This window comes from Bos indicus, chromosome 24, assembly GCF_029378745.1.
Source record: "Bos indicus isolate NIAB-ARS_2022 breed Sahiwal x Tharparkar chromosome 24, NIAB-ARS_B.indTharparkar_mat_pri_1.0, whole genome shotgun sequence".
In the NCBI taxonomy this organism is placed as follows: domain Eukaryota; kingdom Metazoa; phylum Chordata; class Mammalia; order Artiodactyla; family Bovidae; genus Bos; species Bos indicus.
The window spans coordinates 41,952,495-42,096,673 of record NC_091783.1 but is presented as its reverse complement, the minus strand read 5'-3'; the positions used below and the strand labels follow the sequence as shown (position 1 = coordinate 42,096,673).

Below are 144,179 nucleotides of genomic sequence, written 5' to 3'. Positions count from 1 at the left end.
CTCCTTGCCTCACTTTTGGTCACATCAAGATTGATCAGTGGTTCAGATGTGGCCAGCTGGATGATCCAGCTGAATGTTACTCGTCAGCTGTTCACCTGCTGGCTTCACAGGCCATTCGTCTTTGCCTGCATCTATGACTGCTTTATTAGAGGAGACGCATAGCAATTTTCTAATTCTGTCTTTCCTCCACAATCATTAACTCTGATCCTTCTCCATCAAATTATTTATTTTGAGACACAACCCATCACGGAGGCATGAAAAAATGCCTTTCCTTTTATGTCCCAACTTAATTTTTTTGTAATATTTATGTATTTGGCTGCACCAGGGTTTAGTTGCCGCACGCAGAATCTTCAGTCTTTGTTGCAGCATGCAGTGAACGCTTAGGCGTGCACATGGGATCTAGTTCCCTGACCAGAGGTCGAACCTTGGCCCCCTGCATTGCTAGCTTGGAGTCTTAGCCAGTGGACCACCAGGGAAGTCTCAAGCCTCTGATTTACACACATACTCACACACACACGCACACATACATGTATGTGCTCAGATGCTTAGTCGTGTCTGACTCTTTGTGACTCCTTGGACTGCAGCCCACCAGGCTCCTCTGTCCATGGAATTTTCCATGTAAGAGTACTGGAATGGGTTGCCATTTCCTACTTCAGGGGCTCTTCCCAACCCAGGGATCAAAATTGCATCTCTTACATCTCCTGCATTGACAGGCAGATTCTTTTCCACTAGCGCCACCTGAGAAGTCCTATGCATATATATATTATATTATATATATTATACACACACCCATATATATACATATATATGTATGTGTGTGTATATAATATATATATATATATATATATTTGAGCAGAGAAAGGTTTATTGTAAGGCTAGCAAGGAGAACAGGCGGCTCCTGGTCAAAAACCCCACACTCCCCTCTGTTATATTTTAAATGGAGGCTGTGTCTCACCATATTCTGCAGCTGTAAGGAGCCTGCTGATGAAAAACCCCTTGAGAAGGATTTCCGACGCTATCAACAATTTCCTCCCTGTGCCTGGGTTTTCAAGCCTAGTCCGTGAAGAGTTTTGGCAAACTTCCCCCTTCTGCCCCTGCTCAGCACAGCCCAGAGCATGCCCACATTTAAGAAAAAGATTGGTCCTCAACCCTGAGCTTCACCCACAAGAAATTTCACCCACACTTTAATGAACTAGTCACTCTGCCCCCAAACACAAAATGGAATTTTATTTTATTTTTTTAACACCAAAAGCATTTTGTATTGGGGTCTGGCTGATTAACAATCTTGTGATAGTTTCAGGCGAACAGCGAAGGAACTCAGCCATACATGTACTTGTATCCATTCTCCCCGAAACCCTCCTCCCATTTAGGCTGGCACATAAGGTTGAGCAGAGTTCCAACAAATGGAACTTTATATTCAATACAGATGTCCGTGTTTATTGTCAAATTGCCAAGAAAATATTCCCCATTACCCTCTTCATTAAACCAGATATTATAAATGAGGAAAGAAGAGTGTTAAGATCAGAACTGTATCGTCCAGGAAGCACACTTGGTTTGTCTGCTGCCAAGTGTGGATAATATGCCTATTTGGTACACACTCAGCATTCATGTTCTGCCAAGCAGGCGTGAGCTTTAGTTCAAAAGATCCCAGTGTATTTTGTGCCAACTAAGAACTTTTTATTCAGGTCTGTCTGCTCAGCCTTAGCCTGTGGGTATGTTTTTACTTGTGTGTTTTTTCTTCATAAGAGTTCATGAGAATGCTATTTATAACTTTCCCCCAAATAGAATTTCTGGACAGGTCTGGATGGAATTCACAGGTTCAAAGCTTAGGTGCCATCTAAACACCCCTGTAACCCATTGAGGAGCCGTAATAGTCAGAAAGTACGGCTCTCCACAAAGCCCCCTTATGAAGCGTACACACCTGTGTGGCCCACAGACCACGTTGCCGGTGTTCCCAGGCTGGGGCAGCGGGCGGATAGACGTCCAGTGCCTTCACACACATCACACACGACTCCAGCCGCTCCAGGTCACCCACACGCAAACCCCACAGTGCGGCCTTTGGGGGCCTGTCCTCATTGACGTGTCCCTTTGTGTCCTGCTGGAAACCCAGGCTCTCTGTCCAGACTCCTCTGATAGATGTTTATCAGGTAAACACACTCTCTTCCCCAAGCACCACTTTTTCCTCCCTCAATGCCATTCATCTTTTAAATTCCTTTCCTTCTCTCAAAATTCCTGCCTCCTCCATTTCTTAGCAGCACCATCTACCCCACACCAGATGTTAGCAGATCCCAAACCTTCTCTGGCATCTCACAAATTTTCCCAGCCCTCTCCTCGAGTTGTAAATCAAAGCTATTCTCATCTCTACCTGGCTCTGCTGCCGGCCAAATAGGGGGAAGATATTCCTTGTTGGCTCATATGGTAAATAATCTGCCTGCAATTCAGGAGATCCAGGTCAATCCCTGGGTCGGGAAAATCCTCTGGAGAAGGAAATGGCAACCCAATATTCCAGTATTCTTATCTGGAGAATTCCATGGACAGAGAAGCCTGGCGGGCTACAGTCCATGGGGTCACAAAGTGTCGGACATGACTGAGTGACTAACACACACACACACACACACACACACACACACACAGGAGCCCAAGATGAGATAGGGAAGGGGTGCAAGGGATTTGGCGTGGCTCTCCGCATCCCAGATAGTTTGACTTTTTGCTTTTCTTTGCTTGTCTCCTGGTACACACACTATACATACACAACACACACACACATATCACTGCAAGACTTCATCCTGTCATTGTCCTCTTTGGTTTCCATATGGACCCAAATCTCCATGTCGACCAGCGCTGACGTGTGTGAGTTCACTCTAGAAAGACGACTGGTTCTGCTCTGACCTCGAGTTACATGGCAGAAGCTCATCCACCACTTTGGCACTGGGAGGAGCCAGGCCAGAGTATCCCTCCCTAACTCCTGAGTCATCCAGCCACCTCATTTGGATGCCGCCTGTGCACCCCCTCAACGGACACGTTGGCACTTGCTCCCACCTCATCTCTGTTCTCCTCTGTAGCTGCTGTCCTGTGTAGAGTGAAGAAACAGGGCAGCCGACCCCAAGGCCCACAGATGTCCTTCAGTGGCTGCTGTAATCAGTCGGATAGTGGGTACAAGCCACACTCAGGGATGACCCAAGAGACCTTGGTTGAAACACTATGACAACTTTCTGGAAAAGTTTCAGCATATTTTTGGCAATCCTGTTGAAGAGTGAAGTGCCAGGTATGTCCTGTACTTAAGGAAGGCGTGACTCAGGCCACCATCACACCAACACCCTCAGCGTTCTCTCTAAGAAAGTTGCTTCACTCCCCCTTGGGTCATGCTCTTACTTACTGACACATCTGAAACAGCATGTCTTATACATCCACTGCTGGAGGGCCTTATGGACCTCATCCCCCTATCTGTTTGCCTGGGAGCAAGCTCAGCATGAGGGCCTGAAACCAGTGCCCCAAACCCCAATATGTCCCTGAAAAGTAGGATAGGGCAGCTAGGTGACTCAGCAGGTCCCCACCCCAGGGTGCAGGTCTGTTTATGCTGAAAGTCCACTCCACAGAAAAATCACCAGGACGGTCAATCCTGGGGGAGACTGCCAATAATTAATCATCTCTTCTTCCACATTTGGCTCAGTGGTAAAGAATCTGCCTGCCAGTGCAGGAGACTCGGGTTCAATCCCTGGATCAGGAAGATCCCCTGGAGTAGGAAATGGCAACACACTCCAGTATTCTTGCCTGGAGAATTCCTCGGACAGAGAAGCCTGGTGGGCTACAGTCCAGGAGGTCTTAGAGATGGACACGACTGAGCACACATTGCTACCTTTGCCACACACCCATCTTCCATATTGGTAGAGCTTAGCCCCAGCATGGGGCTGCTCCACCAGAGACTATGTTTCCCAGACACTGCTGAGGCTGGGAGTGACCAAGTGACTAAGAGACAAAGCCATGAGCAACTTCCTCCTCATTTTCGAAAGGAAGTTGCTTATCCTGAACTTCTGCTTCTTGCCCTTCCCTCGAGTTAGAAAATCAAATCGCCTAGCTTTCACCAGGCATTTGAAACCCTTTACACCATGAAACCATCTGAGAGTCTGGTCATACCTGTGGATCCCTTCTCAGAAAGACAGGTGTAAGTGCATGAAATAAAATACACCATAAAACATTGACTGTATGGGCTTCCCTGGTGGCTCAGACAGTAAAGAATCTGTCTGCAATTCAGGAGACTCAGGTTTGATCCTTGGGTTAGGAAGAGCCCCTGGAGAAGGGAATGGCAACCTACTCCAGTATTCTTACCTGGAGAATCCCATGGACAGAAGAGCCTGGTGGGCAACAGTCCATGGGGTTGTAAAGAGCAGGACACAAGTGACGCGACTTATCAGGCAGGCAGAGTGACTGAAGTTTGAAACACTGATAATCCCTAATATCTGTGAGAATGTGGAACAATTAGATCACTTAAACATTGCTTCCTAATGAGAGCATAATCTCATTCAACCAGTCTGAAAATAGTTCAGCAGAATCTAAAACAACCACACATGTGATCACCTTGCGACCCAGCAATCCCACCCAAGAGAAATGAGTGCATATGTTTGCAAAGATATATATAAGAATGCTTTTGACTATTAGACATAGCTTTATGTCCAATAGTCTAAAAAACATTTAGATATAGCTTTACGTCTAACAGTCAAAAACAAGAAAGAACTCATATGTCCACCAACAGGAGAATAGAGAAATTGTTTCTATTCATAAAATGAAATACTACACAGCAGGAAAGGGAGTGGATTGCTGACATAGACAAAAGCATGGATGAACCCCACAGACCTTATGTTGTGTGGAAGAAGCCAACACGAAAGTGTCCAGATGTTAATTATATGTATTGTGGTGACTATTTCACAACACACATAAATATCAGATCATTACCTTGTACACATGAAGCTAATATGATATGTTAGTTATATCTTAATAAAAAAATATTCAGATGGCAGAGGGAGAGAGAAAAAGGCAGAGCACAGAGGATTCTTAGGGCAGTCAGTACTATAATGGTAGATATATCCTTATCCATTCAGTTCAGTTCAGTCACTCAGTCGTGTCTGACTCTTTGCGACCCCATGAATCGCAGCACGCCAGGCCTCCCTGTCCATCACCAACTCCCGGAGTTCACTCAGACTCACATCCATCGAGTCAGTGATGCCATCCAGCCATCTCATCCTCTGATGTCCCCTTCACCTCTTGCTCCAAATCCTTCCTAGCATCAGAGTCTTTTCCAATGAGTCAACTCTTCACATGAGGTGGCCAAAGTACTGGAGTTTCAGCTTTAGCATCATTCCTTCCAAAGAAATCCCAGGGCTGATCTCCTTCAGAATGCACTGGTTGGATCTCCTTGCAGTCCAAGGGACTCTCAAGAGTCTTCTCCAACACCACAGTTCAAAAGCATCAATTCTTCGGCGCTCAGCCTTCTTCACAGTCCAACTCTCACATCCGTACATGACCACAGGGAAAACCATAGCCTTGACTAGATGGACCTTTGTTGGCAAAGTAATGTCTCTGCTTTTGAATGTGCTACCTAGGTTGGTCATAACTTTCCTTCCAAGGAGTAAGTGTCTTTTAATTTCATGGCTGCAGTCACCATCTGCAGTGATTTTGGAGCCCAAAAACATAAAGTCTGACACTGTTTCCACTGTTTCCCCATCTATTTCCCATGAACTGATGGGACCAGATGCCATGATCTTCATTTTCTGAATGTTGAGTTTTAAGCCAACTTTTTCACTCTCCTCTTTCACCTTCATCAAGAGGCTTTTGAGTTCCTCTTCACTTTCTGCCATAAGGATGGTGTCATCTGCATATCTGAGGTCATTGATATTTCTCCCGGCAATCTTGATTCCAGCTTGTGCTTATTTGTCCAAATTCACAGAATGTACAACACCAAGAGTGAACACTAAGGTAAACTATGGACTTAGGGTGATTATGATGTGTCCATGTAGGTTCCTGCATGTGTGCGTGCTCAATCATGTCTGACTCTTTGTGACCCCACGGACTGAAGCCCACTGGGCTCCTCTGTCCATAGAATTCTCCAGGCAAAAATACTGGAATGGATCTCCATTTCCTACTCCAGGGAATCTTCCTGATGCAGGGATTGAACACATGTCTCCTGTGTCTCCTGCACTGGGAGGTAGAGTCTTTACTGCTGAGCCACCTGGAAAACCCCCGTGTTGGTTTAAAAAAGAAGGAGCACTCTGGAGAGTGGTGCTGATAAGGGTGGAGGCTATACATGTGGGAACAGGGGTGTGCGGTTCTCTGGGCCTTTCTCTCAGTTTTGTTGTAAACCTAAAACTGTTCTAAAAAATTGTCCTTTAAAAAAAAGTGCACATACTATATGATTTCATTTAAATGTCAAGAACAAATAACACTAATTAGTGGTAACAGTAGTCTGAATAATAGTTACTTTTGCAAGAGCATCACCAAAAGAGAACTGGGAAAAACCAAAGGGTTTTTAGGTTCTTAGGTGATGAAGTTCTACACTTTGATACCATTAAAATGTATAATTTCAGCTAGCCAAGACACTTAGCACTTGTGTGTATTTAAGACACTGTGTATATGTTGTAACTCAGTGAAAAAGTAGATTTCACATGTAAGTAGAAAGTAAAGTTATTGAAATCATAAATAAATTGCTTTGAAATATACTTAAAATATTATCTATGTTTTAAAGACTAATCTGTGATATAGTAATATATATGTGTTAGTGAGCTATCTAATAGGTAGCAGCAGTTTTAATCATTACCACTGCTGTTGTTGTGGTTCATTTGATAGATCATGTCCGACTCTGCAGCCCTGTGGACTGCAGCAGTCTAGGCTTCCTTGTCCTTCACCATCTCCTGGAGTTTGCTCAAATTCATGTCCATAATTTCAAGGTAATGATGAATATAAATTATTAAGACAATGACGAATTCACAGGAGATGAATTTACAAGTACTATGGCTAATAGTTCCAAGGTTTATTGCCTATGTTCATAACTGATCAGATCAGATCAGTCGCTCAGTCGTGTCCGACTCTTTGCGACCCCATGAACACCAGGCCTCCCTGTCCATCACCAACTCCCGGAGTTCACTCAGACTCACATCCATCGAGTCAGTGATGCCATCCAGCCATCTCATCCTCTGTCGTCCCCTTCTCCTCTTGCCCCCAATCCTCCCAGCATCAGGGTCTTTTCCAATGAGTCAACTCTTCGCATGAGGTGGCCAAAGTACTGGAGTTTCAGCTTTAGCATCATTCCTGCCAAAGAAATCCCAGGGCTGATCTCCTTCAGAATGCACTGGTTGGATCTTCTTGCAGTCCAAGGGACTCTCAAGAGTCTTCTCCAACACCACAGTTCAAAAGCATCAATTCTTCAGTGCTCAGCTTTCTTCACAGTCCAACTCTCACATCCATACATGACCACAGGAAAAACCATAGCCTTGACTAGACGAACCTTTGTTGGCAAAGTAATGTCTCTGCTTTTGAATATGCTATCTAGGTTGGACATAACTTTCCTTCCAAGGAGTAAGTGTCTTTTAATTTCATGGCTGTAGTCACCATCTGCAGTGATTTTGGAGCCCAGAAAAATAAAGTCTGACACTGTTTCCACTGTTTCCCCATCTATTTCCCATGAAGTGATGGGACCGGATGCCATGATCTTCGTTTTCTGAATGTTGAGCTTTAAGCCAACTTTTTCACTCTCCACTTTCACTTTCATCAAGAGGCTTTTGAGTTCCTCTTCACTTTCAGCCATAAGGGTGGTGTCATCTGCATATCTGAGGTTATTGATATTTCTCCTGGCAATCTTGATTCCAGCTTGTGTTTCTTCCAGTCCAGCGTTTCTCATGATGTACTCTGCATATAAGTTAAATAAGCAGTGTGACAATATACAGCCTTGACGTACTCCTTTTCCTATTTGGAACCAGTCTGTTGTTCCATGGCCAGTTCTAACTGTTGCTTCCTGACCTGCATACATGAATTTCTCAAGAGGCAGATCAGGTGGTCTGGTATTCCCATCTCTTTCAGAATTTTCCACAGTTTATTGTGATCCACACAGTCAAAGGCTTTGGCATAGTCAAGAAAGCAGAAATAGATGTTTTTCTGGAACTCTCTTGCTTTTTACATGATCCAGCGGATGTTGGCAATTTGATCTCTGGTTCCTCTGCCTTCTAAAACCAACTTGAACATCAGGAAGTTGACGGTTCACATATTGCTGAAGCCTGGCTTGGAGAATTTTGAGCATGACTTTACTAGCAAATGTTAAATATAAAATAGAGATGTAATTTTTTTCCCAAGCCAAGTTTATGGAGCCTCTGAACTCTATCCATGGACTCTTTGGGGATCTGAGGACCTCAGGTTAGGAAGCCCTGGGGAACAATGAAGCAACAGCATGTAGGTACCTGGGTCACAGAACCATCATGAGGAGCACAGCTTCCCTGTCATTCTGGCGCATTTTCCACAGGGCTGTTCAGTGAACCGGCCAATGCAGGGCTCTTTGTTACAGCAACCTAGGCTTTGTACTAACTAGTACAGATTACTACTAGGTGGACACATAGACTATGAGCCTCTTCCACCAAATCCAAGTGGGGACCTACTTCTCAGACCCCAGTTATTTGGAAACTATCTGCCATTCTCCCTACAGGGAAACCCTTTGGATTATCTGCTCCTAGAAGATACACTGACCAGGTGAGACCTCTAGTGTCCACTTCCCTTCCTCCCCTTTTCATACTTTCCCCATCTCAGTTCCCAGGCAGGATTCAGCAGGAAGAGCACGTTACAGACCATGTCACAACCCCCAACCCTACCCTCTGATGCCCAGGCCAGCAGCTGAGACATGCAGCCGCACTAGTAGGGGGTGACCCACAGTGGTCACCGTCTCCAGCAGTGGTGATTGTCACACCTGCCATCTGAGAGCTCCAGATGAAAACCCTGAACCCCAGCACTCACGTAGTGATGAAAACTCACGTTTAGCACAACCTTTCCAGCAACATCCCTTCCAGAACCTCTCCTTCATAAGCAAGGAGGAAATGTTCTCCCTGAGAAGATTTAGAAAGTGAAAGTGTTATTGGCTCAGTCGTGTCCGACTCTTTGGACCCTATGGACTGAAGCCCACCAGGCTTCTCTGTCCATGGAATTCTCCAGGCAAGAATACTGAAGTGGGTTGCCCTGCCCTTCATTAAGTCTAAAAATGTTTAAGAAGATCAAACCCAGAGAGTCTAATAAATGTATTTTTGTGTTACCGAATCTCAGGATTTACATTTTCGAAGTGTTTAATAATTGGATTATTAGAGTCAGAGAAGTTAGCATAGTGATTCAGATTTCAAATATATAACTTTTCTTTGTGATAATTTGGCTGAAATCTCACTGTGCTTTTACACTATTAGAATACTGAAGAGATTATCTGTTTAGTTTAACATTTTAATTAGCTATTTAAGAATTTGAGACAGTTTTGTTGCATTAAAGTTTTAGATATATTTTTAAAAATCAAGTTTACTACAATCATAATGAAGGGAATTTAAATTGTAAAAGCTCCTCTGAAAATGATGGCTAAAATGCGCCAAATTAGTAAATACAGTAACGTATATGAATTGGATGTCAATACTTAAGAAAGAACTAGGTTTTTACAAATTTTAATTAGCTGCAATTAACTTTTAACATCAAAGTAAATCCCTGAAAGATCAGCAAAAACTCTTTATTTAACCACAGCCAACCTGTACCTGATGACTAACTGCCCAGAAACTCTGGTTTGTGAGATTCTCATGCTGGGCTGGTTCTCAAAGTCTCTGGAGAAGCTTGTTTAAGACATGATTGCTCAGCCTTCTCTCCAAACTGAGTCAGGAGTTTGGGTGAAGTCGGGATGCCAAGATTTCCTCTTCCTATCCCAAGGGTGAGCACAGTTCTAGGGCACTGAAGTCTGTTTCATATTCATTTCATTTGTCACCAGGCATGCAGTGAGGAACTGAAAATGCTTTACATGCGATTTCCGATTCACATTCGCGTCTGACTGTGGGCGATCATAACTCGGGCACTGCGGACTCACACACATCTCCATGGTAACCGTTCACTCTCTGGTCTCCATGGTGAGGTTTTTAAGGACCCTCAAAAGTACTTTATTTAAAATTCTAAATGATTTTGCTGTTGATCTGGCAAGTACAAAGAGCTATTTTTAAAAATAACTCTTCAGCCCTATTTCAGGAGTATTATAAAAAAGAAAAGAAAATAGGAAGAAAAGTAATGGTGATCAATCAGTCCCTCTCATGAAAGCTCATTCTATGTTGTGATGAATTAGAATAGCAAAGTTAAATGATGTAAAACTGAATTAAATCACCTACATCTTTTTTTAATCTGACACGTATTTGTCAGAATTCATTTTGCATTATTTAACACACAAAATGATTCACTGTTTGACTAAACATCACTTCTACACACTTAAAGAAATCATCTCAATATCCTCTATGTAGGAGACATTTCTCTTTACAGACTTACTCAGATGTCTGATTACAGGGAACCAACAGAAGACTGTTGAATTAAACTGCCAGCCCCCTGATGAGGAGAATGCCTCACAGTTAAACACACGATGTACAGAGATGAGTTGTAATATCAACTGTCCCTTCAACAGCGACCCAGAGAAAGCATATCATTGTTTCCCTTTTGTTAAGATCTGGGTTTATTTACAAATAAAATTGTTGAATAAGGAATCACCCTCCACTGGGGGTTTCCCAGGTGGTGATGGTGGTAAAGAATCCGCATGCTAATGCAGGAGATGTAAGAGACACAAGTTCAATCCCTGGGTTGGGAAGATCCCCTAGGGGAGGGCAAGGCCACGCACTCCAGTATCCTTGCCTGGAGGATCCCATGGACAGAGGAACCTGGTGGACTACATTCCATAGGGTCGCACAGTCAGACACAACGGAAGCAACTTAGCGCACACACGCACCCTCCACATTCCTCCCAGGCATCAATATATATGTACTGATTGCTCACCTGAGAAGTAAGAGATACTCACTAGAAAGACAGACATGAACTGACTGCACGTGGTCCATTGAGCAATGACAATTGTTTTTAAGGTAAAGGAGCTGGCCCCAAGCAGCATGATAGATGCTCGCTTTGCTCTGAAGACCTGACCACGGTGCCTACCTCTGACCGGGCTATATCCCTGGCCTCTCTCGGGCTCCTGGCCAAGCGCTGCCCTGTTTCTGTACTTTTCCCATGGGAGGACCTTCTGAGTGCTTAGACACCTTCAACTGCGGTATTTCCAAGGCTGTGTTCCCTCTGTGGGGTGTGGCAGAGCTTGGGGGTATGAAAGTTTAATTCTGTGAACTACATACCTGGAGGCTGGGCTCCGGGAAATTCTTCACCTTTTCTTTCTCTCCAATCCCTGCTGCACTGGCTCTCAGAGCAGGTACCCCTACTGAGAACCAATGAATGAGTGAATGAATCAGGGAGCATAGACAGTACGAGCAAAGGCGTGGGCAGGACTCGAACAGCCTGTGAGTCCCTGCTCCCCTGGGCCAGCAGGCTGGACTACCAGGGCTGGGTGCAGCCGGCCTCATGCATCCACCACCCTGGGGGGGAGGGCTACACCCCTTTTGGGCCCACTGTCACATCTGGGACAACTCCTAAGAGGAGGTGCCACCTCCCTAGGCTTGGCCTGGGCGTGTAAAGGAGCGTATTCTGAATTCAGGCTTAACCGTTGTCTTCACTGTTACTTTTCCTCAGTGTTTCCACATGTTATCTCTTTCGGAACAAAGGGCTTTCATTCTTCTACTATCATGGGGCTCTGGTCTCATAACTTGTAAGTGACATTGACCTTCTTGTTAAAAACAAATATTCTCTGTTTTTAAATTGAAGTACAGTTGATTTGCCGTGTTGTGTTAATTTCTCCTATATGTATATACAGTGATTCAGTTATACGTGTATATATGAATATATATACATATATATGTATATATACATTTAAAAAAATATTCTTTTCCACTGTGGTTTATCACATTGAATACAGTTCCCTGTGCTACACAGTAGGACCTTGTTGTTTATCCATCCTATATATTATAGTTTGTATCTGCGAATCCCAACCTCCCAATCCATCCCTCCCCACCTCCCACCTGCCCCTTGGCAACCACAAATCTGTTCTGTATGTCTGTGAATCTAAAGCAAATATTCCTCTAAAAGAATTATAGATGTGACGAGTGGTGATTTGGGAAGAAGCTGAGGTAGGCTCTGTTTACCCCTCAAGATCTACTTCTGGTTCTGAACCCCAACACCACTTTCTATACGTCTTTCTAAAGTCACCTAACATCCTGAGGCCTTGTTTTCCTCATCTATAAAACAAGCTGGAAAAATAGAAGCTGGTTCCGCTCCAGCTTTAGGATTCTCTTCTCTGCCAGAGGGTCTCCCGCTCCCAGCACAGCACAGGACTGTGGGACCCTGAGGTTGTGCCCTAGTGCAGCTTCACTGGGATCCTGGGGCTGCGAGGAGAGCAGGATGGTGCTGAGACAGCAGTAGATGACGGGTGTAGGTCAGGTACTGTCAGCCAGGAGGCCGTTTTGTAAGATCAGGAGTTCACACAAAATCACTGGGTACCCTTTCTGGAAACCTGGAAAGGCTGAGGTGGAGATGGATGGTGTGGGACGTGAGATGTTCAACCACCATTTGTATATGTATATATATATAAAGTATATATTTATGTACTTATTTTTGGCTATTTTGGGTCTTTGTCGCTGTATGTGAGTTTTCTCTAGTTCTGGTGAGCAGGGGCTCCTCTTACCGCAGAGCACGGGGCTCTGGGGCGTGTGGACTCAGTAGTTGTGGCGCACTGGCTTAGTTGCCTCGAGGTATCTAGGATGTTCCTGGACCAGGGGTTGAACCCATGTCGCCTACATTGGAAGGCAGGTTCTTAATCGCTGGACCACCAGGAAAGTCCAATCACTGGTTTGTTTGGACAAATGTAACTGAAGGGCACCTTGGTCATCTGTGCAGTTTTCATTTGGGCTTCCAGCCTGCAGCACAGGAGATGAGTTTGATTCCTGGATCACCAAGATCCCCTGGAGAAGGAAATAGCAACACGCTCCAGTATTCTTACCTGGGAAATCCCACGGACAGAGAAGCCTGGTGGCTATAGTCCATGGGATTTCAAAGAGTCGGGACACAACTTAGCAACTAAATAACACTGGTGTGTGGTGGGCGGAATAAAGCACCCTCCCCCAAAGATGTCTACACAGTAAGCCTTGGAAGCTGTGTCTATGTCGTTTTGAGGCAAGGGGAGGATGAATGTTACAGGTGGAACTAAGGTGGCTAATCTGCTGGCCTTAAAGAGGGTATTTTGGATTTTGCAGCTGGACCCAACATAAGCCCAGAGTCGTTTGGAGGGGAAGAGGGAGGTGGAAGGGTCAGAGTCAGAGAAATTCTTGAAGGTGCTACCCTGCCAGCTTTGACCATGGAGGAAGGGGCCAGGAGCCAGCAAGCACAAGAGGCCCTAAGAGCTGGGCAGGTCAGGAAACAGATTCCCCCAGAGCCTCTGAACCAGCACGCCCCTGCTGCCACCTCAATTCTGACTCAGAAAGACCCTCCTCAGGCTTCTGGCCTCCAGAACTGTGAGAGAAGAAATGCATTTTGTTGAAGCCATTCATGTGGCAACTTGTACCAGCAGTAGTAGGAAACGAGTAGATGGTGTGTATTCTAATGCTTCAGAGGTTTGCTATAGTGATATCATTAGGGTGGCTGAAATTGATCCATTTAAAGCAACATAAATATTAAATTTAAAATTCCTTAATAAAAATCCTGGGAAATGAAATGTACATTCTCTTGGGTTGAATAAAGGCAATTATTCCATCTTTTGTTGTCACTCTGAGTTGAGAGCACCAGTTGATCACAGAGACAGGGTCAGGGGCCCAAACGGAGAGAAAAATGGGGAAAGAAGCCCCAAGAATGAAACTGGGTTGAGCTTGAGCACCATGTTCCAAATACAAGAGAGAAGTCAGGATGGTCGACATGTGTGGCTCCTGGAGAACTCACGGAGGCAGCTGCCCAAGCAGGTGTTGGGCCCGGGAAGCAGAGCACACAGGTGTCCTGAACTCGAGGCTGAGCCCGGCGAGGAGGAACATGAAGACCGCAGACTTGCATCGCCCAGTGGGGACCACCCACCTCCTCCACAAAGCCTCTTGCACACACCCACGCCCCACCCCCCACCGTGGGGAAGAGCCTGTCCCATTCCAGGGACGCAGAGGCCGGGCTGGGCAGGACACGTGGGAGGATCAGGGGAGCCTCGCTGGCAGGCTGGGGGAGAGGTGAGGGTACAGCGCAGGACGCATGCGGACGTTAGCCCAGTTACAGCATAAGTGATTTTATTTATCGGGTCATTTCTAATCATTTTACTATGACACATGTCAAACCTATACAAAAGAAGAGACATGCCCATTTTATCTGCACCCTCAACTATTTCCCCCCGGGGGAAGCAAGTCCCCGAGGACCTATCACTTCATCTCTAAATGTTTCAGTGTTGTCTGTAAAAGGTGAGGCCTCTACCTGGCCAGTTTTAAATAAAAATACCCCAGCGCCCGTGTTTCAGCCCCCTCACCCAGCCTGCTTCTCCGGTCCCTCCCAGCTGTCTGGCTTTCCTTTGCTTTGGAAGCGCTGTAATTGGCCAGCGGCTGGGACATCAGGGGAGCGTCTCTGACAGCCAGGCTCCGATCAACACAGATTGCCAGGCGTCCTGGTCTTACCATTCACAAAGGACTCGTGAGTGTGTCCCTTGTCTCCAGGAGGTTCTGGAGTCCGGCCAGGTCTGGCCACATCTCTTGCAGTCCCTTCTTCATTCCAGGGTAGAAGCAAGTGAACTCGAGCTACAGGCAGGAAAGTGAGTTTTTGCAGTTATTTGAAATAGATAGCATCATAATTTCCAGACCACTCATCTCTCTGTGTGGTTAAACACTTGTGGAAAACCAGGCATTGATTAGGTATTTTATTTATTTATTTATTTTTAATACTTTTTTTTTTGGCTATGCCATTTGGCTTGTGGTATCTTAGTTTCCCGACCAAAGATTGAACTCTCATTATCAGCTCTGAAAGCACGGAGTCCTAACTGCTGGACCACGTGGGCTAGGTACTTTAAACGTTTCGTTGAAACCTTCCTCTGAAGTTGGCACCATTACACAAGACAATGACGATTCCCCCCCGTTTTACAAATGAGCAACCTCAGGAGAGGTTGAGCCGCCTGCCAGGGTCGACTCTGGAACACCCCGGAATACCAGCCCTGGTCGGTCTGGCTCCCACACCCATGCTCTGATGGACCGCACCAGGCCTCCCCTACCCCACCTTCCTTCCCTCACTACTTTTACCCTCTACTTCACGGCCATCAAGGGGGGCGGCTGCTGGAACCCTGGTCCCTTCCCCCCCAGGACAGAGCACTTCACCACAATTCGGTTGATGCATAGAGAGTAAACAGAGTCCTCACCCTTAAGCTTTTCAAATCTCAGGGTTCAATTTTCCAGAAAGTTAATGAAGCTTCGAATTCATGGTCTCTCATTGCCAGGACTCTCCAGGTCCCAGGAGGGGCCCTTTACACAGACTTATGTTTTCATAAAATTGGTAAAAGTCAGTGATTTCTAAGTTATTTTTCATTTTTCTAAATAGAACCCTTGGGAGTTATGTAAGCTCCAGGCTCCATGACCAGGAACCTTCCTTGCAAACCTCCCCGTTCCCAGACACCTTTGTGGTCCTCCTTTGTCGGCTGGAGGCCTGAGGGGTCTGGGGGCGATGCTGAAAGGGGACCCCACAGTGGGGCAGCGGGAAGTGTGTGCCTGGCTGCAGATATTTGCATAGCTGGAATTTTCCCATAGGAATCCTGACATAGTATCTATGTGTAGTTGAAAGAATATGTGGACAATATTCCTCACGTACACTGTGAATTAAATGAGCTTTGAGGACAGGCCGGGGAAACCAAGACCAGATAGAATATCGTTCCCATACAAAATATGCTCCAAATACCAATGGCCAACGTAAGATGATGCCATCTGGGCACCACTGCCGCAAGTGATTGTAGCCCCCTGCACATGTGCAGACCCTCCCCTGCTGCAGGGCTCAGTCTGAGTATCTGCTTTGTGAGCCTCCCTGGACTGGCTCCAAGCTCCCGTCCCTTTGCGATCTGAAATTCCAACATGTTTATCTCTTCGTCTCTTGCGGCACTTACTATAATACCTTCTCATTTGAATTATAGTTATTTGTGAACATGACTCAGCTTGTCTACTTTACTGCAAGTCCAGTGGGAAGGGCCTTTTCTTATTCATCTTGAAATTCCCTCAGCGCCTAAACACAAGTCCATAAATCCTCATTGGCAGAGTGACTGAATGAATTTGTGATCTAGTGAATGAAATTTGTCAGGGGTCCATCTCTCTTCTGAATTTCTAATCTCTCTCCAGGAGTTAATTATATGATATATGTCCTATGAAGGGGCTTCCCTGATGGCTCAGCTGGTAAAGAATCCTCTTGCAATGCAGGACACCCCAATTCAATTCCTGGGTCAGGAAGATCCACTGGAGAAGAGATAGGATACCCACTCCAGTATTCTTGGGCTTCCCTGGTGGCTCAGTTGGTAAAGAATCCACCTGCAATGTGGGAGACCTGGGTTCGATCCCTGGGTTGGGAAGATCCCCTGGAGGAGGGCATGGCAACCGACTCCAGAATTCTTGCATGGAGAATCCCCATGGACAGAGGAGCCTGGTGGGCTGAGTTCATGGGGGTCGCAAAGAGTTGGACAGGACTGAGCAGCTAAGCACACACATGCCCTATGAAGGCTTTTGTTTTGTTTACTTCCTCTCCCCAAAAGAAGTTAAGCTTCTTTTTTTTTTAATATTAATTAATTAATTTGGCCACGCTGCATCTTAGTTGTTTCATGTGGGATCTAATGCTCTGACCAGGGATGGAACCTGGGCCCCCTGCATTGGGAGCACAGAGTCTTAGCCACTTAATAACCAAGGAAATCCCTAAGCTTCTTTAGGAAGGAATCACGACCCTGGTTTTTTGCATCCTCCACAGTGTTGAGCACTGGGGCCTGTGCAGAGCTGAGTGAATATTGGTTGTCTGAACGATTACGCTTCAGGCAGAGGTACCTTAGAGTCTGTGGAATCGCACCTACTCTAAGGTGCCTTGATGGAGTGGTCATCCAATCTCTGGCAGGAAAAATGAGCTGCCAGAGATTTGAGACTGACTGGCAGGACCGAGAGTGTCCCCATTCTATTAAACATCTTCACTATCAGGAGCAAGGTTGCCCTGAGGCACCTTGAACTGCTGAAAATAAAAAAGTAATTTTTTTTCTTTTTTTCTCTGTGTGGTTCTAGTAAATTTTTTAAAATTGAAATATAAATGATTTACAATGTTGTCTTAATTTCTGCTGTATAGCAAAGTGATTCAATTTTACATATATATATTCTTTTTCATATTCTTTTTCCATTATTATTTATCTTAGATATTGAATACAGTTCCCCGTGCTGCACAAGAGGACCTTGTTGTTCATCCATCCTGTATGTAATAGTTTGCATCTGCTAATCCCAAATCCCCAATCCATCCCTGCCCCACCCTCCCTCCCACCTTGGCCACACCAGTCTGTTCTCTATGTCTGTGGGTCTCTTTCTGTTTCATGGATAAGTTCATTTGTTGACACAAATTTTAGATTCCATATATAAGCGATGCCATGTGGTATTTGTCTTTTACTTTCTAACTTACTTCACTTAGTTTGATCATCTCTAATTGCATCCATGTTGCTGCAAATGGCATTATTTCGTTCTTTTTTATGGCTGAGTAGTATTCAAAGAGTAACTTCTTTAACTTTCAAAACAAAATCAAGAGTGAAAAAATTAAATAAAATCAAATGTCAGGAAACTGAAAAGCAAAAGAGCACTTATGCTGCTGCATGTCCTGGACTTAGATCAGAAACTTTTCTTATGAGGAAGCAGTACTTTTGTACCAATTGTACTTCTTGAGGGGGGTGGATCCCTGGAGTTTTTATCCCCACAGGCCTGGTGGGGAGTTGGCGGAAGTAATTTCCTTTCCCTGCCTGTTAACAACCGCACACATCACAGGGTGTTCTGGCCTGAGGCCCCTCCTAGTACAGTTTGCACAAGGACAGGTGTGTTCAGGAATAGTTATAAAGCCGAGATACAGCCCCACAGGCCTCCCCATCACAGGGCTGCACACTGTGTCTGTAAGCCGTTGCCAGCACATTCGCTCGCTTTAAAGCGGTGTGAAATGAAATGGCACTTGTTGAAGAAGAGAGACATTCCATATTTTGTTAAGAACAACAGCTAGGAAAACGACTACCCAGTTCGGACTGTATTGAACAGTATCGCCAGAACTACAATTGGTGACCCACGGGAGGGTCTCTGTAAAGTCAAATCAGGACAGAAAACACTGAGTCTATATGCAGAGAGAACTAAGTGCACCGCAGGTCAGGAGCAAAGCAGGGCTGGGTGTGGACGCCACCCCGGTAGGCCTACTCCTGGGTCAGTGCCGTTGTCCAGTCACCTGTTTATAGAGAAGGAGAGTCAGGCCTAGGCAACATGGCGGGCAGCTGGAGGTCTTGATTCAACACTGTACCTGCTGGAGAGGGAGAAGGGAGAATGACGGGTGAGGGAACTGGAGCTCCACCTAGACTCTGTGCATTTGAGGTCTTCTGCCTTTTCCGTTACCCTAGCCATGCTCCTCAAGATTAAAGCTGGTAAAGACTTCATAATCAGACAGATCTCGGTGAGACCCTTCCTGCTGACTCTTATCAATGCTACAAAATTGGGCAGGCTACTTACTCTCTCTAAGGTTCAACTTTCTCATCAACTTTCTGTCCTTGGAGGTGGCATTTCCACACATTGTGAACACCACGCGTTGAGCACTGGGTCTGGGTCGCAGAAGATGTTCAGCAAATAATTTTCTCCTCGTTCTTATCCACAGTCCACAGTGGGATTGCACATCCTGTGACACCCAGCCTTGGGTATTTCTTTATTGAGTGTAACCTGGAAGGATCCTGGCTGGCTCCAGGGTACCAAAAAGTGGTGGACAACCACAAGTATATTTCTTTCCTTTGCATTCATGCAAGTCACCATTTGTGGGAGCTATGAGGGGGCTGAGGGGCTGCGGGGATGTCCCCCTCATTTCCAGCATCCCCCTCAGCTTCTCCAGCCCACTTTCTGCTGCTGCTAAGTCACTTCAGTCGTGTCCGACTCTGTGTAACCCCATAGATGGCAGCCCACCAGGCTCCGCCATCCCTGGGATTCTCCAGGCAAGAACACTGGAGTGGGTTGCCATTTCCTCCTCCAATGCGTGAAAGTGAAAAGTGAAAGTGAAGTCACTCAGTCGTGTCTGACTCTTAGTGACCCCGTGGACTGCAGCCTACCAGGATCCTCCATCCATGGGAGTTTCCAGGCAAGAGTACTGGAGTGGGTCGCCAGTGCCTTCTCTGGCCCACCTTCTGCTCACTGCCAATTCTGAGTCGATTTACATTTGACTTTCTGATGAGAGACGGGAGAGCAACTATGTCACTCATCCCTATTACTTGCCCTACACTTTGAGATTTCACCGGACAGCTACACATGGCCACCTCATGACCTTCTGCACTGCCTGGACTTCCCTGGAGCACACTTCCTACCAAGCATTTAGGTTCTCCTGGCTGGAGGGAATAAATGAGATACTCAACAACTCATTTGTCCGTGGTGCCCATGCCCAGTGGACTTTTGCAAAGTCTTCAGCAAACACGGATACAGTTGTGCAGAGAACTATTATCAAGCAGGTTTTAAACAAGATGAAGAGGCATAAAGTCAAAGGCAAAATATAACAGAGGACAAACCAGGAAGGACAACTGCGAATGCCGCATAGCAGCACCTGTTCTAAAGGGGCCAGAGTCAGTATTCTCTCCTTTTGACATGAATGACTTGGTTTTGGTGCCAGTCTATCATCTTTGATAATGTCTGGGTTTTATTTTACAGAAATTGAGATGGTGGTATCTTGCCTAATTTTTTTTAATCTGTTATTTAAGGGAATCTCATATTGGGATCTTCCATTTTGGGGGGCATTCTAAAAGATGGACATTTTGATGTTACCCAGGTGACTACCAACAAGTTAGTTCCGACACTGTTGGGCCTGAATTTTGGAAGCAGGGGTAAAGGGGTGGTCAGTAGGGGACAACAGTCATTTGTGGAGAAAGGGAGCTGATAACTCAGAATCTTTATAATGAGAGGCAACACCATGTTATCCAGTAAAGTTTCAAATCTTTATTCCGTGAAATGAACCGTTAAAAAGCACAGAATACGTTTTTAAGAGATTATACATCTGTCAGATGGGTTTCCCAGGTGGATCAATGATAAAGAATCTGCCTGCCAATGCAGGAGATGCAAGAGACTAGAGTTCAATCCCTGGGTCAGGAAGACCCCCTGGAGTAGGAAATGGCAACCTGCTCCAGTGTTCTTGCCTGGAAAATTCCATGGACAGAGGAGCCTCATGGGCTATAGTCCATGGGGTCGCAAAGAGTTGGACACGACTAACTGACTGAGCGTGCACACACGTATGTCCATCAGAACAGAGCCGCAGCAAACCTTTAGTATAAGAGGAAGTGTGAGAAGGAGGCTGCAAAAGGTGAGAGATTTTCCTTCAATTCGTGTGGCTTTGTGTGAGTATCAGTAGTAACAGGGAAGTCTGTCCTTCTACTCGAAGATGGTTTTAAATTTTTAAAGAGAAGTGTGCTGACCTGTCAACGTACGGATACATAATTCTGCGAGTGATTTATTAGATGTCTAAAAGGTATCATTTCCCCCAAGTTTCTGCCTACAAATAATGTTTGTCATACCGATTACAAGCACATTTGCTTTACAGATGCACCTTTGAACTTGTAGCATGTGATATGTTCTTTACTTTGACAAAAAGGCAACAATACATACATATGTGACATTAATGTGACAATATTGGATGGATACTTTCTTGGAAGAGGTTGGCCTTCTTAGAAGAAGAAGGGAAAGGATTTCAATCTCTTCATAGAAAATGTTTTGATAGATTTAATATAAAATACAAACACACAAAAAGTACATGACCTGTAATAGCAGAATTTTGCCTGCTTCGTACAGATCCCCGTCTATATAAGCATTTTCAGGTCTTCCATATAAGAACTTCAGATCCTTTAGGATAAGCAAGAGAAACAGAGATGTGAGTGTGAAATATGCCAGACCTTTGGCTGAGAACTTGGACACTTTGTTCCACTTAATTTTCATCATGATTCCAGGAGCTGTGCGATCAGGAGCTGTCCCAGAAAACGTGACGTTGTGCTGCTGCTGGTTGCAGCAGAGATAACGTGCTCTTTCTATCAACTCCTAGTGTCTCTGTTACCAAAAAATAGAAATAGGGCATGAAATTCTCTTCTCAGAGAATATGACTGGTAAACCATTTATATCTTGAGTGATTTTGAAAAGTAGTGTAATATGGTAAAATTTTGCCCAAGAAAGGGAACCAAAGAGGAGTTTTTCTAGTCAAAATGCAACTTGTATGTCAGCTTGAGGTTGTAACTTAAATGATGGATATTATGAGACAGAGACATTCATAATAGACCTTCACATCCAATTGGAAAACATTAAATTTTTCCTACAGGTTTGCGGCTTATTTATTTTTAAAATGACACTTATATTTGAAATGATACTTCCTAGTGTCATATCCGGAGAAGGCGACGGCACCCCACTCCAGTACTCTTGCCTGGAAAATCCCATGGACGGAGGAGCCTGGTAGGCTGCAGTCCATGGGGTCACTGAGAGTCAGACACGACTGAGCGACTTCATTTTCACTTTTCACTTTCATGCATTGGAGAAGGAAATAGCAACCCACTCCAGTGTTCTTGCCTGGAGAATCCCAGGGACAGAGGAGCCTGGTGGGCTGCCATCTCTGGGGTCCCACAGAGTCGGACACGACTGACATGACTTAGCAGCAGCAGTATATGTTGTAACTCAGTGAAAAAGTAGATTTCTGTACAATGTATGGTTTTTGACTTTGGAAGGATTGATGAAAGAGAAATCTAATAGGTTTATGGAAATGATTTCAAATGCTGAAGTGCTGCTGCTCATTCTTCATCCCTTAGGTCATTTTTATATAAGTGTTTAAACATATGGGCGACACCCTGGCAACCACCACAGACACGTCAGCGGAGAGTCATCCGACGGCATTCCACAGGCCAGAACCCTCCCTGAGCGGGAGCCCGGAACACTGCCCTTCCTCTTCATGAAAGTGGAAACAATTAGACTATTTCTAATGTGCATCTAACCAATTGTGTAAAGGAAAAGAGAGACACTAAACACAAACTCTGTGGCTTCCATGGAATTCGATTCCTCTACAGTTACAACAGGCTTCCCTGGTGGCTCAGACGGTAAGGAATCAACTTGTCAAGACAGAAGACGCAGGAGGCATGGGTTTGATCCCCGGCTCGGGAAGATCCTCTGGAGAAGGGAATGGCGACCCATTCCAGTATTCTTGCCTGGCAAATCCCATGGACAGAGGGTGGGCTAGAGTCCATGGAGTCACAAAGAGTCAGACACAACTGAGAGAGGAACAACACAACTCAACAGCTACAAGGGCAGAATTGATTATGGATATTTCTGAATTGCCAAAACTGAGAAAAGTCATCACTAAGGAAACAAATGTGAGACATCTACTAACTGCTGAGTCAATTAATAGACTGAGTGGATCCCTGCTGAAGGACTAACTTGACAGTTTTCACATATTATCCTAGTGAAGCATTTGCATCTTGATTGAGCATGCTAGAAAGTTAAACCCTCTCAAGATTTAAGGAATATGCCCCAAATGGTGGCCCTTCAGGAATTCTATGCCCTGAGATGACAGGGAGCTATTTTGGGAAAGTCAGCTCCACACCCTCTACAGTTGCCCACTAGAAAGTCCAAGGGCTAGCTCTGAGAATTCTCACTGAAGACAGTTAGATTATATCAATGATTGGCATGTCATTCCATCCATGTGAAAGATTCCATGCAGAACATACTTGAATGGGATCTTCATATTTTACTTAACAATTGCTACCTCAATAACCCCTGGTCTCCAATGTCTGGGCAAGCAGTAAAATGTTTCAGATTAAACTGAAATGGAATTTCTTCTATGCATGTGGACTGCAGCCAAATTTGATCCTAGAAGCTATCCATGCAATATCCTGATCACACTTTACTAACTGCTCTTCTGATACCTGCTTAGTCCTCTCATCATGGATTCCTTCATTATAGTCTGTGGAGAGCACTTCCTCTGTCAGGCACTGCCCTTGTTACCAAGGCTACAGTTACCACGGTTACAACAGTATGGGGACAGAAGGACCCTTGTTCTCATGGGTCTTACATTCTCATATTGGAAAACAAGGAATTTACTATGTTCTGTTTAAGGATAAATTTTAGATAAGAAGCTACAGGAAGCGAAAGTGAAAGTTGCTCAGTCGTGTCTGACTCTTTGCGACCCCATGGACTATAGAGTCCATGGAACTCTCCAGGCCAGAATACTGGAGTGGATGGCCTTTCCCTTCTCTAGGGGATCTTTCCAACCCAGGGATTGAACCTAGGTCTCCTACATTGCAGGCAGATTCTTTACCAGCTGAGCCACAAGGGAATTTACAGGAAAGGTGACAATTAAATTTAGGTGTATTTTTTTAACCCCTAAATATTTCTTGCAGGTTGGAAAGGTACAACATTGAATGACTCAGAATGGCACAACAGTAGGCCAATTTTAGGCAACTGCACAGAATTGTACAGAGCAAAACACTAGCTATCTCTTTAATCAATTGTTTTTGAAACATGGCAATGGTTAATTTTATGTGTCAACCTAGTTAGGCCCCCGTACCCAGATATTTAGTCAAACATTATTATAGATGTTGCTGTGGAGGTATTTTTTAGGCAAGGTTGATGTTTAAATCAGTAGGTGGAGTAGAGTAAATGACTCTCCAAAATGTGGTTGGGGCTCATCCAACTAGTTGAAGGCCTTTTCAGAACAAAAACTGAGGTCTTGCAGAGACGAGGGGATACTGCTAGTCATGGCTTTCCACCTGCAGGACCATCTCCTACTGCAGTGCAGCCTGCCAGCCCTGCAGATGTGGGCTTGCTGGCTCCATAGCAGCCAATTCCGTAAAATCTCTCTCTTCCTCTGTCTCTCTCTTTGTTTTTCTTTTGATTTCTCTTGGTCTCCATAGATAGATAGAAGGATAGATAGATAGATGGATGGATGGATGGGTAAATAGATAGACAGGTAGATTGACTGACCGATCAATGAATGATCAGATCAGATCAGATCAGATCAGTCGCTCAGTCATGTCCGACTCTTTGCGACCCCATGAATCACAGCACGCCAGTCCTCCCTGTCCATCACCAACTCCCGGAGTTCACTCAGACTCATGTCCATCGAGTCAGTGATGCCATCCAGCCATCTCATACTCTGTTGTCCCCTTCTCCTCCTGCCCCCAATCCCTCTCAGCATCAGAGTCTTTTCCAATGAGTCAACTCTTAGCATGAGGTGGCCAAAGTACTGGAGTTTCAGCTTTAGCATCATTCCTTCCAAAGAAATCCCAGGGCTGATCTCCTTCAGGATGGTCCTATTGGTTCTCTTTCTCTAGAGAACCTGGTTAATGCAAGCACCTGCATCACTTTGAGAGATGCTGAGTCCTTTGCAATCCGGAGTTTATTTCAAGACTTTAAAAAGCCAAGTGCATAAAAAAGAAGGAGTAAAATTTGTGAGCTTTGCCCATTTATGGAGCATTTTTACATACGTACAATTAAATCTTCATGCAACTGTGAATTTCTCTTTATCACCAATTTTCTAATGAGGGACCAGAGGCTCAGAGAATTTAAATAACTTGTGTAGGCTTATATGGCTAATGTATCAGAAAGCTAGGAAACTAAACAAAATATGAAATCTAGTATGTTTTTAACCTTTTGAGAAAATTTCTAACATCAGAAAAGTGCAGAGAAGAATATAATGCAATCTACACATTACCTAGATTTAACAATTAATATTCAATACGTTTTGGTCACCTGATGTGAACAGCTGACTCATTGGAAAAGTCCCTGACGCTGGGAAAGATTAAGGACAGAAGGAGAAGAGGGTGTCAGAGGATGAGATGGCTGGATGGGATCACCAATGCAATGGATGTGAACTTGGGCTAACTTTGGAAGATGGTGAGGGACAGGGAAGCCAGTCTATGGGGTCCATGCTGTAGTCCATGGGGTCGCAAAGAGTTGGACACGACTGGGCGACTAAAAACAATTCAATACGCTTGCTGCGTCTTTTTCTTTTTTGTAGGAAAGTTTTCTTTTTTTATAGACGTGTCATTTCACCTTCAGATACCTAGAATGTACTTCTGAAAAATAAGGACTTTTGGGGACTTTCCCAGCAGTCCAGTGGTTAAGACTCCATACTTTCAATGCAGGGGGCATGGGTTCAATCCCTGGTTGGGGAACTAAGATCCCATATGCCACACAGTTCAGCCAAAGATTTTTTTTTTTAAGAAGTTTTTCTTACTTGACTGTAGCAGCATTCTTACACCAAACCTAATTAGCAATAATTCTCCTCTGACCCACTAATACTCAACCTATAATCAAATTTCTACAATTGCACCAAATTGTCTTTGACAGCTGATTTATTCAAACCAAACTCCAACTGAGGTCATACCTACACTGCAGATGGTGACTGCAGCCATGAAATTAAAAGACTCTTACTCCTAGGAAGGAAAGTTATGACCAACCTAGATAGCATATTGAAAAGCAGAGACATTACTTTGCCAACAAAGGTCCGTCTAGTCAAGGCTATGGTGTTTTCCAGTGGTCATGTATGGATGTGAGAGACTATAAAGAAAGCTGAGCGCTGAAGAATTGATGCTTTTGAGCTGTGGTGTTGGAGAAGACTCTTGAGAGTCCCTTGGACTGCAAGGAGATCCAACCAGTCCATTCCCAAGGAGATCAGCCCTGGGATTTCTTTGGCAGGAATGATGCTAAAGCTGAAACTCCAGTACTTTGGCCACCTCATGCGAAGAGTTGACTCATTGGAAAAGACCCTGATGCTGGGAGGGATTGGGGGCAAGAGGAGAAGGGGACCACAGAGGATGAGATGGCTGGATGGCATCACGGACTCGATGGATGTGAGTTTGAGTGAACTCCGGGAATTGGTGATGGACAGGGAGGCCTGGCATGCTGCGATTCATGGGGTCGCAAAGAGTCGGACATGACTGAGCGACTGAACTGAACTTAACTGAACCTTACATTTGGTTGCTCAAAAAATTTTTTTAAATTCGCTTTAATCTAGAACAGTATTCATCTCCCTGCTCTTAACCATGACATTCAGCCGTTGGTATGAACTGCTGCCCCATTTAAATCTTCCGCTTTCTAGAATTCAGCTTTCTCCAGAGGCTGGGTAACCTGCTCCTTCATTCCCTGTATTTCCAGTAATCTAGAAGTTAGATGTTAATATTTGATATTTAGGTTAAACACCTTCTTGTTCTATTATGTCACCCTGATTTTTCTACAGAAAGGTGTTACCCACACTAATGAGACATTTAGCTTTGTCAGTGACTTTTAGGGAAGTGGAGAAACCAGGAAATACATTCTTAGTGAAGGCGTTGGGTGACTCTGGCATGTCCAGTGCTCATGCAGGTTCACATCAGAAGGGTTTCTACCTTCTGCTAGGTCACCTATTGACTGAAAACCACTCAGATCCTCATCACTTTGTATAATACACGAATGAGGCTCCACTTATGAGAATACAAACTAAGTGCTACTAGTCTGCCAGCCAGACTTTTCCCAGACATTCCCAGAGGAAGCAGTGACAGACAGCTAGCTGCCTGGGATGAAGGAGCCCTTGTGGCTGCAGATTTGAATCCACAGACCCCAGGTAGGGATATACTTGTGGTCTGGCTCTATTATAAGGTGAATTGACCAATCAGCTGAATTGACCGCTATTTGCAAAAGAATTTACTAAAAAGATAGGATTTCTGGAGTTTAAGGACTTTACCTTTCACCTCTTTCTCCTTAATTGTATGTGTGTGTTGAGTCGCTTCAGTTGTGTCCGACTCTGTGCAACCCTAAGGACTGTAGCCACCGGGCTCCTCTGTCACTGGGATTCTCTAGGCAAGAATATTAGAGTGGGTTGCCATGCCCTCCTCCAGGGGATCTTCCCAACTCAGGGTACAAACCTGTGTCTCTTATGTCTCCAGCATTGGTAGGCAGGTTCTTTACCACTAGCACCACCTGGGAAGCACCTCCTTAATTGTACCTCTATCAATATTTTCTTTTCTATGGAAATAAATTGTAATTTTACTTCTAAAGACTGAGTCAGCATGAGATGGAAAATGTTCATTCCATGCTTAACTCAAGAGACATTTTTGCTTGTTTCAAATATTGGGGGAGACTAGGCCACAGGAGAGAAAACTAATATGTACCTTCTTTAAAAACAGTTGCAAATTCCTTTGGACAATAGCTGCCTGAAAGTGTTAGATCTGAGGGCGCTGAGTTTGAGTCAGTAAACAGTAGAGTGCCCCCAAAGTGTGAGGTAGTTAGTTCATCAGGGGCTTTGTGGGGACTGCAGGAAGGCCTTCCTTTTGTAATCATGCCTGCGGCCAACCACGGAGGACAGGATGCCCTGCCCAACACTGCTGGGGTGTGTTTCATGCAGGAAGTTCTTTCAAGTGGCTTTGTGAGCTGATGTCTGGTACCCGGGGAAGCCATTCCCAGATGCTTTCACAGCTTTGTATCTCACTGGGCTCCCCAAACACCTAAAGCAGAGGGCCACGCTGCGGGAGGTCACAGTCATGGGGTGGCTCTTCATCAGGGGGCATAGGGAGAAGAGCACATGGATCCAGAGACCCTGGAGGTTTCCAGAACTTGGTCCCGGACAGCAGGGGCATCATGATCCTTATTTCACAAAGAAAGCTTGTTAAGTACCTTTTGTAAACGATGTGCCTGGCAGATACAAGTCCTTAATGCTGCTGCTGCTGCTGCTAAGTAGCTTCAGTCGTGTCCAACTCTGTGCGACCCCATAGACAGCAGCCCACCAGGCTCCACTGTCCCTGGGATTCTCCAGGCAAGAACACTGGAGTGGGTTGCCATTTCCTTCTCCAATGCATGAAAGTGAAAAGTGAAAGTGAAGTCACTCAGTCGTGTCCGACTCTTAGTTACCTCATGGACTGCAGCCTACCAGGCCCCTCCGTCCATGGGATTTTCCTGGCAAGAGTACTGGAGTGGGTTGCCATTGTAAGTCCTTAATAATGACATGTTTTCTCAGTTAACCAACAGGTGAATTAAGGTCACACAGCTGACAAGTCCCTGACGCTGGGAAAGATTGATGGCAGAAGGAGAAGAGGGGGTCAGAGGATGAGATGGCTGGATGGCAACACTGATTCAGTGGACATAAACTTGGGCCAACTTCGGGAAATGGTGTGGGACAGACAGGCCTGGCATGCTGCAGTCCATGGGGTCGCAGAGTCAGACACGACTGGGCGACTGAACAACAACAAAGCTGACAGGTGGCAGATAGGGTTAGGGCCCCGCTGTTCTTTCAAGCCCAAGTTTCGTGTGTTGATTATATATGGTCACAGCAGGTTGCCTGTGGTATTTAAACAGCAAGTAGCTCAGCCCCATTCCTTGATGTGTAGGACTCAAAGGAAGGCTTTTAATCCAGGGTGAGACCAGTAACATTGGGGATCTTCTAGGGAATTTTCTTCTCCTTTGACTTGAGATTATGTCCCATGATTGATGGATTCGATTCAGACACTATGTCTCATATATGAATCTTACCAGAAAGAGCAATAGCATTGTTCTTTAATTTGAAAAAGCAGATTTATCTGCTTCTCCCCTGCCTTGCAGGGGAGGTGAGAAAGGCCAAATCCTAGATATCACCTCAGCATCCCCACAGGTACAGATGCTTTTTATTTTTTAAAGATGCTTTTTGAGAAGGGTTAATTATGCATCTTTCATTTGCTGTATTTTTCATCTGCATTCTTTTTTAAAAAATTTATTTTATTCAAGTATGGTTGGCTTACAATGTTGTGTTAGTTTCTACTGTACAGCAAAGTGATTCAGTTGTAAATATATATGTGTTCTGTTTCCTATTCTTTTCCATTATGGTGTATCATAGGACATTGAGTATAGCAACATACTGTGCAATACAGTAGGTCCTTGTTGTTTATACTTTTCTGTTCTTAACATAAGGGTATAAACCCTGCTGTGAGATAGGGAAGAAGGACTTGGACCCTTGGTTCTGATCTAGACCTGCAGCCTCTCCCAGCCTTTCTCGTCCCAGGGCTGCAGAGCTGGGTCTGAAAGGATTCAGTTCATGGGCCTTACGGTTTGTTGGTCCCTTTTCTTGAACTCAAAGGTGTCTCCTATGGAAACAAGCATACATTCTTATGACATGAAGTTGTGAAAATCTCAAGGTGCCCCTCCTATGTTTAAACTTTTTCACTGCACAGTAGTATGTGCTCAGCAGAGGAAGTTTGAAAATCTGTAAAGAAGCCACGGCTTTTAATGCAAACTTGTGAGATGAGTCCACACTTTCACCACAAGCTTTCTGTGTGTCATGGGTCCTCTAAGTGTGGCCTCTAGACCAGCAGTGTCGGCAGGTGTCAGAAATGCACATCCTCAGGCCCCACCACAGACCTACTGACTCAGAAACTCTGGGGTGGAGCAGAGTACTCTGAGCTTTGACCAGCCCTCCAGGGGATTCTTAGAAGTTACAGGGCAAGGCCACTGACTTAAGAACCACAAAAGGCACTCAGCAGGCAGCAGGGCTCCCTAACCTGAGCGAGAATTCCTGTAAACCCAAACATGTCAGTTGTGTACTCTACTCAATATGATACTTGTCAAAATAGCTAATGTCCTTAAATAATCATCTCTTTAGTCAACAAAGAGGGACAAAATGCTGCTGAAGGACTGATGCTGAAGCTGTACCTCCAATACTTTGGCCACCTGATTCAAAGAACTGACTCATTGCAAAAGACCCCTGATGCTGGGAAAGACTGAAGGCAGGAGAAGGGGATGACAGAGGATGAGATGGTTGGATGGCATCACTGACTCCATGCACATGAGTTTGAGCAAGCTTCTGGAATTGGTGATGGACAGGGAAGCCTGGCCTGCTGCAGTCCATGGGGTCACAAAGAGTTGGACATGACTGAGCGACTGAACTAAACTTAGTCAACAAAACAATTTAAATAACTACGATACAGAAATCGCTCACACCTCCTGGTGCTGGTCCTCTGGTTCAAGACAGATGCAGTAGCGTGGCTGGCAGATGAGAGGACAGGACACAGAAACACAGCCAGGAACCCTTTTACTGCGTGGCCAGACCTGCAGACAAATGTCAGCTGTGTCGTTTGAATACATTTGTCACAACAGGTTTTTACTTCGGTCAGTGATCACAGATTAACCAAAATATGCTGATAAGGAATCTCTTCATCCTGCCAAACTAGCTTTCCCTGGAGGCAAACCTATAAACAGACAGAGAACCAGGCCCTCGGTGAATTTCACTCTCCTTAAATCAGCTCCCATAGGTATTTGACCATGATATATACTCAGGAGATTGTTCAAATGTACATTATGAATAAACGTGGTGTGTGTGTGTACATTTGAACAATCTCCTGAATATATATCATGGTCAAATACCTAATGACCAAATCTTAAAAACAACATTTAACCAAAGGTAGGGGAACTCCAACTTCACTCAAATGTTAATTGTTCAGTCATGTCCGACTACTTGCAATCCCATGGACTACAGCCCACCAGGCTCCTCTGTCCATGGAATTCTCCAGGCAAGAATAATACTGGAGTGGGTAGCCATTCCCTTCTCCAGAGGCTCTTCCCGACCCAGGGACTGAACCCAGATCTCCTGCATTGCAGGCAGATTCTTTTATGTCTGAGCCAACAGAGAAGCCCTAATGCCAGAAGATGAATATCACCATCACAGATTGAGTTTCTGAAATACAAAAATAAATGACATGTTATAAGAAATTTAATTAGGATTATAGTTTTATCCTTAAATATTTTAGTAACCTGTATTTTAAAGTTTGACATTTCAGTGTAGAAACAAAACTTGTCAGTGTCGTCATCTGCAAAGTCACTTTCATAGTCACTCTGCAGCACATTTATGAGACAGCACTACTCTTTGTGCATGCGTGCCTGTGCTCAGTCACTCAGCCGTGGGATTCTCCAGGCAAGAATACTAGAGTGGGTTGCCATTTCCCACTCCAAGGAATCTTTCCGATCCAGGGACTGAACCTGCGTCTTCTGCACTGGCAGACAGATTCTTTACCACTGCGCCACGTAGGAAATCCAATCTTTGTGCATAACAGAATTATTTCAGGAAAATGGTTTTCAGTGACATATTTGCTTGAAGGTATTGACTACCTAGGAAAATCTTAAAACTACCTTATATTTTCAATTACAAAAAAATGGCTGGCACACCATAGCGAATATTTTGATAGGCTTTTTGTTTTAATGTGTAGTTTCTATAGGCTTAAATCTATAAGGAATTGTTGGAATACTTCCAAGAATTCTTGGAAGAGTCTTGTAGCATCTATTTTTAAGTTTATTTAAGAAGAAACAATTTCACGCAGCCATGAAATGAAAAGACGCTTGCTCCTTGAAAGAAAAGCTATTACAAACCTAGACAGCATATTAAAAAGCAGAGACATTACTTTGCCAACAAAGGTCCGTCTAATCAAAGCTATTTCCAGTAGTCATGTATGGATGTGAGAGTTGGTCTATAAGGAAAGCTGAGCGCTGAAGAATTGATGCTTTTGAACTGTGGTGTTGGAGAAGACTCTTGAGAGTCCCTTGGACTGCAAGGAGATCCAACCAGCCAATCCTAAAGGAAATCAGTCCTGAATATTCACTGGAAGGACTGATGCTGAAGCTGAAACTCCAATACTCTAGCCACCTGATGCAAAGAACTGACTCATTGGAAAAGACCTGATGCTGGGGCAGATTGAAGGCAGGAAAAGGGGATGACAGAGGATAAGATGGTTGGATGGCCTCACTGACTCCATAGACATGAGTTTGAGCAAGCTTCTGGAGTTGGTGATGGTCAGGGAAGCCTGGCCTCCTGCAGTCCATGGGGTCGCAAAGAGTCGGACACCAACGAAACTCTGAAAAGTTTGGAATCGCTGTATCATCACTACTACCCTGTATTAGTAATCAAATGTTTATAAAAATTTGTTGGCTTCAAAAATATATGATGTTCTTTCTCAAATTAACTACCTAAAACAGTCTTTATTAAATAACAGCTTTCACAATATTTATTAACATTGCAGCACTGACTCTGGCAGTTATAAACGTATGCATTAAGAGCTATTTGACATAATTTCAACAGAAGAAGCATATAAGGAGATTTTCCTCCATGTTTAGACTGCTTAATTATATTTGAAACGGCATCTTCTGATAATAATAACAAAACCAGGTCACCGTTATTCCCATTATTGACAACGTCACACCCGATTGGAGGTGCACACGTGGTCACTGAGCAGCGCAGCTCGGGGATGCCGGAAATGACGTAGGAGCAGCGAGGGTTGCCCAACCCCCCCCAACCCCCCCAACCCCGCCCCCCCCCCTCCCCCGCTGCAAGCAAGCTTAAGTTAAGCAGCACCAAGGCTGGAGTCAGACGCCATGACCTCCCCAAGATACGCTTCATTTATGTCTAAACCGGCAGAAAGATAGAAGTGAGAGCTGTGCTGTCCCGAGCTGCGTTAAATTGGGGGGCTAAGCGTCCTTTCCGATTGCGTACGCGCAGTGACATCTGCAGAAAGGAAGCCCTGGCGCTCCCCTGGGTACCCTCGGTGCCCCCGACGGCGGCGACGGGGACCCGGAGGCTCTCTGTGCGTCTCACCACGTGTAGACGAGGTCTCCGCGCTTTACTGGGATTCACTGCTGAGACCCTCACAATAGCCCGCGGGAAAGGCACTTGCACGGTTACCACTTGCACTTCGCAAACCTGGGAGCCACATCGGAAAGGGGTGAAGCGACCGATCCACCTCCACCGACCCAGGACGCGGAGCCCCGGCCTCAGGGTAGAGGCGCGCGCCTCTTTCTCTCTCCAGTTCAAGGCTCGCGGACTCTCACCCGAAGGGCTTGTGGGGGAGGAGCGGGGAAGCGGGGGCGGGGGCGGGGGCTGAGCATCCTAACGGGCGGCTGAGGGTCTGGAGGGGAGGGGAGAAACTAGGGGCGCACGCGGTGCCTCTCACCTGCCTGGGAAACACGGCTTCAAAATCAAAAGTAGCAAGAATAATCAAATTACATCAGGTATAAGCTTCCTCTTTCACTTTACCCGCCCTCGCCCCCCTTCTTCCTAGTTTTCCTCCTCCTCCCCGCCTCTTCCCCACTTCCTCCCCGTTTCCTTCCTTTCTTTCCCTCCCCTCCACTACTTCATTTCTGCCTAAAGATGATACAGAGAAAAACTGAGAATATTTAAAATTCTTAGGTGCTGGGTTAGATTTTGTGACCCAAATTTCTCAGGAAGAGGCAAATTCTTTAATAACATTTTAAAAAATTGTGTGTAAGGGGAAGATATATAACGTTAAATTTACCATCTTAACCATTTTTAAGTTTACGGTTCTGAAGAGTTCAGTGTGCTTAGTAAGCTTAAAAGTAAAACATGCATCCAGAAAAAAATGGCCCAAATCATAAGACACAGCATGAAAAATGATCACAAAGCATTCATGCACAGGCAACCTCCATGCAGTCTAAGAAATGGAATATTACCAATACGTGGAAACACGGCTCCCAGCTCTGCTGTTCTGCTTTTGTCTTTCTCTTACTACCTTAGATCACCACTGTTATCAGGCATCCACACACGTGGACCCACTGCACAGGGCACAGGTTCCATCCCTGGTGGGAAAACTAAGATCCTTCAAGCTGAAGGGCAGGGCCAAAAAAAAAAGTGAAAAGATGGTGAGTGAAAGTCGTTCAGTTGTGTCCAACTCCTTGCCACCCAGAATTCTCCAGGCCAGAATACTAGAGAGGGTAGCTGGTCCCTTCTCTAGGCAGTCTTCCCAACCCAGGGATCAAACCCAGGTCTCCTGCATTGCAGGCGGATTCTTTACCAGCTGAATCACCAGAGAAGCCCAGCCTCTAATGAAACATGGGACATCTGGTGGAGGCTCACTACTAAGGCACAGAACTGATACAAGCAAAAGATTACATACAAAAGATAATTTTTTGCATCCTTGGCCAGAAGAAATCGTAAAAGGCTAGTTAGGAAGTTGCTAGTATGGTTTTCAAGCAGCTTATCCCTTGGTTAGGGTGTTAGGTGAGAACAAAGGGAAAGAGTGACTCCTAAAATGTTTCAGTGGTCAAAATCCGCAGGGGACAGAGAGATGACCCAACTGGAGTTAAGATGATCCCAAGACTGTACATGTGAAACGACAGAGGCTTTCCCGAGGCTTTCCTTTTCCTTCTCTTTCTCGGCCAGAGAAGCTGGCTGAGAGACAAATTTGACGGAAAAGTCATGAACATGATGACATACAGATCCTATTAGCATCATTTAGAATTAAGATTCCAACATTTGAATTCCAACTCTGCTATTTTCTATCTGACTTTCATAAAATTTTAACCTCTTTGAGCTTTGATTTTTAAAATGTAAAATAGGAAAAATAAATAAATAAAATGTAAAATAGGTAAATATCAATACCTACGTCATAGAGTTGTTTTGAGGGTTAAATCTAAGAAGCACTTAGCATAATAACCTAGTACATACATCTCAAGAATGTTTTAAGATGTACTTATTACCATTGGGGGAAGCTGGGTAAAGGGTACACAGGACCATCCTGTACATTTTTTGCAACTTCCTATGAATCTGTAATTATTTCAAAATAAAAAGTTAAAAAGTGGAGTAGCTAACTTTTGTATGATTTGCATTGTGTTATGGCGCCAGTGGACTTCCCTCCTGGCTCAGCCAGTAAGGAGTCTGCCTGCAATGCAGGAGACCTGGGTTCAGTCCCTGGGTTGGGAAGATCCTCTGGAGAAGGAAATGGTAACTCACTCCAGTATTCGTGCCTCGTAAATCCCATTTACAGAGGAACCTTACAGGCTACAATTCATGGGGTCGCAGAGTTGGACACAACTGAGTAACTTCACTTCTCTCTCTGTTCAGTTGCTAAGTCGTGTCTGACTCTTTGCAACCCCATGAACCGTAGCACACCAGGCCGCCTTGTCCATCACCAACTCCCGGAGTCTACCCAAACCCATGTCCATCGAGTCGGCGGTGACATCCAACCATCTCATCCTCTGTCAGCCCCTTCTCCTCCTGCCCTCAACCTTTCCCAGCATCATGGTCTTTTCAAATGAGTCAGCTCTTCGCATCAGGTGGCCAAAGTATTGGAGTTTCAGCTTCAAATTCAGTCCTTCCAGTGAACACCCAGGACTGATCTCCTTTAGGATGGACTGGTTGGATCTCCTTGCAGTCCAAGGGACTCTCAAGAGTCTTCTCCAACACCGCAGTTCAAAAGCATCAATTCTTCAGTGCTCAGCTTTCTTCACAGTCCAACTCTCATATCCATACATGACTACTGGAAAAACCATAGCCTTGACTAGATGGACCTTTGTTGGCAAAGTAATGTCTCTGCTTTTGAATATGCTGTCTAGGTTGGTCATAACTTTCCTTCCAAGGAGTAAGCGTCTTTTAATATCATGGCTGCAATCACCATCTGCAGCAATCTTGGAGCCCAGAAAAATAAAGTCAGCCACTGTTTCCACTGTTTCCCTATCTCTTTGCCATGACCTCTGGCATGGGACCGGATGCCATGATCTTCGTTTTCTGAATGCTGAGCTGTAAGCCAACTTTTTCACTCTCCTCTTTCACTTTCATCAAGAGGCTCTAGTTCTTCTTCACTTTCTGCCATAAGGGTGGTGTCATCTGCATATCTGAGGTTATTGATATTTCTTCCAGCAATCTTGATTCCAGCTTGTGCTTCCTCCAGCCCAGGGTTTCTCATGATGTACTCTGCATATAAGTTAAACAAGCAGGGTGAAAATATACAGCCTTGACGTACTCCTTTTCCTATTTGGAACCAGTCTGTTCTTCATGTCCAGTTCTAACTGTTGCTTCCTGACCTGCATACAGATTTCTCAAGAGGCAGATCAGGTGGTCTGGTATTCCCATCTCTTTCAGAATTTTCCACAGTTTATTGTGATCCACACAGTCAAAGGCTTTGGCATAGTCAATAAAGCAGAAATAGATGTTTTTCTGGAACTCTCTTGCTTTTTCAATGATCCAGCAGATGTTGGCAATTTGATCTCTGGTTCCCCTGCCTTTTCTAAAACCAGCTTGAACATCTGGAATTTCACAATTCACGTGTTGCTGAAGCCCAGCTTGGAGAATTTTAAGCATTATTTTACTAGCGTGTGAGATGAGTGCAATTGTGCAATAGTTTGAGCATTCTTTGGCATTGCCTTTCTTTGGAACTGGAATGAAAATTGACCTTTTCCAGGCCTGTGGCCACAGATGAGTTTTCCAAATTTGCTGGCATATTGAATGCAGCCCTTTCACAGCATCATCTTCAGGATTTGAAATAGCTCAACTGGAATTCCATCACCTCCACTAGCTTTGTTTGTAGTGACGCTTCCTAAGGCCCACTTGACTTCACATTCCAGGATGTCTGGCTCTAGGTCAGTGATCACACCATCGTGATTATCTAGGTCGTGAAGATCTTTTTTGTACAGTTCTTCTGTGTATTCTTGCCACCTCTTCTTAATATCTTCTGCTTCTGTTAGGTCCCTACCATATCTGTCCTTTACTGAGCCCATCTTTGCATGAAATGTTCCCTTGGTATCTCTAATTTTCTTGAAGAGATCTCTAGTCTTTCCCATTCTGTTGTTTTCCTCTATTTCTTTGCATTGATCGCTGAGGAAGGCTTTCTTATCTCTCCTTGATATTCTTTGGAACTCTGCATTCAAATGGGTGTATCTTTCCTTTTTGCCTTTGCTTTTCACTTCCCTTCTTCTCTCAACTATTTGTAAGGCCTCCTCAGACAGCCATTTTGCTTTTTTGCATTTCTTTTTCTTGGGGATGGTCTTGATCCTTGTCTCCTGTATAATGTCACGTACCTCTATCCATAGTTCATCAGGCACTCTATCTATCAGATCTAGTCCCTTAAATCTATTTCTCACTTCCACTGAATAGTCATAAGGGATTTGATTTAGGTCATACCTGAGGGGTCTAGTTGTTTTCTCCACTTTCTTCATAATTTCAGTCTGAATTTGGCAATAAGGAGTTCATAATCCAAGGCACAGTCAGCTCCCGGTCTTGTTTTTGCTGACTATATAGAGCTTCTTCATCATTGGCTGCAAAGAATATGATCAGTCTGATTTCGGTGTCGACCATCTGGTGATGTCCATGTGTAGAGTCTTCTCTTGTGTATGGTGCCAATATATATATATTTATTTTTCAATCAAATAAATGAACCAGTGACCAGGAACAGAGGAATTTTGTTACAGTTACACAGAAGTCAAATTGGAATGGAAACTCTTTCCTCTGAATCACAGAACCAGGGGGCAGCCATAGTATGAGAAAGACTTTAGAATCAAGACATAGTTTAATCACTGAGCTTATCTGGGTTTGAGTATGTGGTTTGCTTATGGTTTTTTCCTGCTTCAACGTGACTCATCCATCCAGATTCAGAATAATAAACATTTCCTCAAGCACGTACTCCACCAGACACCAAGGACAGGCTCTTCCACGTTGCTTTGAGCTTGACTGCCACTGGTGCTTTGTGCATTTTGAGAGAAAGGCATAAAGAAAACCAATACTGCCATTAATGTTGGCTATTTCACACCTTAGCTTTCCTAATGAAATTAACGTGTGGAACAAACTGGACAGGTGCCATTCCTTGACTGGAATAACTACAGAATTCCTTGATGCAGAATCCTTTTGGTTTTGTTCATCTGGAGTGTGGTGAAAGAAATGGCGTTCTTAACATGGTGGATGAGAAACAGGTTTTACTTTCCTTTCTACTTGGTTACAGTGGTGGTTCCAGGTTGCACTGTTCTGCTCAGAACAACCCTAGGCTGGGAAACCTGCGGCCTGGTGACCGTGGACAGAGCTGAAGTTCTGTGCATCTCAGGGCAGCCTCGGACCCCTATAGACAGAGAAAGGACAGCCTGAGTAGAGAGAACTCTGGCTCAGTTTTGTAGCTGTTTCCTCCCTCTCTTCTTTATTCTTTCTTTTCCTAAGGTGGTGTGAAAAAATGTGAATAAAAAGAGACCAGTGTCTTTTAAAAACAAAACCAAACTATGAAAGCTCTAGGAAAAACTAAGAACTCACAATTTTGAATTTCATCTTGACACAGAGCTTAAATGGGACTTAAGCATAGAAAAGAAAGATAACAGAAACTTCACACAAACACTTATCTTTATACAATTTGCCAAAATATGTATAGGAGGCTTTGGGTAAGAGATTAGAAATTAATCAAAAAAAAAAAAAAGGAAAATATTTGTTCTTCAAATAGTTTTTGAAGAATCAGTTCAGTTCAGTTCAGTCACTCAGTCGTGTCCGACTCTTTGCGACCCCATGAATCGCAGCACGCCAGGACTCCCTGTCCAACACCAACTCCCGGAGTTCACCCAGGCTCACGTCCATCGAGTCAGTGATGCCATCCAGCCATCTCATCCTCTGTCGTCCCCTTCTCCTCCTGCCCCCAATCCCTCCAAGCATCAGAGTCTTTTCCAATGAGTCAACTCTTCGCATGACGTGGCCAAAGTACTGGAGTTTCAGCTTTAGCATCATTCCTGCCAAAGAAATCCCAGGGCTGATCTCCTTCAGAATGGACTGGTTGGATCTCCTTGCAGTCCAAGAGACTCTCAAAAGTCTTCTCCAACGCCGCAGTTCAAAAGCATCAATTCTTCGGTGCTCAGCCTTCTTCACAGTCCAACTCTCACATCCATACATGACCACAGGAAAAACCATAGCCTTGACTAGACGGACCTTTGTTGGCAAAGTAACGTTTCTACTTTTGAATATGCTATCTAGGTTGGTCATAACTTTCCTTCCAAGGAGTGTCTTTTAATTTCACGGCTGCAATCACCATCTGCAGTGATTTTGGAGCCCCCAAAAATAAAGTCTGACACTGTTTCCACTGTTTCCCCATCTATTTCCCATGAAGTGATGGGACCGGATGCCATGATCTTCGTTTTCTGAATGTTGAGTTTTAAGCCAACTTTTTCACTCTCCACTTTCACTTTCATCAAGAGGCTTTTGAGTTCCTCTTCACTTTCAGCCATAAGGGTGGTGTCATCTGCATATCTGAGGTTATTGATATTTGTCCTGGCAATCTTGATTCCAGCTTGTGCTTCTTGCAGCCCAGCGTTTCTCATGATGTACTCTGCATAGAAGTTAAATAAGCAAGGTGACAATATACAGCCTTGATGTACTCCTTTTCCTATTTGGAACCAGTCTGTTGTTCCATGTCCGGTCCTAACTGTTGCTTCCTGACCTGCATACAGATTTCTCAAGAGGCAGATCAGGTGGTCTGGTATTTCCATCTCTTTCAGAATTTTCCACAGTTTATTGTGATCCACACAGTCAAAGGCTTTGGCATAGTCAATAAAGCAGAAATAGATGTTTTTCTGGAACTCTCTTGCTTTTTCCATGATCCAGTGGATGTTGGCAATTTGATCTCTGGTTCCTCTGCCTTTTCTAAAACAGCTTGAACATCAGGAAGTTCACGGTTCACGCATTGCTGAAGCCTGGCTTGGAGAATTTTGAGCATTATATAAACCTGGCTTAAAAAAAAAAAAAAAGAGATGAATGAAAATAAAGGTTAAAAATTTTATTTAAAAACCATTTTTATTGTAAAAGCATGTCTCCGTTATCTGATTGATTCATTTATTATTATTCAAAACAATAACTAAAAGATCTGCCTTTTACATACTTTCCTTTTTAGGAAGGACCATCCTGAAGAAAAAGTAAACCGTTCAATTACCAATTCAAAAATTAATAAATGACATAGCAAGCAATGTCAGGTAGGTTTTTTATTAGCAATATTTTCCCATGATACTTATGTCTGCAATAATAAACATACTTATTAAGTTGTTCCAAGAGCCAAGTTTATCAATTTCCAAGGCTCCTTGGCTACTCATAACATCTTCACTATCATTTGGAGGAGTTCTTCTGAAAAATCCAGGCCTTAGTAGCCATGATTGGATAATACTTTTGAAAGCAGTAACATGTGAATTCCCCTGTTTTGCAGATTTTAGGGGCAGAGCAGGTGAAGGACGCAGACTCTGGGTTGTGCTCTGACCTCCAGGCACACAGCTCGGCCTCCACCGACTACCCTGTAAGTGCAGTTTGGGTAAGGCCATAGCACAACAGTGACTGTTCTTTAAATGTCATTTACTATGAGGAGGAAGCACAGCACCCTTTACAAATACTGGTGTAAAAACCATTTACTGTATCTTTGAGCAAGACTAGAGAGTGAGAGAAAAATCACATGTAAAAAACATGCTTGTGCTAACCCATGAGTAAGAACGTCCTCACTGAAATGTCTAAGCACTGAGCTGCCTCCAGGGACCTGCCGTAAAGTGGGATGCAGGTAAGACGATGATCAAATGCACAGCTCCTGAACAATATGGATACAGTTACACAGCCCCTCCTCCTTGGCTGCCTTCCCAGGGGGAGTGAGATAAAACTCACTGTGCAGCCTTGCTTACCCAAGGCAGAGGTTTAGTAGACCTATATATCCCAGGCTAGCATTTGGGTGTTGTTCACTTGCTCAGTCGAGTCCGACTCTTTGCTGACATGGACTGCAGCACGCCAGGCTCCTCTGTCCTTCACTCTCTCTCTCGGAGTTTGCTCAAAATCATGTCCATTGCGTCAGTGATGCCATCCAACCATCTCATCCTGTCAACCCCTTCTCCTCCTGCCCTCAATCCTTCCCAGCATCAGGGTGTCTTCCAATGAGTCGGCTCTTTGCATCAGGTGGCCAAAGTATTTGTAACATAACATCTGTTTTATCACCATCACTGAGTCTTACTCTACTGGGTGGATCACCTAGATGGTCCCCTTTACCTCCATGTGTGACTGGGGGCCAAAGCCTAGCTGGCATTAGATTCTGTGCTGCTGCAGGGAAACCCCAAGCTAGTGGAAAGACCCCAGTGCCCTGCCCTCCCCTTTCCACCCAGGATTACTAAAGTGGTAGCATTAGCAGGGCAAAGCTCTCATGGACTGAGTCAAGTGACAGTTGTGAATTTCTAACTCCTTGTCATTTTGAGAGTGAGTATCAGCTGAATTCACATAAGAGTGTTCTGCAAGGAAGGAGAGAACTAGATGGTGGCCATTTGGCTTTTAGTTTTAATTATTTTGTTAAACTAGACACACTAGAAAACTAGACACTAGAGTTAGAGATGCTATTCCAGTTTTTCTCACTCTCAGAAAACATTAATAATACATACTATGGAATGCATGCTTCCCCAGTGGTTCAGACGGTAAAGAATCCGTAAAGAATCCGCCTGCAATGCAGGAGACCTGGGTTTGATTCCTGGGTTGGGAAGATCCCCTGGAGAAGAGAAGGAGGAACCCACTCCAGTATTCTGGCCTGGAGATTTCCATGGACAGAGGACCCTGGCAGGCTACAGTCCATGGGGTTGCAAAGAGTCGGGTCAGGACTGAGCGACTTTGACTTCATGAAATCCTCATTGCAACCTGTAACATCTGAGAGAGAAGTATTTTGAATAGCTACGTGGGACCCATTTTATTATCCAGAATTACGTATTTCAGAGGCTCTGACTCTTTCACGGCATTAAATGTAATACACTGTCCTTGGTTAAGATCATCGTGCAGACCATTTGGAATTCCGTCTCCTCCCCCGAGGCCAGACCCCCCAAAGTGGCATCACTTACACACGTCCCTGTGTAATGGTCATTCAGGACATGACCATCCTGGAGGCCTTGGGGGACCGGGAGGTGGGCTTGAGTCCTGGACAGAGGCCAGTGGGCCAGGGAACTGGGGCTGGGCCCCAACTCCATACTGGGCGGTTGCGTGCATCCCTGAGCACTTGTGGAAAGTAACAGAACGCGTGCTGCAAATTTCAGCCCAGCGCCTCGAGTGCTACCACAATTATTCAAATTATTTACAGACAAAAGCTAAGGCGAGGCGCCGTTCCCCGGCACCTGCGGGATGCCCAGTACTCGGTGCTCGGTTCCTGTCGTTCTTCCTTAGTCCCAACGATCCCGGGGGCGAGGTTCGTTGGTCCTCCTGCAACCGGGCCGCACGCCCACCGCCGGGCCGGGGTCAGCGCGGGAGCGGGCCGTCCCCGCGGCTTTGTTCGCCGCACCCGGCGGCCGGCGCGGAGGCGGCGCTTCACGCCCGGAGGTGGCCCCGGCGCGCGGCCGAGCAGACGGGCGGGCAGGTGCCGGGACCGGGGCCCGCGGGCCGACGGGCGGCGCCAGTGACCCAACAAAGCGCGCGGGAGGCCCCGCCCGGCGAGCCCGGCACACGGCGCGGAGCCCCGGCTATGGCGACAGTAGCAGCCGCGCCTCGGACTCGGCTCACCAAGGGGCCGGCCGAGCCGAGAGCGCGCCGGCGGGCGGAGCGAGCGAGGCGGGAGGCGGAGCGGCGCGCAGGTGGGCGGGGCGGGCCGGGTCCGCCCGGCGTCCGGAGCCGCCCCCGGCCCGCCGCCCTCGGCCCGCCCCGCGCGTCCCCGCGGCACCGCCCCCCGCGCGCGTCCACCGGCCGCCGCGCGCGCCGCCCCTGGAGCCCCGGGTCCCCGGGCGACGGCGGAGGAGGGGGCGCCGCAAGATGGCGGGTACGGGCCCCGCGGCGGGCGGCGGGCGGGGACGCGAGGGCGCGGGGCGGCGGGCGGCGGGCTCACGGCCTTTCTTGTCTCCCTCGGCGCAGACCTGTCGCTGCTGCAGGAGGACCTGCCGGAGGACGCGGACGGATGTGAGTGCCGGCCGGGCGGGCGGGAGGCAGGGCGCGGGCGGCGGGGAGCCCAGGCCTCGGCGGCTCGGGGCTGCCGTTCGGGCGGAGCCGCGGCGGCGGAAGCGGGAACGCGGCGGCTGGTCGGTGGAGCCGGGGCCGCGGCAGTCAGGGGTTGGGGCGCCGCCCGCCGCCCGGAGCCCTGCCGAGGCCGCCGGCCCGGGTCCGGAGCCCGGGCTGCGGGGTCCGGGGGGCCCGGGGCCGCGGAGGCGGAAGGGGCGGCCCAGGCGGGACAGGCCCGCAAGCATCGACCGCCTTTCTTCGGTGCAAAGGCTGGCGGCTCGGCCGGGCCTTCCCGCGCCTCCACGCCTGGCTTCCTGGGGACCGTGAAGTTTCCGAGTGGAGGAATCTTGTGCTTCAGGAAAAACAAAAAGTTTGACATTGTTCCCGGAGGAGCGTCGGGAAGGAGGCGTCCCGCTCGCATGCTCTGCTCCGGAGTCGGAAGGGAGCTGGGAGGCGGCTCCGGCGGGGGCGGCTTACGGGGACGTGGGGGTTCCGGGAACCGTGAGGTGGTCCGGACCGCCTCGGGGGTCCCCCGGGGGCTGTATCTGGGCGTCGCTCCTGTAGGTGCCGGGAGCTGATCCCTAGCGTTGTCTAATGTGGTTTCCTTGCCCAAATTAAGCTCAGTTTTTAAATTACTGGGTGTTTTGAGTGACGTGAGGGAAATTGACTCTTTATAAGGAGCTTTTAGAAAAAAATATTTCTAAAGTGAATGAACCATACGTAAACTCGTGTTTGGTGCAGTCTGGGTTTACGTGCTTTTTTTTTTTTTCTTCAGTAAAAAGGCTCCCTGTAGGCAGCGGTGCTCATGTAGTGAAGGCCGGCTCTTCCATCTCCTTTCGTGCTGTCCGCTAGGACGCGCGCACCTGCTGATAAGTTTCAGGTGTCGGTTACCGCAGCTCTGGGGCTCCTGCAGGGTTAGCGTTGGAGAGTTGACTAAGGACTGTCCCCATGCGGGGCCTTCTCAGGCGTGTGTTTAGGTCCAAGGCTTTTTCTCGGTGGAAGACGCCCCTCTGCAGCAGGTGTCGAGGACTGTCTCATTCATTTACTGTCACTTGGCTGCCCTGGGCAATCAAAGCCTATGAGATGAGCTGCAGTTTTCTCCTTCACCCTTAAGGAGCACGGTCTGGAAGGGGCAGCCCACCAGTATGGAACTCGGCCTGATTTCTTTAGGACTCTCCAGACTGCTGAGGGTAGAGCAGCAGGGGCGGTCACCCTCCGTGCCCCTCTAGCGGTTCCCAGGCAGCTTTGATGATGTAAGTGTGACAGTGAGGTGTCCGGGCATCCCAATACAGTCGTGGACACACTGGGCTTAGGAGCAGGACTGCTTAGTTCCAGCCTTGGCGTCCTCAGTTTGAGCAGACTGCAACTCACTTGAACTTCTCAGTGCCAAATGTGGTCATTTGTAAATAGGTGTAAAAAACGTTAGCTACCTTAGAGAGCTGTTAGAGCCTTTCATAAATTAATTCACACAAAACACTTAGAATAATACCTGGTAAATAGTGACTACGATGTGGTGGTGGTGTTATAAGGGAAGCTGGAAAGAAAGTGCAGGGAGGGGATACTGATGTTGAACATTACGCCACAGAATTTACATATTTACAGGTGCTGCTGGTGCTCTTAACTTTTTTAAGATCCTGTTTGTTCCCTCTGTGTGTGTTTTATTGAAGAACAGTTGATTTACAGTGCTGTCGAGTGTGTTTCAATTTAGGATAAAATGTTCGACCTTAGAAGGTACAGGTAGCTTGTTTGCATATTTATAGTTTGGTGGAAGTCTTTGCTGGAATAATTGCTTATTTTTCTTAGTGGCTGCAGTTTCTACAGGTGATGCCTTTACCCAGAATATTCAGGAACAAGCCATTTTGGAACCTACCTATGGCCAGTTAAAGGACCCCTCAGGGTCTGTTGTGAAGGGAGGGGGGCGGTGAGAGGGGAAGCCAGCCTTGGGGCCTTGGTCCAGGGTGAGATGGCTGGGGAGGAAATGGAGAGGCTGGGCATGTCCTGGACAAGGCAGTGGACCAGCGATGTTGGGGTGGAGGAGGTGGAGGTTGGGCTGCCTGCACAGTTGGACTATGTCTCCGAGCTAGGTCTTCTGCCCTGGGCAGTGCTGGCGGAGGCTGTCTTGGGGCTTGCCCCTTCAGCTGCACCAAGGGCTGAGTCAGCTGCTTGAGCTCCAGATTGTTGGTGGCCTTTCTAAGACTAAGACAGAAGAGAGTCAGTGCTGTTGTACAAGTAATGAGCCGCTGGGGAGCCCGGGGGAGGCCCCAGGTGAGATCCAGATCTTGAAAAGGGGCCATCACCGGATCCTGAGATGAGAGTCTCAGGCCGTTCATTGATTTGTTTCATTTTAAGCCTCTAGTCTCTGTGTAGAATCAGTAGAAACGTGAGTAGAATAGGAAAGGGTTGGTCAGAGATGGACTTAACTGATACTCTCGGAGGGGAAAAAACCCTAATGTGTGAAAAAGGGTGCCTTGTATGTACACCTCAAAGGGTCATAGAGAAGAGAGAGAAGTGGAGTCTGTTAGTTGTATGTGACCCTTGGCAATGCCATGAACTCTGGCTCGCCAAGGCTCCTCTGTCCGTGGTATTTTCCAGGCAAGAATACTGGAGTGGGTTGCCAGTTCTTTCTCCAGGGGATCTTTCCAATCCAGGGATCGAACCAGAATCTCCTGCATTGCAGGCAGACTCCTTATCAGCGGTAAATAAATAACATCTTTGTACGGTACTATTAAGTTTAGGAGAATAGCCCATTGAAAAACTCAGTTTGCTTAAAAGTGATACTTCCAGTACTTAACCGTCTGATGAGACGCACTTTGAATTTCAAAGAGAAAGCAGAGCGACTTCCAAGCTGGGTGAACCCTTTGTGTTCCTGGGATGATGGGTACCAGTGTGGAGTTACTGATAGACTCTCGGAGGAGGAGATTTTAAGTTTCTGTCATCAGTTCTTCACAGACGCAATCCTGGTGTACAGTTAAGTTGCTGGATTTCTAGGGTAGGTGAGATGGGACTTCAGATACAGTAGGATTTGATGAGTTAGTGTTTGTAAAAATAATTTCACTGAAGGAGTTTGATTAAAATTTAAATTTTGGTTCAAGTAATATGTTGAAGAATATTATTCTAAAAGAAAGATGACATCAGGTTAGTGGTTTCCAGTTGCTCTCGTACATGAGTTCTTCCTAGAATCGATGGGACTTGTAGACTCTGGTGTTCTGATACTAATAAATAAGTTAACTGATATGCATAGAAACTTAATGATTCTCTCAGGGGACAAAACTCCTCTAAGTACCAGCCAGAATTTAAGCCAAATCTCCTGATTCTAATATTTAGAGTATTTTTATATTAAAGACCATTTTTCCTTTAGATTCCTGAGTTTGCACCATCGAGCAGCCCCAGCTAGTATAGGCAGTTTGTTTGAACCTGTACTTAGAATAATACCCTCGAAGGTACATGTAGCATGCTGCCTAAGGTTTAATTTAACCTGGTAGGGAGGGGTGATTCGAATGAGGCTCATGCATAATACAGCTAATCTAGTCTTCGTGTTACTTTCTCTCAGCTATGACTAGCGCGCCTTGGATGGGCCTTGGAGCTGTGTTCTGGAATATGCCATAGCATGACTTTTTCCTGTTGAAGTTTTGGAATCCTGTTCCCCAATGCTGTTTTTCCGGTTTGAAGCAGTTAGTGATCGAACCAGGGCTGACGGGGTGTAACTACCCTGCCTCACTCCTTTCGGAGCCTCTGTGCCCACGGCTACTTAGGGAGACTGGGATTGATGAGCTTCTTGGGAGTCACACCGCCTGGGGAAGTTCCGAGTGTGTGTTCCCAGGTGGCCGGCCAGTGGGTCGCAAACCCCAAGGAAGGCGTCCTTGAAAACCGTAATGTTTAGAAGAGTTGTTAAATGGGGATTTGGGAGAGTGAGTCATGAGAGTTGTAGCATGTTTCGACTGCTACCAACAAGACTGGACAGGAGAAGTCTCTATTTGGAGATAATACAGTTGGTGTCCTAGAAAAGGGGCTTAAACATGGGGTTAGTGGCACCCATGCGCGTATGGAATCAGTTAATGATGCCTTGCATCATGATCCCGCTTGTGGAATTTCTCAAAGAAAGAGTCCTCTTGGGAGAGTCATCTTTGTCTTCTGTAACTACGCGTGTCGTGTCGGCCTCTTGGGCTGGTGGCTGCAGGATTAGGGGACCCAGACAGCTGAACGTGGGGATTTCTGTTTGTTCTTCTGCGTGTGCCTTGTTTCTTCCTCTCATCCAAACAAAGGTGTTGTATTTGTTTATTGAACTGTCGTTACTTCACGACATGTGCCTTATATTTTGGAATTTCGGATTTCTCTCTCCTGATGACGGAGAATGTTTGCTGTCAGCTACAGGATACGGTGGGCAGTTCCTACCCTTGAATTGGGGGGTTGTTGGGCTTTGAAGTTGCATCTGAACATACAGCTGTTTTAATGTTTTGAGAGAAGAGCAGGTGACACATCCTTGCACCTTGGGGAAGGTGGTGGAAAGGCCCGCGCTCCCTGGAGCCTGTAAGAGGGGACTTGAGCACAGGCCCCCAGGCCACCTCCCCACAGTCCTCCCCTCCTGAGTTGGTCTTTTTAGACCCCTTCTCCCCAGACCTAGGGGCAGACTCGTTTTCCTGCCTGATTGGTACCAGTGTGGGTAGTCTTTGAGCATTTATCATGCTGTGCTTAGAGTTGAATGTAGGGTAAGAAGTACCGGGCATCGTAAAGCTCAGAGCCGACTCCAGCTGCAGCCGGGGACCTTCACCCGCTGTATCACTGTCCATACCGTCTGGAGCGGGCACCTGCTTTCCTCAGCTGTGTTCTGTCTTCACAATGTTGCTGGGCTTTGGGCTGGCTCCGCCACGCTGCTCTGAGCACTCAGGAGCAAGTCTCTCTGTGGACATACCCGTTCCTTCTCTCGGGTATGTACCTGGGGGTGGTTTGGCTGCTGAACTTTATAAAAAGCTGCCAGCCCATTTTCTAGAGCGGCTGTGCAGTCTCCTCACCACTCCCCTCAGCCCCGGTGTGTGGGAGAACCCAGGTGCCCCGCACCCTCGCTGGTACTTCTTTGCAGTTTGAATTTGCATCTCTGTCAAGTCTGATAGTGCTCATTTTTTTCATGGCACTTTCAGCATCTGTCTTTTTTGGTGAAGTGTCTGTTCAGATCTTTTGCTCGTTTATTTATTGGGTTATTTGTTTTCTAAGTTTTGAGAGTTCTTTGTATATTCCAGACAGATCCTTTCTCAGATACGCGATTTGCAAATGCTATTTCCCATTCTTTGATTTTCCTTTCATTGTCCTAACAGTGTGTTTTGAAGAGCGGAAGTTTTGAATCTTGATGTTCAATGTATTATTTTTTCACAAATGCCCTTTATCAGGTTGAGAAAGTCCCCTGAGTCTCCTGAGACTTTTTTGGAAATTAGAATTGAATGTTGGATTTTTTCAGATGCTTGTTCTGCATTTATGATTTTTTCTGTAGTCTTTTAATATGATGAATTGCATTTTTTTAAAGTAAGTATGTTAATATTTTTAACGGGATATTTAAAAAATACACAAAAGCAAATGAACCATCATAAACCCACCACTCAGCTTTCACTTATCCACCCTCTAACACCTGAACTTTTGTGGGGGAGGCAGTAGAGTGCTTTAAGGTCATCCCAGGTGTCATTTATTATAACTGTAAATCTTTCACAAGTCTGATGTTCTAATCTGTGGACAGAATGACATCTAAGGGTGCAGTGAGGTGTGATAATTTATGAAAGTTTAAGTGGTTAAATTCTTAAGACATTTTCTTTGCATGTTCTACTGTAATAAAGCTCATCTGTATAACTACTAAATTCACTTTCATCTAAATACTGACTACTTGCTTGTTTGCTTGTTTTTATCTTGCTAATAAGCACATTTCGCTGTTTGGGGTCAGCCTCAATGGTAACAAGAATATTGTAAAACTTCATGTTTTAAATTGGTTTGCAGTATCATTCAGAGGATCACATGGACGTGAGTTGTGCTGTGTGTCTCCTGAGCCAGTGGTTCCAGGGTTATAGAAACCAGGAGCTAGAGGGCAGATTGTGTGTTCATTCTTTTCATGTCAAGCATGAAAAAGTGTAGACCCAAGCTCTTGCAGATAGAGATGGTGTGGAGGCAGACTTTGTTGTCTTTCAGTCGATAAGTCGCGTCCCACTCTTTGCGACCCCATGGACTGCTGCGCGCCAGGCTCCCCTGTCCTTCACTGTCTCCCGGAGTTTGCTCAGATTCATGTCCATTGAGTCCATGATGCCATCCAACCATCTCATCTTCTGTCGCCCCCTTCTCCTCCTACCCGCAATCTTTCCCAGCATCAGGGTCTTTTCCAGTGAGTCAGCTCTTCACATCAGGTGGCCAGAGTATTGGAGCTTCAGCTACAATTCAGACCTTGTAGGTTTTAAAAGTTCTTTTCCTAAATATCATCTAACATAGCTGTTTAATTTTTTTTTTTTTAACGTAGAGCTGATGAGCAATGTTGTGATAGTTTCTGGTACATAGCAAAGGGGCTCAGCCATACACATGTCCATTCTCCCCCAAACTCCCCTCCCATCCAAGCTGCCTCATAACACTGACATAGCTCTTTAACTTGCTGCAGAAGGGAGGTGGGAGAAATTTCTGGATTTTGTTCATTTTTAAAATCACCACGTATTGTCGTATTGTGTGTTGGGCATTGTGGTGTAACCTTGCTGACACTCCACCTGTGAGGTGTGTAGCCCCACAAATTATTAACCATGGAAGTGGCACCTGATGAGGCTCATCTGAACAGTTAAGTGATTTGCTCAGTCACCTGCCTTGACAGTGTTAGGGCCCATCTACAGCTGGCCGACAGTCTTTTTTTTTTTTTTCTTTGTCACAGGGCAGTTGTATCTTGCTTTCAATCACCAAATGCCTTTTTTTCTTTTCTTTATTTTCAGTGGAAGGATAATTAAAATATTGTCTTGGTTTCTGCTATACATCAACATGGATCAGGCATGGGTATACATGTCCCCTCCCTCTTGAACCTCCTTCCCACCTCCTGCCCCATCCCACCCCACTAAGTTGTCACAGAGCACCAGTTTGAGTGCCCTGAGTCATATAGCAAATTCCCACTGGCTATCTGTTTTACATGTGTTCGTGTATATATTTCCATGCTACTCTCCATTCACCACCCCCCATCTTCCTAAACCCCGACAGTCTTTATTATTGTGTTACTCCTTATTACTGTACCTTTCCTGCCTGCCAGCTGTGACTGCCCTTCATTTATCACTAATTTAGGTCGTCTGCCCTCCTGAAGGTTCTGGAGGATGTGAAGGTCATAGCACGTTCCAAGTATTTGGTGGGTAAAATCATTTTTGTCCAAGTAGCACCTGTCTGTCATGGGCATATTGGAGGCACAGTATACCCTTTTTCTTTGTATTTTAACCCACTCGTGTGTAAGGGAGCCAGTCGTTGGAGCAGAGGTGGGAAGAGTGCTGTGTGATCTGATGTGTCTGGTTATCAAAGCGATCAGTCCAAACTCTTGTGGCTGGATTTATATTGAAATTTGTACACAGCTTGGAAGTTGTATTCAGAGTCAGATTTGATATAAATTATTTTTACATTTACATCTATCAAGTTAGTTTTTGGTGGAAATAAACTTCAAGACTCAGGTAGATTCAGCGCTTCATTTCTGGGGGTTGGTGGCAGTCTGGCCCTGGATTAGCTCGACTTTTGCATTTGGATTACATACAGAAAAAAAGTATCACTAATCGAGTAATTGGGTTAGCACGACTGCAGGTGACACGTTTGCTCCTGGAGGAACAAACCCCCATCTATAACGTATGCGAGTCCACCCCTGCGAGCCCTCCGAGTGCCACGTCTCTGACCTGCAGATGCTGCACAGACAGCGAGGTTTTGGTACCTAATTGGAGAGCAGGTAGACACGCCCCTGCCTCTTTTATGTGCATACCTTAGGGAAATGTTTTTTTGAAATATTCATAGATTGAACTTTAGCTCAGTGTTGTCGTTGAGTCATGTCCGACTCTTTGCCACCCCACGGACTGCAGCACCCCAGGCTTCCCTGTCCATCACCATCTCCTGGAGCTTGCTCAAACTCATGTCCATTGAGTCGGTGATACCATCCAACCATTTCATCCTCTGTTGTCCCCTTCTCCTCCTGCCTTCAGTCTTTCCCAGCACAGGGTCTTTTCCAGAGAATCGGCTCTTCACATCATGTGGCCAAAGTATTGGAGCTTCAGCATCATTCCTTCCAGTCAATATTCAGGATTGATTTTAGCACATTATTCCAGCTTAAATTCAATTGTTAAATTAAATATGCTCTAGGACAGATTTATTCTTAGGAGTAAAGATCATTTCTAAGAACTTTAATATTCGAAGAAAAGATTTCTGATAAGCATTATAGTGTCAGAAATTGAAACTGGATATAGCAGGTGCTCAAGGAGCTACATCTGGAGCCTTTAATTCTTCACCCATCGCAGAGCACCCACCACACCGTAGGACTTCAGTATACACTTGCTGAGATAAATCGTGGTTTTTCTGGTCAAGCTGAATAAGGCCTAAAGCTAACTTGCACTAAAATAATGAAATGGTTTATTTTTAAATCAATTACTTGTTACTTTGAGAACTTTCAGATTTACACAAAAGTTGCACAGATGTCACAGATAATTCCTCACCTTTAAGTGAGGAATTAACTGAGTTAATTCCTTAACTCTTCACCTCCATTCAGCATTGTTAAAAGAGCAATTTGCTCTTCTTTTTCTCTCTACAGTTGTAATTAGATACACAACTTTAATATATACTTAACCTTCTTTGTTGCATCTTTTAAGATGAAGTTGTCTCAGTTCAGTTCAGTTGTTCAGTCGTGTCTGACTCTTTGCAACCCCATGAATCGCAGCACGACAGGCCTCCCTGTCCATCACCAGCTCACAGAGTTCACCCATGTCTAGACCTAATCATTAGGCTGTATCTCCTGAGAGCAAGGCCAGGCTCCTCTGACAGCAAGTTCAGAAAGAGTAACTTTGACACTGATCAGTTATGTAATATGTAGTTCATTGTCGGATCTCACCAGTCGTCCAATAATACTAGTTACAGCAACTGTCTTGCCTTCCAGGCCCCTGTGCTGCGATTAGTTGTCTTGTCTCTTTAATTTGGAAAAAATTCTCAGCCTTTATCATTCATTATAGAGAGTTTTGAGGAGTCAACTTGGTTTTCTGTTTCCTCATGATTTAATTCAGGTTTTGCTTGCTTCTTCCTCCCTCCCTCCCCTTCCAGGGATGCTATGTTAAGTAATTCCCTGGTTTTCCCAGTGCTTGTCTCAGAAGGCACCCGATGTCAGTTCTCTGCTCTCAGTTAAAATGTGATGCCTGCCAGCTTTCTCTACTTTAAGATTCTTTCCTTTTCCTTGTGTTGCTGGTAAGGGCAGTGATTTGACTCCAGGGATTTTCCATTCCCAGGCAAGCTGTACACACCTCTTGGCATTAGTGTGTGTTGATGACTCTCACCTGAATCAGTTACGTTTCCTCGCTAGCTTCCTGCTTTTCAGAAGATTTTCCCCTTCCTCTCTGTCTATTTGTTAAAATGTGTAAAACCCCAAATGTTAAGGTAGCTCTTATAAAAATGATTAAATCTGTATGGTTTGTCTTGTTATATATATGGTTTGTCTTGTATATCCATTTTCTGATATAAAGGACTTGGGAAACAACAAAATTGGGCAAGTTTATTGTGGCCTTAGCATTATCAAGGGGAAGATGGAAGGGGAACAGACCATTGGCTTTTTCCTGTTTTAGCAGCTCTTCCTAGAGGCTGTGTGGGGATAGAAGGATGTGTTTGATGAAGCTTGGAGAAAGTTAGGGTGTATACAGGTATCAGCTGTCTCAGGTGCCAAGCTTCTCAGAGGTGCTGATAGGCTAATGATGTTGGGAATGTGTGTGGGGGGGCGGGGTAAAGTGCTCTTAAAGGACCCTTGTCCCCTCACGGGTGTCCGGACCACCTCCTCATGAACAGTTGAGTGAACAGGCATTCTTCAGGAGCATGAGACTCCATTATCTGAGTTTGTTTGTTAACAAAAAGATTAGCAAACAGGCTTTGTCTTCTGGGACTTTATCTGTGTTTGGTTTGGAGGGCAAAAGGAAAAAAGAGGAAATGAAACACTGCAACTGCTGGCGGAGAAAAGCACTGGCGCCCCCAAGACTGGGGGCAGTTCATGGGAGGAAGAGATCTTTATCAGAAGGAGTAGGAAGTACTTCCTGGATGGTATCTGTGAGTAGGTGAGTTTCAACTGCGATGAGGAAAAAGAGGGCAGATGAGGAGCAGCTCAGGAGGGTAGAGCTTGTGGCACCTGCAGGAAAGAGCCCCCAGCGTGGGCTGTGGGGGGTGGGGTGCATCCAGGTGGGTGGGGGAGGGGAGGCCGGGTAGCCTGGTTAGAATGAGGAGACGAGTAGACAGTTGAGCATTGTGATGGTGGAGGGCAGTGGTCTTCACACTTAACTACTGGATATCTTCTAAAAATAATTTAGAAAACTCACATTTTTTAAGTTTAAAGGTATTTTCAAAATGAAACTGTCATATCACTGTTAAAAATGGAATTTAAATAATATAGCACTTACATACACTATTAGCCATTTTCAAAATCCAAGAATAAACTCTTCAAATTGCGGATTTTCCATTGTTCTTTGATCTATTTCCTTAACAAAATTTTACCTTAATATATTTTTATGCTTGAAAGTTTTATTACCCTGTCACATTTTTTTGGAACCAAAGATATAAGGAAAAATTTAAATTTTTAATTTCCTGTGGGCATAAAAATCTTTAAAACTTTGTTTTTGTTATTAATAGTTGATCCACCAGAATGTATTACAAATTATAATAAACACTTGGTAAACAAAATTTTATTGAATAAGCGTCTCAATAAAGTGGAACTTTTAAAAAATAACTTATGTATTCATGGGTGAATATAATTTATTGCTTGAATGAAACTATATTTAGCATAAGTTTTACTTTTGATTTTCAGAGCTGTAAGCACAGAGAAATTTTGTTGATGTAGATAAATGGATGGAAAGAGTTTCGCTAGTAGTGCCACTAATTTTCTTGAATTTCTTCCAACTTACATGTCAAAAATCTGAAAATTATTTTTAATGAGCTATCAATCATTCAGTTATTTTTAAAGTAAAGGATTGTGGAACAAATACCTGACTTGTGAAAGTAGATATTGCAGCCTTCAGAGAGGTGGTATCTTAATGCTTTCATCCATGTGTCAGAGGGTTGCAGTGGAGGGTTTTTGCTTGGGGGCCATGCAGTCTTGAGCTCAGGGAGGTGGGAGATTGTGGATGGGAACACCGTGGGTCCACACCCTCGGTGCATATCTGTGATGGAGCATTCCTGGAAATAGGTCTAGAATAGCCCTTAAAGTTACCTGCTTGCCTTGCTCCTCGGGAAAACTTCATGTACCTCGCGTGTATGTGTGCTCAGTCGCTTCAGTAGTGTCCGACTCTTTGTGACCACGTGGACTGTAGCCTGCCAGGCTTCTCTGTCCGTGGGATTCTCCAGGCAAGAATACTGGAGTGGGTTGCCATTTCCTTCTCCAGAGAATCTTCCCGACCCAGGGATCGAACCCATGTCTTTTAAGTCTGCTGCATTGGCAGGCAGGTTCTTTACCACTAGTGCCACCTGGGAAGCCCTCTTTCACCTTACGGGGTTCAGATACCTCAGTCTGTTCGAGGCAGACGGTATCAGAGCCTCTGGGTTAGGGTATTGGAAACTGAGAGGTATGGGAATACAGAAGACTTTTTAGAAGTCGAATTCACAGTTCTTAGCGACCGATTAGATAATGGGGGCAGGAAAGGGGCTTTGAAAAGCACCTGCAGGCCTCATGCCTGAGAACTCAGGTTCCTGGGGAAGTTCATTAGCGAGTCTGCAGGAGAAGCTGGTTTTGTATAAGACTAATTTGGACAGTTGGGTTTTCAGAAAACACATGACATGGAGGCGGAGACCCTGAAGGACCTACAGCCCTGGACACGGGGATCAGAACAGGAGAACGTTGGGGTCCTCTGCATTGCGAGTGTGGTTGAAGCTGCGGGTTATCCAGGGGAGGAGAGGCGTGTGTGTGAACAGCATCCGTATGAGGACAGAGTAGGGGGAGAGAAACCACTTACACAAAAGGTTGTGAAAGAAGCAAGGATGGTCTAGGAAGGTGGGAAATACTCAAGGTGGAGTACGTACTCCCAGAGAATCTAAGAACTAAAGAGGAGGCTGTCGGGATGAGGGATGTTGAGTCCTGCCCCCAGGCCGCAGGTGGGAGGCCTCGCCCCAAGGCCACAGAATCAGAGCCCAGAAGCAAGGTCACCTTCAAGCTGGCTGAGCCTCTTTGTAACTGTTGCCAAAAGCCCCTGATGATCACCAACAAAACTTCCTGACTCCCAGCTAGGCAAAGATGCCCACTCCAGTGAACAGCCTACAGTGCCCCCAACCAATCATCTAATGCCAGCCTTTCAGCAGGGATTTTCTTTGTCTTCAGGCTCTGGTGCTCTCAGAATACCCTGAGCTTTGCTTCTTTCCAAATGAAAAAGATGGTTTTAATTAACAATTGATCATTTAAAATCACATTTAAATCACTTATTCATATAGTTGAATATGCCCACTGCTCACAGGAGGTAATGGTTGAATTTAACTATGTTGTTGCTTAGAAAATCTCATAGGCAGGTTTTCCAGCCAGGTAGGAAGATTTTGCAAAGTCTTTGAAATGTAGAAGGCCTGGTTGATCCAGGCCCCTCCACTTCCTCCCGCCTCACTTCTGTGTGAACCCTGTGCCCTGAAGGTCTTCTCATCTGTCTTGATGTGACTTGGTTTTCCTTGACACCCTGTCCCCAGGCTTCTTGGCTTAGGCCACTCTTCCACCCTCTGTCCTGTGGGGCAGCCCCGTGTCCTCCCAGGACTTGTTCTCCGGGCACACCTAGCAGTGTAAAGTGAGGAGGACGTTGTGTGTGTGTTCTTTGTAGCATGTTTTTGTCCGTGTCTGTGCACACCTGTGCTCATAGACACTTCTGTGTGTACACACTCTGTTTAGGTTTTGTATCTGTGTTCTCTGTTGAGTGCCTGACACTCAAAGTAAACAGGAGACAGCGTCCTGCTTACTGGTTGAATGAGATGAGTGAAGACATTTAAAACTCAGGGAAACCATGCTGAGGTTGTCTCAGAAACATGTGAATTGTAGCTTTGAGGGAATATTGATGTCCTAGCTTGACACTCGGAGAAGGCAATGGCACCCTACTCTAGTACTCTTGCCTGGAAAATCCCATGGACGGAGGAGCCTGGTAGGCTGTAGTCCATGGGGTCACTGAGAGTCGGACACGACTGAACGACTCTCTTCACTTTCCTGCATTGGAGAAGGAAATGGCAGCCCACTCCAGTGTTCTTCCCTGGAGAATCCCAGGGATGGGGGAGCCTGGTGGGCTTCTGTCTATGGGGTCGCACAGAGTCGGACACGACTGAAGCAACTTAGCAGCAGCAGCAGCTTGACACTGTGTTAGGTGCATGATAGATGTTATCTTTGTGTGTCTGAAAGTCTTGACAACAAACACGTGTTTGTGTGAGGAAATGCAGCCAAGTTGTGAATGACCTGCACAAGTTCACAGGCAGAGTTCACGAGGAGCAGGACCTGAGATTTGGACTCAGATTTGTCTTAACTTTTAAGAGCCTCTGTCCTTGTCACATCACTCTCGCTGTAACCATGTAGGGACTAATCATCTTTAACATTTCAAATGGGTCAAGCTTTAAAATTTTTAAGTTTTAAGACGTCATTTTCCTTGAATTTAAAAACGGCTGGAAGTTGGGTGTTGGTTCCTGTGGTTTGGGTTTCTGCTGGTGCCCGAGTGGGGCCGGAGCAGACGGAGCCTTCCTGACCTGCAGGGGTGTCGACGGCCACCTCTGCTGTGTGGCCCCTTAGATTCACACACGGGGAGCGATTCACTTTTATAAGTAACAAGATGAAGGCCCTTGTCTTAGCGCTTCTTTCTCTTGCCCCCCCATTCCTGGATGTTCTCTTTGTTTACACTGTAACACATTTGATTCTGGTCTGATTTGAACTAGAAGGATCTGTTGACTCTGACTTGAGGCAAGATGCACTAACGCTTAAGGATAGGGCTTCAGTTCATATCCGAGGTTTCTTTTCCCGTAAGGAATTCTGTTAGAATTCACTAAGAAACGCAAGTTTTTGTTGACACTTGTATCATTTAGCTTCTTCATGGAAGCTTTATTTTATAATTAAATATTAAATTTTGAGAAATGAAGGTTTCCCGCACAAGTGTAGGAATTCTGCCTCATGTTGACCATTCAGGTCATCATTTTTCCTTTCCACGCTGGTCCCCTTTCAGCTGCCCAGGACGGGTTTACAGGGGAAGAGGAGCCTTGGGATTTGGGGAGTATAGATACAGTTTGAAAAACCATTTCAGAATGATCATTGTTTTCATTGCTTTTCAGTCATTTTGAAATTTCAAATGACATTAAAAGCCAACATGATTTTTTCACTTCATCAGTGGAGGAAGTTGGATGTTTAAAGCAGTGAGCACTGTAAGGGGCTATTACTGTGTAATGTCCAAGAATCCAGAATCAAGTAAGTGATCCAGAAAGGAGGGGCAGCCTTGGAGCACAGGTCAGGCAATGAAAGATCCTTCTCCTCTCCTGAGATGCTCCTTGTCTGTTTTGTCTGATGATTAAAACGGCCACTCTGGCTTTCTTGTGCTGTGTCATGTTTTATGTCTTTTTTTCTTAATCCTTTTCTTTTCAACCCATGGGTTGAAATTTGGACTTTAAAAATACATTTCCGATAGACAGACTGTAGTTGAGTAACATCTGTAGTTTTTACCTTGTTAGTAGTTTGTGATTCTCTACCTTTTGACTTATGTTTAGTCTATTTATAAGTAATGTAATTATTGATCTGATTGTGTATTTCTCTTCATGTCTTTTTTTCTCTTTTGCTCCTTTTGTGAGTTTCTTTGGGGATATTAACTCAGTATTTTTTAGTATTCTGTTTTAATTCCCAGTTGGCTTTCTAGCCATCCTTTCTTGCATGTTTCACATTGGAATTGGAAATATTAGTCGCACAGTTGTGTCTGACTCTTTGCAACCCCGTGGACTATAGCCCACTAAGCTCCTGTGTCCCTGGAATTCTCCAGGCAAGAATACTGGAGTGGGTAGCCATTCCCTTCTCCAGGGGATCTTCCTGACCCAGGGATTGAACCCAGGTTTCCTGCATTGGAGGCAGACTCTTTACTGTCTGAGCCAGGGCTCCTAAGGATTGTAATTGGCATCTTTAATCTACCATAATCTATTTAAAATTAACGTACTGCTTTGCATAAGCTATTCACAGTCCTGTAGCAGTATAGGTGCGTTCACGCTCTGTGTTCTGTCTTTTTTATCTAGGATGCTATTGACTGTACCGTCGTTTATGCTGTAGGATTTCTCTTTAGTGGTGAAAGCTTTATTGATTATCTGTGTGCTTCTCCTACTTGTCACCCGCGCAGGCGTTTGCAGGATGGCTAGGTAAAGACTGAAGTATGCAGTCTGTAGCCACAGTAATTAGATCATTGCTGCCTCCATAAAGAGGAGACCCAGAGCCACTTAGTCCAGTCAGGAGTTGATGAGGAAGTCCTGACCCTGGAGAGGATGTTCAGGCAGGGGGCGTCCACCAGCGCTGGCAGGAGGCTGCAGCGCTGGGGAGCGTACGTCTGCCCCAGCGCCCTGCTGGGGCACAGCACTCCCTTCCATGTAGAGACGATCCTCAACCATGATGTGAAGATAGGCAGAAATACAAGTGGAGGAAGAATATGGTTTGTTACCCTCTTGGTGTTTCTCAAATATAGTTGTTCAACAATCTGTGTTTAAGCCTGTTGGGGGTATTTATTAAAAACGATCGCTTCTGAGTCTCACTCCACACCTGCACAATCAGGGTCTGAGTATGAGATGTGGGGGGTCTGCCTTTTAGGGTGAGCTCTCCAGGCTTGTCCTAAACACAGCCATGCATGACTATCACAGTTCTGGCACTTTTCCCAACAGCCCCTGCCTTTTTAGGGACCAGAACCTGCAATGTTCATGTTTATCTTTAAGATTGACAGGTGTGCAACTGATGAAACAGTTTGGTCATAGTCATAGAATTCTAGAGCCTGCATAAAGGCACCTTCCAAGTCATGCCAGCCAACAATCCTAGAGGAGGAAACAGGCCAAATGATAGTGTCTGGGTGGTTTTACAACTGATTCATAACGCATGAGGTACTTTGCTGTAACTCGTAGATCAGAATAACCTGGTAAAGTCTTTCTGTGTGTAAGAAGATTCTGTGTTATTTTCAGTCCAGTTTGAGTGTCTGCCTTTTAATTGGGGGTGTTTAGAGTGTTTGCACTTACTGTGATTACTGATATGGTTTGATTTTCCTCTCATATTGCTGTTTCCTGTTTGTCCCATGTGTTTTTTCTTCCTTTAATCCTCTTTTTCGTCTGAGTATTTTCTGTGATTCCATTTAATGACATTTATTGGCTTACTTGCTGTATGTTTCAGGTGGGGTTTTTTGGTGTTTAATAGCTGCTGCAAAGTTTATAATTACTGTGATCCTCTGACTCATCCCCGTCGGGCTTCATGTGTGTGTATACAGTATGCCTCACTCTCTTTCTGCCTTTGTGATCTCTGACTCATCCCCGTCGGGCTTCATGTGTGTGTATACAGTATGCCTCACTCTCTTTCTGCCTTTGTGATCTCTGACTCATCCCCGTCGGGCTTCATGTGTGTGTATACAGTATGCCTCACTCTCTTTCTGCCTTTGTGATCTCTGACTCATCCCCGTCGGGCTTCATGTGTGTGTATACAGTATGCCTCACTCTCTTTCTGCCTTTGTGATCTCTGACTCATCCCCGTCGGGCTTCATGTGTGTGTATACAGTATGCCTCACTCTCTTTCTGCCTTTGTGATCTCTGACTCATCCCCGTCGGGCTTCATGTGTGTGTATACAGTATGCCTCACTCTCTTTCTGCCTTTGTGATCTCTGACTCATCCCCGTCGGGCTTCATGTGTGTGTATACAGTATGCCTCACTCTCTTTCTGCCTTTGTGATCTCTGACTCATCCCCGTCGGGCTTCATGTGTGTGTATACAGTATGCCTCACTCTCTTTCTGCCTTTGTGCTGTTGTAATCATGTTTTGGGCTTCCCAGGTGGCTCAGTGGTAAAGAATCTGCCTGCCAGTGCTGCAGATGCAGGAGACCTGCGTCCAGCCCCTGGGTCAGGACGATCCCCTGGAGGAGGAAATGGCAACCCACTCCAATATTCTTGCCTGGAAAATTCTGTGGACAGAGGAGCCTGGTGGGCTACAGTCCATGTGGTCACAAAAGAGTCAGACACAACTTAGCAACTGAGTACATATAGTCATATATTTTACTTCTACACATATTATAAACTTCACAGTAAATTTTTTCTCTTTATTTTACAGTGCATAGTTTTTCCCTAAGCAATTATCTTTAAAGAGTGTGTTTTTTTTTTCCAAGAAGAAGAGGCGTTTGTGTTTGCCCACATATTCACCGTTTCTGATAGTCTTCATTCATTTGTGGTTCAGATTTCCATCTGGTGTAATTTTCTTTTTGCTTCAAGGACTTCCAGTATTTCTTGTAAGTTTGCTGATACTGATGCCTGTCAGCTTTTGTATGTCAGAAAAAGTCTTTATTTCACCTTTATGTTCAGTTCAGTTCAGTCACTCAGTCGTGTCCAACTCTTTGCGACCCATTAACCACAGCACGCCAGGCCTCCCTGTCCATCACCAACTCCTGGAGTTCACCCAAACCCATGTCCATTTAGTCGGCAATGCCATCCAACCATCTCATCCTCTGTCGTCCCCGTCTCCTCCTGCCCTCAATCTTTCCCAGCATCAGGGTCTTTTCAAATGAGTCAGCTCTTTGCATCAGGTGGCCAAAGTACTGGAGTCTCAGCTTCAACATCAGACCTACCAATGAACACCCAGGACTGATCTCCTTTAGGATGGACTGGTTGGATCTCTTTGCAGTCCAAGGGATTCTCAAGAGTCTTCTCCAACACCACAGTTCAAAAGCATCAATTCTTCGGCACTCAGCTTTCTTCTCAGTCCAACTCTCACATCCATACATGACCACTGGAAAAACCATAGCCTTGACTAGATGGACCTTTGTTGGCAAAGTAATGTCTCTGCTTTTTAATATGCTGTGTAGGTTGGTCATAACTTTCCTTCCAAGGAGTAAGCATAAAATCACCATCTGCAGTGATTTTGGAGCCCAGAAAAATAAAGTCAGCCACTGTTTCCACAGTTTCCCCATCTATTTGCCATGAAGTGATGGGACCGGATGCCATGATCTTAGTTTTCTGAATTTTGAGCTTTAAGCCAACCTTTTCACTTCTTTGACTTTCATCAAGAGGCTCTTTATGTTCAAGAGACATGAATTTCAAAGATGTCTGAATGATTTCTGTTTAATAGGTCTAGAGGTGTAGGTTGGCTTTTCCGCTTTCAATCCCTTCAGACCTGCTCTGCTGTCTCCGGCTTGTGTTCTTCCTGATGAGAAGGATGCTGTAGTTCTAGTCTTGGTTCTTCTCTATGTAGTGTGAGTTCTCTGACTGCCTGGCAGAATTAACTCTGTCGGTGTCTGACACTTCATTTATTTACACGTTGTCAGTGATCTGGTTGAACGTGTGGGTTCTCAGGTCTGTGGGATCACTCCTTTCTGGTCACTCTTGTTCGTTGGTCACACGACTGAGCATCTGCAGCCTCTGACCCCTGTGCTTCTTGGGGCGGTTAGAACGCACCCATCAAAGGAGGAGAGGAAGCCCCTCGTCATCCGTGGCCTCCGACCCAGCTTCTCCTGTGGCTGTTTGTCCTCCAGATGCAGTGAGGGGCGGGCTGACCTGTGCTGCCTGGGAGGCCCGGGCGCCTCTCCGTGCGCAGTTGTATGAGGAGTGTTCTCATGTCTCTGATAGTTGGTGTGGATGACTGCAGCTCAGAGTCTGATGTGATTGTTGTACCTTCAGCCCTGGACTTTGTCTCACAAGATGACATGCTGACGCCGCTGGGGAGACTGGACAAGTATGCTGCGAGTGAGAACGTATTTAACAGGTACGTGCACATGCTCTCCACTGGGGGAGGCGGGAGGGTGGCTTTTATTGCACGAATTTCAGTTCACAGAAGTACCCAGTTTAGAGCAGGTGTCACTGCCACGGGCAGTGAGAGTCACCCAGCTTCACTGCTGGTCACAGCTGTGGCCGCCCTTACACTCGTTACTCCTCTGTCCTGTAAGAAAACGCGCTCTTTCTTGGCTTTTTGGCAAAAAGCAACCAAAAAACCCCACTACTTTTTTGCTGTTAAGCATCATTTTGCCGTTCATGTGAAGTGGCTACTGAGGAATCTGTTATTCCTCCAGCAGGGGGCGGTGTGTCCCTGCCGTGGACCAGGTGCTAGCTGGCGGGGGCATGGGGCATGGCAGGGACGTGCGCTCTCTCTCCCCAGTTGCACTGTTTCTCCACCTGCAGCCCCCAGACCACCTGGGAAATTCCCAGTTTCTCTGGGAAATTGGAAAGTCTTTCTAGCATCTTCTGAGTGTATATGTATGAAACTTATTTAATCAAATATGTAAAGATAACATTTTATATAAAAAATGATACTTTTCCCCTATCTATGATAATTGAAGGTATTAACAATTACTTGAAACAAATTTTCAGTGACCTTAGGAATTTGTCTGATAAAGGTGAAACATTCTGATAAATGTTCAGTCTCATCTTAATTAAAATAAAATCCATACCAGCATTTGTCACTTAGAAAATTGTCACTTATAAGATGTGTTAAGAAAAACTTTTGAAATCTGTATGGATTCTGGCTTTCAAATTTTGAATATTAACTGTTGGATGCCACTGACCATGGTATAATCTTCTTCTGTGCAGACAGATGGTGGCCCGGAGTCTGCTGGACACGCTGAGGGAAGTGTGCGATGATGAAAGAGAGTGCATTGCCGTTCTGGAGAGAATCAGCAGATTAGCTGATGACTCAGGTGTGTGTTTACGCAGGGGAAGGTTTCTTTTATCAAATTTAAGTTTCTAAAAACTAATGAAAAACTTAAGTGTAACATGAGGTTTCTTGGAAATATTTCCTAAGTAAATTATCTAACCCAGGAGTAACAAGAAAATAAAAAACCTGTTACTAAGATCCAGACATTTTATATACCAGGCACATTTAGTTTGACTTTGGAAATTTTTCAGAAGAATCTAAGAACATTGTTTTGCATCATGTACATTCAGAATAACTCATTACTGTAATAAAAATTGTAAACTTTTTTTAATAAGTAAAAAGGGATGGAGTGGGGTGTAAAACTTTTTTGTCAAAAAATGCATTCTTACTTAAAAAATGTTATTCATTGTAAAACTAAAGCTGTTTGTCTCTGAAGTGCAGATAGGAGGAGAGTCTGCTTAAAAGGTAAACTTGTTTTGAGACTTAGAATACAGTTTATTACGTTTTTAAAAAATACTTTTCACTGAGGCAAAACATACATAAAATATACCATTTTAACCTAATATTGCTTTGAGCATATTCCTATATTTGATTTTAGAAACAATTCAGAAATAAAATTTTTTCTTAAATCCATGATCTCTTTATTGAAGTGGGTTATTTTTCCATTTCTGTCAAACTTTCTGGCATGTTAGCGTTCTCATCCTTTAATTTTTAGATGAGCTCATTTTTTGGTGAGCGTCTCTTTTTATGGGAATATGTTTACTGTTCACATTAGCCTTACTTAGATAGTTTCATTTTCCTGTAGAAAAAAAAGTTAGTAAGCTCGCTAATATTCTATTACTATCTCCTATGATGTTCTGTGTAATTGCTCATGTATATGCCTGTTCCAAAGTGGTTTTAGGCGAGTGTCATCGCTGGCACCCACTCCAGTACTCTTGCCTGGAAAATCCATGCACAGAGGAGCCTGGTAGGCTGCAGTCCATGGGGTCGCTAAGAGTCGGACACGACTGAGCGACTTCACTTTCACTTTTCTCTTTCATGCATTGGAGAAGGAAATGGCAACCCACTCCAGTATTCTTGCCTGGACAATCCTAGGGACAGTGGAGCCTGGTGGGCTGCCAGACGTCTATGGGGTCACACAGAGTCGGACACGACTGAAGCAACTTAGCTTAGCTTCATCATTATTTTTACTTAAGTTTATTTTTGATTTGGCAGAGATAAACAATTTAACTTAAAATTTTGGTACTGTTGCATTCCATTGTATTTATTCCTTTCTTAGTAGAGACCTAAATATTTCTTAAGGCAGAATTTGTATTTCTTCTGCTTGTTTACCAACTGCACTGCTATTTTTTAATATGTGAAAGTGAAAGTGTTAGTTGCTCAGTCGTATCCGACCCTTTGCAACCCCATGGACTAGAGCCCGCCAGGCTCCTCTGTTCATGGAATTTCACAGGCAAGAATACTGGAGTGGCTAGCCATTCCCTTCTCCTGTATGTGTTCTAAAATGTATCTCAAGTTGTTGAGTTCCTGCTGAATATCTCTGCTGACATTTATACTTTGGATACGTGTAAACAGTATATACTCTATGCCAGGTTCTAGATTGAATGTTAGAGCCATTACCAAGATGAATAAGAATTCCTTTCATTAAATTAACAGTTGAGTGAGTGCAGCTGACGTACTAAGAGTAAGCCGTAACAGGGAGGATTGGGGCTGGCTTCCAACAGCTGGTGGCATCTGAGCTGGGTCTGATGGTACAGAGGGGAGAGGAAAGGAGAGGTGTAGGGGTCTGGGGAACTTAGGACACTGGCCCATTTGGTCAACAGTGGGTTTACTCATCCTGCAGTTTAGAAAAACTAGGCTTAAGCGAGGGGGCTGAGGGCTAGATTGTAAACATTTATACTGTTTTGGGCCTGAGAGTTCACACTGCTTGTGATTTGAAACAGTAATGCCGAGAGCGTTGACTTGAGGAGAAGCTGGGTTGGCAGGAAGGCCTACTGGGCAGCTCCTCTGACTGTTAGCAGTCGTCTGGGAGCAGTGTCAGGGTCAGAGGGTTGTCAGAGCCACGCTATCTCAGCCTCCTTGAGTTTGAGGGTTCTAGTCTCTCTGTCAGATGTCAGGAAGTTTTGGTCTTAATATTCTTAATGTTACGTTTCCTCTACCTCAGACTCCTATTTTTTTTAAGTTTTCTTTTGTCTAAGTAGATGTTTTATTGTTGATGTTCAGTTGCTCAGTCGTGTCTGGCTCTTTGTGACCCCATGGACTGCAGCACACCAGGCTTCCCTGTCCTTTACCATCTCCCAGAGCTTGCTCAAACTCATGTCTGTTGAGTCAGTGATGCCATCCAACCATCTCATCCTCTGTCGTCCCCTTCTCCTGCTCTCAATCTTTCCCAGCATCAGGGTCTTTTCAAATTAGTCAGTTCTTTGCATCAGATGTCCAGAGTATTGGAGTTTCAGCTTCAGTCCTTCCAATGAATATTCAGGACTGATTTCCTTTAGGATGGACTGGTTGGATCTCCTTGCAGTCCAAGGGACTCTCAAGAGTCTTCTCCAACACCACAGTTCAAAAGCATCAATTTTTCAGCGCTCAGCTTTCTTTATAGTCCAGCTCTCACATCCATACATGACGACTGGAAAAACCAGAGCTTTGACTATATGGACCTTTGTCAGCAAAATGTTTTATACATTTATACATGGTTCAAAATACAGAACTCCTGTTAGATACATCTTTTGTCCCTAATGAAGTCTTTGTAAAGTGAAATTAGCTGGTCTTCGTTTGGGGGTTTTATTTGCCTTGAAGGGCTTCCCACCTCAAGATTCAACTTTTTTTTTTTGACCTTGCTCTACAGCTTACAAGATCTTATTTCCCCAATCAGGGATTGAACCTGTGCCCCTCTGCAGTGGAAGTGAGTACTCCTAATCTCTGGACCACCAGGAAAATCCCTTAAAATCTTGTCTTTTAGTGCTTTTGATCTTTTTTTTTTTTTTAATTTGGATCTCTGATTCACCTAGAATTTATATTGAGAGAGCAGTGTAGGAGTCTTACCTTTTTTCCTCATATAACCAGCTTGCTTTCTTACCGTTACTCAGGGGACAGTTGGTCTTTTTGAAATGCTGTCACATTTAAATTTGCCATATGCACTTGGGTCTTTTCAGATTTTTTTTCTTGTTATTTTTATTTTTTTTCCTTTTTTTCTTGTTATTTTTAATCTGTCGGTCCTTTAGCATTTGCTGACCCTCTATCATCATAGTTAAGTCTGACTACAAACTCTGCACTCGCTGGCTGCATTCAGGTGAGGAGCCAGTCCTTATAGCCTGTCTGGGGGCTCTGAGAGAGCAGAGTTTGTGGGTGATGCCGTATACAGTTGACCTGAACTCAGGTGGAAGTCCTCACAGGGAGTGACCGTAGGCTCCAGGCAGGCTCTGAAGACAGAATCTGGGAGGGGGTGACCTTGCCGTGTCTGTGAAGAGCATCACAGAGCGGAGCGCGTTCCCTGAGCACTCACAATGCCGGGAGGAGAGTCTGGGGCTCTTCTGGGGGCCCTCCTGACTGCCCGCCTGGCAAGAACCCTGTGCGGGGAGGACACATCCACTCAACCTTCCTGTTGTTCCCGCAGAGCCGACCGTGAGGGCAGAGCTGATGGAGCAGGTGCCTCACATTGCCTTGTTCTGCCAAGAAAACCGGCCAGCAATCCCGTACGCCTTTTCAAAGTACTTGCTGCCCATTGTGGTTCGCTATCTCGCAGATCAGAATAACCAGGTAGGAGGGCCCTGTCCACGTTCCCACAGAAATGTGTGCCATCTGGTGGTCTGCTTAGAGTGTTCCTTCCACTTAGACCTGGTCATTTGGTTTCTCAGAATGACAAAATGACATCTCAGAGAAGATGGGGAGAGCCTAGGAGATTGCCTTAGTGCCGCAACAGACAGCGCCAGTGGCTGCTGCTCATCTGCCACCCTTCCGGGCGGCCCCCAGAAGTTTGTCACAGGGAGACCTCTTTTCCAGGAGTGGCTTTTCTGTTCCCCTTGATCTGTTACGACACAGTCTGCCAAGTTCTGTCTTTGCAGAGCAGCCACCAGTTTTTGTCTGCAAAGTTGTGCCAGTTGTGAACCTTTGGTTGGATGAGGAGTCTCCACAGTTGTGAACTTCATGCCTTAGGGTTTCATCATACTGTGTGTGTGCCTCATTGATGTGTTTGTTTTTTCCCAGGTAAGAAAAACGAGCCAGGCAGCTTTGCTAGCCCTGCTGGAGCAGGAGCTGATCGAGCGCGTCGATGTGGAGACCAAGGTGTGCCCTGTCCTCGTGGAGCTGACAGCCCCCGACAGCAACGATGACGTGAAGACGGAGGCTGTGGCCGTAAGTAGAGCTCAGTTTTTCAGTTCAGGGAGGTGAACTAGTGTGTGACCATAGGAGGTGACGTTAGACACGATGCCATATTACTTGTGGTAGGGTGGGTACGTGTTGGGTATCAGAGTAGCCACGGGTCATGGAATTTGAAACATAAATGCTGGGCTCGGAGTGGACAGAGGCTTCGGAGGGCAGAGGTGTCTTTCCTGGAGGGCTTGTGCCGCGTGGAGCTCCTGGGATGATGATCCTTGCTAGGCTCAGAGAGGCCAGGATGCACGGCAAGAAAATAGTGAATCAGCTGTGAATTCATCTCATCAAAAGGAAAAAGTAAGATGGCAAAGATAGCCAGGATCCTTTTAAAAACGCTGTATTGAATGAAGACGCATTTGAGCTCCTTGAGTTGCTGTTGAGCACTTTTCTAGGCACTGTGAGTGCGCAGTAAGAAAAGAGAGTGATGCTGCCTGTTGCTCCTGTCCTTGATGGCATGCTCTTTGCAGGGAGGAATATATGATATGTTACAATTACTAGAAAAACACACAGATTAAGTCGTCATGCACATAATAAAGTCAAATATGGTGAGTTTTCTGGTTTTTGGACATGGTTAGCAAATAGTTTGATTACTTGAGAGCCATCTCAAGTTGGGCTTGAGTTACATGGGTAGTATGTTGTCATTCACATCTGTGTTTCCTCAGTTTATCATTCACATCTGTGGTTCCTCAGTTTAGAAAGTAAGAATTCTTAAAATAGAAAAGTGATCAATCCATCTGAAAACTAATTTAAATTATTTAGGTAGTGAGAATTTGCTGTTTAAACCTAATACAATGGCGTTTGTGTTGATATGAAATAAAATTACACTAGAAATAATTTAATAGTGCTTCTGGGTCTTTTGTAGGACGAATTATATTTTCTCTCTAGTGCCTTTCATTGGAAGTTCCATTATTTTATTTTTAGATACTTAGGTACCAGTTAATAATGAATTTAGATAGTTTCCAGTAATTGCATTTTTATTGGAGTGAAATTCACATAACATAAAATCAATCATGTTAAAGTTCACAATTGAGAAGCATTTAGTACATTCATTGTGTTGTATCACCTCTGTCAAGTTCCAAATCATAGATTTTTTTTTTTTAATTTCACAAACTTCTCAAGAAAAAAGAAATCGATTTTGGTGTAACTGTTGGTTTATATTGAGCAGAGTTTAACTTGCTGTGTTGTAATTTTTGATGTGATTGTGGAATAGTAAAACATTGTAATTATAACAGGGCTACACCCAGTGCTAGTGAGAAGCGTGTGCTCCTCTCACAAGTGGTTTGCGTTTATTCCGTTATGTTTTGCATTCCCTATCTTCCCGGTTGTTTTGTTTTGGGAATAATTCATCCTAAGAATTTAATTATGCCAGATTGGTGATGCTGTGTATCTTTGCATCATTAGCTCGGGCTTGGAGATGCCTGGAAACAGTCTGGAGTCAAGAAACCATGCTGCTTTAGGGGATGGGGGGTGTCAGTGTGCGCCCCCCCCCCCACCCCACTCTGAGGGTCGTGGGTCTGATAGGGATGGGCCAGCCTGACTGACTGTGGGCACAGAGATCTCGCCATTTGTTTAGGTCTTTCCCTCATCTCCTCATTGTTTGGTAGTTTTCAATAGATCATGTATGTACTGTGTTAAATTTCATGTTTGTTTGTTTTTCATTATTGTGAATGTTATACATTTCCGGTTGTTCATTGATAATTTATAGAAATACATTTTTTTTTTTCATTCTGTCCTATGTCCTGCAAACCTCCTTAAGCTCACTTGTTTGTTGCAGTGGCTTCTTGGTAGGTTCCTCGCTGTGTGGTCTGTAGACAGTCATGCACATATGGGTAGAGTCCCCTTTCTATCCAGTCAGTTGCCTGTCCTCCTAGTATTTGCCTGGGCCGGGGGTGGACGTAATATATAATGACGACAGACCGTCAGGTTTCCTTATATTTTAACTCTGGGGGGAAGGTATTCAAATGCATTGAGCTGGTTTTCAAACAGTCCTCACTTTGCCTGGAATGGTGTTATCCAATTCCTGTGCATCTCAGACCTCTGTCCATGCCTTCCTGGAGCCCTGGTGTTGCAGAGTAAGTGTGTGGTCTTCCCGTTTGCGAGTTTCAGAGACAGTGGGTGCTTTGCACAATGAGGGCTGGCTGTGTGCAGGCTTTCCTTAGCAGTGACGGTGCCCTGCGTCCAGACCCTTCTTGTGGATGGATAGTCTTTCCTTTGAGCAATCACCATTTATTCTCTTATCAGGGAAATGTAGTTCTTTTCTTTTTTTACTTTTATTGGGCAAAATGATTAATAAGGTTGAAACTATAGGTAAAAATGCAATTTTTAGGATTTTCTCTGGGTTTATTGTACCTTAATAATCATTGGGCTGATTCTGTTGGTAGTAGTTAATACCTGTTTTTCTGTCTTCAGCTTGGACAAATAGGATGAATTTTTCTGTGATGTATAAGGACATCATGTCATTTTTTATACTTCCTTAAGTTACATACTTTTAATAAATTGGCAGAAGTCTTGGTGTGAAGGTGCATTCAGTATGTCTGCACTCTCATTTATTTTAGATAATGTGCAAAATGGCCCCCATGGTTGGCAAGGACATCACGGAGCGTTTGATCCTCCCTCGGTTTTGTGAGATGTGCTGTGACTGCAGGATGTTTCATGTTCGAAAGGTACTGTGCTGGCGGTGGTAGGATATGGGGTTCTTCTCGTGGCTACTGTATGATCTGTGGAATTGAAAAGATTGTTTTTAAAGAACACTGTAATATTTTGAAATGTCAATGATGCTTTCATTGTCAGGTGTGTGCCGCCAATTTTGGAGATATTTGCAGCGTCGTCGGCCAGCAAGCTACTGAGGAGATGTTGGTAAGGCCTGCAGACAGAAACCAAGGAGAAAGCAGTGCTTCACAGAGCAGCACCTGAAGTTTGAAATACATACAGTGGCCCCCAAATTGTATTAACATAGTTCCAGAAAGATAGTATGACTTTGAGAGTTTAAGTTTCTGTAACCTGGGTGTTTGTATTGTGTTGTGTTTAAGGACAGTTTGTTAAAAGTGCAGATGTTAAGAACCATCAATCCCTTTTTAATTCCATTATTATAAAATCAGTTCTTACTTATTCAAATGAATCTTTCATTTTATTGCAATCCTAGAGTATTTTAGTGACCAATTAGATTTACAGCAGGTGATTTTTAAATGGTTAGTTCATGGGATGTAAGGGCTTAAAGTACAAGTTAATGTGCTCGAAGAGTTTTGGAAACCACCTATTATGCAGAGTCATTAAGTACAAACTCGAGCTGTATTTGTCAGGAGTGTCTTTGCTTTTCCACAGTCAGTAGTGGAATGAATTGGGTGTGATTTATTTAAAGCTACTAATAGCTAATATTAAATGAGTCTTCTAAATTTTGTAAAGCTAATGTTTTAAATGCTGGGAAAGTGAGAAATGAAGTAAAAGTAACAACTGAAACCCGCGTGTGTCTGCCTAACGATCGGGGCCCCTCTCGCCCAGCTGCCCAGGTTTTTCCAGCTCTGCTCGGACAACGTGTGGGGCGTCCGCAAGGCCTGCGCGGAGTGCTTCATGGCCGTTTCATGTGCCACGTGTCAGGAGATTCGACGGACTAAACTGTCAGCGCTCTTTATTAATTTGATCAGTGATCCTTCACGTTGGGTAGGGCTTTGTTTAATTATCATTTTTGTAAAACAGTGCATGTTATAGAAAATACGATTTTAATCCCATAATTTAAGAAATAATTTATCAGTTATGTTACTGCTGATACTTCTGGGAGTAGACAATGGACTACTATATTAACTTTTGTTTTTTTTAAACAGGACAAAATTTCTATTCCATGCAAATATTTTGTAGGGTCTCATATTCACATCCTCACAGTTTGGATATTCAAGCCAAGATTAAAAAGCTTAAAAGTAAAAAGGAGAAAATGACTGAAGGGGAATTGTAACTCCTAGCTGAGGATAGACTAAGGGTCTGCACATGTCCTTTCTTCCCTCTGTAGGTTCGGCAAGCAGCTTTCCAGTCTCTGGGACCTTTCATATCTACGTTCGCTAATCCATCTAGCTCGGGCCAGTATTTTAAAGAAGAAAACAAAAGCTCAGAAGATACATCAGTAGAAGACAAAAATAGGTAAGATCTTTAAAAACTTTGCTTTCAAGTTTTACTGCTTGTGAGCAATTTTTTCATTTTCACTACTTTTATTATGTTCTTTTTGGAGAGTTTATTATTTCTCTTCATTATAAAAGTTCGTAACTATTTTTTATAGAATCTTATTTTAAACACATCTGTTAAGCATCTCTTTGGTTAATTGTGTATTGAAATGAGAAGATGAAGATGCATGTAACAACTAGCTCGGTGCTGGGCACATAGAAAGCTGTCGTGATAGTCGATAATTTTTGAGTAAGTTTATTTAATAATTAATTTACCTAGTAAACCATCTGTTAACACTTAACAAAGAATATAAAGTAATGGTTATACAATTTAAAGGGTTTGGTTTTTCAAGGAGTAAAACCTAATTTAGGAGTATATGTTACTATACAGTTTCTTACCGTTATTTTCCTCTTTAGTCAATTTCCTTTTGGATCTTCAATTCTCTGTCTGCAGAATAATGACTATGTCAGTAATCATAATTATTTGTCAATTGAGGGGGAAATATTTTAATGATAAGCTCTAAGTTGGTGTACTTACTGGGGCTTCCCTTATAGTTCAGTCAGTAAAGAATCTGCCTGCAATGCAGGAGACCTGGGTTTGATTCCTGGGTTGGGAAGATTCTCTGGAGAAGGAAATGGCAACCCACTCCAGTATTCTCGCCTGGAGAATCCCATAGACAAGCAGTCTGGTAGGCTGCAGTCCATGGGATCATATGAGTCAGACATGACTTAGCCACTAAACCACGTACCACGGGTGTACTTATTAACTGAAATATCAACTTTTAAGAGCATTTAATAAGACAAAAAACTAAGATCGTGGCATCTGGTCTCATCACTTCATGGCAAATAAAAGGGAAAAAGTGGAAACAGTGGCAGATTTTATTTTCTTGGGCTCTAAAATCACTGCAAACGGTGACTGCAGCCATGAAATTAAAAGACGCTTGCTCCTTGGAAGCAGAAGTTATGATAAATCTAGACAGCATATTAAAAAGCAGAGACCACCACTTTACTGACAAAGGTCCATATAGTCAGAGCTATGGTTTTTCCAGTAGTCATGTATGGATGTGAGAGTTGGACCCTAAAGAAGGCTGAGCACCGAACTGATGCTTTCAAGTGGTCATGCTGGAGAAGACTCTTGAGAGTCCCTTGGACAGCAAGGAGATCAAACCAGTCAATCTTAAAGGAAATCAACCCTGAATATTCATTGAAACAACTGATGCTGAAGCTGAAACTCCAGTACTTTGGCCACCTGATGCAAACAGCTGACTGATTGGAAAAGACCCTGATGCTGGGAAAGATTGAAGGCAGGAGGAGAAAGGGAGGACACAGGATGAGACGGTTGGCTGGCATCACCAACTCAATGGACATGAGTTTGGACAAACTCCGGGAGTTGATGAAGGACAGGGAAGAGCCTGGCATGCTGCAGTCCATGGGATGGAAAAGAGTCAGACATGACTTAGAGATTGAATGACAACAATAAGGCAACCAAATTTTAAAGCTTAGAGGACACCTCTGATTTTTACTTAAAAATGTTTTTTTTTTTTTTTTGCATTTAATTTTAAATTGAGTTTTAGTTTTTACGATTTAGTATATCCTTGGGGGAAAACAGCCCAGACCTAACTTAACTTAGTGCACGGGAAACACACACAGACTCTGACAGGTGTGCCCTTGGGCCGAGTTCCCTGGGCACCCGTCCCCCTTGTCACAATGCTAATGGTCGTTTTCTTCTGTAGGTCTTGGTTCTGTGGCATTTCCTCTCTTGATGTTGTGACTTGGCACTCCTTCCTTTCTTCTCTGCTGCCTTGTTCTACCTTTTTGCCCGTTCTCCTCCTGTCCTGCTAAATAGTCAAACAAACCCAAGGTACTGTTCTCTGTGAAGGAAGAAAAATCACCCTAAAGCTGTCTTCCTAGCAAGGAAAGTCACTTCTTTTGAAAACCATTGCTGCAGGACGTTTTTCAGTGATGATGGGCGGTGGGGGTTTTCTACTCTTCAGTGTTAACATCAGCAACCTTTTCGCTAGTGGCACTAATTGTATAAAGACTGTTGCATAGCTTTTATTTATTTATGAATCTGGAAAAAGTCTAGGAAATGATAATGTAAATTTACAGAGAATCGTATAGGACAAGGATGAGTAGACTTCCCGTAAAAGACCTGCAGTAAATACTTTAAGTCTCTGTCAGAACTACTCACCTTGTCTTTGCAGACAGTCCGTGGTGTGTGGGCTCAACTGTGTTCCAATAAAACTTTATTGACAAAAACATTGGTGTGGCCAAACATGGCTGGTGATTTTGCTGGACTGCTTCTATAGGATCTTGTTGGAAGAGCCGTTTAAAGACTGTTAGTTATCTTTTGGCTACAAACCTTAACTCCCCTTCCATTGTAATGAGGTCTGTCTTAGTGTCAGGTCAGTGCTATTGTAGCATTGGACTTCTGCTATATTTTTAGACTTTGTTGACTTGTGTTAATGACGTTGGTGGAGGGAGGAGGCAGTTCCTGGCTGCAAAGAATTTTGTAAGATATTGTAAACCGTCATGTAGTTCCATGTATTATTCATCTCAGAGCCATTAGCTGGATGGCCCACTCTTAAATACGTGTTGAGCTGCTTTAAGTCTAGTTTTGCTTTTTAAGGTTGGTTGATTGGTTGATTTCGCAAAACTTAATTGAACACCTACTATGAACCAGTGACTGTAGCCAGATACACAGGACTTGGTTCTTGTTCTCAGGGTCCTCTGAGTTTCCTAGAATTCAGATTTCTCAAGCAGATGTCTTACAAAACAAGTTTTTGGCAATGTATTTCCACTGCTGTTTATTTCGTTTGTATTGTTTCATCTGATCCTGGAGATACTTAATATCACTTACTACTCTTTGAAGCATGTATTGATTATAAACCCCTGACTTTATAAAATGCCAGGTTTCTCTCTCACTCTCCCTGGATCGGGCTTCTTTGAAGGTGTTGAGAAAGGTGCTTCCAGAGTGGTTAAGTGTTGAGATTTGCACTGTTATCTGAAATGAGCACCCCGTCTTCCATTTAGCTAAACCAGGTATTAATATCACATTACTCTCTGCACATGCTGCTGCCTTTTGGGTCTCCCTCTTCCTGTCTGGGATGCCATCCTCTTCTGCCCACACCTCATTTAACAGAGAGCTGTCTGGACGGACGACCTCAGTGTCTTGGAGGAAACCCAGAGCGTTTTCATCCTGTCTTGAGCGCTGGAGAACAAGCGCTGATGTGGGCCTGTCTCCTCATCCTGTGCTCGCACACGACATCCACAGACTGCAGGTCCCCTGCACAGTAGCCTGGGTTTATCTTGTGTTCTCACACCATCACCAGCCCTGGCATGCGCTCAGCACGTGATAAATCTCAAATGAGTTAATGTAAGAAAGTAATGGATTTTATCCCAAAAGCCTTAAGTAACTGAATCGTTTTTGGTAGTCTTTGTCCCTTTAGTGTAAAGCTAACTTTGTGTAAGTAAACTTGATTGTTATTGGTTTAAATCTGGAAGTATTTCACTGATGTTGAGACTCCATTAAGTGAGCACGTGGACTCCGTGTCTCCTGTTGCCCCGCATGCCCATGCACTTCTGGGACCAGCGGTTCCCCAGTCACTTTCCTAGGCCAGGGTCTTGGCTCACCTGGACCCTACGGATGTTAACTGTCAGCCAGTGTAGATGCCGAGGGGACGTGGGTGCTGGTGGAGACGCATTCCTGGCTGACCCTCTGGCACCGAGGAGCTGGGTGCTCTGCTCACTGTGCCAACCCCTCTCCTCCTTTCTCCGAACGGCGTTTGCATGTATGGCAGTGTTTGCAAGACTGTTAGGAAGGTCAGAATCCTGACCATCTTCAGCAGCTTGATGGTGCACTGGTTATTACTCAGCTTCAGGAAAAAGCATATTTAGAGAATTTATATTTTTGACAGTTTGAGTCAACTGGTATTCATACAGAATTTAATAATTTGCAGAATTTCATGTGAGGGAAGATGTTTTTCTCTCTTGAAAACTGTAGCAGGAGTTTGAAGTCAGGACAGATTAGTAATTTTTCATTAGCAGATAGAGTGACTTGGCTGGTGACTCTGCTTTTCCTGCTGAGAATGTTAAAATTTAACTTTAATGCAAGATGGGGCAGTGATAAAGGAGCTTCAGGCCCTTGGAATAGTTTTCCAAACTAATTGGCTTTGAATTGGGTTCTGTTTGTGAATTTTAAATGGAAATTTATTAAGTTCTTCAGATAACAGATGACGTCTGAAGTTTCAGTCATTTGCTCCCCACCCCCACCAAGCAACATTCTGTTGCTTTGATTTTTAAAATTTAGTTTGCATAATATCAAAAAAGCTGTAAAATAGCACAGAGAATCCCATAAACCCTTCTTCTAGATTTCTTCAAATGTTAAGATTTTACCATAGTTGCTTTATTATTTTTCTGAGTTCTTTGAGATAAGTTTTAGACATGATATTCTTTCTTAAATATTTCACTCTGTATTTCCTCAAAACACACAGACGTGAACACATAACCACAGTCTCATTACCACAATTGAAAAGTTAAAATAGATACAATACTGTCATCTAGAGATTTCATTCAAATATTACCAATTATCCCAATCATTTTTTAAAACAAAAGAAAAAATATCTTTAATAGAGAAGATGGTTGGAAAAACGTCATGCAATTCATACGCACACGGAGGACGTTTGTTACACACGGGAGCACTGGCTTGGAGGGCTGGTGGGGAGCTCCAGGTGCTGTAGGCCTCACAGCCAGCCCCTCGCCTTACGAGCAGGGTGTGCACGTGGAGCCCGCAGTGTGCGTGCAGGGCGAGACTCGCGCTCACACAGCTTGCATGTACACGTGGCCTGGTTTATGGTTTATCAGAACGAAGGAGAAGCACCAGAATTTTAAATGCTGTCACTGTGTGGTCTGTTTTCAGATGCCTTTTTAAAATGTTTGTATCTGTATCTAAAACCGCTTTGTAAAATAATCATGCTGTTTTCAGAAAATCGTTTCTGAAAACAGTGTAAACATTCCTACAAGACAAAACCTAATCCGGGAAGAGGTGACCTCCCGAGACCACGCACGGTGGCCAGGGTATCACGTAGGTGGTGCCGTCACCTGCCAGGGTGCAGGCCGGGGAGCCTCCTGTGTAATGTCTTTTATTCTGTATATTCAAGGGTCTGAGTTTCAGGGGAGCACCTTTAATTTTCCCCCACACACTCACCTGACATGTGTCCATCCTCACCTCCCTGTCATGGTTCTTAGAGAGAGGTGTCTCATCACCTGTCTCATCTGCCCGCCTGTGTTCTCAGCCCCCGTCTGTCCTCCCGAGAAAGACGTGGCTTTGCCAGCTATTCCATCAGCCTCCTGCATCTCCAGTTCTTCATCTCTTCAGACTTTTCTCCCTGCGCCGCACGCACCCTTTTGTACGAGAGGAATGCCGCACTCTTGGTTACTCTGCACGCCTGGTGTGTGGACACGCAGGCCCAGCCCACGCTCATCCTCCTGAGTCCCCTCTGGTCTGGCTCAGGGTCTGACCACTCTCCCAGGGCGTCACCACCCGGAACTGCATGTAGATCCCAACTCGGCCCATGCAGACGGCAGAGTCTCCTCTCTCAGCCATCACATTCGCATTTCTGTTTTATGAAAGCGTCTGAGCTCGCTTCCCCTCAAGCCTCGCAGACGCTGACTGGTTGTTCTTCAGACACAATTCCTGTTGTTTCCACTGAAGCCTTCCTCCCATCCCCACCTCCTATGATCATGGGTATGCTTCTGTATGCACTGCTTTGCCGGTGGTCACCTGCTCTGTTGCTCTTTGCCTCTAATTACAACCTCAGGAGCAGGACCTGAGTCTCATTCACACACAGATCCTCAGTACAATGTCACCTCCTGGCTCCTAGTAGGTGCTCAGTACACATTTGTTAAATGTAATTGAGTCAAATAAACTTTAGGGGATAAACTTAACTCCAGTGATGGATGTAGTGACTAATGAGCTTTACGTTTAGTGGCTTGTACCATCTCTTTACCAATTAGGTCATGACTCCTACTTGGGGGAAACATCTGGGAGTAGAGCTGAAAGTGCAGAAGAAGTAGAATTAACTGTATTTACACTTAAGTGGACTTGAATGTATTTTGTAAGATAGTAAATAAGGATCTTTTCTAGTGCTGCATGGAGGGGTTTGTTTCTTTTCAGTGTGGGCAAGGCGGTTTTAATTCTCAGCTTGTCAGTATGTCACTGGAACAATCCTAAAAATCAGATAATTTAAAAGATGTATTTAGCTTAAAATGCCCTGTGGGAATTTATCTTCCTACTGTTCCTTTTTAGTTTATTATTGAAATTAGCATGGTATTGTATCATCACAGTTCTTAATTACCTTCTTCAACTGATACCTGGTAGTTTAATATCTAGACTTAACTGATGTTTGCTTCTCTGAACACAGAACACCTGATGGAAAAAGAAGCATCATCAGTGATATACACAAACTGCTGAATTTGTATGGATAATTTGTAATCTTTAGTATTTAATGTTTAAAGTTAATATTTTTAAAAATAAAAATCTTTAATATTTAATTTTAACTCTAAAAGCTTTAAGTAGTATCTTTTATTGGTTTTCTTCAGGAATTATCTTGATACTTTGACTCTCTTTTTCCCAAATGAAGCAGTGAAAAGATCAGGGGTGCAGATGCTCCAGAGGACATAGAGGCCAGGCCCACTGGGGGCGATTCCAGCGTCCACCTGGAAGAGACACTGGCGGAAGGTGCTGAAACCCTGAGGCAGCCGCCGGGTGAACTGAGCGCTCCCGCGGAGAGCTCCTCACCTCTCCGGTTGTCCCCGGAGCCTCCCCCAGACGCGGCTGGCAGTGAGGAGGAGCAAGAGCCCTGCCCCTGCGGGTTAGCGTCCCAGCCAGAGGCGGGCACCGGTGCACAGGACTCAGCTCCCTTGGACCAGGAGCTGTACAACTCCTTCCACTTCTGGAGGACTCCTCTCCCTGAGATAGACCTGGACGTGGAGCTGCAGCAGGGCTCCGGGAGCGAGCCTGGCCCACAGGGGCTGGATGTGGAGCCCGAAGTGCCCGCCCCCGGCTCCGCCAGCATCACCATGGCCACCAGGAAGGAGCTGGAGGAGATGATAGAAAACCTGGAGCCACACATTGACGACCCCGACGTGAAAGGTATGGGAGGGAGTTGGTTCTTTGTTCTGATGAAATGTTACTTTCTGATTTTTTTCTGCCAGAAAGATTACCCTTTAAAAATTGCCATCAACCATTGTCATCATGCATTCTTATCTTGAGTATGATTGGTCTGCATTTTAGGGAGTAAATTTTAGAGGACCTTGTCATTGTCTGAATGTAGCAGGTTCCAGTGTCCTGGTTCACAGATCGCTCTGATGTGTTCACACACACTCACTGGTCTACGGGTTAAACCTCGAGTCCTGCCTCTACTCATCTGCCCTGGGTCTCAATAGACAGTGCTTTGTTTTACAGAAGGAGGACTGTGTAGGAAGGCCCGTGACCTGTTAGCGGGGATGAGATGCCCGTCTTCCTGTGAAGCAGGATGCGGTGCTCATGGGTGAGGGTCACCCTGGCGTTTTCGTGCCCCAGTTCAGCCCTTGTTCCCAGTGGGTTACACATGTGTCACCTGGGTTCTGCCATTGTGAAAGGCAGCCTTGAAGGTCGCTGTGTGTGACTGTAAAAATAGCAAGCTGCTCTCACATGGTGGAATAGGGGTGTGGGGAGAGGGCCCAGGCTGCCCCATTCAGGGGGTGTGTACTGGGAGTGGTTTACGGTCTGAGCGTGGGCATCTGACGCCGGTGACATCAGAGCATCATCAGGGTTCCTGACCACGCTAACCATCAGGGCAATCTGGAATGTCACCGTAAAACAGAAAGCAGTTTTGAAAAATCCCCAAGCTGCAAGTCTCCAGATCTTCTGTGGGCTTCTCTGTTCTTTGTAAACTGTCAGTTTGCCCAGTGTTAGCAGATCCCTGCAGCAGACAGAGCCATACCTTCAGTGTCCTTCTAAACACACAAAATCTAGTTACATTTAAACTTGGGAAATTTCACCAGTGGAGGTGAAGTCAGCAGTTGTCTTCGTTGGGCTTTGGCGTCTGTTGTCACTATATGGTCACTGTCTGGAAGACTCACGTGGCACATGCAAGGTGCTGGGTAAGGGATGCTGGATGATTTAGTCGATGAACAACTGTTATCAAACATCAGCATTGCGGACAGAAAGAATGGCATGACGCATTTAAATTGTAGCAGGTTTAAGAGCTGAATTAAGAGAAATAAATCGTAATATAGTATTGGTACCAAAATCTCAATTACAGGCTGTAAATTTTAAGTCAAACAGTGTTAGTCACTGTTTGACGATGGGAAACACACATATGAAACTCATATGTCCGTATAGCTCTTTTCAAAAAGCAAACTACACAGATTACTTTTAGCTTATTTGTTTAAAAAGCATTTAAAGTAGCATATTCAATATTCCCATTAATGTTTATTAGGTGTTAGAGAATTGGCTGACTAGCAGGCGTGTACAGAGCGCCCTGCGGAGCAGGCTGCCTGTGTGAGGTATGCTCTGTGAAAGGCTTCCTGGGACAGGGTCATCGGGGGTCAGGGACACAGACCCCCCCTGCCGTGTCTACCGGGGACAGAGCACTTGCCCAGTCCAGAGCATGGACCGGACAGTTGGCCTCCTTTATTACTGCTGTGGTTTCCTTGTGGGAACTCAGAGGATTCTAAAAGGGGAGCAGAAGTGACTAAAGGATTAGTAAAGATAGCCGCTGAGATTCCTGGAAGAGTGGGGATACAGTCCACGAGTAAGCTTTCACAATTGGACACCTCAGTGTAATGTGTTCAGTCAGCTCGTCATCCTGTACATTTCCTGTGTCTCTGCTGCCAGTAACTCACAGGAAACTTTATAGTAAATTTTATAAATGCTGTAGCATGGTAATAGGCTATCTTAAAAAATGCTGATTGCTTTTTAATCATCTTTAAGTAGAGCAGGAGCCCGCTTTCTCATCTTTGTACTAAGTAAATTTGCAGTTAAACTTTATAAATTCCTATGTTTTGAGCATCCAAGTGGATTATTACTTGAATTAATGCTAAACAAAAATTTTTTTTTTTTTTTTTTTTTTTGCTAAATTCCTCATTTGTTAGGGGCAGAGGAGGAAGAATGCTTATCTTCGCTTTCAACAACTTTTATACAGAAGATGTAACTCAAAAGTTGTAGACAATGCTATGTATCAGACTTGAGCACTGCTGCTTGGTGATCTGTTGTTTTGCTTTCCCGAGAGCAAGACAGTGCTTGTTTGGGATCCCTGTGTTTGGGGCAAGTCACCGATTTCACTTAAAAATATTAGAGGAAAATATAAATAAACCAGAGTAAGATGTGAGATGTTTAAATGTGACTGCCACAGACGTCTTTGTAATTCCCGTGTTTTATGTTGGCAGGGTCTGTGTGACTGCTCTCCTGCTAAGGTGGCTTAGTAAGTAAGCCAGTCCCGCTCATGGTCCCCAAAACATAGTTCACTGACCTTGAAATTGACTAGATAGCACCTCTTCTCATACTAACGCAGAATAATGCACAGTAGTGGGTAAACACTTTAATCTCATGAAAGCGTATTAGTTTTCTACTTCTTCCCTGGGAAAACTAATGATTGACCACAGTAGTGGTCTCTCCAGCTTCTCGAGGGTAGTGTCCCCAGAACACTGCGCCTCGTTGAGCCCATAACAGCGTCCGCGCAGGGGGAGTCCCGCACAGCGGCCCTGCTCACAGCTGTCCTTCCGCCCACAGCACAGGTGGACGTCTTGGCTGCTGCCCTGCGCGCCTCCAGCCTGGACGCCGGTGACGAGGCTGGCGAGGCCCCCCGGAGGGCCCCCCAGGACGAGCTCCCCAGCTGCCGGCTCGACCATGACGCCGCAGGGCCTTTGATCAGTGAGGAGGTGAGGGTGCTGCAGGGCGGGCACATGTTCGCGGGTGGCCATGGGGCTCATCCCGGCCACTTAGTGCCCCCCTTCTTCATAAAGTCACCGTGTGCCATCTCTGTGACACCCAAGGGTCACTGCTGGTACTTGGAGTTAGCAGTTGGTCCGTACTCCCCACCTGCCCACCGCAGCCCAGGTGAGGGCACCGCAGGGGGCAGAGCTCTCTGTTGGGGTGACGAACTCCTCCCGTGTCTTTCTGGAGAGGCGCTGGGTCTCTGACCGGCCTCTCCCTGCAGCGAGCATGGTGTTGAGCGAAGATCGGGACTTGAGGCCAGGAGTGGGTGTGGGCTGTGCTGGCCCCCAGCCTGTGTCCTGCACTGGCTTTCCCCATGCTACCGTGTCATCTGTGACAAGAAAAAAAGGTATATTTGTGAAATTAGAAATAGCCAGGAATAGAAACAGTAGAAGAAAAACTGCACATGACATACCGTAGAAGAGTCGACTGTAGTACGTCTAAGTACTGTTTTTATTGATTGCTAATTTTAGATACTTGGGCCTTTTCAAAATTACTTCTGAATTTGCTTTTCAATTACATTTCTTCTGGAATTTATTTTTAAACCTTAAGTAGCCTATTCTGCAAGTTTTGACTTGAGGCAGGAGAACTCTTAGGAGGTCTTACATCTGTTTATAAACGTTGAAAAGCATGAAGACTTTATATGCATTCCTGTCTTTTGGAGGTCATGAAAGGTGAGCAGTTTAGATGGTGTAAGAGCAGGGAGCTGCCTGACAGGGGTGGCTGTCTAAGTGACTTTTCTCCCAGCAGACCATGGACTCTGCCCTCCACTACATTCACAATGACTCGGACTCGGGCACCAGCAGTGGCTTCAGCCCCGATGAAGAAAGGAGAGCTAAAGTCCAGGTCAGTGACCCCAAACATGTTACTTTCACTCCGCTTTTCAACCCACTTCTCCCCGAATTTTGCCCTTCTGATAATGTTTTGGAAAGGAGTGCTTGTGTGTCATATTTTTGATGAGAAGATTCAAGCAGTGGAGTGGAGGACAAGCAGAGACAGAGGTCTCACACCATGACCCCTTTCCCCCAGGGTGACCACAGCCACCCGCCTCCTGTTTCCTTAGAGCGTGTCTGCGGGCACATGAGCACATGTGTGCGCACCTTTGTCTTTCAGAGACAGACAGGCTTTCACGCCTGGTCTTCATGCCTGGGTTGTGTGGCTTATAAGGTGGAGCTGGGTTTCAGAGAGGAGAACGTGGACACAGGGCCAGAGCCGCCATGAGGTGCCGTCGGCCACAGGGTGACCTGCGGCAGAGGCTTCAAGTGTGGGACCGCTGGGGTGTGGTGGTGCCTTTTTTTCTTTTCGTTTTAAAAACATCGTGTCTTTGAGCTCTTTTGCACAGGAACACAGATCCACCTCCGCCCCAACCCCAGCACAACAACCCCCCTGCCCCCCCAATGTGGGCAGGGCTGTGGCGGGTGTGCAGGTGTGCAATGACATTACAGGTGAAGCCCATGCATCATGATGGTGCCTGGGCCAGAGGGGGCAAATCCTTGATTTTTGTTTGTTCTGTTGATTAAAAACGGAGTCCACATTCACAGTGTTTTAAAGCACGCTTTCCAAGCCAGTACATACAGACTGTCTCATTGGTTCCATGAATTTCCACTTTATTTTTAAAAGTAGAGAATAGGTTTCCCAAGTTCAGAACTGAGCTTCCCTCACAGTTATCTCCAGCACCCACTTGGGTTTTCACCCAAGGCAGCAGTTGTGCCTTTATCTTACAGCTCCTTGCCAAGTTGTATCACCCAAGATCATCCATACAGGTTGTTAGAGGTGTGCACACTTCAAGTTTCCAATTGCTTCCACACTTCAAGCAATTCCATACTTGCTAAAACTCCCCTCTGGAGGTGGTGGTGCTGGCTTTAAGATGCTGGCTGGTGACGGCGCAGGAGCAGGCCCGTTTCCTCTGGGTCTCTGGGTCACTCCAGACTCTGTAATCTCTGCCAGCACTGAACCACCTGCTCTTGTTTCTGGCGTCTTGTAAATTTAGTCAACAGTTCTCATCGTCGTCTAAGCTGTTTCCTGTTTTAAGGTCTTGTTTGTCGTCTTTGTCCTAGAGGTACTTTTATTCATTGATACATGTATTTCCCTTTGCGTGTTTTCTCGTCTTTCAGTTATTAGAGACGTGGAGACAGGTTTTTCCTGCTGTATGAGATGCTGCATTAAATCCAGATATTTAACATGAGCGTACCTAATCTACAAAGTCTCACCCTGTCTCGTGTAGGACGTGGTGCCCCAGGCCCTGCTCGACCAGTACCTGTCCATGACCGACCCCTCGCGGGCACAGACCGTGGACACCGAGATTGCCAAGCACTGTGCCTACAGCCTGCCGGGCGTGGCGCTGACGCTTGGCCGCCAGAACTGGCACTGCCTGCGCGAGACCTACGAGACGCTGGCCTCGGACATGCAGGTGCGGGGCCGCCGGCCAAACCTGGGGGCCGGGGCGCGGGGCTGCGTGCAGAGGGTCTCCCTGCGGGTCCAGGCTCTCCCTCCACTCGCACATCGCGCCTTCTTTTGGACTAAACCCCTAAAATCCGATTCCCATTTGAACTGCCAATGTCCCCAACTCACAGAGGTGCTGGCGCTGTAGTCTGAAATGTATGTGCAGATTAATTCTTAAGAAAGTGAGGCCCTTCCCGCAGAAACAGTAGCAGAGGCTGGTGGCCCTGTCTGAGCGGTTCTCCGCCTTTGTTCCCCGGCCTCTAGTGGCTGTGGTGACAGTGACGGGATGGCTCTGAGCGGGGCGGGGGCTCCTCCGAGCACCCCGTCCTCCTCCTTGGGGGCACATTGCTGTGGGCACAGCGTTCTATCTCAGGAAGAGGTCCTGGTGTTTGGGAATGGGGATAAACCCCTTGTCCTAACCAGCTTCTCAGCAAGTAAAGTTTTAAGCAAAATAACAAAGTAAATTTTTAAGTTAAGATCACATGAAGAGAAATAAGTTTTTGACATAAAGTTGCCTATAGGGCATTCCTGTTCAGTGGTTCTTTTCCAGGGCTGCCTTCAAGAGATTTCCCCAATCTTGTATTTCTTTAATGGCCAGTTCCTTAAGAATATGTTTTAGGGCTGTTTTTAATCCAGGGTAGACCGTGTGGAGTCAGGAGGGGGACACCACTGAGAAGTCGGGTCCCCTCCACTGAGCTCGCCAAGCGTTCCTCAGTGAAAATGGGAATGATACATACTCTGAGGGACTTGATGTTATTCTGCCAGTTTTTGATAGAAAGTGAGCATTTTAAACTGGGTATCTATTATTACTATCTTATTTTGATTTCACTTGAGGTTAATAACACTGTTCAGATATAAATTAGCCTTCGTGTATTGTCCGGACGCTAAAGCACCAGGACTTTGTGTTCAGCTCACTAATGCCGTTGTCTTCACTCGTGCAGTGGAAGGTTCGAAGAACGTTAGCCTTCTCCATCCACGAGCTCGCCGTCATCCTGGGAGACCAGCTCACAGCTGCAGACCTGGTCCCAATTTTTAATGGATTTTTAAAAGACCTCGATGAAGTCAGGATAGGTGTCCTGAAGCACTTGCACGACTTTCTGAAGGTAACTTTTAAGTCCTTTTACAGTAAAACACTGGACTTCCACTGTAGATTTAGAGTTTTGACTCCACGCTGCCATCAAGATAGGTTCCCGTGTGTTCCGTGAGAAATGTCGCCATGAGCTTGGTGGCAAAAGGTGACTGAGAAAATAGTCCCACTCTGATCAGTTTACTGAGAAAATAGTCCCACTCTGATCAGTTTTGCTCGTGTCACTTTAGTGTTTAATTTAAAAATCACACTGAGTTTCCTTTGGAAATGATGTTAGATCATGGTTACAAACATTAGTACATTTTTTTCTCAAACATTACCGAACTGAACACAGAAAATCCCGTAGACGTTCAGCCTTCTGTGGTGTGTGGGAACTCCGAGAGGCCCCCTTGTCCTCACCCTCTGATGTGGACCGTGGTCTCCAGTAGGAGAGCGCTGACCATAAATGGTTTAGCCCTGGGCAGCTACCGTAGTCCTAAGTCTGAGGTGCAGGAGAATTATAATCACAGTTTCTCAGACTGTCCTGGATTGTTCCCTCGACTCAGACCCCAGTGGGGAATCGCACGTTGAATTGAAGTGTCTCTTCAGATCAGCCTCCCTTACGCCCACCTTCAGTGGCCTGGGCCTGTTTGAAGAGACTGGGCCGGTGATCTTGCCGAATGTCCCCAGTTTGAAATGTCTGAGCGCTGTCAACTAGTCAGATTTAGTTTCACAGGTGGTGCGGGCAGGGGCACGGCCTCTCTGCATGGGTCCCGGGTCTCCTCTCAGGGGTAACACGGTGTGGGCTCCTGGGGCCCCGGTGGTGCTGAGTCCAGGCTCCTGGTCATGGGTCGGCGCCTCCTCAGTGGGCAGTGCGTTCAGGCTCTGAGCGTCTCTCCCCGCTGCTTCTGCACTCGTGCGTCTGTACCCAGCTCCCCCCGAATCACTTATGACTGTGTGGATTGTAAAATACCAGTGTTCTATTTTTATAACTCTTTCTGTATTTACTAGTATTTCCTGTAAAGATAACCTTTTTCTTCTCTTCCTCTGCCTTTTGGAAGTTTTTTTTTTTTTTTTTTTTAATAGTATCAGTGTGGGCTCCAGAATTACCTTTTTATTCTGTGTAACATAATCCATTTCTGTTGTTTGTTTGAAGCATGAATTTGGCAACTGAAAGCCCTTGAAGCCACCTCCTTTGTCCTTTCTGCCCTTCATGTCCAGGCACGTCTCACTTTCAGGCCCGGCTTCTCCTGTCTACCCAGCAGCCCTGGTCCTTTCTGGGGAGCCTGGGCATCTGGAGCTGAGCTCCAGGCCCTCGTTCTTAGGGGACAAGAGCTTGGGGAGGGGGTTTGAAAAGGCATTTAGTTTATATGGTGTCTTCACTTCCAGTCCAGTACCATTTCCTCTCCTTTCTTCACACTTTTTCTTGTGGTAAAAACTCTGTTTTTTAGCATCATTACCATATTTAGTCATTTGCTAATTTAGTTGAGCAAATGAAAAAGTTTCAGAATTGCTCCAATAATAAGTCAACATGAAACCAGCCACATAGTGGTCAGGACTTCCTTTAGCACACTGTCGTTAGAATGTACTCCCTGAAGCTAGAGAGTCAGAATACTGAGTTTAAGCTTAGACTGTTTCTTTGTGGCTCAGATGGTAAAGAATCTGCCTGCAATGGAGGAGACCCAGGTTTGATCCCTGGGTCAGGAAGATCCCCTGGAGGAGGGCATGACAACCCACTCCAACATTCTTGCCTGGAGAATCCCATGGACAGAGGAGCCTGGTGGGCTACAGTCCATGGGGTCTCAAAGAGTCGAGCACAACTGAACGACTAATAGACACATCAACTTTTAGAGGTTGCCCCTCATTGACTATGAAGCTACTTTCAAGTATTTACAGAACAGTTATTGGGATAAATTAATTTTTTTCACTCAAGTATTTATGAGCACCTACTGTGTGCCATTACAGTGCCATGCACTGGGCACAGATGTGTGAGCAGGAGCACGGTGCCTCCTCGGGGGTGGCCCTGGGGTGGGGGCGGGGTGGGGGCACCGCGCAGCGGAGGCCAAAGGAGGCCATACGCTGGGCCAGGCAGCAGAGACTGCCTCCTGATGGTGGGTGGCGTATCAGGGGAGGTGGGCCTCAGCCAGCGCTGGAGACGGCGTCTGTCCTCCTCCAGGACTGGCACATGGTTTACAGTTGCTCAGCAGCAGGTGAGGGAAACTGTCTCTGCCTCGTCCTCGTGAACGCGCTTATTTTGTTTCTTCAGCTTCTTCACATCGACAAAAGAAGAGAGTATCTGTATCAGCTTCAGGAGTTCTTGGTGACTGACAACAGTAGAAACTGGCGCTTCCGAGCCGAGCTGGCCGAGTGAGTCCTCACGACTGAACGACCCTTGGGGTGTTTGGGGGGGTGGGGGTGTTGCTCCCCCTCTGCCTGCCGTGGGTTTACTTCCTCGTCACCGCGTGGATCTTCATTTCTGTCTGGTGTCCAGCTCTTTTCATGCGGCTTGTGATGTGGGGTCTGACTGGCAGTGGGTTCTCACAGATTTTTTTTTTAAGACTCTGTCACCTTCGTTTTTTAATTGTGGTAAAATACACTCAAGCACCTTTGCCGCTGGCGCAGTGTCCCCCGTCCCGTTTAGAGCGTCTCTTCATCCGAGAAGGACGCCCGGCCACCCTCCGCCCGCCCGCCCGCCCGCCCGCAGCCCAGTCAGTCCGCCGTGTCCGTACATTCGAGAGCATCTCCTCCAGGGGGCACCGCGTGAGCCGCAGGCGCGTGTGCGGCCCCTTCACACAGCCGTGCTGTCGTGCTCATCGCGGGGCAGCTGTCGGAATGACCTTCCTTGTGACGCGTGTGCACTGCTCTGGTGAACACACCACCGGTCAGCCCGTTGCACCTGAGTGGGTTCTGCGTTTCAGCTGGTGCGGGCGCTGCTGCTGTGAACACCTGTGGGTAGGAGGTGGTTTCAGTTTTTTGAGGTGGACATGCTGGGCCATCCAGTGATTGTGTGTTCATTTGATCGAGGAGCCGCGTGGCTGTTTCCACAGCGGGTGCCGGCTCTTGCACCCCCACCAGTGACGGGTGTGCCCGGGTTAGGGGGGCATTTCTCCACGCTTCCCTCTTTTTCTACTTGTAGCCAGTTTCGCAGCAGGTGTAGAGTTGCACCGTAGGCCTTGGTGTGCGTTTCCGCAGTGATTAGTGATGCTCACCTTCTCACATGCTGTTGGCCACTTGTACCTGTTCTCCGGAGAGATGTCTCTTCAAGTCCATTGCTTGTTTTTCAACTGGGCATTGTCAGAGGTCTTTATTAAATATTCTGGATTCTGGGCATCACCTGCATTTTCAGAAGACACCTTTGCCTGGGTGTGGGGTTGGGGTATTTATTTCAGCGCATTCCAGGGTCACTGACCCGGGCTCTGTCCCACCGGCCTCCTTCTCTGCAGCTGGTGTGACGCGGGGCGTCCGTCCAGGCAGCAGCGCCACATCAGGTGGTGTCTCCATGTCAACTTTGTGCCCGGGGCACTTTACACAGCATGGGCTGCCGTTGCGTTTTGCTGAGGGCTCTACCTGGAGCTCTCCCAGCCCTGGGCTGGGGTTGCCACCTACGTGGTGGAGGCTGCCCAGTGCGGGGCAAAGGGAGGCCCTCTGCCCCCTTGGTTGGGCCTCAGTCCTGGGGAGGCCTCACCCTCCCTGGGGCCGTGTCACTGCCTGGATCTGTGCTCCATCTGGGCAGTGCTCCCCACCGCGCTCCAGCAGGACGAGACTCTTGCTTGGCATCAACAAGGGGTCTCGGCTCAGGAGGCTCCGTCTGGCCTTCCAGGCCAGCTTCCAGGTGGGGTGCTGACAGGCTTTGCTGCCTTTCCATGGAGTTGGGGGCTTGAGGCTTCTGCTCACGAGGGCATGGCCTCCTCCACTCTCCCAGGCTGGACAGGGTCTGCAGGGCACCTCTCCCGGGGTCTGCGTGCCACTTTGTTGTTTACCTGACTGCACACATGACCCACCGTGCGTTCCACTCTCAGACTCCAGCAGGACGGCGTGTGCTGCAGGCGAGCAGCCGTCTTTCGTGCTGGCTGAGGGGTTGTGACTACGTTTTTGTCTCTCTCATCACTCTGCAGACAACTCATCTTGCTCCTAGAGCTGTACAGCCCCCGGGATGTGTACGACTACCTGCGCCCCATCGCCCTGAACCTCTGTGCGGACAAGGTGTCCTCCGTGCGCTGGATCTCCTACAAGCTGGTAGGTGGTCGCGTTATTACAGCCCTGGAGCAGCGGCCTCGGTGACGTCGGACAGCGGTGTGGCTCACCTGCGTGTCCCCCCAGGTCAGCGAGATGGTGCGCAAGCTGCACCGGGCAGCACCGCCCACCTTCGGGGCGGACCTCATCCAGGAGCTGGTGGAGAGCTTCGGCCGCTGTCCGCGGTGGTCCGGGCGGCAGGCCTTCGTCTTCGTCTGCCAGGTGAGGGCCCCCTTTACTCCCGCCCTGTCCCTGAGGGCAGAGCTTTGCTATCTGGGCTCCCTGTCCCCCGAGCTCCCAGTAGCGGCCATTGGTGCGTGGAGTTCCCGGGTCTGTGAAGGTAAACATGTCGCCAGGCCTCTGCTGTGCATCTCCCGGGGACTTACTGTGTCACGCCGAGTTCCTGAGTGCCCGGGGTATTAGTTTAAAGGTAGTCGCAGGACTATGAGGCACTTCAGCGGTTTCTGAAGGGCTTCTCCGGCTGACATTCCGGCCTGGTCGATGGAGCCAGCAGCTGACACAGGTCTCTGTCCCCAGACCGTCATCGAGGACGACTGCTTGCCCATGGACCAGTTCGCCGTGCAGCTGATGCCACACCTGCTCACCTTGGCGAATGACAGGGTTCCCAATGTGCGCGTGCTGCTCGCGAAGACACTGAGACAGACTCTGCTGGAGAAAGGTGGGCCGGCAGCCTGAGTGGGAGGGCTGGGGCTGTAGGAGAGTCTGACACCCAGTCGGGGCGAGGAGAGGGACGCTGAACTTTCACCCGCTTGTTCCACGTGACTTTGTCTTCATACTTTGAACTCAGTAGTGTGGCCAGTTGGGTAGCCAGCGAGGACCATGCCTTCGGCACCCACCTGACTTCCATCTCACCGTCGGGGCTGGAGGCGCGTGTGTGTCAGGCGGAGGACGTGCCCTTAGTGTCTGCTTTGCTGCAGATTGTAAGCTCCTCCCTCGAGACTCAAGCTGTTAGATTGCCCCCACCTAAAGGCCTGGTAACTGTCCCTTGAACGTTTGGATTCATGATCGGGGACAGGTAGAGTTTTGCGTAGACAAACTTTGAAATAGGACACAGGGGCCTGTACGTTGCTCCCTGTTTCTCCTTGGGAATTCATCGCTGACTGCTTGGAGAAGACTCTGGTTCTCTTTGTGTAGGTAGTTTGTATTTGGAAAAGTTTTTCCTCTACCTAAGTCAAGTAATGGCTGTAACAAGCACCAGTTTTAATATATTTATTAGCATTGCTGCCATTAGATCTCAAAAGATTTAGTCTGTTACAAAAACAAGGTAAATTTTTGATTCTCTTACATTCGGGTTTCTTCCGTAGAACTTGAGTCAGTCTGGGTCACTGTTGGTCATCCAACAAAGCTAACTCTGATTGTCTGCACTTCCTGTTTGCAGAGCACTTCCTGACCTCCGCCAGCTGTCACCAGGAAGCCGTGGAGCAGACCATCATGGCCCTGCAGATGGACCGCGACAGCGACGTCAAGTACTTCGCCAGCACCCACCCGGCCAGCACCAGGATCTCCGAAGACGCCCTGAGCACGGCCTCCTCCACCTACTAGTTGGCGTGGTCCCGGGGGCCTCCCGCTCCCAGGGAGCCGAGGTCCCACTGGCGCCCACGCGTGGCCGGGACAGCCTTGGGGCCCGTCCTCCCACGACACTCGGCTGCAGGTGCAAGTTGCCTACACCGATTCCAGGGATTCTCAGAGTCAAGAGAAAGTACAGTCAACGCCGTTGTTTCGTCTTGACTTGAAGGGAAAACACTTTTCTCAGAGGATTATAATCGTCACCGAAGCCTTAAATCCTTCCGTCTTCCTGACTGAACGAAACTTGAATTGCCCAGCGTTCTCCTTGGAAGGGATGCGACGCCGAGGCCTCTTTGCTTCCCGCTGGTTGATCTCACCTCCGAGAGACGGAAGCGCAGCCAGAAGGTGGAGACTGCCAGCACCAGGCCTCGCCGTGTCCACCCGGGCAGGGCCCTGCAGGGGCTGTGGCCGCCGCCCCGTCCAGCCCAAAGTGTGACTAGTTTAGCCGTGCATAAACGGGGAGGAGATATTTTTTGGATTTCTCCTGAGGGCTCAATGCTAACACTACGTGGAGCTGATTGTGACTCTTAAATGCAGCATATTGCTGTGCACACTCACAGAGTCTGCCGAGCGTCTGTGTCCTGGTTTCTTCATGCTGGTCATGACCCGGAGGAAATTTATTAGCACGTATTCTGTATGTCAGGTGTTTTTAACTTGATCATGATCGGCTCTGAGGTGCAACTTGTCTCACATACTGTATACCCCGTGCCCCCGGGGAGGGCCGCAGTCTGTAATCATGCTCTTGGACTGTTGTGCACAAGTTCTCTTGTCCAAATAAAATTTATTACTAAGATCTATACAGAAACGGACACACTTCTGACTGCTTTCTAGAATAAATGCAATTTGTGACCTGTATTAATGATTTTAGTATAAAATGGGAAAACTGGATTAAAATATTTGTCTTTTAACTAGTTTGGTAACTTCTTTGAAACTTGTGCACATCCTGGGCTGGTAGCGGGGCCTCCCCCCCGAAGGCGAGTATGCACCCCGGTCCCCACCCTCCCACCACCTGGGGGGGGGTCTTCACTCCCAGGAAAGGCCTCTGAGCCCAGGTCTGTGCGTGCGAGGGGATGGTGAAGCCTGCCCGCCCCGCGTCTGGCAAGTGAGACGCCGCGTGGACAAGCTTCGTGAAGGCTGTGAGAGATGCTCACTCAAGTGGCTGCGGCACTCCCGTGGTTTCGGTTCTGTCTTCTCAGCTGGTGGGGACTCCCCAGGCATGTCATGAGCCCACTGTGACCTCAGACCTCAGGGATCCACAGGCTGCTTCCTGCGCTTGTCATTACAGATGAGCCTCTGGTTCCTCCTCCTCCATTATAACCGGATGTTTGTGCTCTGGGAACGTGTGTGGACAGATTCACGGAGACGAACAAAAAAGTAAACACACAGGTAATGTGTGACGCAGGTAATAAGGGCAGAGCCACAGAGTAAAAAGTGATGGGGGTGGTGGGCAGGCGTTAGGGGAACGCATCTGTGAGTCAGTGTAAGAGCAGAGACGGAAGGAGGTAAGGCCTCTTGATGTCAGCCTAGTTTCTGAGATGCATGTTCTCTGCTATTAGGCTATAAAGATATACTTTGTCCCTTCCCCCCCATTTCAGTTCCGTAAATTAATTAGAATTCTACACTAGATCAAACCAGTCAGTCCTAAAGGAAATCGACTCTGAATATTCATTGGAAGGACTGATGCTGAAACCGCAGCTCCAATACATCGGCCACCTGATGCAAAGAACTGACTCATTGGAAAAGACCCTGATGCTGGGAAAGATTGAAGGCAGGAGGAGAAGGGGACGACAGAGGATGAAGTGGTTGGGTGGCATCACCGACTCAATGGACATGAGTTTGAGCAAGCTCTGGGAGATGGTGAAGGACAGGGAAGCCTGACATGCTGCTGTCCATGTGATGGCAAAGAAGCAGACATAACTGAGCGACTGAACAACACTACTAGTAGCTGCATTTTTTTTTAAGCAGTGGCAAGAGTAACAGTCCATTTTGGGGTAAAGAACCTGGATTTAGGGTCAGCTAGAGCATCAGCCAGCTCCTCCTGTGGCACTGGGCCATGTCCTCACTGTAGGGTCCTAAGCTGGATTCCAGGGGCCTCCACACAGCGGGCAGGGGAGGACACCACTGAGTGATGGTCAAGGCCTCCCGGCGTGGGACACCTTGGACAGTGCTCAAGAGAAGGCGAGGTTGGCCCGTCAGCTCCTGATCGCGGCTTTCTCTAGTCACCCTTAGGGGTGAATGGAGCGGCAGGTGGAGGCTCTGAGGACAGGAGGACACTGGCCCCCAGGGGCAGTGAAACCCAGCGGACTCAGACATTGACGCCTCCGTGCTTCTTCCAGGTCCCCCAGAGGCTGAAAGAGACCACAATCTGGTAAGTACCCAAACTATTAATTTCACAACAAGAAATGAACAGGATCTGTGCCGGTGGCATTTAGTGTTGGGCGGCTCCTCGCGGGAGTAATTCCGTGCTGCTGTGGGACTCCGAGTGACTCGAGTGAACCGGAAACGCTTTTTCCAAATTGGAGCCTCCTGCTTGGCCAGTGTCCTTGATTGTCGCCCCTCCTGCAGCCCGTGTTGCCTGCCTCCCTCCGGCCAGGCCTGCTCCCAGGTCCCCTGTGTCCTCGATGGGGAGTCGTCCTTGAGCCTCTCCCGAGTGCCTGAGTGTCCCTCCTTAACGAAACCCACCACCCAAGGCCCCCAGCCCTCCTCTGTGACTCCTGGAGGCTTGGGGTTTGCCTTTGTGCCTGTGAGCTTCCCCTTGAAGCCCCCGAGGCTCTTGTGATGCCAGACCCCTGCAGTCTTTCTGGAACTTTCTGGAACCCTGAATTGGCGAGGGCTGAGTCACAGAGCTGGCCTGGTGACGCAGCCCACAGGGTCCCTCCCACCCCTGTGTGGCACTGGGTGGGCCTGCTCCTGGCAGCCCGTCCCCAGGGGATGGGCGCCAGGACCCTGGGGGGTGGCGAGGGGTGGTGTGTTGGAGATAGGGAGCAGCCAATGTGAAACTGAGCCCAACAGGAAAAGCTCTGTGTCTCAGGCACCAGCTGCCAGCACTGCCCTCTCTGAGGTTCCAGGAGATGGAAGCAGTGGGCAGCAGGAGGAAAAAGCAGAGGCGCCCAGGAGCCCAGAGCCGAGCCCCTGCCTCCAGAATGGTGGGGGTCCTCCAGCCCAGAGCAGGTGAGCCTGGGAGCAGACGTGGGGGAGCAGGCCTTTAAGGCTCCCCGCCTTCGCCTTTGTGAACGTGTCGAGCCCCGCGGGGCGATGACCTGCTAAGGTCGGAGCTGGACGTGGGGTAGGTGACTGTGGGGAGGGAGGTCCAGCTCTCGCCTTCCACCAGCAACTCCAAACTGGGGGTTTTGTGACCGCTTGAAAGTGAGGGTTTTGACCCGGTGGAGATTTGACCTTGAGGACATTTTGACTATTTATAAACACAAGAGTTCCTACTGTGACCCATTTTTGTTGAAGGCCTCTTCTGTGAACACTACTAAGTCAATATTCTACAATGTTTACGTAGAGGACTAACCGACTAGTTTTAGTCCAATCTTACGACAGTTATTTTCTTTTTAATTTTTTTCCTAGAAAAACCCTAAGTGATCAGATTGTAGTCCCTGGAACGTTTTACAGCACTATTATAGTTTGATTTCTGCTGAATCTTTTTGAGGGCACATTTTGCTGGTTTAAATTTGACAAAATCGGACACAGTTTTAGCCTAACCACGTGATTCTTTCACCCTCATCAGCTGTGTTTCGTGTTCAGGAGTCAGCAGTGGTGGTTGATTGGCTGCAGACGTCTCCTGGGGGGACTGGTGTCTTCATATGCTCCATGGCAGAGGCCATCAGCCGCTCCTGCACTGGGCTCATCCCGGAGTGTCCCAGCGAGAGCGGGTGGGCAAAGGGTGATATGGGGACTGGTCCCCAGGCAGACGCCCAGGGGAGGACGGCCTCACAGCGGGCAGTGCCAGGCCCGGAGGGCATTTCCTGTGGCTCAGACAGAACAGAAAAAAAGACAGTGGAGAGTGCATGCCTGTGCACATGCGGGGCTGTGTGTGTATAAGTGTGTGGGTGTGTACATGCTCATGTGAGGCTGCCACCTGACATGTCTTTGATGGTCCTTCATTTGGAGATTTTTCTGGACTCTTAGTGTGTTTTGGCTTTCAAGTATCTTGTGTAGGTGATTTAGGACAGTGCTGCTCAAACACCACTGTGCATTCAGTCACCCTGGAGCCCATGAAAATACAGCCAGTGACCCAGCCGGTCCAGGTGGGGCCTGAGGCCAGCGCTCCTACCAGAGCAGGGGGACCCCATGGCTGTGGGGTCTTGCCTTACCCAGATTAACACTCTTTCCATAACTTTATCTTAACCCCCAACAGCACAGAATCAAAAGGACTGTTCCACACTCAGCATTTGCATTTTATTTCCTCAGTTGCAAGTCAGTGCTTTGAGATGCTCTGGGTGTCACGCCCACAGGCGACAGGTGGTCACAGCCACAGCAGCTGCGATGGCAGCGCAGAGGTGAGCTGCAGGTGGGCGAGCCCAGAGCCCGGGGTTCCCAGGGCTGCCCTCTTGCAGGCCCGGCGGGCACGGGGGGTGAGAGCGGAGGGGAAGGATGCCTGCTATTAAAGCGGCTTCTCTGGTGCCTGAATACAGCCCCCAGGCGGCAGCATCAGCCCTGGTGCGCCTGCTCAGTGGGTGTCCCCACGCTTTTACACACAAGGCCAAGAGCCAAACCCAATCAGTTATAATCCGTTCTGCTCCCCCAGGCCCACCTGCTCGAGCCGTCAGCGGGCCATGCGTGCTCTCCTGCACTCACTACACTGGGTCCCCCCACCTCCCCCAACCCATCTCCCCCAGGTATCGCCAGCTCTGACCTGCACACCGCTAGGGACCTGTTTACCCTTTTGTATCAGGGTCATCAGCCCAGTCGCTAAGGCAGCACTGAACTAAGTCGCTTTAGTCTTGTCCGACTCTGTGTGACCATATCCTGCCAGGCTCCCCTGTGCATGGAATTCTCTAGGCAAGAATACTGGGATGGACTGCCATTCCCTTCTCCAGGGCATCTTCCCAGCCCAGGGATCGAACCCATTTCTTAATGTCTCCTGCACTGTCAGGCGGGCTCTTCACCGTCAGTGCCACCTGCACCCGTAAGGCAGGGCGTGCCAGACTGAAAATAAACATACAGAAAAGGAGAGGAGAGCCAGTAAAGACAGCTTTTGAGGTCACTGCTTTAGGCAAAAAGGCTCAGGAAAAAAGAAAAAAAAACAGGACACCCAATGAAGTGTGGAACAACCTTACATTCAAATACTAGTCACGGTTGACCTGAAATTCCACTGTAACAGGGCGTCCGTGTACATGGCTGCCTCCTGGTAAGGCCAACCGATGTCAACTGTTGTCTAACTGGGAGCCACACCTCTGCTCGGGGCCTCTGTCCCCAGGGGGGTGGACCGTGTGTGTTGTGGGCACCCCGCCACCAGCTGAGCTAAGGTTTCATCCAGAGAACACGCAGGCCCTTCCGCACTGCCGCCCCTGGTCTGAAGCCTTACAGCAGTAAAGGATACACTTTTTTATCCCCATGTGAGAAGCAATGGAGTTTGGGGTGGGCCCTCCTTCAGAAGGCTGCCAATACCCCCTCCACCCTGCAACCCCGAGTGCAGCCCTTGCTTTCTCCACTTGCAGCCTGGACGTGCAGCGCTGCCTGCAGCTGTGAGGCCTGGGACACTCGGCTCAGATGAGCACCATGCTTGTCCCTTCCCCCCACGCCCAGCTGTTCCAATCTCGTTGGAGGTTGGGGTCCAGTTTGTCGGCTGGTGCCAGCTCATCCCCTCTCGGACTCAGGGTATGTGCGGTGCCGGCAGCTACACCCAGGGGCTCTGTGCCTCAGTCTCGACTTGGGCCCCAGATGGAGAGAGGTTTATGTACAGCCCTGGCCAGCTCTCCCAGAAACGAATCTTCAAGCCAGTCAATCAGGAAGCACCTGACAACCCCCGACATCTCCTAAAGGCAAGTAAGTACACACCTCATTTCATTGTGCTCAGCAAATTTGTTTTTTTTCTTTAACAAACTGAAAGTTTGTGGCAACCTTGAGTCAAGCAAGTCTATCCAATAGCAACTTTTAAAAATTAAGGCATGTAAGTTGTTTTATGCAAAATGCTATTGAACACTTAACAGACTACAGTGTAATGTAAACGTAACTTTTATAAGCACTGGGAAACCAAAGCCCTCCTGTGACATGTTTCATTGCAATATTCTCCTTACCCACCACGTCTCCAGGTCTGCTGATGACCTCACGATAACCCACGCACCTTTAGCCCAAGGTCACTTCCTGTTCCTGCTCCTTGGAACTCCTTTTAGCTGCTAGAGTGCGTGCCGCCTGCTTCAAGTCACTTTTATTCAAATCAACTTAAAATGTTTTTCTAGGCCCCAATTCTTAACAGTTATGGCATCAGAAGTGGGGCCCAGAGGAGCCCGCGATGGTTCCGCGAGCAGCACACTGCCCGGCACAGGTACTCACTGGCCCCACAGCATTGGCATCCTGAGCTATCAGACTATCTGAACATCTCTTCTTCTGGTCTGGGTCCTGGAAATCAGCTGGTGTCAGACTAGGTCAACCTGGAAACAGGACTGGGTTCAGGTTTGACTGGGTCTGACTTGTGAGCCAGCCACATCCATGGTTAAACCGGGTCTGACTTCGGCTCAGCTGGGTCCTTGAGGCCTCAGGTGAGTAAAGGTCTGAGGATGAATAAGCAGGTTAATGCTCAATCAGCGTCTGTAGAGGAGAGCTTGTAACGTAAAGGAGTTCCTGTCTCCTCCTCCACAGCATCCGTTTACCAGGAAGACACCCCCGGACACAACTTGTCCCAGGGCCTGCAGAAGGAACCCTGGGGAACCTGGAGAAGCCAGCAGGGTGAGAATCCTGCCAAAGCCAGCTCCGCCCGCGTCCGCCGCAGCACCTGGTGGGGAGGGAGGGAGTGTTCTGTTATCACCTGCTTTCCAGATCCAGACCAGCAGGCAGACAGTACTTGTGATACTTGAGTGGTTAACTGTGATATGTGACTGTGCTTTCAGGCACCCACTGCTTGGTGATCTTTTCTCTCCCTGGAACAGATGTTACCTTCTTACTGGTCTCATTTTGTGTCCTGAGAACTTGGCTTAGTTGCCATCAGGATGGAGATCAGACAGAAGTGAGGGCCGCACCCCAGTTGCTGCTCGGGTCCTACTGACTCGCCAGCTCTCGGGAATCATCTAAAGAGCTCTTCCTTTGGGCCCTTTAGGGGTTGCTCTGGATTTTGGGGGCATCTGTTGCACCCTCTTTGGGGACACCCCTTGCATTCATGGGGTTGTTGGAATACTTACCGAACCTGAACAAGATATGTGAAAGTTTTTTTTCTCTAGGTAGCTCTATGGTCAGAAGTTGGCCAAATTAGAAGCTCATATTCATAGCCTAATATGAACTTTTTGTAAGCCTTCTCTCCAAAGCTGGAATGAAACTGTATACCCACAGGGAAAGAAAAACATTCTGAAGCCTTTAGAATGTTTTAGTAAGTCCTTCTGCAAAGATACACAGCTCTAAACCTAGCACATGGGAGCTTTTGATTTTCATCTTGACTGACCCTGACCTTCTCGCTGATATGAAGAAGCCAACAGAAGATGATGCAGTTGGGAGGGTGGGCAGCACCTTGGTACCATTACCCATCTCTTGGAAGAATTTAACAACTGCACTTGTCTTACAAACCGAGTCTTCCCAAGAACACTAATGTGGCTCTAGAAACAAACCAAACCTCCACCTGTGCTTTTTCTCCAGCCCTCAAACCTCCCTGTTCGCCCCAGAAGGCGTGCAGACATCAAAAAGACAGGGACTTAGGGAGCGGAAGTCCTTCCCCGGTGGGACTTGCATTCTTTCTCTGTGCCTCTGGGCTGTAAGTGCTCTCCCTGCTTTCTCTAAGCAGCTCTCATCAGAGGAGAGGCTTCTGAAGACTAGGGCTGTTACACTCTACTGTATAGCAGTGATTCAGTTATATATTCATCTTTTAAATATTCTTTTCCACTGTGGTTTATCACATTGAATACAGGTCCCTGTGTTGTACACAGGACCTTGTTTATCCATCCTGTATGTAATATTTGCACCTGCTAATCCCAGCCTCCCAATTGCTCCCTCCCCCTTGGAAACCATGTCTGTTCTGTTTCATAGATAAATTCATTTGTGTCATATTTTAGATTATATGTGTAAGTGGTAACATATTTGTCTTTCTTACTTACTATAATAATCTCTAATTGCATCCATGTTGCTGCAAATGGCATTATTTTGTGTTTTAATGGGCTTTCCTCATAGCTCGGTGAAGAATCTGCCTGCAATGCAGGAGACGCCGGTTCGAGAAGATCTGCTGGAGAAGGGATAGGTCTATTCATTCCGGTATTCTTGGGCTTCCCTTGTGGCTCAGGTGGTAAAGAACGCACCTGCAATGAAGGAGACCTGGGTTTGATCCCTGGGTTGGGAAGATCCTCTGGAGAAGGGAAAGGTTACCCACTCCAGTACTCTGGCCTGGAGAATTCCACGGACTCTGTAGTCCATGGGGTTGCAAAGAGTCAGACACGACTGAGCGACTTTCACTTTTCATGGCAGAATAATTTTCTATTGTATATGTGTACCACATCTTTATCCATTCTTCTTGATGGACATTTAGCTTGTCATGTCTTAGCTATTGTAAATAGTGCTGCTATGAACATAGAGGTGTATGTATCTTTTTGAATCACAGTTTTGTCTGGATATATGCCCAAGAGTGGACTGCTAGATCATATGGTAATTATATTTTTAGTTTTTAAGGAACCACCATACTGTTTTCCACAGTGCCTGGACAGTTTATATCCCTACCAACAGTGTAGGAGGGTTCCCTTCTCTCCACACCTTCTCCAGCATTTTTAGACTTGTTAACCATGGCCATTCTGACTGCTGTGAGGAGGTACCTCACTGTAGTTTTGATTTCCGTTTCTCTCATAGTTAACAATGATGAGCTATCTCCTCATGTGCCTAGTGGCCATCTGTTTCTTCTTTGGAGAAATGTTGTTTTAGATCTTCTGCCCATTGTTGGATAGGATTATTTGTGTTTTTTTGTTGAGTTGTATGAGCTGATTATACACTTTTGGAAATTAAGCCCTTGTTGACCACATCATTTGCAAATATTTTCTCCCATTTTGTAGGTTGTCTTTTCATTTTGTTTATTGGTTTCCTTTGCTGTGCAGAAGCTTGTAAATTAGACTAAGTCCCATTTGTCTATTTTTATTTCTATTCCCTTGGAAGACTGACCTAAGAAAACATTGGTATGATTTTATGTCAGAGAATGTTTTCTCTCCGTTCTCTTCTAGAAATTTTACAATGTATCTCCTTATGTCTACCTCCAAATGGTATTGCCAGAGTTAATTTGTAAAGAGCTCTATTTAGGTTATATAGACAGGTGTGACATAAATCATATTCTCAAAAATATGGAAATTAACCTAAATGTTTTTCAGGTTCATATGATCTAGGATAATATTCAGTAAATAAAAGCTAGTTTAAGTCTGTTGGTTTAAGTAAAACAGGCATGTCGTTAAAGTTATTGGCATAAAATATAGTATTTTTATTCTACCTAGGTTTACTAAAAAATAAGCTGTTATCTGTTACAGAATTTGTCAGCAAGAAAGATAACTTAAAATGATTAGCTGTTTAACATCCTGTGAAATTTTCATGACTGGAACGTAATTGTTGAGAACAAGTGAATTAAATAGAGGTAAGATAAACGTTTATAAATCAACTTTCCAACAATAGTTTTATACTTTACCGGTATGTCTACTTAAAAATAATTTCCAAAATCTTTTTGGTAACTTGAAACCTTAAAGTTATACTGAGAGAAGTTAAGTGATGGACATTCATTAGGTATCACTGAATATCTAGATCATTTCCAAATAAGATAAAAATTCTGACACATTAATTACTGAACAAATTTTTATCCACTTTTGGTTTTAAAGATATTTGGGTTTCTCTGTAAACAAGTTTTGTGCCACATTGGAAAATTTAACGAGGATAAATATGCTTCTAGAAATTATAAAATTATTAACTAGCCAGTCCACAGAATGCTAGTGCTAAGGTAGTGCTCACTAAGAATTAAGGATTCTAAGGGTTACGAACTCTAATCACTAAGTCAGTGATGGTAACTGCTCAGTATGAAAGTAGATAAGGGAAGTAAAATGGCAGTCCCAGGATGAGAAAAGAGGAGAAAATCTGGGACAGAGCCTGGATGGACAGCACAGGCTGCAGAATGTATGTGGTCAAGCAGGCTAAGACTGAAATGGACTAAAGTTTTTCTAAAAAAATTAGTTTTATCAGTAAAATTCACTGGTGCAAAACTAAGAATTTGATTTTCCCTCTGTTAAAAGGATAAGAAGTTCTCTTCAATTATTTTTCTGTTCTTTATAAGATATTGTAAAGAAAGAGTTTGTGTTTGTTTTACCTTTTAAGTAATCTGTGTGGACAGCAAAAATTTTCTGTTACCAGAATAACTGACTCACTTAACAAAACCCAGTCTTCTAAACATTACAAGCACTAATTTTTAAGGTAAACTTCTGTATTTCCCTTTAATATCTGCTACTGTCACCTTGCTTAAATAGATAATTAAGTATCATTGTATCAATGATCTGTGATCCTACTGAATTAAATGTTCAATTCTTTTGACATTTTCTCATCAAATTACTAAATAGAGGGATTTCCCTGGTGATCCAGTGGTTAAGACTCCACACTTCCACTCCAAGGGGCGCAGGTTCCATCCCTGGTTGGGGAACTAAGATCCCTCATGCTACAGCCAAGAAATTTAAAAACAAACAAAAAAAATTACCAAGAGTCTTTTTACCTCAAAGTAAACTCAGGTTTTCCAGGAGCCCTCTGGGAAATCAAAAGATTTGCCTCGCATCTTGTAAATGAGATGTTAAATACTTGGGTTTAGTTGATACAATACGTGGGAAGAACTGTCAAATAAGAAATGATAATGATAAACCTTCTTAGGTTATATTTGTATGGACATATGTTCCTAATATATATTCCAGAAATTGAAGTTTCTAGAAATGTATCAATACTTTAAGATAATCATTGGACAGTGAGAGTATTGTATGCCACAGAAATAACTGCATTTCCTTATCAGATGAAACCTCATCAGCTCTTTAATCACAGGCATTTTTAAGTCTTTTGTCCTTTACAGACAGTTACTGTTTTACACGTATGCTTTGGGAAAGAGATTTATGGAAAGCACCCTACAAAAGACTCGTGACCACTACCACCACTGCCAAGTTACAAGGTGTGGAACCTCGGCTGTGTATTTCACAGCTGAAGAGGGCCCCACCAGACATCTGGTCCTGTGCAAATGCTGGAGACCATGAATCAAACCAACCAGGAAGAGAAGTGGCTGACATCATGGTAGGACACTCCCTCCCAAGAGGACTGAGAACATTTCTCTCCACACCTTTTCCCAACTGCTACCCCAGGAAGGCCTCTGGGTCTTCCTACTCACGTTCTGTGAATCTTCCTCCAGCCTGGAAAGAGAATGCTATTGTTATCACACAACAGGGTCTGACACACATCTGAAGATCCCGTAGTTTGTCCATCACAAACTCTGCCCTGATGCCCAGAGCGACAGTTTCTCTGGAGCAAACTCAACCTTCTCTCTATCATATCAAGACCCTGGGTCTATTTCTCCACCTCTGGTTGGCAACCCCCAAGCCGAGGGAATACTGCATCTAGGTGCTGGGTGGAGAAAGGGACACCAGCACAAAACCACCCGTGCAGATCCTGGCATTTCCCCTCCTGAGCCTCAGACTAAGCCACAGTTAGCAGAAGGCATTCATGATTCAAAAATCCCTTCCCTTGGCAGCTCTCCACTGCCCTGGCTAGGAGAAGGTACAAGAGGCTGTGGTCAGGGACCGCTCCTAAACTCAAGACATTGCAGATGCTGCTGCTAAAGCAAGAGCTGCCCAACAAAACCCCGACTGGCCGGAGTTGTTCTTGACTCCAGAAAACTGCACGGTTACCTTTAGCTGAGCACTGAGGTGTCTGCTCTGGCTAACACTGCTTGCTGTGTCTGGATTAACAACAGCCCTGGGGAAGTGGAAACTCGGCTCCCTGAAGTCACTGAACAAGCCGCTGGGCTGCAGAAAGCACTGTCTTCAGCAGGCTCTTTCCTGACTTACATGACTTTGGTGTCTCAGGGCCCCAGACACTCACTGGTGCTGATCCTGCTAGGAAAGCCCTAATGTGTGTGTATAGCACTCACCAGCAAGCAGACCAAGATCTCCCTAAGACTGGAGCAACAACAGAAAAGGAGCAGAAAGAACCACCAACTTAGACTGTGAACCAAGGTCAGCACCTGTGAATGCCACAGATGCAGCAAAACCTGCACGAGTTCCAATGCAGCAGCTGAGAGGAGCTCCAGTGCCTTAAATCTCAATCAGGATTCTCAGGCTGAGTCTGATTAAAAGCTAAGTTAGCAGGCCCAAAACAGAGTCGCCTCAAGGAAGCCCCGCCCTCACCAAACTTGAGACCATCAGTGTCGGCTCCCCCAGAACCCGAGCCTGAAACCATCAGTCTGGAGTCACGTGACCTGCACCAAAGAGGTGATCCACTGGACAGACAGACCCCTGCCATCACCTATAAGACAGTAACCTGGCCACAACCCACCTTCCTGCCCAGTTGGGCTGGCTGACCGGGCATCATTCACAGAAGCCACTGCAGATCCAGTCCAGACAGCCGCTCAGCACCAGCCGGGGTGGGAAGAGGACACAAGTGAGTTAGCACAAAACGTCCTGCTCACAAGCGGACCTTGAAGGACACTGAAGCACGTCAGACCAGCTTCAGTGCACTCAGGTATTTCAAAGAAAGAACGGGTACAGAAAACAAGAAACTTTTTTTTCTCCCTCAAATGGCTGTTGAATTTATTTGCTTGATCAATAATGGTCCTGGCAAAAATTAGTTTACCAATGCTGAGACAACTGTAATGAAATACTGATTTTAAAAATTCATGACACCGTGATAGAAATTAGAGTTTACACAAACGAAAAAGAAACCTTCAGTATTGCCAGCAAATATAAAATAAATGTAACATGACAGACAGGACAGTAAGAAGGCTTTTATACATTTATATTTGACACCTGACCATATTTTCAGTCACCATAATATCTTCTCTCCAGGTTTAAAAAAATAGTATGCTGATTTCTATAACAAAGCTTTTTTTCGTACAAAAATCAAATAATGGCCAACAAGTCACAACAGTGCAATAGGTAGAGAATAAAAAACCGCATTAACCAGGTGCTGAAATAAATACTAACCAGGAGAAGAGGATGCGCCCTCATGGGGTGTTTCCACCACCGGGACGTGTGGGTTTGTCTTCACAGCCCAGGGCCTCTTGGAGCCACTTACTTGGACCCAGCGGCACTGGACCCCGGTGCCTGTGCGCCGGACGCCTCAGGTAACCAAGGTCGTGGGGCGAGGGGGGGTCAGGACCACGGCTGACTCCCGAGGAAGTCCGATTCCTAGTACTCAGCCTGGCCCACCGGGCGTCCAGCAGCAGTTCACCGAGCCTGTGTGGACACCGACTCCAATCCTGTGTGAGCGCGTGGCTACCCATCGATATGGCTTATGCAGGCAAAGACACGCTTACATTCGGGCCCGAGCAAGCCACCCACGGCGCTCTGTCCTAATGGAAGGTCGAAGAAACATGCTGTGTGGACGCCCCGGTCCTCCCATGACCCAGGCCACCGGGGTGACTCGGGCGGGGCTGAGGGCAGGGTGGGGGGGCCAGCCGGTCAGGAAGGAGGCCCCCAGGACCCGCACCGCGGAGGTGTGAAGGCACGGGCGAGTGGCGGCAGCGAGATCCTGGGGACGTGGCGGGCGGGGCGGCCCCGTGTGGCTCCCCCACTAACGAGAGAAAAATCCTGATTCTGCCGTAATAAAAAAGCAAAGAAAGACGATTTTTGGTTTAAAAAGAAGCCACTCAAGGGTTAAAATAGTTATTTAAGTTAACAAAGGAAATGACTCTTCCAAGAAGCCGACAGTCTGGGACACGTCTGGGACACCGGCGTGCCGACCAGCCGTCTCTGGAGGCCCGCACGCCCCGGCCGGCTCTCAGATGGGCGTCTCCTTCCGCTCCCTGCCTGGCGACGGCCGCGCCTGCTCCTTGGTGGGCGGGGGCGGCTCCCGGGCGCCGGGCTCGGGCTCAGCCAGGGGTTCGGGGCGCGCGCGCTGCAGTTGGAGCAGGCGAAGCTGCACCCGCAGCTCAATGATGGCCTCGCGTTCCTCGTGAATGGCCTGGTTCAGGTGGTTGTTCTTGATCTGCGGGGACAGATGCAGTGGCCGGTCAGTTAGGGGTTGCGACCCGGAAAACAGGCTGAGCCACTGCCCACGGTCAGCAGGCGTGCCTCCCTCTGGGCAGGGCCCCCTCCCCCTCTGTGGACCTGGAGAGCTCCCTCCTTCCCGGGGGTGTTTTCCTGCTCAGCACTAACACGATCTGTAAACTGTGGGGCAGAGCGAGCTGCTGCACCGGGCCTGTCTGCCGGCCCCCCCAAATGGCTCTGGGGCCAGCAACCCCGAGTGGGGGCTCCCGGGTGGGATTCTGTTGTGTCCGAGCCCCTGCCGGAAGGAGAGACAGCAGCCCAGGCCCATAGGCCCCATGTGAGGAGAGGAGCGAGTCCGATGAGCATGATGCGGACCCCAGTGCTCCCGAGGACAGCAGCCCCGCGCATGCGCACCTCCAGCTCCTCGTTCTGCCGCTGCAGGTCTTGCAGGATGAGCTGCAGCTCGTCCTCGTCCTCGCTCTCGCTCTCACTGTCTGATGAGTACTCCTCGGTCTCGCTGCGGCCATGCTGCTGGCGGCTGTGCGGGGACAGGACAGGGCAGGGAGCGCGTGACCCACCCGCACAGACAGGCTGGTGGTCTGCTTCTGGACTGTCCAGCTTTCTAGCGGGTCCACTCAGGATAAGGCCCACCTCAGAGGTAACAGAAGGTATGGAAGGGGGCGCTCTGCCTGGCCCTGTCACAGGAAGGGCTGAGGCTTGGACCGCCCTGCTCTCCCCAGAGTCCAAGTGGAGCCCTGACCCCTGCCCTCACCTCTGGATCTCGGCGATCTCCGCCCGGAGGCGCTCGATCTCTTCCTTCTCCGAGGCAATCTGTCGGCGCAGGAACTGCTCCATGGCTAGGAGCTCCTCCTGCTCAGTCAGGATCTCATTCTCCTAAAGCAGTGACACTGGTGAGCACCTCTGAAAGTCTAGGAAAGGTTGCTCTTCTGGGGTCTCCTCTGTCACCCTGAACTGTTTACGCCCATACACACAACACTGGGGCTTCTCAGGTAGTAAAGAATCTGCCTGCAATGCAGGAGACCCGGGTTCCATCCCTGGGTGGGGAAGATCCCCTGGAGAAGGAAATGGCAACCCACTCCAGTATTCTTGCCTGGGAAATCCCACAGACAGAGGAGCCTGGCAGGCTACAGTCTGTGGAGTCACAAAGAGTTGGGAGTTGGACAGGACTAAGCGACTACCACTTCATACACATACGTTAACACACACGTTATAGGAAAGCTTGTAATGCACAACCCTAAAATACCCAGTTTACCTAATTTCAAGAAAAGCTTTGAGCAAAGGTAGACTAAATTGTTTGGGAGGAATGACTAGATTTTCCTCAAGACAGAAAACGCTACTTAGGAATCCTTGTTACGTAAAGGATCCACAAGAGGCCAGCCAGCAGGCACACAGCAGAGTACTAGGGACTGTTTCTACCCCCAGCCTTTCTGAACACCTTCTCACAGCGAGTCTGAGGGCCACAAGGGGCCTTCAACAGTGTCACCAGGGAAGAAAGGCCCCAGCGACGTGCAGCTGTTGTCAGTATCACCTGAAAGCAGAGTTGGTGATGGAAAAGTCTTTCCTTCTCAACACAAGCTACTGTCCTCCTCAACCCATGTCCCCAGGGATAATATTTAAACAGTAAATATGCATTTAACAGAATATGCGTTTCTAAAACTGACATCTGTCCAGGATCTAGCTAGCCCCTCCAACCCAGAGAAAAGATCCACAGCAGACAAAACTTAGGAGAGAACAGAGATGGAAAGCTATAGAAATGAGCTGGAAGCAGCCAAGGCCTACATTTCTTTCCAAACTAACAGGTGGCAGGAGGATAAGAACCTGTGATCAAACGTGAAAGGTGCTGCAGTCAAGTTCACTTTAAAGTCAATGGCCCAAAGTCTCCCGTGTGCATAAGAAACCCACAGAAGTCTCCAGTGTGTATAAAAAACCTCTCTTGGAGCTGTGCTCCTCACAGTCCCCAGCGTTTCTAAACACAGATGCTTATCCTTTTTATGAAAGCTAATGTTCCAAGAAACACCAGGATGAAAACTCTGAAATAAAGATGCATCTGGGACCTCACTCTCTCTTCAGGGGAGGAGAGTTGCATGACCCTGGTAGGCGTGACAGAAAAGGACTGAAACTTGTAGGACTTCAGTTATCTCTGGGATACAAGGATGGTTCAACACAAATCAGTGACTGTGATACAGCACACTAACAAAATGAAGGATAAAAATCGTATCTCAAAAGATTCAAAGAAGCACTTGAAAAAGTTCAACATCCTTTCACAATAGAAACAAAGTGAGTATAGAAGGAATACGTTGCCATGATATAGCTGATATGACAGGCCTACTACAGATAACATGGTACCCCAGTGAAAGGCTCAAAGTATTTCTTCTGAGATCAGAGAGAGGACAAGAGGCCAGTCTCACCACTTCTGGTTATGCAGTACTGAAGTACCAGCCAGAGTAACTGAGCAGGAACAAAGGTGTCCAAATTGTAAAGAAGTAAAATTGTCTGTTTACAGACAACATGATCTTATACACAGAAAACCACAGAGTCCATCAAATAACTGTTAGAAGGAGTAATAAATTTAGGAAAGTTGCAGGATACAAAATCAACATACAAAAATCAGTTGCATTTCTACACACTAACCACTATCCAAAAAAGAAATTAAGAAAACAAATCCATTAAACAAAGAGGTGAAATATCTATATACTGAAAACAATAAAATACTGATGAAAGAAATTGAAGACACTAAAGATAAAATGAAAGGTACCTCATGTTCATAGACTAGAAGGAATAATATTGTTAAAATTTCCATACTACTAAAGTGATCTACACATTCACTGGAATCTCTATCAAAATTCCAATGGGGTTTTGAGGTTTCCCCCAGAAACAGAAAAAATAATCCTAAAATTCATTCAGAACCACAAAAGACTGTAAGAACCACAGCAAACATTTTTTTTAAGCCAAAGCAATCTTAAACAAAAGAACAAAGTTAGAGGCATCACCCCACAACCAAACAGTCCAGTACTGGCATAAAAACATACACATAGACCAATGGAGCAGAACAGAGTCCAGAAATAAATCCACACACTCACGGGCAACTGATCTTTGACAAGGACGCTAATAAACAATGGAGAAAGAACAGTCTCTCTAATAAATGGTGTTGAGAAACTGGTTTTCCACAGGCAAAAAAGTGAAACTGAACCCTTACCTTCTCTCACTACACACACATCAATCACCTCAAAATGGACTAGAGACTTAAATATAAGACCTGAAATCATAAAATTATTAGAAGAAAACACAGAGAGAGTTTCTTAACATTGGTCTGAGCAAGAATTTTTTTAGATATGACCTGAAAAGCACAAATATACAACAGACAAATGGGATTGCATCAAACTAAAAAGTTTCCACACAGCAAAGAAAGTGGAGTGAAGAGACAGACTACGGAATGACAGAAAATACTGCAAACCTTACATCAGATGAGGGGTTAGTATATATAGGAAGAAGTCGAACAACTCTATAGCAAGAAAACAACCCAATTAAAAAATGGGCAAAGGACTTAAATTGACATTTCTCAAAAGAAGACATTGAAATGGCCAACAGATCACTGTCACTCATCATCAGGGAAACGCAAATGAAAACCACAATGAGCTATCACCTCATACCTGTCAGAATGGCTTTTATCAAAAACACAAGAGGTAACAAGTGTTGGTGAGGATGTGGAGAAAAGGAACCCTTGTGCATTGTTAGTGGGAATATAAATTGGTACAGCAACTGTGGAAGACAACATGGAGGTTCCTCAAAACTACAAAGCAGAGCTATCACAGTTCTAGCAATCCAGCTTCTGATTGTATAAATGTAAACAGAACACTAAAGAGATATGTTCACTGCAGCATTATTCACATCAGTCAATATATGAAAACAGCCCAATGGCTGATGGATGAATGGATATAACAATGTGACATGCACATATTCATAAAACATAAGTATACACATGCCCACATAAATATACAACATAGACAACATAAACATACATATATATGTAACAAATATATTCTGATGTAAGAAGGAAATCCTGGCATTTAATAGCACAGATGAACCTGGAGGACATGATAAGTGAAACAAGCCAGACAGAAAAAGACAAATACCATATGATTTCACTGCTTATTTGTGGAATCAAAAAGTTGAACTCATAGAAGCAGAGAGTACAACAGTGGTTACCAGGCCTTGGAGAGTGAGTAAAATAGGGAGGTACTGGTAAAAAAAAATACAGCTGCACTTGTGTTGAAGGACTGTCTAGAGAGGTAAGGCTGATGACGATGCTGTACTCAATGGTGGATTATGCCACGAGAGAGTGTCTTTCAGGTGCTCGCATCACAGAAGGTACTATGAGAGGGTAACTGACTGTAGCAATCATTTCACTGGGTGGAGGTGCATCAGATCATGTTTATACCTTAAATATATATATATATTTTTTTTTTTTTTTAAAGATCTTGCAAAATAGAAGAGGTACACTTACCTGGGCAAGAAGAATATTTATGACTTCCTCGTTTTCATTCATTTCTTCTTTGGAAACATCCTCTTTTGAAAGACTGGCTATTTCTTGGGCAATCTTGGTTTCACATTCCTGTTCAATAAGAGAAATGGAAGCACTGCTCAGCCCACTGTAACACAGTCAATAAACTTACACTGTCCCCATTCCTGAAATTTCCTCCTCAGCTTCTGGAACGGAAACACTAAGAGTGGCACAGCCAGCAGAACCTCTGGATGGGGCATCTGATAAATGGGCTTTGACAGTAACGTGTGGATCTCACGCTGTGGATGTACTGGAGGAAAATGTTCGGTTCTAGCTAACGTGCTCAGCATTTCTGGAACCTTCCCATATAAACTGTCTTCCATGATCCTTCCTGTTTGGAGGGGGTCTACTTTAACCCTACAGTTAGTTGGTTTTGCCGATAGTACCAACGGCAAGTAGCCATTGTCAAGTCAAGTAGCCACTGTCTACCACAACACCAAACGTCTCCAACACCACAAAGTCCCCTTGGGCTCCTCCGCCACCTGTTGCCGCTGGAAACCACTAACCTGCTTTCCATTGCTCTGGTCTCACCTTCTTTTATGTTTCATATAAACTGAATTAATCAGTAAGCAGTCTTTTTCCTGGCACGTTAAATTTCACAACTGATCTATGTTATATCAGTAGTTTGCTGAGTAACATGCAAGGATATGAATGTACCCCAGTTTGTTTATCTGTTCACCAGCTGGTGGGCATTTCAGTCCTTTCTACTTTTGAGCTACTAATAAGACCTGTAAAAACCACTAAGTATCTGCTCTGGGAGGGAACATGCCTTCTTCTGCTAGATAAACACTTAGGAGTGGGATTGCTGGGCCAGATGATAACCTGATGCTTAACTCTGAAAGAAACTGCCAAACTGTTTTCCAAAATGACTGAAACAGTCAAGATCAGTAAAGCAGAGCTCCAGCCGCTCTACGTTCCTGTCAACACTTGGTACTTTTGATACTAGTCATCCTGGCTGGTGCGCAGTGGCTCCTCATTGTGACTGCGATCTGCACTTCCTCACTGATGAACAACCTTCACACGTGCTTCTTTATCATGCACATATAATCTTTGGTAAAGAACTTCAGTAAAGTGCTGTTTAAACTTTTGCCTTTTTAAAACTGAATTTTTATTATAATAATCGTACACTCTGGTGGGGGATATTAATAATGACCGAGGCTAAGCATAGGGAGTAAAGGAGTATGAATTCTCTGTACCTTTCCCTCAGTTTGGCTGTCAACCTAAAACTGCCCTAAAAAAATACAATTTAAAAAAATTGGTTTGTCTTATTAAGTCTAAAGAATTTTTAATATATTCTAGTTCAAGAACTTTATCAAGTGTCTGTTTTTTGCAAATATGTCACAGTCTCTGGTCTGCATGTTCATCTTTCTAACAGTGTCTTTTGAAGAGTATATTTTGATAAAATATAGTTTACCAAATTTTTCTTTTACAGTTCATGAATTTTTGTATCCTATTTAAGAAATCACTCAAACAGCTCATACAACTCAATAATAAAAATTTAAAAAAAAAACGAATCAAAAAATGGGCAAAAGACCCAAATAGACATTTCTCCAAAGAACACATACAGATGGCCAACAAGCAAATGAAAAGATGAAATCATCATTGCTAATTATTAGCGAAATCCAAGTCAAAACTACAATGAGGTATCACCTCACACTGGTTAGCATGGCCATCATTAAAAAGTCTACAAATAATAAATGCTGGAGAGGGTGTGGAGAAAAGGGAAACTTCTTATACTGTTGGTGGGAATTTAAGTTGGTGCAGCCACTATGGAAAACAGTATGGAGGTTCCTCAAAATACCAAAAAATAGAGTTGTCATACAATCCAGTAAGCCCATTCCTGGGCCTATATCCAGATAAAACTATAATTCAAAAAGATAGTTGCACCCCTAATGTTCACAGCCACACTATGCACAATAGCCAAGACATGCAAACAACCTAAATGTCCATTGACAAATGAATAAAGAAAATATATATACATATATCTATATATAAACACATACAATGGAACACTATTCAGCCATTTAAAAGCAATAACGCCATTTGCGCCAACACAGATGCAACTAGAAATGATCATACTAAGCAAAGTCAGTCCCCTTATATGTGGAATCTAAAATGACTCGAACTTATTTATGAAACAGCAAAAGACTCAGACACAGAGAACAGACCTGTGGTTGCCAAGCAAATGGGAGCATGGGGGAGGAATAGACTGGGAGGCTGGGTCATTTATTTCCACATAAATTTTTTTTTCACAGAGATTTTAGAAAAGCTTACTAATTTCTACCCAAAATCACCTGTTTAAATTTTGATTGGAATGGAATCCACAGATGAACTTGGGAAAACCTAACATTTTAACAATATTGTGATAAAAACATATTTCTAATTTATTTATGTCTTTTTTTAGGTGCACTATCCAATAGTTCATTGCAAACATACGGAATACAACAGACGTGTGTATCTGATCTTGTATGTTACAGCATTGCTAAACTCACATATTCAATTTTGTATAGATTTCTTAAGATTTTATACAGAGACAATCACATGATTTGTATATAAAGACTAATTTCTCTCCAATCCATATGCCTTCTTTTTCTTGTTTTGCTGCACTGGCTAAAACACCTCCAGTACAATGTTGAACAGAAGCAGTAAAAGCAAAAATCCTTGCTTGTATACCCAATCAATCCCAGAAGAAAACATTCAGACTTTTACCATGAAGTACAATGTAAACCACAAGACTTTTTTTCTGTAAATGCTCTTTATCAGGCTGAAAAGAGTTTTTATTAAGAAATAAATGTCAAATTTTGCTACACACTTTTTCTGCATCTTCTGATATGATCTTATCATTTTTCTTATTTTTAGTCTGTTAATATAATGAATCTTTAAAAGTCATTTATTTCTCAAAGTTGAAATCAACTTGATAGAACCTTTGGAGCATTCTGTGAATTAATAAGCAGACATGAAGACAGCTTCAAGAAATTAGTAAAGCAGAGGTAAGCCATCCCATTCTGTCCTGGCTCTGGTTTGTTACGTCACAGTTCCTTTATCCAAGAGGGATGCAGAAGCGAGAAAGGAAGCCGCACCCACAGGGGTCAAGACCCTGTGTTAAAGGCTAATGGGTGACACCACACGGTGGACAATGACCACACGAGGCCTGGTTGGTCTATCACTAAAACCTGATTCCAGGCCAAATCATGAAGGGACTAATTAAAAACAGGCATTGTAAGCAAAAGATAACCTGGTAAGCAGAGGAGAAAGGAAAATGCACAGAGGGCATCTGCAGGTCCTATAGCTCAGGGCAGACATCTCGTCGCTGCCTCCTCTCTGACAAAGCCACCGCCACGTCCACGCACACCACCAGCCCTCGAGCCAGAGTACTGCACTGTCTGGACTCTCAGCAGAACCACAACTGTGACCACCACGGACCACGTGGTCCCAGTCAGACGAATGTCAACTTGTGTCCCTTGGAAGTGCTCTTGGACCCTGATATTGAATGTGCACATAGGTGTTAAGAGGGGCCCAGAGATGTGGGACCTCAACCTCAGACTGGCCGGGACACTCACAGAGTCCCAGCGCCAAGCAACACACTGAGCCAGAGGGAGACCGACAGTCGGGCTTGCAAACCCCGAGCTCATCCAGCAGAACCTGTCACCTGCCTGTTTCCAGGAAAAGAAAACCCCTCCTGACTTCAGTACCTCCATGTGTAAGGCCTCCAATTCCCCCGCAGCCTTTGAAATGTATCACCACTGCACTGCTTCTCACCCTGGAAACCTGTTTACAAGTCCAACCAAGCCAGAAACAACAAAACTGACATCTTTTAGTCAAACAGTGTAATTCAAAAACTCAACTTCCTAAATTAAAGGCAGCACTTCCCTGATACCAAGCTGAAGGATCAATAATCAAGAACTGGAAACATGTGAACAAATCTCCCATCAGGGAACTTCCCTTCAGAAGGGATTTGTTGTCATACTTAAAAAAAATAACTTAAAATGGTATATAAAAGATTTTAGTGCATTCTTTTTACATTTCATCATAAACATGATATACCAAAATAATAAATTTACTCACTTGTCTTTTAGCTTCTCTCAGTTTTCTCTTGAGGGCTGTCAGAATTCTTTGTACTTCCCATAATCTCTCCTCTTTCGATAAATCCTTTATCCCGCCCTGTAGATCTCGATGTAAACAATTCAAAAGAAACTCCTAGAAAGTAATACACCACACACTGAATAGGATTTCACGTCTTATCATCTTAAAGCCACATGCCATTTCTAAAGATGCAAAATCGACTACTTTTCGGTTATCGTTAAAGAAATGACATAATGGCACAGATTGTGTTTTCAAGGCTATGACTGAAAAATCCTCCTTAGTTTTTCTGCCTGAGCACTAGGTTCTAATCCATCGGCACACATTGGTTCCCAGCAGTCAATTCATATCCCTTCCCCCAAGAATATCAACTACTAAGAAACAGGAACTTGGAAATGACAGGGAAGAAAAGCAAGCAGGGATCTAATGTGTTACATGCAAACAAAAGATGCAATAATAATCAAATGGAAGTAAATGTCTTAGTCTTGAGTTTCTTACTGGGCTTGCCAAGCACACACAACTGACCAGCGCTATTTCAGAAGGACAGTGGGAAAGCACAGGATCTGGGGTTAAATCCTCGTTGTAAAACTTGGTAATAAACCAGGTGACACAGATTTACCTCTACCAACTTTCATTATTCTCATCTGTAAAGTAAGGCCAATAAAAGCAGCCTTGTTCAGATAAGGCAACATTTTTGGACTGCTTACAACATACCTGGCACCTTGCTGAACATTTTTTAACACATTATTTCATTTAAGGTCATCTTCAGATCAAACCTAGGAGAGGACTCACTTTTAAAGGCAATCCCCAAGTCTTAAGGAGGTTAAGCAATGTGCCTAATTCAGTCAGTCAGGAGCAGAGCAAGAATTTCAAGCCAGGTCTTTTGATTTCCAAACCTGTGCTCTGTGTACCATGATATCCTGACTTAATGAGCATGAATCAGCACCACAAGGGAAGTTCTGGCCTTGGTGTGCCATGAAGAGAGTGCCCGAAAGCTACATACACACAGGAAGTGCTCAAGGACCAGGACTCATGGGCGTCAGCACCCCAGTCTCCCACAGGGTCCGCGTGAGGGTGGCTCGGGGGCCGGAGGGCGGTGCGCACACACCTGTCTCCGTATCTCCTCCTTGATGCTCTCCTGGGTCTCAGGCAGTGTGGGCATTGTGGCCATGTTAGACCATCGCAGGGGCTTCGTCACTTGCTTCAGTGTCACATTTCCAAAGAGCTCTTGCACATGTGTGAAAAACACATACAGAACACGATTGCTAATCTAAAAAAAAAAAGGATTTGCAAGAAAAATATTAAAATCATCGTTTCATTTCATTTGTGTCTGTTGCCTAAGTACCTTCTTTAATCTTCAGGAGTCACAAGACATGCTTCGCTACTTAATGGCCAATTTAAAGAAGAGAATGAGAAAGTACAGGTTAAGTGGTAGACTCAGCACTATGAGGGACTGGGGGAAAAGCCAAGAAAGGGACGCAGAGGCTGATTATCATTGATTTATTCTGTTTTAGCCCTAGAGCATTAACTGATTTTTTAAATCCTATGTTCTTTATTTTCCAGTTACTATGAGGCATTCTAACACACGCGACTGGATCAACTGAGAAACAGGGGAGCCTGTGGCTACAGAGGTGGGCTGAGCATGGGCATCCCCACTCCAGGGACAAACACCTTCCAGGAAACTCCAAAGCTCAGGATGGAGGAGCTAAGACATCAGGATGTTAGGTGGCTAAATAGCTGGTAAAAGAAACTGTTTCCTATCTAAAACTTACTCTGACAACACACCTGCATTTTCTGTGACACCATCATCCCTATTATAGAAATGCTAAGTAACAATGTAATATTTACCAAATTCTGAAAACTTAACTAACAGGAAATTTAAGGAACATCTTGTTTCCAAGCTATAAGCAATGAGCAATGAAGGAATCTTCAGTGAAAGAAAATACACTGTTATACGTAGCAGTGTGCTATAACAGTGACCAACAAGTGACCTGGTGTATTCACCAAGAGGGCTTAAAACAAAAACTATAACCCCTCTCATTGTTCTGCCCTCTGTTTCTGGCCAGAGTGAAATATCAGTAACTCCAATAAAGGAACTCACACATTCTATGCCAGCACCAAGTGAGTAGCAGGAAGCGAAGACCAGGAATTTACGTTATAAAGAATCACCACCCACCTCCTTGAAATGCCTCCCCAGGTTAAGATTCTATACAATACTTTATATAATCTTCACGACTGAATTCTTCAGGTTAAGTCCCTGACCAAATGAATAATGTTAGGCCCCCTTGGGCCTGAGTCTGAATGTCTATGTGACATGATTGAGCAGTAATGCTATTTGATGGAGTAACTGAAATCTTCAAAATTCTGCGGATGAACTGGGACTGCAGGTACCCTGGCTCCTCCTCCACTAAGGACAGGTCACTGTCATCAGGAGCTGCTTACAGACCTACACCCAAACCTGGACAATACTCATATTCCACAGGCACAGCTCAAAGGCCAACCTGCTCACCAGCTTTCACGTCAACACCATCCACACTCAGGCCAAGCCCTTGCCCACTGTCCCTGGCCCACTGCTTGGTATGACTCGGCAATGGGAAGCACCCTCGCCCCAACCCCAAGGGCCCACATGTGTGCCAGGAAGGCTGTGTACCTGCACAGTGGGGCTGAGCACTATGGAAATGTTCTGGATGTTCATTTTCGTTTCCAGTTCCTTGGCAATAACATGGTCCATGTGCACGATGAGCCAGGAGATGAGAAGGCGGCTGCACTCGGGCAGGTCTTCCAACAGGCGCTGGAACTCCTGCACCTTCTCAGCCTCCGAGCTCCGGCCACACGCCTCCTCGAAGCGAGGCAGGAGCTCCTTGGTCAGCAGGTTCTCAGGCAGGTCCCGCAGGTACTGCTTCAGCAAACTGGCCACCGTGTTCGGTTCATACTCTTCCAAGTTTGGAGATTCCTCTCTGTCGTAGGCTGCTTTCAGCTCATCCACCTTGGATTTAATTCCTGAGAACATTCAAATTCAGAACAAAAAGAAGTGTTAAGAAAAAAATCAAACACACAGCTTTCTTCCCCAGCATGCCCATCATCACCCCTGGGGGAGATGGGAAAAGAGCCAACCTGCACGTTAATTGTTTATCTGCATATCGTTCACACAATTCCTCCGTAAATAAGAGAGAAAGCTACACTCTGAGGACAAATTTAGCCAAACACTAAATGATAATGGAAAAACAATATTCAGAACAAATATCACAGCAAACACAGAAACATTAAGCAAATATGCCAATCGATTCAGGGAAAATATGTTTTTAAAGATTACGTAGGCAAAAGTTAAACTACAATTCGAGAATAAGCCTTCCTCTACATGAGTGGCCAACTGCTTTTTCTAACCAGTCACAAGACTGACAATATAAAATACAACTCAGTACACACAAGCACGCTGCAAAAAGGTATGGGTGAGTACTTTTTTTATAAATAAAAATTGTATCAAATGGAAAAGGTGAGCTCACCATCTAAATAAACTGTCTGAAAATTATTCCCCAATAAATACCTAATTTCTAATAATACCTAATATCTAATTTCTACATTTAAATTCTTTACATGTTTTCTTAATCTGAAACAGGGCTAGAACCAAAAAAAAAGTGAAACCTGGGTTACTAAAATCAAATTGTTTTGCTTTTCTTACTGGTCAGAAAGAAACACACATAAATGTTTTTAAGACACTAAGTATGTAAGTCTTGACTCCAGTCTGCATTTAAGACAGAATTCAGTGACACTGACTGCTCGCTCACGAGAGCACAAAGTAGCTTCCGCTGTCTTCAACACTAGAAACTTCAGGCCAAGGTGTGACGCCACACACACAGAACACCACTCGGCTGTAAACAAGAATGAAATCCTGCCGCTGGCAACAGCATGGCTCAACCTGAGGGTGTTAAGCTACATGAACTAAGTCAGAGAAAGACAAGGACTTCCTTTATGGAATCTAAACAAATAAAGCAGTGAATGTAACAAAAAAGAAACAGACTCAGACACAGAGAACAAGTTAGTGGTCACCAGAGGAGAGAGGAAGTGTGAGGGCTAAATTAGAGGTAGGGAACTAAGAGGCACAAACTAAATGCGCAAAATAAATACACTCCACAGTGCAGCACAGGGAATACGGCCAGCATTTCACAGCAGCTATAAACGGAGTATAATCTTTAAAAACACTGAATCACTGTGCCGTATCTCTGAAACTTAACACTGTACATCAACTATACTTCAATTACAAAAAAACTTTAGGCCAGTTATTAAAAACAAGCCACGAACTGAGGCTGACATTGTAATGGTAAACATTACAAAACCTTTTAATGGCATCACAATAAATCAATAACTTAATCCAGCACTGACAAAACCAGCAATTCCAAATAGGAAAATAATAATATAGATTTTATTTTGCTATAATCTTCATTTTGAGGTGGAAAAGTTAGAAAATAATTCCTATTTTCTTACTTTTCTGAATAAAATATGGTGAGTGATAACTTTAATTGAAATTCCTGACACCCTCCTCTCTCTCTCATGAACACCTTGTAGATACATAATTTTGCCCCAGCAGTGCCTGCCCAGAAAATGGCACAAGTGAACAATTAGAATATGTGTTTAGTCTGTTACTCAGAAATTGTTACCAAAATGCTTTCCTTTTAAAAACTGAACACTTCAAAGTCCCAGGTACAGAAAGAGCAGATGACAATAGATTAGTTTTAAAACTAGAACTTGGACATGAATAAGTGTGAATCAAAGTTCTCCATGAAAAAGCGCTACTACTAGCATTCGAAAAGAAAAGTCACAGGCACGGTTCTGCAGTCCAGAATGCTGAATGCAGTGTTCTGCCAGAGCCTCACAAATAAATACAGAACTGATCAAAGCAGGTGCTCGTTCTCCAAGGCGCCAAGGACCAGGGGAGCAGCTCAGTGTCGAATAGAGAAGACATTCCACACCTCCAGCTCCAAAAGAATACAAACATAAAAAATCAGGACAAAGTCCAAAGAATCCTCTGAACAACGCTGTAGGAACCTTCAGAGAAGCTTTCACCTAAAATGAAATTTCCTCATGCCTATCAAAATCATAAGCGAGAAGCAGCTATGTTAGTACTGTGTAGATCTTTAAAAATCCATCTAATTTTTCTTAAAAGGCAAGTTTTACATTCAGTTAAATGTGTTTATTTTATGTAACTAAGAAGTTGTAAGTTAAAATTCAGTGCCTAATTCATTTTCTTATTTTCTATAAAATAGCAGCATATTAGCCAAAACACTCTTAAATGACATGTTATCTGTGGGCTACGTAAAGGTCTCCCCAGTTATCAAACATGCCTGCCCTTTCTTAACAAAGAAAGGGCATATCAAATCTACCTTCATATCAAATCTACCTTCAAGAAATGTGCATGAACCAATTAAATATAAAAACTAAATCTAGTCTCTCTATTCTAAATGTTTTTGATCTAACTCATCATGAACATGCATGAGCAACAATGCATGTTACAGCCTCAGTCACAGGAAGGTGATGACTAGATTTAGAAAAACTAAATCTAGTCTCTTTATTCTAAATGTTTCTGATCTAACTCATCATGAACATGCATGAGCAACGACACATGTTACAGCCTCAGTCATAGGAAGGTGATGACTGCATCGCACAGGTAGGACTTGCATCCTGCACCAACACCAAAGCCACACCGCTTTGTAAGAACAGAGTCTCAGTTTTGGACCACAGGTGTCTTGTTTGACTTTAGACACCCAATAGGAATCACACTCCTGCCAAGTATGAGATGTTAGTTTTCACACACACGGAATATAGGAAAATGGAACCTAGACTTCACTAGCATATGTCAGAGCCACACCTGACCTAGAGGAATCCACCCCTGAGGTCTAAACACTTAGCAAGAACAGCCCATCCCTCAGCTGGACTGAGGAAAAACTCACATGACAGCGTCAGCACTGTGTCTCATGGCCAAGACACATCCTGGACGCAGACACCAAACACCTTCCCTCCCCGCTGACCTCCTCCCGACACCCAACCTCTCGGGGGCGCCCAGGTGAGGGGTGCTGCCCACACGCACCAGGCACTACAAAATGAACCCACGGTGAGCCCTCCTAATGGGGGTGTGGGGATCGAGTAAAAAAGGCAGCGTGCATGCGCGCGCGCACACACACACACACACGGACACAGTGTGGGGGCCTTCGTTCACCGGGAAGGACCAAGGACATGAATGAGGCTTAGGACCCGTGTCACAACCTTGCTCATAAGCACTCTGCTCCTTCCTTTGAAACACAGAGGCAAGCCGACCAGTAGCGAGCAGCGCGGCCCTCACCTGACACCCTGTAGATGCCCTCGCACTTCATGCCGTGCTTCTCCACGTAGTCCACACACTCCCGGAAGACTGCGGGCAGCCGCACGCCGTCGTACATCATGGTCCTCTCTACCGCGTCAGCCAGCGGGATCCCGAAGATGGGCCTGAGGCTCGGGACGTCCAGCTGAGGCACCTCTGGCTCCTGAATCGGCTTCTTCTTCTTCTTCTTCTCCTTCCACTGTTTAACCACGTCAGCTGCTGTCAAGTCTTTTGACTTCTTCTCTTTATGCTTCTCCTCTTTGTGCTTTTCTTCCTTATGTTTTTCCTCTTTGGGTTTCTCTTTTATTTTAAAATCCTTCTCTTTCTTTTTAGAAAAGCTGGGCTTCTTGAAGACATGGATCCCCTTGGACCTCTTCATTTTGGAAGGACTTTCGGCTTCATCCCCCGAACTATCTTCCTGAAAGGCAGCATAGCCCTCAGCTGCCAAAGAAACGCAGGAAGCGTGAGTCACAGTCTGCTGAATGTTACACTGTCCATTTTCTATGTTTAAAACAGGTCCAAAGAAGAGTCACCTGGCCTTGGCGACCTATCTTTCCACCTGTGGCCCAGCCCTCCTGTTCTCCCGGCCACTCATCTCGACTGAAAGGTGTTGCTGTGACATCTCTCAACCACAAGAGGGCAACATGCCCAGAGCTAGTTACCCTTGCAACTGGTTTTATTCTATACATGTGTGCAAGAGAAACTTTTACAAACCAAATTACTGAAAATAATCATTATTTCAACTTATTTGGAAAGAATCCCACCATCACACACAACATTCCTTCACAGTCAGAAGAACATCCTCTAACCTACACTTCTCTCAGCTTAGGTTTTCCTATTTGGTTCCTGGAATCTGAAGCCGTCTCCAGTCACAATTGGAGATGCAGGACTATGTAGGTGCTCTTTTCCTATCCACTGCACCTGGCTCCCGGGTCTCTGGCTGGTAAGTTCCCTCTGGGGCCAGCAGCAGGGATGGAGCCTCCTCTGGGGAGGACCGACCAGGAAAGCCCTAACCTTCAGCGTCGTCGGCCACGCCCCTGAGTCAGAAAGCCTGGGTTTCACATTAACAGCTACTCAATATCAGAGCTGTCCTAGTTGGGCTTCCTTGTTTTTTGGGGTTTTTTTAAACATCTAAAACTCTCCTGTTCTTTTCTTTAGCCAAATATCTTACAAGCTAAAATAGAAATTAATAATAGAGATTTTAAAATAGAGATTAGAGGTATTGCATAAATTTCCTTCTGGTTAAAATACCACGAACTCCACACCAACCAGAATAGCAAAAGAAGAGCATGATATTGGGTGGCCAAAAAGTTCATTTGAGTTTTTCTGTAACATCTTACAGGAAAACCTGAACTTTTCGGCCAACCCAATAATAAAAAGCTATCATCCTCCCTACAGAACAGGAATCCCATATGGGTGTGTCGTGGCATCTGCTTAAGAAAACAAATACACTATCTTTTACCATGTGCCCCAACTGGCCTACAACCTCATCAAGACAGTAAGACTCCATAAGCACAAAATTTCAACATTTATTTTTCATACATTATTTTAAAAAACCAACTTAAGAAACCTCCACCAGACAACTTTACCACTTCTGGAAATTCAGTATTTTTACTTGTGATAGTAAGACCCTAAAATACAAAAACTGAGACCCTGAAAAGAAAATATAAAACAGGAGTCCCTGGATATAGGATGGCAGGTACACGTGAGTAGAGCAGAAATTTATCTAGAATAAAGCCACAGCACAGAGGAAACGGCACTTACTCCTTTTTTCCTTTTTCTTGAACTTTCCTTTCTTCTTCCCATGGTCCTTCTCATCGTCAGACACTACGTCGGGAGGCTCGTGGAGGCTGTCGTGGGGGGGTGAGGGCTCGCCCGTGCGGTACAGCCCGGGAAACTTGGTGGGGCTTATCTCCTCAGAGCTGGGGGTGCGGGTGAGCCCGCTGCCATGCTCCACCCTGCGGTGCTCACTGGGGCTGCTGGTGGGGGGCAGGAAGCACTCGGTCATGCTGCCTCCCTGATGACAGCGAGGAGGGCTTCTTGGTCACCTACCCATCACACCTGCGGGAGACACAGCATCACGGTCACCTGGTGGCCACCAATGCCCAGGGGCAGCAGACAGACGCACAGCTTGGCAAACTCCCCCCTCGAGAACTGTCGCTGGTTTTGTCATCTTGAATTGATTCGTGCCTCACACATGCACGTCAGTTCTCAAAAAGCTGAAAGCACTGGATCTTCAAGTGTGGGGAAAATTAACCAAATGGAAGGACATAGGACATCAAGGCAGGACACAGGGTTTCTCCTAAAAAGAGCCCACCGCTCTGTAAGGGGTTTCATTTTGATTGCTATCCAACAGAAAACTTTTTCTTAGGTTATGACCAAACAACCATGAATAACAAGAAGACTCTTTATATAACTACACATGAATAGTTTAGTATCATTAGTGAAATCTACAGAACAGTGACAGATGCAGTGATTCACACAGGTACAGGTCATTAGCTGCAGTTACATACCGCATTAGACAAGCCATGTGTTCATACAGCTAACAAAGGAAGAACCTCATTTGCTCATTCCTAAGGCAATGGCACCCCACTCCAGTACTCTTGCCTGGAAAATCCCATGGATGGAGGAGCCTGGTAGGCTGTAGTCCATGGGGTCGCTAAGAGTCGGACACGACTGAGCGACTTCCCTTTCACTTTTCACTTTCATGCATTGGAGAAGGAAATGGCAACCCACTCCGGTGTTCTTGCCTGGAGAATCCCAGGGACGGGGGAGCCTGGTGGGCTTCCGTCAATGGGGTCGCACAGAGTCGGACACGACTGAAGCAACTTAGCAGCAGCAGCAAACCATACACAAAACAGTTTTGCTAGAATGGACACTACAAAGGACAAACGTGGATAAATAACAAGGTTCTACTGTGCAGCTCAGGGAACCGTGCTCAATATCATGTGAGAAACCAGAACGGAAAATAGGAAAAAGAATACATGTATGTGTACGTATGTGTATAACTGAGTCACGGTGCCGGACAGCAATAATTAACACAACTTTGTAATCCAGCTATATTTCAATAATAAAATTTTTTAAAGAAATAATAAAAAAGTACAAATGTAAGAAAAGTTCAATATCTGTTCACATTTTTCTTCTTCATAAGACAACGGTACACAGTTTAAGTACCATGTTCAAAAGCGAATTGTGTTAGTTCTTACTCCTCTTTAATGTTTTTATAATATTCACCTGAAAAACTACCAGAATCACTTCTCTTTGCACTGACTTAAGGTGATTCTGAAATTTTAAAAACACACAAACACAAGTGTAACTGATAAATCTGACCATAAACAAAGTCAAAAGACAACCAAAGGTGAAAAAAAATGTGTAAATTATGATAGCGAACTTTTCTAAAAAGCAGAGTTCTCACAAATCAATGAGAATTTAAACATAGCAAGAATGTGAAGCAGTTCACAGGAAAATGACTAATATCCATATGAAAATACCATTCAAGTACAATTGCAATTTTAAGAACATAAGACAGTAAGTTAGAATTTTTATAACATCAGACTGGCAAAGAACAAAAAAGGGTCTATAATATACCAGCATACTAAGTGCTGGTAAGGGTGTGAATATTCACTAAGGGAGAATATCCACCAACAGCTGAAGTATAAACCAGCACAGTCTTTTCTGAAAAGCAACTGGCAAAATCTATCAAAATTTTAAATGTGCTCTCTTTGATCTAAGAATTCCTCTTTTTAGGAACTTATCCTTCAGACATCCTTTTACAAGCATTCAAAGATGTGCACATGAAAATAATCATTTTAGCACTGTGCAAGCGAAGACAGCAAAATCTAAATGGCTATCAATAAAAGACACGTTAAATTAGGCTTGATCCAAATAATGGAATGTAAAGTCACACACAAGCCATCTCTGACATAGTAAACCATTGTTATGTCTCCGAAGTTGTAAAAGAGGAGGGAGAGAAAGTTTTTTTTTTATTTTGAGCCTTACCATGCCCATCTATCACTTGTACTGCTATTATCACGTTTTTCAAATGAACAGGCCATGTTTTTTTAGTCTCATAAAAATTGTTTTTGACAATATTTAATAGTCTGAGGAAAGCAATTTACAGCACAGTATCAAGTTTTAAATATATAAGCACACAAAAAATGTAAGAACAAGGGAACTTTAGTAACAATTATCTCTGAATTATAAGCTTATAAGTGGTCTTTTCACTTTTTTACATTTCATCGGTTTCCTACCAGTACAGTATACCTTACTACTTGCCTAAGCAGGAAAAACATTAAGCGAGAAATTTCATCAAAGGAACTGTAAGCATCACTGTCACTCTGATTCTCTGGTTTTACTTCATGGGTTCTGACGGCTGGTGTTTTTTTAAAATACATTCTTTTCTTAACTGAAGGGATGAGAGTTTAAAGGGAGCTAAGGTGCCACCAGCCTATCGGTTATACATCACAGGTGGGGAAACTGAGGTGTGAAGAGCAGAGAATAAAAACACGGGTGAGGGAAGGAGCACAGCTCGCCCCGACCCGGGCTACACGCCTCCCTGCTCTCTGTCTCCTCCGCGCTGGGACCCGCCTTCCTCCCAGGAGTCCTGCTCAGCCATACTCATCTTTCCATATCAGGCCCGCAGATGGGCACAAGGAATCTTTCTGGAGTGACGGGAACAGTCTCGATTTGGATTGTGGTGACGGTTACAAACTGTAAATTGACATTTTAAGTGGGTGAAATCTTATGGTATGCAAATTACACCTAAATAAAGCTGTTAAAAAAAGGATCAATTACCAGCACCCCTTTCTCCAGGAATCCCCACTCACGCATCACGCGGCCCAGGCTAAGCTGTGCCTGCCTCCGGAGCTACAGAATCACGGAGCACACCTGGATGCTGCACTGGGCCTTAAGGACCTGTGCATGGGGCCATCCTTACCAGTAATTCGCAAGCCCAACATTTAACACAGCACAGGCTGCACGGGAAGTAGTCAGACGTTTCCTTAACCAACTAAACCCACTAACAAGTCTCTCCATGTTCTCAACACGCTGTGTCCCGCTGATGACACAAAGATGAGGAGAAATGACTTGCCCTCAGCCTCAACTTTTAATTACAGAAACAAAGAAAGGAAACCCACATTTCATTTGAGTTCTGTGGCTTCAGGAACTTTCACATCAACCTGACACGTCCTGTGAGAAAAGTGTTTTTCCAGGTTTACAAACTGTACAACTAAGGCTCAGAGAAGTGAAGTAACGTATCCTATGCCACACAGCAAGAGGTAAAACTGGGATGTGCCTGATGGAAACACACATTCTTTCTACCAAAGTGCCCTCTGTGTACACAAGTACACACACACACACACACACACACGAGAGCACACTTATGCCAGGAGGAGCAGCATATTAATGACACAAGCAGAAACGTGGGGTTTGTTATGAGAACAGCAAGAAGATGGGTCTGATGGGAGCAGATTCATGAAGAAGCAACAGAAAAGACATGGAAAGACAAGATGGTTCTGAACTGAAAGCTAGCTGGTGCCGAGCTGAGGAGGTCATCATCAAGTTCAAGTCCAGAAGCGACAACGCTGGGGCTGCAAAGCATGAGGGCAGGACCACGAATCACAGAACGCAGGTGGGTCTGGACCGCCCCCCACTCTGCAATCTGCACACTGGACTGACAAGGAAGAGTCCTGTTCCTGACACCCTGAAGAGATGATCTTGCGAAAACCACTCCAGAGGAACAGCTCCTGCCCTGACTCAGCCTCGCATGGCTGGGAGGAGCGGCTGCCGGCGCACAGGATGGAGCGAGGCCGGAACGGAGGTGCAGGAATGGTCCTGAGCTCAGGGAGCCACACACACACCTCAGCATCCTGAGTAAGTGGGCAGAGAGACAGGCCTTGGAGGGTCCACAGTGACTTTCAGCATAAACAGCCAAAGGTGAGGGGGAAAAAAAAAAGAAATTCCTACTTCTGAGGCAAGAGGAGAAGTGATGTAAACTTTTCAACATTTAAGAAAGATGTCAGCACAGCTAAGAAAAAGACCGCATACTGACAGGCAAAGAAGGCAGACAGGACGGGGCCTCGAGATAAGAGGACCAACACTGATCCCGGAGGGTGCTTTCTGCCTCTGCATCGCAGACTTGCAGCAAAACATGCCAGAAACACCAGCGATGACAAAAGCCAGCCCTCTCAGCTGAAGGACCAGAAGGGGGCGGTCCTTCCAGACAGAAAACCTCAGAAAACGCAGTCTACTCCATCCAGTAGACAGACAACAGAGTCTACTCCATGGTCTACTCCACCAGAGACGTAACCATGACAGTATGGTACTGGAGCAAGGGTGGACAGGTTAGTGAACAAAACAGAAACTTCGCAGAGGCTCGTATATACGCAGTCAACTGCCTGTCAACAAAGGTTCCAAAGGAATTCATGGGGCAAGGAAAGTCTTCAGCAAGTGGCGCAGAGTAACCATGTGGGGAAGAGAGAAGGTCAGCCCTCCATCGCATCACCACAAAGTGTGCATGACAAACTACAGACACAAAACTTCACTGCTAACAACTTAAAACTTCTCCATAAAACACATTTGTGAGCCCTTGGAGGAAGAATTTCCCAGACAGGAACAGAAAGCAATTAACTACTGAATTAAAAGTCCACAAACTAGACTTTTTATCAAAAGCAAAAATTTTCACTCATCAAAAGATAGTAAGAAGAAAATTAAGAGTCAAGGCCAAGACGTGGAGAACACACTTACAGTGTGTGTGTGTGTACGTGTGTCTCACAAAAGACTTAAACCCAGGATATACACAGAACTTCTACAGTTCAACAACAGACAATCCAAAACAAAACTGGGCAAAATCAAGCACACAATTTACAAAAGAAAATCTATGGGCAATAAGCCCATGAAAAACCTCCACATCACCAAACATCAAAGAAATGGAAACTAAAACCACGGTGAGCTATCAACAGACACCATCCAGAATGGCTGAAGTGCAAACAGAACTCTAATTCCTAACGCTGGTGAGGATGTGTGGCACTAGAAATTTAATACACTGCTGGTGGGAATGTAACATTTAACCACTTTGGAAAAGTATTACTATTTGGCAGTATCTAGTTAAACTCTTACCATATGACCCAGCAATTCCACTCCTGAGTATTTACCCCAGAGAAATGGGAACATATTCACACATATTCACATGATCAGAGTAACTGTATTCATAACAGATAAAAAACAGAAACACATTGCCATTAACAAGCCTGGATAAACAAGCGGAAATATATTCACACAATGGAATACTAGCATTTTTTGAAATGAACAAACTAGTCATCCATACAACAAAACAGATGAACTTCAAGATAGCACTGCAGACACCCAAGATTACATAGTGTATGACTATTTATACGAAGTTCTGGAAGAGGCAAGCTCATCTCCATCGGGAGAATCTAGAACTGGGGTCCTGGGGTTTGGGGAAGAGGCAGGGCCAGAGTACAGAGCAGCTAGAGAGAACTCTCCAGGTTGATGGCTGTGTTCTATGTCCTGACAGGCACGTGGGCTACACACACACACACACACATTTGCTGAAACACATCTTAATGAAATACCACAGACACACACCATTGTGTTAGTCTCAGGGTACTGGTGCTTTGACGTTTAGGTCCATTTTGAAACGATGACCAGTTGTGAGCCTAGTAACCACCTGTCCCCACACAAAGTTATTTAACATTATTCCACATTCCTTACGCTGAACGTCACATTCCGAGGCTTTTCTTTTAATAACTGGGGGTTCGTACCTCCTGATCCCCTTCATCTATTCAACTCTCCACCTCCTTCCCTTCTGGCAACCACATATTTGTTCTCTGTATCTATGAGTCTATTTACATTTTGTCTTATTTTTCAGATTCTACACATAAGTGAGATCATATGGTATCTGTTTTTCTCTGTCTGACTTATCTCACTTAGCAAAATGCCCTCTAGATCTACCCATGGGGTCACAAAAAAAAAAAAAAAAAAACCATTAAACTGTGCCTATCACTGAATATAAATTACACCTCAATAAAATCTCACAGATAGGGAAAAAACCACGGATGCTATGCAGAGATGATCATGAGCCATTAAAAATATGAACTCTCCTCAAATATTGCTACTCTCACCCTAATGGTTGACATCCCGTCCCAGCCCCCCACACCCAAAATCACTGCAATAGGAATGTCTATTTCCAGTCTTTCCCAAATGAAAGCCTATGGCTATCTGGGAAAAATCTCTCTCCAGAGAGAATTTAGTAAAAAAATGTGACTTCTGTAATAACTAACAAAAACTATTAAAAGTATTTCCATACATCTAGAATTTTACTTTAGAATCCCCCAAATTATACCTTTGAAATTAAATATTTCATGTAAAAAGAACAGTTATGACAGCTTTAACTGGGGTAAAGCCAAAAATAAGTTTCACAAAATCAGACTCAAACTTAATAAAGACTTAAAAAACTTCACTCCTCTAAAGAACCAGGATATACACTGTTCCCAACAGTCTCTTCTGCTCATGTACCAGTGTTAATCAGCACATGTAAGAGGAGCCACTCAACCATGCCAAAGGACAAAGCAGTATCAGCAAGAAAGACCGACTGCTAAACTTAAGTCTCCTGAAATGAGGTTTTGAAAATAACTCCAATGATTCATTAAACTTGATAATATCTACACAGACAAGGGCCTCTTCCAAAAAACCAACAGCTTACTTAACTAGTTCACAAGTTAAACAAATCCAGTATTTATAAATGGATTTTTATTAAACACAGCCTAAAAGTCACTGGAAGCAGCTTTTCCTTATTTTTATGGTTTTTAAAAATAGTCTGTAAGTTAAAAGTCTCTAACCTACATCTCTACAAGGGAATCCAGATACTGGCTCGTTAGAACATACTGAGCACTGACCTCCCCATAACCTACTGTCTAGGGATGGCCAACTTCATAAGCACGTGTCCATGTAAAATACATTCTTGTTCTTCAAATTTTCTCAGGATTAAAGAGCATCCAGCTCATAAGGGGCCACTAAGCACCCAACACCATACATGCAGAGACCCATCAGAGCACACTATGAGGTCTCAGGGCGCAAGGGACAGAGAGATGATCCTGAAGGACTCCTAGTGGGCAGAACAGGACAAGCAGATTACAAAAGATCACAATCGATTTGCCAATAGGACCATGGAAATTTACAGACGATAAACAAACATATTCAAAATTCTAATAAGAAAACCAGTTTCAACAACCACCTGAGTGTACAGGTAGAATAAAGATACTTCAGACACACAGCAGCAAGGACTGTATTCCCTGTACACTTGCCCAAGAGACTTGACAACCTGAGATGCAACCTGATGGGCAGCAAGGAACCCAGGAAAAGCAGGCCTGTGGCCAGCTGGTGACACAGTCCCTGTGACCCAGGGGAAGAAGGGTTCCAACACATCTGCCTGTGCAGAAAAGAAGAACAAGACGGGAGCTTTGGGAACAAATCTGTCATAAAAACAGAGTAAAAAGCAAATAACAGTAAGAGACGACCGTTAACTTTAAGAAAAAAGGTAGATGGGAAAATGAAACCGTAGTCCTCTGCCTGGCTCAGGATTACACAGTGCTTCTGTAATAACCACAGTGAAAACGATGGATGCTGACTGATGGAACCAAGCACTGTGCAGGGCATGACTATGCTGGAGGGCTGGGGGCAGCGAACCCGGGGAGGGTCTCAGAGACCCAAATCCTCATCCACCTAACACCCAGATAACAAAGGACATTCAAAACTGCCATCTTCAAAAACAGTAGTTTAAGGGTATTACTTAGGTAAAGGAAAAAACACCAAAAGAAATAGCTGAAAGGAAAGCTTCAGCTATAAAACTCGGGAGGCGGGAGGCGGGGGGTGGGGACAAGGTGGGGACCAGCATTTTGCCTGAGTCTTGACACTGGGCTGGGGTCCCCAAGGCCACCCCAGGGTCGGCGATTCGCTAGGAGGACTCACATCAGTAAGCACACAGTCATGCTCAGGCTGAGACTTATTACACAGAAAGGATACAGAGCAAAAAAAGCCAAGGCCAAGGGGCCGAGTCCAGAGGAACCAGGCGTATGCTCCCAAGGGCCCACTGGCAGGGGAGACACAGGGACACATATGAAGCGCCAGGGGTTTCTGCCTGCTCCTCCGTCAGCCCAAGGTCCCCGAGGAGCCCGGTCACAGCGGCGTTCTCTGCGGAGCGTGTACTGAAGTCCCAGATTCCCAGAAAGAAGGCAGGCACTCTGCGTCAATCAGGCCCAGTAACCACACTTTTCACTTACACAAAATTTTATAGGCCATAAGGAACTCGACTCATCAAAGGATTTCTCTTCAGACATGAACATTACTATTCAAGAAAAAAAAAGAAAACCAAGTTTACGAGCTGAGATAAGGCAAATAATCCTTCAGACGAAGCAGATGAGGCTTAGGGAGTTTCCTATCATCCACAGAGAAGTCCCGGCCACACTAACACGCGCGAGGTTCACAGCCTGTGCCTGTGACGCACGGCAGTATCCACAGGTGCAGAAGCACGCACACCCCCACAGACCAACTGTCAGCCCTCTGGGTTGTTACCTAATTGGTCCTTTCAAAACTCCCAACTTTTGTTCAGGTCTGTGAGGACAGATGAGCCTGGCGGGGTCGCAAACAATCGGGCACGACTGAGTGACTAAACAACAAGTACTTTAACAGACATTTTACTCGAGTTACTGTTTCTTTTCTGCAGTCATCTTATATATCATTAAATTTAATCTTTATTTTAATTTCTCCCCAACCCCCAGGGGCTTAGCCAAAACACTTTTAATTAGTGCCCCATATGCCATAGAGAAATTCACTGAATGACACCGTGATTTATGTTTTCCACTCAGCTTCTCAACATTCTCAGTGTCGTTGATTAAAATATGCCTAAGAGGGCTTCCCTGGTAGTCCAGGGTCCAATGCAGGGGACACGGGTTCGATCCCTGACCCGGAAGACTCAACATGCTGCAGAGCAACTAAGCCCACGTGCCGTAACTCCTGAGCCTGCGCTCAGAGCCCGGGAGCCGCGACCTGTGCTCCGCAAGAAGAGAAGCCACCGCAACGAGAAGCCTAGGCACCACTGGCAGGCAGCCCCCATCTGCTGCAACTACAGGAAGTCCATGAACAGCAATGAAGACCAGCACAGCCAAAAGTAAACAGATAGATAATGAGACATCTCTAAGATATATGTTATCAAAATCAGTTTAAAAGATGTGAAATTCCAAAGTTCATGATAATGAACACGAACATATGAATGTCTTTTTAAGGCTGACAATTACTATTACATGATTATTAACAAGAAAACAGAAAAATTCACATTTTAGGAAACTGATATAATGCAATATAAAATCAACCTCTGGATGAAACAGAAATCTGCAAAGCACAGACCATGTCCATTATTTAGGTGAACATAAAAACTCTGAGGTTCAGAACTCCAGGTGTCAGGAAATGAGCAGCCAGAACATACAGTATCTAGCAGCCAGAAATAATTCCACCTCTGCCTGGGCTGAAAGGCTGGGGAAGACACAGTTCAGTTCTGCACACAGCTGTCCAAATCAAAGGGCATGTATGTATAGTAAGTATGGAGAGAAAAGTCCACTGCCTTTACACGAAATCCGAAGTGCTATATCATAAGCAGTCACAAACACCAAGGACCAAAAAAAGTTTTCTTATAAAAACACCCTGTGACCTAAGTGGGAAGGAAATCCAAAAAAGAGGGGTATGTGTATACATACAGCCAATGCACTTTGCTGTACGGCAGAAACACAACACTGTAAAGGAACTATACTGCAATAAAAATTAACATTTAAAAAACTTAATAAATATCACTTGGAATGTAACAATAAAACAGCACATTTTTAAAGTAACAGGTGGGAGACAGGTGGTATCTTTCCTGCCACATCTCATATAATCACATGATCTAGTCTCAAGCAAATCTTAAATCAGAACTTGGCTTGGAAACAGGGGAGCCCAATAAACCTCATTTAATAATTTTTAAAATGCACACCATCGGTTACAATAGACAGTGGGTAAAAGCATCTAGTCCACTGTTCCCCGACAGTGTGCAGAGGGACCCAGGGCACTGTGAGCAAACTCCACGAGTCTGAGGTAGCTCAAACTGAGGGAAGCACAGTGCTACTCGACACCTGTCAGACACTGCACAGCTACCAGAAAAGAAGGTGGCTTTCAACACTTGACTGTGCACATCCCCTTCAACAGCATACCTTCATACAGCAGGGCTTTATAGGGGTTTTTAAAAAATCAACATGGAACAAGAAATAAGGGTGGTGATGTTCAATCTGATTGCAAAGTATCATAAGCTGCAGTGTTTAATGGACACACAGAAACCACTAATTTTTTAAGATAAAAATGATTTTCTCTTTCAGCTTATGTGTATTATTTTTTTCAAATGGCTACTAAGTTGCCTGTCAAGTGGGCCTTAGTAAGCATCACTAGGAACAAAGCTAGTGGAGGTGATGCAATCCCACTTGAGCTATTTCAAATCCTAAAAGGCAATTCTGTTAAAGTGCTGCATTCAATATGCCAGCAAATTTGGAAAACTCAGCAGTGGCCACAGGACTGGAAAAGGTCAGTTTTCATTCCAATCCCAAGAAAGGCAATGCCAAAGAAATGTTCAAATTACCACACAATTGCATTCATCTCACACCAAAGTAATGCTCAAAATTCTCCAAGCCAGGCCTCAACAGTACATGGACCATGATCTTCCAGATGTTCAACCTGAATTTAGAAAAGGCAAAGGTCTGTCTAGTCAAAGCTATGGTTTTCCAGTAGTTATATATGGATGTGAGAGTTGAATTACAAAGAAAGCTGAGTGTCAAAGAATTGATGCTTTTAAACTGTGGTATTGGAGAAGACTTTTGAGAGTCCCTTGAACTGCAAGGAGATCAAACCAGTCAATCTTAAAGGAAATCAACCCTGAATATTTACTGAAAGGACTGCTGCTGAAGTTGAAGCTCCAATACTTTGGCCACTTGATGTGAAGAACTAACTCAATGGAAAAGATGCTGATGCTGGGAAAGTTGGAAGGCAGGAGGAGAAGGGGATGACAGAGGATGAGATGGTTGGATGGCATCATCAACTTGATGAACATGAGTTTGAGCAAGCTCCGGGAGTTGGCAATGGACAGGGAAGCCTGGTGCGCTGCAGTCCACGGGGTCTCAAAGAGTTGGACGCAACTGAGCAACTGAACTGAATTCAAAGTTGCTAAGACATAAATACATATTTAGTTGTGTGAGCCTAACAATACAATTTAACATACTATTAAACATTTCTGTTAGGCTGACACCAGGTCAAATACATAAGATATGTATGAGGCTGAAATATCAAGTCATAAGAGAAATGAAAGATGCTTGGAATCAAGACAAAAGGACTCAGAAGTCATCTAGAAGATGCTCCCACTGGTCAAAGATGCCAAAGAGAACCAATAAAATTAATAACTGCCATAAACTGAAGTATCAAGTATATTTAAATCCACGAGTTCATAAAAATATTTAAAAATAAAATTCACTGATCACTTTGGAGGATATGAGAACTAGAGAACCAAGTAGTTGTTTGGAATAACTGGCAAATAAAGGGGGGGGGAGCATTTATTCTGAACCCTCCTATACAAAGTATAGTTCAGCCAAGTTTCCTTTTATCAAAATCTTCCATGTAATAAACAAAGAAATAAAAGACTATCACCACTTAACAAGCAATTTAAAAATAGATACTGGCAACAATGGCTGTTAATATCATAGACAAAAAAGAGACACTGGCCTGGAAAAATTAAACTGATAAAACCTGATTCTGATTAAGTCTCAAAATATAGGGACATACAATTTAGTTTATTTAGCTAATATTAAAGAAAAAGAGGGGAACAAAGAAGAGTGGAAGAATGAACATAAAAATTGAGACTTAAGACCAAGAGGAGAAGGGGACGATAGAGGATGAGATGGCTGGATGGCATCACCGACTCAATGGACATGAGTTTGGGTGGACTCCGGGAGTTGGTGATGAACAGGGAGGCCTGGCGTGCTGCGGTTCAAGGGGTCGCAAAGAGTCGGACACGACTAAGTGACTGAACTGAACTGAAGACCGAGTATCAGAAGACAAGCCACAGACTAGGAGAAAACATTTGCAGAAGACATACCTGATATAGGACCACTATCCAAAATACACAAAGAACTCTTAAAACTCAACAATACGAAAACAAAACAATTTAAAAATGGGCAAAAGACCAGAACAGAAACATCACCAAAAAAGATACAAATGACAAATAAGCATATGAAAAGATGTTCCATATCATATATCATTGGGGAATTACAAATTAAAACAGCAGTAAACGTGACAAAAGTAAATCTAGATTAAAAAAATTTTTTTCATAACTGTGTGTGGTGATGAATGCTAACTAGATTTACTGTGGTGATCATTTCATAATATATACAAATATCAAATCTGGCTCTCAATTTGCAGTGCTTCTGATTTAATTTAGCCTCCAAATGATTATGATCATGCTTCATTTTATCAAGGTATCACTCTGAAAGCAACTCCAAACAAGTTCTGCTAGCATTTTTGTTGTTCAGCTAGTATTTTTGTTTTTAATTACTTTTAAGGCAAAAGCTTTACATTTAAATATCTATACAATCTTTCCAGGTGATCAGTTTGATGGACTTCATTCAAACTGATCAACTGCAAAGAAAGAGACCTAGCGCCTGGTGTCGAGTAAGCACTCAATAAATAAAAGCCTCATTCCACGATTTACACAATGATCGTTTAGAACAGAAGGTATACATGTTTATATGTTCTTTGCTCGTATGTGTATATAACACCTCTGGAGGAATATACCAGAAAAGATTAAGTTGTGATCTTTTCAGTGTTATCCTTAATGGCTCACCCAGGCCCCCAGTCCTCAGTAAAGAAATTGGGAGAGACCCTGATGGGGAAAGAGAATGTGGCACAGCTGCAGGTCTAAGTACCATCACTCTTCATAGATGGGGTTTCCTTATCTGTCAATATTGACAGAGACCTGCCACAGCACTGCCAAGATTAAACAAAAGAGTATTCATGGTCTACAGCAGGCACTCAGTAAGCAGCAACAACAGTAACTACACAAAAGCAACAATATAAAATTCCTGGACAAAACTTGAGATTTTATAAACTATATCCTCCGCCCATAAAAGTGTGAAAAAGGAAGAGTTTTACTGCTTTTTCTTTCCTTGACTCCCATTTTAAATAACGTTCGGAAAATCGTAAGTGCACTGTTAAAAAAAAAAAAAAAACCATAAACAAATGTAAGAAGCCAAGAAGAAACCTGGAGAAAAAGTACTGGCACTAGACATGACAATTACTTTGCAAACTAATAAATAAAAACAAAAAGCGATTGAGGATTTGAATCTGAAGCAAATACTTTTAAAATGAAAAAACAGGGAATTTAAAAGATTCTGTTTTTCACCCACCAATTTTCTAAAGAGGAAAAGTCTGATGCCCAACACTGGAGGGTGTGATGAGCCAGTTGCATGCTACTGGTAGAAGTGCAAACTGATTCATTCAGAAGGCAATTCAGCAGCATCTACCAAAAATTGACACTCTGACCTAGCAAATTCACTGTTAAACCTTGTCCCCAAATAGACAAAAGTAGCTAAGCACTGTTTTTGACGGCCAAAAAACCTTTATTATGCTGCATCTCTACAAGCACCTCAAATTCTTTAGGAAAAAAGCAAAGAACAGAGAAAAATACTAACCCAACTATAGGCTGTCTACAAAAGATTCACGTCAACTATAGTAACAGAGGCAGCCTAATAATGAATGGAGTGCTAAATAAACAGATGGAGTGAGGTTAAAATGATAGCCTGAGTGCTCAGTTGCTAAATTGTGTCCAACTCTTTGCAAATCCATGGACTGTAGCTCTCCAGGCTCCTCTGTCCACGGGATTTCCCACGCAAGAATACTGAAGCGGGTTGCCATCTCCTTCTCCAAAAATGATAGCTTAAGGAACTCCAAAAGTTCACCCTCAGAAGAGCCAACTAAAATCAGTCAGAATCCACTTTAACCCAGGAAACTAACCAGAAGCCTGTAGCAATTCAGGGAGCATTTATTCAAGAAAAACAGTTGAATCTTAGTGAGAACATAGGATTCTATGATATTTAACTCACTCTGAGCCTATCCTGGGCTTCCCAGATCAGCGGCAGCCTTGAAAATAACAGCCCACATTACCAGCACTGGCACAGCAGAACAAACCTCATTCGCAAACAAACTGAATTATTCCAGTCTCTGGAAGACCTACGTGCAGAAGCAGCCCGCCTTATCTCACCTAAATGTAGTTACCTCAGAACTCCCCCCACGCCCAGGGCTACGCCGCTAGGGGGCAGCCAGAGAGGTGTTAGCCGCGCTGCCCCCTGAAGCATCAGGCAAGAGCTGGAGTGAACACTCCCTCCAAACCATGAGAAGAAAGGCTGAGCAGGGAGATGTTCTGGGGAACAAAGACCTTGAACTGCTGCAACAAATTTCTGGAAATCAGGAGAAATGTGGATGCCCAGCACCATGCACATGCTCAGGACACAGAATTCCCTGGCTCATCATTTTTCCTTGCAGTAGTGTGACTGTGTCATCCCACTGCCTTCTGGCTCCTGTGGTTTCTGATGAGAAGTCAGCTGATGATGACACTGAGGATCCCTTGTATGTGACAAGCCACTTCTCTCACTACTTTCAAGATTCTCTCCTTGTCTTTGTCTTTAAACCAGTCGATTAAGAAGTGTCTTAGGTGGATCTCATTGAGCTCATCTCACCCAAGAAAGCCCTCCCCACTCACCTCTGGATGATCTTGACATGTGCACAGACAGAAACAAAGGCTAAGACCAAAGCTGTCAAGTGGCTGAGTGCTGAAGCTACACCCAAGAGATACACAGCTGTCCTGGTAGCTTACTGGTCTGCTAATGACTGGACATTAGCAGCCAAGAGAATAAAACAGGAATAAATGTAACCAAGGAGGTGAAAGACTTATACACTGATAACTACAAAACACTGCTGAGAGAAGTTAGAGTAGACCTAAATAAACTCCTTTTTAATGGGACAATTCAGTACTGTTAAGATGACAAAGTATTGCTGTAATTCAAAATGATCTATAGACTCAAGGCAAAATTTCAACAAGACTTTATTGCAGAAATGGAAATCTGATCCTCAGTATGGAATCGCAATGGGCCTCGAATAACCACACAAAAATAATGAAGAAACAAAGGGGGAAGACTCAACACTTCGTAATTTCAAAAGCAATTACAGAACTAGAGTAACCAAATCAATGTGGCACTGGCATCAGGATAAGCCTCCAGACCTACAGAATTGATTTGAAGAGTCCAGAATAAACCCAAACATCTATGGTCAACTGATTTTCAACGAATGTGTCCATTTTTACTCCATGGGGGAGAAATGGTCTCTTCAACAGATAGGAACGGGATAATTAGATTTCCACATACAAAAAACAGGCCCTATCTCAGACCATATACAAAAATTCACTCAAAATGAACCAACACCTACATATAAGAACTAAAACTATAAAACTCCAGAGGAAAACACAGTGTAAATCTTCATGCCTGTGGACTTGGCAATGGATTCAGACAGGACGCCAAAATCACAAGTAACAAAAGAAAAAACTGATAAATTCTACTTCATCAAAATTTGAAACTTCTGTAGATGAGAGGGCATTATCAAGAAAGTAAAAAAGACTACCCAAAGAATGAAAGAAAGGATTTGCAGATCACATATACTGGTAAGGGGCTTCCCAGATGGCTCAGCTCCTGCAATGCAGGAACCACAGGAGATGTGGGTTCAATCACTGGGTTAGGAAGATCCCTGTAAGAGAAAATGGCAACCCACTCTCCAATATTCTTGCCTGGAAGATTCCATAGACAGGAGTTTGGTGGGCTACAGTCCACGGGGTCACAAAACAGTAGTAAACAACTGAGCATATACTGATAACGGTCTACCATCCAGAATATACAAAGGAACTCTCACAACTCAACAACAAAAAGACAAACAACCCAATGCGAAGCTAGGAAAAGAACCTGAATAAATATTTCTCCAAAGAAGATATACAAATGGCCAATAAGCACATGAAAAGAAGTTCAACATCATCAGCCACCAGGGAAATAAATATAAATCAAACGCACAATAAGTTACCAATTCACATCTACCAGGATAGCTTAAATTTTCAAAAACCAGAAAATAACAAGTGTTGGTGAGGATATGGAGAAATGAGAATCTTTGCACTGGAGAGTGAAGTGGTGCAGCTGCTTTGGGAAACAGTTTAGAAGTTCCTCAAACTGTTCCAACATAAAACTCAGGACATGATCTGGCCAATTCTACTCTTAGGTATGTACCCAGGAACAATGAAAACACGTATCTACAAAAAACGCTGCACATGATTATTCACACCAGCACTATTCAAAATAGCCGTAACAAAGAAACAACTTAAATGTTGAACAACTTATGAATAAACAAAATGTGGAATATTCCAGCCAGTGGAATATTCTCAGCAATGACGAGGAATGGAGTCCTGACACCTGCTACAAAATGGACAGGTCTTGAAAACATGATGCTGAGTAAAAGTTGGTCACAGATGATCACATAGATGATTCCATGTACATGAAATGCCCGAAACAGGCAAACCCACAGAGTAGAAGTAGATTAGTGGTTGCTAGTGAGTGGAAGCAGGGAGGATGGCGAGTGGCTGATAACGAAGAAGAGCAGAAATGAAAGACTCTAAAATTGATTGTAGGGGTGACTGCACCCCTACACATAGTAAAAACACTTTGAATTGTACACTTTAAAAGGATCAATTTTATGTTATATGAATATCTCAAAAAAGGTAGCATAAGGAAAAAGCCAGCAATTTCATGCTCTTCTTTCACCCTCATCAAGAGGCTCTTTAGTTCCTCTTTGCTTTCTGCATATCTGAGGTTGTTGATATTTCTCCCGGCAATCTTGATTCCAGCTTGTGATTCATCCAGCCTGAGATTTCGCATGATGTACTACTCTACATGTAAGTTAAATCAGCAGGATGACAATATATGGTCTCGTGTACTCCTTTCCCAATTTTAAACCAGTCAGTTGTTCCATGTAAGGTTCTAATTATTGCTTCTTGACCTGCATACAGGTTTCTTAGGAGACAGGTAAGGTGATCTGGCATTTCCATCTCTCTTTAAGAATTTTCCAGTTTCTTGTGATCTACACAACCAAAGGCTTTCATGTAGTCGAGGAAGCAGATGTTTTTCTGGAATTCCCCTTGCTTTCTCTATGATCCAACAAATGTTGGCAATGTGATCCTCTGCCTTTTCTAAACCTAGCTTGTATATCTGCAAGTTCTCCATTCATGTACTGCTGAAGTCTACCTAGCTTGAAGGATTTTGAGCACAACCTTACTAGCATGAGAAATAAGCACATTTTTATAGTAGTTTGAACACTCTTTGGCACTGCCCTTCTTTGGGACTGGAATGAAAAGTTAAGATCATGGCATCTGGTCCCATCATTTCATAGCAAATAGAAAGGGAAAAAGTGGAAGCAGTGACAGATTTTATTTTCCTGGGCTCCCAAACCACTGCAGATGGTGACTGCAGCCATGAAATTAAAAGACGTTTGCTCCTTGGAAGAACAGCTATGGCAAACCTAGACAGAGTATTAAAAAGCACATACACACTTTGCCAACAAATGTCCATATAGACAAAGCCACAGTTTTTCCATTAGTCATGTACGAATATTAGTGTTAAACCACAAAGAAGGCTGAGTGCTGAAGAAGTGATGCTTTCGAACTGTGATGCTGGAGAAGACTCTTGAGAGTCCGCTGGACAGCAAGGAGATCAAACTAGTCAATCCTAAAGGAAATCAACCCTGAATATTCATTGGAAGAACTGATGCTGAAGCTCCAATACTTTAGCCACCTGAAGAGAAGAGCCAATTCATTCAAAAAGACCCTGATGCTCATAAAGATTGAAGTCAAAAGAAGAGGGCAGCAGAGGAACAGATAGTTAGCGTCACTGACTCAACAGACATGAATCTGAGCAAATTCTGGGAAATAGTGAAGGACAGGGAAGCATAGCGTGTTGCAGTCCATGAGGTCACAAAGAGTCAGACATGACTTAGCGACTGAACAACAAGGAAAAAGCAGGCTCAGGTCTTTGCCAAATTAAAAGTTCCTTCCTATCCCTTTATTAACCTCTGGTAACACTTCTTCCTATTCTTCTCTTCACAGCTGAAGATTTGTTTATTCTTGAAATAACCTACATTGGCTTTCTCCACTCTGACTTTCCATTTACACCTCAATTCAATTGAACAGCTCCCTCCCCAGATGACAGCACCAAGTAGGATGCTATGAAAGTGTTCTCAGTTATCAAACTCAACAAACTCCTAACAACCCAGTTTTCCTCAAGTTCTCAAAGGAAGCATGTAGCTTCCTTTATTATTATTATTTTTTTTTCTGGAGAGGCAGTTGTGAAGTACAGCTTCCTTCTGAAATGATCCCATTTGGGCTTCTACACCATTTTCTCACAATTTCTCGACATTTCTAAACACACAGGAATTTCCTGTTTCAGTTCTTCTTCAATTTGGCTTCAAATGCGACTATTCTCCATCCGGAAACTCTTCCTATGCTGTGTTACCTAATGAAAAGCTTCAGGTACCACCTATGATAGATCCTGATGACTCTCCCATCAAGACCTCTCCCGTGTGCTCCAAACCCAGACACACCTGACTCTGTAGCATTTCCACCTGCATGTTCTATAGGTAACTCCTACTCAATGTATCCAAAAGCCAAAATACTGTTCTTCCCCAGACCTGCTCATCTCCCTGAATTCCCTGTCTCAGTGTACTTTCCTGTTGTCTATTCAATCACCCAAATTAAAATCCAGTTATTTCGTCCTACTGTTTCTCTCTCACTTCCCAAATCCAATTCTCACTGAATCCTGTTAATTCTACCTCGTTAATATTTGTGCTATTAACTTACTCCTCTGCATCTCCACCGGAGAATGCGATGGCACCCTACTCCAGTACTCTTGCCTGGAAAATCCCATGGACGGAGGAGCCTGATAGGCTGCAATCCATGGGGTCACGAAGAGTTGGACACAACTGAGCGACTTCACTTTCCCCTTTCACTTTCATGCATTGGAGAAGGAAATGGCAACCCACTCCAGTGCTCTTGTCTGGAGAATCCCAGGGACGGGGGAGCCTGGTGGGCTGCCGTCTATGGAGTCGCACAGAGTTGGACACGACTGAAGCGACTTAGCAGCAGCTGCATCTCCACTGACGCTACCTTATTTTAGGCCCTTATCTGTCACCTCAAATATTACAAAAACTGCTCACTGTCCTCCTATATCCTGCCTTGTCTTCCCTCCATCCCTTCTGACATCTATAAGAGACCAGAGTGATTTTCCTAAGATGAAAACCTTATCATGTCTCTTGCCTGGTTAAAATCCATACGCTCTATTATTACCAAGAGAAAAAGCCCTCGAGAACCCTTAGAATGGCATGGGGACCGATCTGTGCAGCCTCACCTTCTGCTACTGACCCCATAAGCCCAATGCTACAGCTGCAGAGAACGACTTTCCATCCTCACAGTCCTCTGGTTCAACTTTCGCTTGGCCTTAACCTCTTCTCCTGCAATTTCTGCCTCCCTCATGCCAAAGCCTTCAAGTTTAAGGACATCAAGTCTAAAACACCTAATACAATGCCTGACACATAGGGGAGAGTTACAATGTAACTCTGTAACTCTATTCCCTATGAGAGAGGCTTAGGCCTCTTCATCCTGTCTCAGTGACTCCCCTCTGCTTCAAGCTAAAGCTGAAATTACTTCACCTGTCTACAAGACTCTTCCTAAGGTGGCCTCTGCCTACCTCCTGGGTTTCACAGCTTGCCACCACCCTCCACCCTTGTGGGCCATACCTGCAGATCCCACACTCACTCTGTAAGTTTGGACTCCTGGCTTTTCTCAAACAGATCCTCCTACCAAAGAGCCCATCCTGTCTGAGCCTGTCTCCTCACTGTTTTCAGCCCTTCCCATACACTTTTCCCTACCACTGCCCCCTTCTACACTCTCCTCCCTGCTCCATTAAAACTGACCACTACCTCCCTTGTATACCCACTGTGCCCCTGGCCTTCCTCCAGTCAAAGCAATCTAAAAAACACACTGTCTTCATGGAAGTTCAAGTAAGAGATAAAGTCTTAGCATCCTGAAGGCAGGGGCACTACTTTATCCATCTGCAAGTCTTCACAGTACCTGCTACACAGAAATTAAACTAAATGACCTGCACTTTTACTTATTTCCTCTACATATACTAACAAAAGCTTTATTGGAGATTTTCTTCTAAAAAAGAAAGAACATACTTTTGAGTTACATTTTGGGCCCAATCTCTCTTTCTAAAGGAAACACCGTAATTAAAGTTATTATGTACTTTCAGATACCACTTCTATTTTTCTAAATCTAGGGAGAAATAGTCCCTATAAGACCTAAAAGGAGCAATACTATTTTAAAGAGATAATTATCTCTCGCAGCTTCGAGATACTTTGTTTAAAAAATTACTTCCCAGCGGCTCCTGTTTAGCTAGCCCACCTCGCTTCCTTTTATGGGTCACTCTGAAAAGTGGAAGCCCCTCTGCTAACCAACTTCCTTCCTGCCGGCACCATCTGCCGAAACAGCTGACAGCAATTAACTCGTCCTCAGGAAGACACTCAAAAAGGAGTTACCAAGTGGCCAAGCTAATTCGGAAGGCGGAAAATGGATTATCTTTCTCATTTCCAGACAAGACTCCGTGACCAGCGAACCGCCCGTGGCCGGCGCCTTCCGGAGAACGTGAGCGCCTCTCCGCCGAGCACCTGCACCACCACCCGGGCCGCAGGGCGGAGACCCGCGGTGACCGGCTCCAGACCCGGCGCGTCCACGCGAACGCGGCGTCCAAACCACAGCACTTTCACCCGCACCGTCAAAACCGCTCGAGTTAACACTTGATCACCTTCGAGCACTCAACCAGGCCTTAGGAGAAGATTCTCTGCTTGCTCGGGGGGAGGCTCTGGAGTCACGACTCCCAAACCCGAGGGGCGTGAGGACTTGAGGGAGGCTCGGGTGTGTGGTATGCGGGGAAACCTGTTTCACTCTCACAACGTTTAAAACAAGAAACAAACAAAAAAAACTGAAAGCCACCCCCCAGTTGACCTCCACAAGAGCCTGTGGGCACAAGCCCACCTGACCAGGAGTTCTGAGAATTCCCAGCTCGAACTTGCCGGCGCCCCTGGAGCACGCCGGCGTCCACCAGCCTCCCTCCGCGCCGGGCGCGCACCGGAGACCCTCCAGCATCCCTGCCGCGGTTACGTAAAAGCCCGAGTCCCTCTCCGCCATCCGAGGCCCGCGCCCCGGTGAAGGGCCCGGCTTCCACCCTCCTCGACCGGACCCAAGGCCGGCGAGCGGAGGAACGGGCTGCGCGGGCCGGAGCCGCCGACCAGCGCCCTGCCCAGCCGCCCCGGCAGCCACGCCCCCGCCTCGCCGCCCGGCCGCGATAGCCCGGCCCGCTGCCTGACAGACGCCACGGGGAGGCGCGCGGACGGCTGCAGGCACCGGGCCCTGCCGCCCGCCACTGACCTGCGCCGCCGCCGCCGCGCGACCGCCAGCCGCCGCAGCCGCCGCCTCCTTGCTCTCACGCTGCTGCCGCCGCGGCCGCCTCCTGCGCTGCGCCCCAGGCCGGCCTCGGGCGCCCCATTCCCACCCCGCCCCAGCCTCCGCCTGTTTACAATGATTGGGACAGAACCGGGCGAGCCGGCCCACCGCGCACGCGCACTCCCTCCGCCCGCCGCAGCCAGCTTCCCGGCTCCTCCTCCCAGCGCTGACGGCCGGGGCCGTGAGGGCAAGCGCCCCGTGACCCCCGCGCGGGGCACGCTGGGAATAGTAGTCTTCGGAAACCTAGTGCCCAGTCCTCAGGCGGCCCTCCGCGGGAGGCGCACTAC

At 45.4% G+C, this 144,179-nt stretch overlaps 2 protein-coding genes and 1 long non-coding RNA gene across 8 annotated transcripts; 2 read left to right on the top strand and 1 right to left on the bottom strand.

Annotated features, from left to right (window-relative positions):
• The first annotated feature begins 33,153 nt into the window (after positions 1–33,153).
• LOC139179455 (uncharacterized) lies at positions 33,154–41,624 on the top strand. Its single transcript, XR_011563829.1, has 3 exons — positions 33,154–33,320; positions 39,956–40,034; positions 40,262–41,624. It is a non-coding gene; the product is annotated as an uncharacterized lncRNA (long non-coding RNA).
• Positions 41,625–42,689: 1,065 nt separating this feature from the next.
• PPP4R1 (protein phosphatase 4 regulatory subunit 1) lies at positions 42,690–91,728 on the top strand. 5 transcript variants are annotated; one of them, XM_070778947.1, is made up of 20 exons: positions 42,690–42,814; positions 42,907–42,951; positions 62,022–62,106; positions 62,928–63,034; positions 66,608–66,750; positions 67,198–67,344; positions 69,921–70,028; positions 70,156–70,221; positions 70,864–71,022; positions 71,366–71,493; positions 78,155–78,666; positions 81,289–81,437; positions 82,240–82,338; positions 83,717–83,902; positions 84,876–85,037; positions 87,267–87,367; positions 89,116–89,236; positions 89,321–89,455; positions 89,771–89,912; positions 90,633–91,728. In XM_070778947.1, the coding sequence occupies exons 1-20, from the start codon at positions 42,808–42,810 to the stop codon at positions 90,794–90,796; spliced, it is 2,766 nt and encodes a 921-aa protein (XP_070635048.1). In that variant the 5' UTR covers positions 42,690–42,807; the 3' UTR covers positions 90,797–91,728. The 5 variants fall into 5 exon arrangements, with proteins under 5 accessions (XP_070635048.1, XP_070635047.1, XP_070635046.1 ...); XM_070778946.1 differs by having other exon boundaries at positions 61,971–62,106; positions 78,158–78,666; XM_070778945.1 differs by having other exon boundaries at positions 61,971–62,106; positions 82,243–82,338.
• Positions 91,729–103,728: 12,000 nt separating this feature from the next.
• RALBP1 (ralA binding protein 1) lies at positions 103,729–143,975 on the bottom strand. 2 transcript variants are annotated; one of them, XM_019986767.2, is made up of 10 exons: positions 143,818–143,975; positions 121,935–122,231; positions 120,153–120,611; positions 116,469–116,818; positions 114,927–115,088; positions 113,804–113,935; positions 109,682–109,789; positions 105,929–106,050; positions 105,571–105,694; positions 103,729–105,154 (listed from the first exon to the last, which is right to left on the bottom strand). In XM_019986767.2, exons 2-10 carry the CDS (start codon positions 122,176–122,178, stop codon positions 104,948–104,950), a joined length of 1,908 nt encoding a protein of 635 aa, XP_019842326.1. In that variant the 5' UTR covers positions 122,179–122,231; positions 143,818–143,975; the 3' UTR covers positions 103,729–104,947. The 2 variants fall into 2 exon arrangements, with proteins under 2 accessions (XP_019842326.1, XP_070635050.1); XM_070778949.1 differs by lacking the exon at positions 143,818–143,975 and adding an exon at positions 143,425–143,630.
• Positions 143,976–144,179: the final 204 nt, after the last annotated feature.

Coding starts and splice junctions, on each gene's coding strand:
- RALBP1 (XM_019986767.2), bottom strand. CDS start 122,178: ATGACCGAGTGCTTCCTGCCCCCCACCAGCAGCCCCAGTGAGCACCGC. Junction 120,612..121,934: donor CAAGAAAAAGGAAAAAAGGA/GTAAGTGCCGTT, acceptor TTTCTTTGGCAG/CTGAGGGCTATGCTGCCTTT. Junction 109,790..113,803: donor TGAGAGAAGCTAAAAGACAA/GTGAGTAAATTT, acceptor CTTATTGAACAG/GAATGTGAAACCAAGATTGC.
- PPP4R1 (XM_070778944.1), top strand. Junction 71,494..78,154: donor TCAGTAGAAGACAAAAATAG/GTAAGATCTTTA, acceptor TCCCAAATGAAG/CAGTGAAAAGATCAGGGGTG. Junction 87,368..89,115: donor TTCCGAGCCGAGCTGGCCGA/GTGAGTCCTCAC, acceptor ATCACTCTGCAG/ACAACTCATCTTGCTCCTAG.